This window comes from Parasteatoda tepidariorum, chromosome 6, assembly GCF_982258835.1.
Source record: "Parasteatoda tepidariorum strain Cologne lab strain chromosome 6, Ptep-v5.0, whole genome shotgun sequence".
Classification (NCBI taxonomy): domain Eukaryota; kingdom Metazoa; phylum Arthropoda; class Arachnida; order Araneae; family Theridiidae; genus Parasteatoda; species Parasteatoda tepidariorum.
In genome coordinates, this window is record NC_141760.1 from 75,418,852 (window position 1) to 75,563,030 (window position 144,179).

The 144,179-nt window shown below is 28.5% G+C and overlaps 2 protein-coding genes across 2 annotated transcripts; both read right to left on the reverse strand.

The window, feature by feature from the left end:
- Positions 1-10,975: 10,975 nt before the first annotated feature.
- On the reverse strand, positions 10,976-14,275 carry LOC147808152 (uncharacterized). The gene has a single exon (XM_087166899.1). The coding sequence runs from the start codon at positions 14,273-14,275 to the stop codon at positions 10,976-10,978; it is 3,300 nt and encodes a 1,099-aa protein (XP_087023025.1).
- Positions 14,276-19,515: 5,240 nt separating this feature from the next.
- Positions 19,516-98,662, reverse strand: LOC107442975 (glycerophosphocholine cholinephosphodiesterase ENPP6). The gene is made up of 8 exons (XM_021146256.4): positions 98,298-98,662; positions 48,160-48,347; positions 46,072-46,243; positions 43,894-44,003; positions 41,960-42,121; positions 22,257-22,394; positions 21,490-21,604; positions 19,516-20,450 (listed from the first exon to the last, which is right to left on the reverse strand). Exons 1-8 carry the CDS (start codon positions 98,566-98,568, stop codon positions 20,212-20,214), a joined length of 1,395 nt encoding a protein of 464 aa, XP_021001915.2. The 5' UTR covers positions 98,569-98,662; the 3' UTR covers positions 19,516-20,211.
- Between the last annotated feature and the right edge of the window lie 45,517 nt (positions 98,663-144,179).

The following is a 144,179-nucleotide window of genomic DNA, read 5'->3' on the forward strand; positions in this document are numbered from 1 at the left end:
TATAATTTTTTACATCCTTTTGAAGAATGTAATTTGACATGGAAAATTACAAAATTTAAGTGAAATTGGTTGAATAGTTCCTGAGAAATCAAATTTTGAAAATACGACTTTTTTGAAAATTTTATTTCTTATTCGACCCACTTGGCTCAAATATTTTGTATTTTGTGATGTAAAATTGAATTCGTTAAAATGATGTAAAAAATTTCACTTAACTATTCAAAACTTTTTCGACTGTTATTAAATATAATAATAAAAAATAAAAATAAATAATTATTAAAAATTATTTTTTTGTATGAAATTATTTTTTGAGAAACGAATTTTATAACTGTGTACAAAAATTTTCAATTTGGTGAGAAAGTTTTGGAGATACGGTAAGATGTAAAATTACCATTAAAGAGTTCAAACTTTAGACTGTGCTGGGGATCAAGCTATTGGGACCATATTTTTTAGATTGTGGCTGCCCCCTGTACCTTATGGGTCAGAAGTCCGAATTCGTTGGAAAGAAAATGTACGTTTACTCAGACAAAGTACGTTTTTGTGTCTAATTTCGTAGCTTGAAATATCGTTAATATCCTTAATTAGCATATTTGATGTCATCCCCTCAAACCATTAAGATTGAGACCTAGAACGTGAAGAACCGATTATTAAATCAAATATTAATCAGAGTGTGGCCGTCTATTTTTTTCGCACTATACAGTGTGCAAAAAGAAAAAAAATCGAATTTAAAATCATCGCATTTTTAAATTCCGATTTCTCAAGAACTATTAGACCGATTTCCTTCAAATTTTGTATTTCGCCATATAAAATTGCACTTTTTAAAATTATGTAAAACTCTGTATACCTTACAATTAAAAGTTTTTTTTACTATCATTAAATAAATTAATACAAAATAATAAGATATTTATAAAAAATAATAAATTATAATTAAAAAATAATAAATTATAATTAAAAATAATAAAGTATAATTAAAAAATAGCAAATTATAATTAAAAAAAATTAAAAAAAACATTAATTTTTACATGGATTTATCTATAGATAAATGAATTTTATAATTGTGTGCAAAAATGTTTCAAATTACTTAAAAGTTTTACGATGTACATAGAAATTCGAAAAACCTTACTATAGGACCATATTTCTAACATAGCGGCTACTCTATATATTTTGAAAGTCAGAAATCCAAATCCATCAGAAAAAAGCATGTTTATTCTGAGAAATTCCATGCAAAAAATAACTTTAAGTAAATATTTGTTAATTTGTATTATTTTATTTAATAATGGACAAAAAATTTGAGTTTTAAAGTATAACATTCTTTAAATAATTTTAAAAGATGTAATTTTACGCGACAAAATGCGAAATTTTAGATATCAGTCGAATAGCTCCTGAGAAAAAAAATTAATTTTAAAAATACAACTTTTTTAAAATTCGATTTAAAAAAAAAAACAATTGGAGTTGGAAATCCAAATCCGTCTGGTAAAAAGGCATGTTTATACAAAGTTCGATTTTGTGCCTGATTTCGTAACTTAATATATCGTCTGTACTAACTATTTAAAATGTTTGAAATCAACCCTCCAAACTACTAAAATTGAGTCCTAGGGCATGAAGATGCGATCCTTAGATTAAAAATTATTCAGAATGATTCGTTTTTTTTTTCGTACTACGTTAATTTTTATGTCGCACTTATAAATTAAATTTTTTGAAATTGTTTTTGTATTTTTATATTTAAATTAGAAATTTCACGATAAGAAAACTGTATGTTATGTATGTTTTTAGACATTGCTTCAGATGCTGCCTTTTTCATTTAAATTGAAAGCTGAAACAATTGTTATGTCCTTAAGTTTGAAAATTTCTAAGTTTCATTCAACGTATTAAAAAATAAGTTTACGTAAAACGAACTCTCTAATAATTTCTTAGCTGCGTATAAATTCGAACCATCCTTGAGTAAACAGTTAAGGAGTGACACGCTGCTGATGAAATAATTAACTAAGGAGATTACCTGAGAACTATAACTGTTATATATTCATGGAAAAACACTTATTTCGTTAAAATTTAATCAGACTTGCTTAAAACCATAACTAGAAGCTTTACTGTTACATTAAGGGAAGCTTATGAACGTGGCAGCATAGTAAAATTAATTAGATATTTTCTTGGCTATGCCTTCTCGTGAAGTGTGCTTCTAAAATATATAAATATTGAAAAATTCAAAATTTTTGAGACAAACTTATGACACAAATTTGAATGGAATTTAGGTTTTGACTGGTCATGTCTAGAAATTAGATTTAATATTTAATTATATTTTTGTTATAGCGAAGTAAAAAAATTAGGTAGTTTTTCTTCACAATTTTTTTTCCACTTAAATTATTATTCAGAAAAAAAAATTATTCTCTAATTTTTATGATTTAGTGCCATCATAAATTATTTTTTACCTATTAAAACTTTTTAAATTTTTAGTTTACCATCATTAATTTTCCAAAATTATTTGCAACATAATGTAAAAGTGTTTCTATTATTTGTTTATTCAAGGTTTTATTTACATATATGAATATAAAAGGAGCCCGGTCGCAGAATTTACTCCAGTTACCTCATCGTAGTCAGGCAGTAGATTATTATTCTCAAAATTCAGCTTAATCTAACATGTATGCAGCAAAATGTAGACATAACAGATCATTAAAAATTATTCATAAAAACTTTATGTTGCTTTAATTTAGGTTGAACTTTATAGAATAATACTAAAAAAATGGAATAAATAGAAAAATTAAACAAATAACAAAAAGAAAACTCCACTTTTTATTCGTTTCTGTTATTTCTCAATTCAGCGTTTTAAATTTTTACTCGAAGAAAGTTTGGAAATGGTTCAAAATGAAGTCTCAGCAATTTTTCACCACTGTTTATATGCTGTTAAAAAAAACAGTTTGATGAAAAATAATCTTCAGCTGCTGTAATAATCGGCAGCATTTTCTGCCGTGCTGGAGAATTTTTGCCACCGGTTTATTGCTCCATAGGTCAACTCCTGATAGTCAAAAAATGCTCTAATCAATAATTTTGTCCAGTATTTATGACTTTCATTGGGCAGTAAAAACTTATTTTCACAGTAGCTAAAGTAGGTATCTTAGTCCAATATTAGTATATTTAGTATACATTAAAAATTACCAATCGACATAATACCAATAGTACCGAGATTATTTAAACATCATTTGAGTCAATAATAATAATGCGATTTTTCATGTTTTTTATGTAAACAAGCATCTTTTCGCCATTAATTTATCTTTATCAATACAAAACCTATTTTTTTAAATTTTCAATTTGTAGCCATTACCAAAATTAATTTTAATTAATAATCATTGATCTCAATAAAAAAAAATGTCAAATTCTTACGGTTCTCATACACAAGTACCTTTTTTCCATTAATTTAGCTTTATAATATCGAATTTATTTATTTTTGTTTTAAATTTTAATTTGAACCTATTACCGAAATTACTTAAATTTAATTCTCGAAAATGATTAGTAACTACATACTAGCATTTTTATTATCATTTTTGACGAATGAACTAATGTCGATATTTACTTAAAAGACCATGAAAAATCACCAAACTCTTATTTATGTCAGTGATATTTAATTGAATGTAATATTAAATACTACTGGTATTGTCGTTAAAAAAGCTGTGGTAACGAGAACCTTTTATACTATAGGCACCTAATATGAGTATTGAGATAATATGGTTTTTACCGCCCTACGAAAAAGTGAAGTATCTTAACATCTCCATAGTATAAATTCATAGCACTTAATACACAACCTTCATTTTTATTTATAATTTGATGAATATTTCAGTGAGACTTAGGAGTGTAACTTATCAAGAGAAAAATTTCGGTAAAGTCATCACATATGTTGCGAAATTATTTACGTTAATTTTAATTGTCAGGAAGAAAAAGAAAAATAATTCATAAAAATGTGCGATAAAACTAGTTTTTGATTGGTTAGAACTGCAAGTTAGCAAATCACTCATATTATAAAATATTTAACAAATAAATTCTATGGAAAACCTTTTCCTTGGGATATGACGGTGGTCGGCAAAATTGTTAAAGTAGAGGGTATTTCCGTGTATGAGGGTATTTTCACCAAATTTTGTGCGGTCTGCTTCAGAATTGCGGATTTGTGTATGGTGCATATATACAAACACGTATACATAATATAAAACTGAAATTCTCTATTTCAAACCAAAACCAGTTCAGCTAAATACCAGTTTTCATAGTGAGTACTTCAAAATTTTCGGAATTTCAAGTTACTTTTCAACCCCTATTTAACCTTTTTAAGTGTGGAGTATCGAAAAATCCTTCCGTAGTGGATGCCTACGACTTAAAAGGAACCCATTTCCCAAAGCTTCCAGCACCAGTAGTTTAGGCTCTGAGGTGATAATTATTTATTAATCATGAATCTCTTAAAAAATATGGATTATATATAATTCATCTGAATACCTATATAGTTTTGTTATTATACCGTTTATAGTTTTTTTATCAGTATAGTTTTATATAGTTTTTTATTATTAATATATATGATTATTATTGATAATTTTAACATTTTCATTAATCAATAATTAAAAAATAAATTATAGTTTAGGATTCATCAAAAGTTTACTTCTTATGAGATTAACCAAGTATTTGATGAAAAAATACCTTTCAAAAATGGAAATCGTTTGTACTAAATATTGCAATTAAACGAATTTGCTCTTGCTTTAACTCGCACGGAAGATGAACAAAAATTTCAATTCCTCTTTGAATCGAGCAAATACTAATAGTTTATCCACCTTTCAATTCCCAAAAGAACGATAAAAACAGAACGTGACTATTTCGAAACCTTCCATCAATACGCATTTTGGTATAACCATCACATTTCTTCGTAACTGAAATCCATCCCAAACGTATTTGAGCTTTAATTAACACCTAAATATTTTGCTTCTCTACCGCAGTTCTTAGAGTAAATGAATTCAATAATCTCCACTTACCAAAGTTTGTTAATACATTTTCCCGTAAAGCATATTTCCAATTCCAGTGTCGATTTTTGGTTCTAGTTTTCTGTTTATTGGAAGGGTATGAGTTCTCTAAGAGATGGAATTATTGCAATTATACTGAGTCGTGATACGGCGTTAGATTCTTTAATTCGAATGGTTCTTTTGAGTTTTGTCACTGGTAAATAAGAATTACATTAATAATAGGTTCGTAAAATTATTTATTTCAATGATGCAGCTCAATGAGTTGTTGTTTTTTATTCATAAAAAGGCTTTGTATTTCTAAAATTAAATATTTAGCCTTTAATAAAATTACTTGACTACTTAAATAATTTTCAACTCAAATAACTGAAAAGTTTTACATGAATTAACAAGGAATAGATTTTAGATAGGGTATTAGTTACTGTCTCAGCTTAATTAGATCAATGTTGTTCTTAATCTCTTTTGTACTTAAAACCATGGTTTCAATTAACTTTGTTTTAACCTTAATAATAAGGGAATAAGTTTAAAAAATGCTTTTGCATATATTAAGCCATAATATTGAGTACTCAAGTTATTAATAACAATGATATGACACAAAAATATAGTTCAATTTGACTTCTTGTTAAGAAAGATTGCAGTAAATTTTTATGGTATTATGATCCAACTTGGTCCTAACATTGAGACCTTGATTACATTTTCGCAAGTAGGATTAAAATACTTGAGATGTGCAATGCTAGTCATGCACTGAGAAACAAAGTATGGTAAGAACTCCCAGCTGAAAATAAACTCCGGAAAATCTACAAAAAAATGCAGTTTGAAAATGTAATTGGTGATTTGGCCAATTCCGCTACAGAATTTTTGAAGCGGAAACACTGCAAAATTACTGCAGTTTGCAAATTGCAGTAATTTTGTTGTAGTACCAACCCCAAAACTTTTGCAGTTAATGTACCGAAATATCTGTATCTAGAGGCGCCATCTATGGCGTGTGTTATGAAATACTATAGTTTTGTTTTGAAAAAAAAAGAAGAAAAAAACAATTTTTTCATTAACTTGATCAGATGTATTAATTATGGTGTATGGCACTAGTGACATTTTTATGTTGAGTATATGGTGACACATTAAATCCTGGAATTCAAACTCCCATCATGTTTAGCGAGAGATTGACCGATTAGCCCTCTCGGCTATAGGCCTGTGTCCTAAGACACAGGCCTATTGATGCAAGGAAATAAATGCCTTCATGAGGTGGGTCTAATTGGTGCGGATAAAGTTTTTGTTTGATTAATCATATTAGGTGACAGAACAGTTAATAAATTTTCTCCGAGTTAACAGTTTGAATAGCGTCATTTTATGGTTTTCTAATTGTTTTGATTGTATACTGTAAAATAGTAATTAAATGAATTATTATTTAACCGTTTCTTACCAAAAATTCCTAACAATGTAGATTTGAGTTCCCCCCCCCCAAAGTTTTGTTATTTTTCTTTTAAGTTTAATTTTTAAAAGTAAGAAGCTGTAAACGAATTTTTAAAGTAAGCAGTTCTATAAGTCTTATGCTCATTTCGGTTCAATTGAAAATACTGTGAGTTATTGTTTTTCAAACAAAATCATTTTCTTGATTTAAAAAGCTTAATTTACTTTCATTTTCAAGCAATAAAAAAGGTATATTGTTTTAAATTATCTAAATTTAAAGCGAATTTCAGAAACAGACTGAAATTAATAAATTTTTGAAGGCGATGTTTGAAGCTAAGGAATCTGGAAATAAAAATCCATTTTCAAATTCACTTTTGCAAACTCTTTAGATATAAATTTGTTTAAAATTCAAGCTAAAAATTTATTTTGATTAGACAAAAAAAGTATAATTTTTGTTCTGCTATAATCCTAGTTAAGTATGAATTCAAATAAAAAAATTAAGTAATTAACATTAATTTTTTACCTTTACATTAATATTGTTTTTACTACAAACTTTGTGCAAAGGCAGTGTTATTAATTCAAAAATAAGTTAATAAATAATAAAAATTAATAAAAAATTACATTTATTAATGAAATTACAAATACAGAAATATTTAAATAACTAATTTCAGGCATATTTTAAAATAATTCAATTGTGTCACAATCTTACTTAACAGTTTTCGATGCTTTTGAACTATAAATAATTACAATTAAATCAAATATGTATTTTATGAATATAGACAGTGTAAGTTATCTCCGTTATCAATATTGAAGTTTAGAATTTTTATCTAAATATAAGAAATTAATATATAATAAAAAAACGTAAACATAATAAAATATTGATTTACCAACGAGGAAATCATTATTGAATACATCAAAGACTTTCAATTTTACAACAATACAAAGCAACTGTAGTTTTCATACTTCTGAAACAATGACTACATAAATACTTATAACCACAAAAATAACCACGGATTTAAAGTTTCAGTTTTTTTTTTAAATTTATGATTTTAAAGTGACCTTACTTAAACTACAGTAATTATGTGGACAATAGCTTTTTGAAATAAATTACTGATAAATTACTTCACATTAGCAGCAAAATAATTACAGTATTTTTACAGTTAAGATTGCACTACAGAAAATCTGCAGTTAACTGTAGAAAAACTACAAAACTACTTCAGTTCTGTAGAAAAACTGCCGTTTATTTTCGGCTGGGAGATCAGAATATTGTAAAATTTGCTGAGTGTCTGACTCTATGGGAACACCAAAAAGCTCGTTATTTTATACCGAAGTACTTTTGTAATGATTTTGGTAAAATTAACAATAAAGTATGATTTCATAATACGTGATAAAATTTAATTAATGTGGTAAAACTTGGTAATTTTATTATGATACTTAAGAGAATAGCATAGAAACCATTTATTCGGTTAAATTTGCTTTCTTGTTTGTATTTTTTTTCTAAACGTGTGGTAATAAGAATTATAATTATTAAAAACAGTATTTCCCGTAAGCCGTCACCTTTGACTGGAAAAAATGACCAAAATAATGATTAAAAAAACGACTATTTCGGATTTTAGTAGAATAATGGTTTTCCCATATCATATAATCTTATACCATACCTTTATTACAATACAGTGCAGTAATTTCACCGCAATTTTTTGCCTCTGAGTGGAATGAACAAAATAGTGACATTCTGTTGCTTGTTTGCAGAGCAAATAAGGTTTTTGACCTAATTTTTACGTTACCAGAAGGAAAACTATTCTAGTGAGAGTTCAATTCAATAATTAAATAACTGCTTGCAAGTTAAGCTGTTGTTTTTTCCACCATCAAAATATCCGAAACAAAGATGTAGGTTCGTTCCTCCAAAAAATGTTATGCGTCATTTTCTTACAGCAAAAAATGTATGTTAAAGGAACTTTTACTTGTTTCCTAAGACATTTTCAAACAGAACTTATCTTTCTTCTTTATGATAAGTATTATTACGAGTCAAAGCCGAGGAAAGATATTTTTGAATCATTCAGTTTAAATAATTTGATACACGTTTAAATAGTGGTAATATAGTAATCAATCAATCGGATTTCTATCTTTTCAAATACCAACGAAAAACGAAATTGCTTCACCGTGATTGATTCTGTTAGAATAAAAAATTTAATACTTTTTTGCTTTATATAAATGACTTTTTGTCAAAAAAAAAAGATAAAAACTGCATCGAGTGATAGAAAAGAAACTTATCAGCACCCGATAAAGCGGAAAACACATTTACACAAAGAGATGCATGCATCGATGAAAAAAGTGACTAGCAGTTAACAATTTATTCCACTACATTTATTCGCCAGTTGTTTGGATGATAAATGACTAATGGCAGTTTAAAATTGCCAGGCAGCGGTGGAAAAACCATTGGACGACAACTGATAAAGTATTTGTTCCTTAATGAGGCTTAAAATGCCTGTTGTTCATAATTCACTTAATGCATTTTGGAAAAAAAAGTACCATACATATGTCTTTTTTTTAAATGCATACATTTAGGTAAAGATTAAAAAGGCCATTCCGCGAATCAAGTTTATTCTTATGCTTTTAAAAATACAATTGACTATGCAATGGAAGATATAAATTACACTGACAAAAATGTATTAAAATTAAAACGAGTTATTAGGTGACTATTGTTTTTAATAAAGCCGAATAAAATTAGTTAATTTTCATATTATTTATGTCATGAAATAATCAGCTTGTAATTAATTTTCTTTTATTTTTAACCATCGTATTTGTGTTTAGTAGACAAAATTTAATTTTATTTTGTAAAACAGTTGAGTTAATAAATTCAGTTTTGTTTTCTTACACGATGCCAATATTATTTAAATTTATTGTAATGCAATGTAGCTTAAATTATATAAATTAAAAACAATCAAAGTTGACCTTAAAACAAAAGAAGGCACAACTAATTTTGGTTGAAATCGATGCATTTTAGCGAATTTTACAAGTAATTTTTTTTTTTTTTTTTTTTTTAATACTGTATCTTTTAAGAATTGATTTTTTTTTCTCATTTGAAAAAAATTATCTTTATTAATTTATTACTGAATCTTACATTTTTAGATAACAAACACTAAAAAAATATTTATTTTTATTTCTGTATTTTGGATAAAAGTTGCAGATCTCAAAATTATTTAATTGAAATATTAGTTTTTGAAACCAACTTTTTTGTTATGAATCCAAATTTAGGTTTGTTATTTCACATCAATCATTTTTTCAATAACTGAAGTAGTAAATAGTCTTTTAATTATGCATAGATTAGCATTGTTAGTAAAACATTTTACTTTTAAAAAAGCTCATTAGTACAAGTAATCATAAATTAAAAATACAACTATCGTTTTCCTGTAAAACACGTATGTTTGTGGTGAGGAAGAAGAAGAACTGAATAGTGCTAATTATTTGCTTAAAAAATTTTTCTGAAAAAAATTTTAAAAAATAGGATTCTCTTGCACTTTTAAGTTAACCATAATATTAATTACTCAAGGATGTATTCAAAAGTGTGCTGCATCATTTCTCAATAAATGCATATGGACCTGGAAATTTTTGAAAAGCAACACTGATTGCTTCATATAGTTAAAAGCTACATTGAAAAAAAAGTATAGTCATAAGTAACCAAATAAGATAAAGTTGACCTTGCTTCTAGCTCCATGGGAAAAACTAAAAAATACTATAATTTTTACCGAAGCACTTTGGTAAAATTAAAAACAAATTATGGTTTTGTCACTATGCTGTTTGGATGCAAAGGTGGTAAAATTTAATAATTTTATCATGATACCATAAAGCATGGCATAAAGCATATTTATTCGGTTATATTTACTTTTTAGTTTTGTATTTTTGATAAATGTGTGGGAGTAAGAATAATGATTCTAAAAACAAAAATCTCTGTAACGATTTGAACTAAAAAGATTACTAAATGAATGGTTTAAATTTCGTATATTTTGGTTTTGTTAACCAGAATTATTTTTTTTTGTTTTTTACCTGAAATGCCATTACCATATAGTCTGGTAATTTTGGCGGAATTTTTTTCTTTCCGTATAAATCTTTAAAAACTTAAAAATAAAGTTTTGGAAGTGCCATAATTATATTGATTACTAGCCGCTTAAGGCGGCCAGCTGTCCGCCACGCTAAAGGTTTTCACAAATAAAGTTTTTTAAAACATAGCAGGAAATTTGAAGATTAGTGGACAATTAAAGTGTTCCTGTCCTGCAACGTTGTCTTCATACCCAGTTCTGCTGCAGATGTGTTATAGCTCTTGAGGATGTTTGAAGATGTAACTTTGCTATGGTAACCTAAGGCCTATGGTAACCTAACCTATAATATAACTATCAGGTGGAGAATTTTTTTTTTTAAAAAAAAGGCCTCAGAAATTGTAAAAGCATACAAAAGTTGCTTTCGAAATCATCATTGGCCAATAGCTGAAAATTACAGCGCAGTTAATAAGATATTTAAGAAACAGCAATAAAATATTCCTATTTCTTCCTAATTTTCCCCTAATAAAATATTAATATTCCTATAACTTCCTATTCTTGTAAAACTTCTTTATAAACAATATTTTTAGTTTTTCCATTTGGTGCGAATAAGTATAAGTTCTTTTCTTCACCAACTCTTGAGCAGCCAACATAAAGCTGTCCATGTGAAAAGCAAGGCTTCTGCAAGTCAAGACCAACGACTTTTAAAGATCCCTGAGATTTATTTATACTCATCGCAAAACTAAGTCGAACAGGAAACTGAAGTCGTTTAAACTGAAATGGATTGTCTGAAGATATGATGGGGATGCGAGGAATAAGCACACTATTTCCTGTTGACTGTCCTGTTATAATCATCGCTTCAATAACATTAGGCATCAATTTTTTCACAATCAATCTTGTTCCATTACACAATGCAGGTGGATCCAAATTTCTTAAAAGCATAATTGGTGCTCCAATTTTCAATTCTAATTTATGTGCAGGCACTCCAGGTGGTTCCAATGAGTTCAAAAATTCTGTCGGATAGTTGACAACTTGATCTATTTCCATGACAGCGTCCATCGACTTGTAAATTTCCAGAGCACCAGGTAATTTTTTTAAAAGTTTGTTATTTATCACGTTAACAATATCATTTGTTGGAGAAAGGATAGCTCTTTCACATAGCCATTGAGGGTTGCAGTAATTTTCATGAATATTAGGAAAAACCATTTCTTTGAGTTCGTCGGTTGTAGCAACACGATTTCCAATATTTTTCACATCTATAAGCCCTTCTTTATCGCCACTAATATCACCATTTCCAAGTCTTAGAAGATTGTTGGCAAATTCCTGAGCAAAGACTTCTCCTGTTAAATGAACTCGCATATTTGTTTTCAGCCGCAGTCTTTGAACATTTGTCCAAATGTAAGATGACTTTATACATGCATGTATTTCATCTGCCTTTGTCCCACGTTGTATTACGGGAAGTGTTTGTCGAAAATCACCAGATAAAACTAAAGTTACACCTCCCATACACTTGTTGTTTTTTAAAAGGTCTTGCATAGTGATATCCAGGGCTTCTAAAGCAGCTTTATGTGACATAGTGCACTCATCCCAAACTATTAGTTTACATCTTCTAAGAACATCAGCTTTGTGTGAGCTTCTGGAAATATTGCAGGTAGGATGCTCGACGGTTGATAAATTTAAAGGTAATTTAAACACTGAATGAGCTGTTCGTCCACCAGACAAAAGAGTTGCAGCAATACCAGAGGATGCAACAGCAAGTGCAATCTTATTTCTTTGTCTCACTTTTGCTAAAATCAGATTTATGAGATAAGTTTTTCCTGTTCCACCAGGTGCATCCACAAAAAATATTCCACCGACGTCATTAAACACAGCAAATAAGATTTTCTCCAAAGCTTCCTTCTGGTCTTGAACCAGATTTGGCTCATTCGAATCAATGTATGATGTCATTTCATCTGTATTGTAATTTGTTGCCCTCAAAATTTCTCTGTTTAAGTCAATGGTACCTGTTTGTTGTGGCAAAGGAAGTCCATAAGTTTTTAAACCAGAACCACCCAATTCTTTGACCTTGTTTTCAAGAAGAATTAATGCCTGATTGAAGATGGCATCATCATAATTTAAATCCATGTCAGTACTTCTAATCCTGGCCTGGTGCAAAACATCTTCAGCCATATTTTCTCTTTGTAAATTCCACAATTCCAGAGGGTTTGCAATAGAACTTGTTTGCAACATAATTGCAAATAAATTACGCAGCATTTCAGGTGATCGAACAACAGCAGCTTCTTCTAGCGTGCTTTTCCAGTGCGAGTCATCTTCAAGAAGTCCTCTTACCTGGCAAGCCTGCTTAAATGTTTCGCATTTTATTTCTCCAAAAGTCTTTAAGTCATTGAAAGATGTAGGTCCGTGCACCTCATGAAGCAGCAATCGAAGATGAAAACATTCGGAATTGTTAGGATGAATAGTGTAGACGCGACCAAGTGCATCACTTGATTTAATTCCTGGGTCTTCAGATACTGTCTGACCAGATTTCCGCCGAACCCACTTTTTGCTGCTTGCAGACCATGTATAATACTTTGGCAACTGATTATACAACAAAGTGCGAGCAAAATCATCGTTTTGACATAAGCTAAAAAAAGAAGTAAGTGTTGTGGCTGGTGGAGCTTGAGCTCTTTCCCGTGCATTTTCTGATGTGAAGTAAACTCGCTGGCCATTCTCTAAGTGTACACTTAAATGAACAACTGTTGGATGCCTTTCATGTATAGGGAAACCCAAAATACGCCACACTGCCTCATTGCTACTGATGTATCGTCCTATTTCATAATGCTGTACTTCATCATGCACACTTTCGTCGTTGGCAATGTTAAATACAGCCATATCAGATCCTTTGTTTACGTATTTGCAAACATATTTTATAGATTTTATCGAATTACAAAATTCCACATTAATATGGGCATTAAAAGTTTTTGACAACAATGGACAAAAAGGAACTACCCATCTATTATCAATAACAATATCAGAACTCCGTACTTTTTTAACTGTCGTATAACCACCATCCTCTGGACTCTGTCGACGATACAGGGGATATCCATCTTCCCCTGTTTGTGTTTCTTTCAAAAAATTTCGAGGATACCTCTTCGTACATTTTCCATCTTTCATGCAAGGAGACTGTTGATTCAGGATCCCACAAGGGCCATGTATCATTTGCGTCTTAATAACATCATGCAAAACTGGATCAATTTTTGGATCTGGTATTTCTGCACTTATTACATTATCTATGCTATGAACATGGATTTTTTCATGCAGCCAAATTAAGATATGAGCATGTGGGAGACCACGTTTTTGCCACTCTATTGTGTACATAAAACATTGAACAGAGCCAAATACTTTTCCTTTGTTGATGAGAATCATAAGAGCTCTTAGTTTAAGATGAAAAACTCTTGCTAGCAAATCATGTCGATCGTGACTTCTCTGCCTAGGCATTAATTCATTGGTAACCTCCTGCCACTGAGGATTACAGGTGAATGTAATAAACAAATCAGGCTTCCCGTAATTTCTAACATATGTCATCGCATCTTGAGTTCGCTCATGCATGTAGCGTGGACCACCAGTAAATGTAGAAGGTAAAATTACCATTTTACCTATATCATGAACACTCCCGTCTCTGTTTAGGGCATCCTTGAGATGAACATACTCTTCAACACGTAGTTTCTTCTGGTTCAAGCGTACAAACCTCAGTCGCTCAGATTCAATTTTTGCGAACATGTCCACAATAAATTGATTAAAAAGTTCCTTGCATCTCAAAATAATATTGAAATTTGCAGCTCGAAACATAATTCGATAGGCATAAAAATCCATTGCTGAAATTTTCTTAGAAGTCGGGAAGCCAGTAGTTGGGTTTACTTACCTTAGTTCAAAATGGTAGCCGTCTTCACCTTGCCAGAACATCAAAGGATACTGCAATGCATCATATGCTCGGTGTGTTTCTGCAATTTTTTTAATTTCATTACTTTTTAATTCCAATACTATATCTCTGCTGCTGTATACATCACCTGCAAGAATAACTGCCACCTCCGATGTATTTGGAGCATTAAATCGTCTTTCATGCTGACCGACAGGTGTTTTATCTGCCTGAATTATAACTTTTAATTCAGGAGTCATTTTCTCCATGGCCAACTTAAAACTTCTCACGTAATTATTGTGTTCATGCAACATTTCTTGCAAACTTGAAACTAATGCTTGTTTTACTTTCAAAACATTCCTGCAACGTTGTTCGGATTGCTTTTCCTGATCACCTACAAAGTATAATTGAAGAAAATTTGGCTTATCATTTATTTGTGGTTGTAGGCTTCCTATTCTGTGGTACACTTGTCCCTGAACTTTGAAAGTAGGCATAAAGCCTTGTTCCCGAATTTCACTCCCAGATCCAAATGATGTCATCTGAAAGCATGAATTGTATCTTCTGATGTTACTCTGAAAATGTACTGTTTCAATTGAAGAATCTGTTAACAATGCCAGTAGAGGTTCAGGAGGTGTTTGAAGTTCACATAGCTTAATTTTTCCATTGCTACAACACATACTTGGTGTTTCACCTTTCCATTTTAATGCCTGGCAAGAAATGCATTCTGTTGCCATTCCGCCAATTTCTATCAATGGATCTGATGCATAACATAAAGATGGGTTGTACATAAATGCAGAGTTTTCCTTGTCTTGCCACAAATGCAATCGAGCTTGGGATGTTGAAGCACGATTTTCTTCTAGCCTTCTTCGACGTTCCTGGGATGTTTCTCGGGTCCTTGCATTTCTGGTTGAGACACGATTATTTTCTAATCTTCTTCCGCGTTCTTCAGATGTGCTCAGGTATTATAATTTTGATCTAGTTGCGCTTGTATAATTTTGATCTAGTTGCGCTTGTATAATTTTGATCTAGTTGCGCTTTCTACGTCATTTTGCTAACATCGTTTGGTTTGTTATTTAACATCGTTTGGTTTGTTATTTCTAAGTTAACTTTCAAAAAATTAGCTGGCAACAGCAACGAAAAAGCAGAGATTTTCTTACAAAATGACTGATAACTAAAAAACTAATCCAAATTTTTGAAAAAGAAAAAAAATACTTCTTCATTATGTCAAAACACAATTATGTGCCGAGTTTCGTGCCTTGGCGAGGCTTCTGGGGCGATATATTGTGATTACAGACAGACAGACACACACACAGCCGCGTTTATTATTATGTATAGATGTATAGATGTATAGATGTATAGATAGAAGACACAATATTTATTGAGATATCACAGCGAGCTTAAAAAAAACACAACAAAGAAGTTCTTATGCTTTAAATGACAAAATTGTATCTAGGTTGTTTACTTTTTTAAAGTCAAGAGTCACTAAGAGTTCCCTGAGAATTGTAATTTACTTAGAGAATGAGGAAAAAAACACAATCTTCCAAAAATATATTTTATTTCCTTCAAATACAAAACATAAAATTTTATTCTTACAAAGCTATGGCATTAAGATTAGTTTTCAATCAGTATTACAATGAATGCAAAAATAAAATATGATATTTCATAAATAAAGGATGATACAATTTGATTAACTTTTTTTAAATTTTGGACAAATAAAAGTAAGTAATAAGGTGTTTTGATTCTTTTACAATGAAGAAGAAGAAAAAAAGTAAAGCCAAAATCGATTCCTCTTCAGAATTATACGATTTCTTGATAGACTTTAAGAAATATACGTTCAAATAAATCCAACATTTTCAAAGTGCTAAAGTAAAACCTTTTAGTGGCCAATTAACTGCGCTCTTTCACTCAATTTATTACTTTTGTCTAAGCTGATGAAAAGTTTAAAAATAGTCTTTAAAAAGTTTTAATGTGTTGTAGACTACATTGTTCTAGGTTTAAGCAGTTCGTAATTCCTTTTAATCAATATAAATTACAATTCAAAAATTAATTTTAAAATAACTGAAAATGAAGCAAAATTGCATCAATTTATCAAAGTCAGAATAAACTATCACAAATATTGTTTGGTAACAAATTATAACTGCACAAGGGTGGCGCCAGACTAAACCCAAAAGGGGGACAAACCTTGCCCAACAGGGGGCTCAAACAAATGAATTTGAAACATTTTAATGAAAACGTACTTTTCTCCCTCATACATTTATGTAAACATTCTGCGTTCAGTTGGAATGAGTTCCAGAAAAGTCAAAATAAATAATTTTGATATCATAATGTGCAGACTTATTTAAATGTAAATCTAAATAGCATTTTCTGTTATCGATGCATTTTGTCCAATGTGGGGCTATCTACTACATATTGTAAGCTTTAAAATTATTTCCCTATTTTAGAGAAAAGTAATTGTCCCCAACACCACTGTTTTAGAAATTTTTTATCGTGGCCCACTTCTATACTCGATTGCAAGTTTAAAAAAAACCATTATCCCTATGGAGAAAGCTTGTTTATATCTAAGTGCTCCCCCAAATAGATGCCAAGTTCCCAACGGAAAGTATATCAATATCGTCAAGTCTTGAAACTACGTTGCACAGCCTCCTTTTTTGCTTACTTTCTTATTAATTATAAAAAAAGTTATTAACAACAATAATCAGCTAACAAGTAATAAAAAATAGTAAAAATTTTATCTAAAAATCGCAACAAATATACGTCTTTCTGATTACATTTAAAGAAACTGATGAAGCAATAATGAATATTATTTTTTACAGATAATTTTCTTCTACAGCTTAAAAAAAGTCAAAACTCTTTATATCGCATTTAATTTGTTAAGAGCACGTCAGCATTTTTAGTGGTCCAATCGATTCCGATGCTTTTGCAAAGTCACACAGACATTTCTTTTTCAAGAACGAATGTTCCTATTTGTCGAAATATGTCGACAAGTCTAAGATTTCAGTTAAGCTGCGAAATTATAACCTTTTTTTTAATAATTCTGTGATATATATCGTAAAAGATATCACGAATTAAATTTCTTCCAGACTGGTTTAAAATTTTCCCGACTTTTAAAAAACATTCTGACATAAAAAATATTATTATTTCAATTATTGACTTTTGAAGCATTTTGTGGAAAATTTATTTTCTGTTTTTGTACCGCGTAATAGTTCAATTATATTCCACGTATGTCCCATTTTGTTCAAACTCCGAAATGGTTTTGCTTATTAAAATTTAAAATTTATTCAAATTGCCCTATAGTATATTTTTTTCAGAAAAAAAGATTATTTTAATTATGGGGTTCGATGTTAATATCTATCTATTCTTTCTTAATGTGTTTTTAAAGTGAATTTTTGTTCTAATTTTTAATTTGAGAAAATTTATTGCTTTAAAATATAAAATTCGAACAACATAAAATTTTTTTTAATTTCTTGAACTTAAAAACTTTATATTCTATATCAATTTCCATATTGATACAAATCATATTAAAAAAGCCTTGTATTAAAAAAGTCCTTTTGACGTTTTCATTTAAGAAACAGAAAAATGCATTTCTTGCAATTTTTTTTTTGTCTCTAAAGCGATAAGTTTCTAATTTTTAACTAGTTATAAATAATTTGTGCACCTTAAATAATAGTATTTTGACAGTGACATGGAAATGTATCGTGATATTGGACTTTTCGTAATATTCCTCTTGTTATACAGTGTTTAAAAATTGCAGAAAGGCGAAATGAAATTTTGATTTAAAAAAAAATTATTACCGGCGATAATGAAAAGTATTAAAACTGTACTAAACTAATTGTGAATGTTTTAAAAATGTACAGTTAGAAAAACTTAATACCTCCAATATTTTGTTTTATTTTCCTTTATTTTTACTTTAGCTAAGAGATGATAACACATGTTTTAAGTTTTGAAACATATTCAGTAGTGTAAATATTAATCGTTAGTTTGCTAACGAAAGAGAAAAATTGATCTAAATTTTGCTATGTACATTTACAAATGAAAAGTAAGCTAATTTTATGTAATTAGGTAGGCATATGTTTTTTTATTTCATACAAAATTAATGTAAAAATAAAATGTTCTAATTACAAAAAAATCAATGCAAGTTGAATGGGAGATAATTGCTTTATTTTCCTATCGGAATTTATTCATAATTCACATAGATGATTCGTTGCTTTTAATGCTCAACCCCGTAGTTGTGCGATTTTGGACCAAACTCAGAGTTAAGCCTTAGGACAAATTTCACCTTCGTGAAGTACACTGGAATTGAAACAAGCTCACATTTGAGCCCGGCGATTTGTGTTCCATTATTTGTTCAATGGCAAGAATACTCTCATTCATGACATGATCCATCTAGTACCAGAGATCTAGTACGTCAGTGCAAATCGAGAGCTGTATACGAATGAGCACGGAGATTCAAACCCTAGTTTCCCCAATAGGTATTGAGTGCTAAATCACTTATGATATGAGACATACCTTTACACTAATATATTTTAAGTAGTAATTTTACTATGTCGTTTTATTATTTTCATTATGCCGTGAAAGTTTGCCTGTACTATAGTCATTATCAAAAAATATGGTCACGTGAGGACGATGGAGTTGGACTGCCTTCTTGTCTCCCTTTATCTCTAAGGGGTGTTGAATAACTTCCCATATGGATACGAAAGACTTAACACTCTGAATTTTCTGAGAAAATGATGCTTCATTAGAAAATAATGTAATCAGTTCTTTTTTTTAAAAGAAAAATAGATTTTTTTATGAAGATAAGTATATTTCTTATATAAGACAGTGGCTTTTTTCCGACGAATTTTACGCTTGTCTCTATAATGGCAAACGAAGCCCGATAAAGGGACAATTCCCCTCTGACCACTTACTGGCACCGCCCTTGTAGTCGAATTTGTAGAACAGAGATAAATAGAAAGGAGTGTTAAATTGAATTTGTTTACATTTCACTTGATATTATGAGTGCTTGATATCAAGTTATATTTAAACAAATTTACCCTAAAAATCTTTCAAACAAATAGTCAATATTCTTAAATCTTTTCTCAGTAATAAATTAGTAAAGGTGTAATTTTACATTATATCCTTATATGAGGATAATTTACAAAAAATATTCGAATCGTCATAGTAATAAATGAAAGGCTCGTTGCTATCAACAGTTATAATATTTCTTTTTCAAATGAGAAGGGTGCAAAAATTTTCATCTGTAAATCATATTGACAAAGAAAGAATTATATTCAAGTATGAGCCCATTAATATTTGTATCATCAAAGATTTGAAGACATGCATTATTGGCTGTTAGATTAATATGAAGCAAACAATCTGACCTCACAAAATTCATATAAACTCCTCGAAAGTTGATACTCAATGACTACTTTACCTGTAATCAGCATCATCTGATAATATAATCTGACATAATATTATTTGCAAAATGCATTTTCACACGTAAAACATTTCTTACTGTGACTTTACTGAAAGAGAACGTGATGTGTAAATGTGATTTGCATACTTTTTTTTTCTTTGCGTAACATTATAAAATAACATTATAAAAGTTATGATTTTCTTTTTATTTGAAATAGTTTTGATTAATTATTCATAAAAATAATTGTTTAAATGCAAGGGATAATACCAGTTTTAAGCATTAGTCCATAAGAAATCAATTATTGAATCGTTTCTATTACAGTTTCAAACATAAAAAATTATTATATAAGAGATTTTCTGTTGTCACATTGATTTCGCAATATTTAATACTTATTTACATCTTCTAAAACTTATAAAAATATTATATATGTTTCTTCTCTGTTTATACATCATTATGTGTGATTCCAGTAAGTCTTCTTAACAAAAAATTTTAATATTTATATCAGGTTATATAAGCTTGATATTTATAATATATCGTTGACCAAATAATAATGAATGAAATATATAGTCTTATTGGTAGGATTGAAATATGGTTGGCAGAAGAGTATGGCAAAGCTGCTATTCCTTTTGAAACTGTTTTAGTTCCGTTGTTCGGTAATGGCTCTATGTTCAAAAGTTCACAAAGGATGTTGTAAATATCCACCATTTGCAGAGGTTGTGATACGTAATTCTTCTTTAAGGCTGAAACGAAAGGTATAATATAAAGCGATTAAAATGATACTAGAATGAAAGTCTTATAGATTGTTTATACATTTTGAAAACAGCCTATCAGTATTAAGAGAAACACCGAATCCTGCGTTTTCACCTATGCATTACTTTTCGTTTCGTAACTATTTTCCATGATTTGAATTTTACTAAACGTTATATAAAAATTGGGTATTTTAAGCAGTTTGGTTAGTGTCATATGAGCAAGTCACTCTTCAGAATTCCCGAATTGAAGTAACATGAAACTCAGAAAGGAATTGCTATCAATTAGACGAATTAAAGATAGAAAATGGAACCGAATATGAAGAGTCATGCTTCATCCACAAAATTAATGGCCTCATAGGTCTTTGAAATTTTGACCATTTTTATTTTATCTTCTTCACTATATTTATCAACATCACATCACAAATGACACAAAATTAAAAATTCAACTCTTGCGTGCATTTTGGGATTCCGTTAATTATAAATTTAAAGCATTTTTTCTAAAAAAAAAAAATTTAAACCCTTAGAGGACGCTGTACCGTGGGGGAAACTTTTCATGGCAAAATCACTTGCACCTCAATAAGTAATTTAAACATAGAAAATGTGACGAAAATCTAGAGTAAGTCACAAAGCTTCAAATACCAAAATTTTTTTTCTTCAAAATATCAAATTGAAACAAGTTATGAGAGGATAATTTAGAATTATGTAGTAGTGAAGTGTTCGTATTTTGATATTTTTTAAATTTTTTTCAGCAATTGAAACTTTATTGTTTACTTAAGGTTTGTCTGAATTTACTTTTTCTGTACTTGAAATTTTGAATTAGTCACGGTGGTGAAACAGAATTAGCAATGAAAACTTTCTCCGGTGGTGTAGCTTCCTCCTAAGAGATAGAATGTATCTTGAAGCATAGATATTGGTGAAATTTGCCAAAAATTTGTTTTTTTCCTTAATTATATGATAAAAAAAATTTATAACACAATACAAATGAAATTATAGTAAGATTCTTTGATAGAAAAATAATAATTCTCTGTACCTGGTCCTCGTGCGAAGAATATCCCACGCATATCTGGAACTTCATAAGGATCATAACCATGAGATCCTCGTGATATAGATGAACCAGTAGGAATACTTTTGCCTGGAATATCCAGCTATAAAAAATAATTTGATTTAAAATAATTAAAATCCTGAACACCCTAAATCCTACGGTTTGTTCATAAACAATCTGCCTGTAATCTAATTGAAAGCAACATATTTTTCAAAGTCATTTTTTATAATAATTTCCAAGTAAATTTTGCTAATTGTTTTACAGTTATCAAGAAAATTAAAAACAAACAAACATTGCCCATTTGTAACCATTTTTTGTAGTATCTTCCTCAACATAGTATATATCTGTTGTGTTATTGTTTTTATAATTTTTTAAAAAAGTAAAACAATCAAATAAAACTAGATCTAAATTTAAAATCAGTCAAAAGCACAGCCATTCATTTAACACGATAAATTTAATTTCAATTACTGCAAATTATTTTCTGATATCATTAAAATTCTTTTTTTTTCTTTAAAAAAGTTAACTTTTTTACGAAAAACATACTAGCAATAACGAATATAACTGAATAAATATAATTATTTCTCCATTCCTGGAAAATTGAGTTATATTTTTAATTAGGCTTAGTAATAGTTTTATTGAATAAGTGCTAAATCAAATCTTTGAATTTGTCGTCATAATAAAAAATCTAAAAACTATAAGAAACATGATTTTTAAGCATTTGAGATTAGCAGTGAACGTATAAATTTTGAACTTACGCCTTTAATGTAATAATTCTTTGAAGCTACCAGCAAAATTGGCAAAGTCAATCTGCTATTTTTTATGTGATAATGCTCTGGTATTTCTTCTTTAAGATAAACATGTAAGCCAGTTATTCCTTTAAGAGCTTCATGAACCTGTAAAAATTACATTTATATCGAAAACTTGCGAACACAACAAATAAATGAGTTCATAAATTGATTCTAAAAATCAATGCCGTGTTACTAGAGAGAAACATTAAAATAATTTTACAATTATAACATTAAAAGAAAGTTTTGAGTGACGAAGATTTAAAATTTCTGGAAAATTGTTCTATAGTCAATAATATTTTAAAGGTAAACAATTAAAATCGACAATTCAGACTATAAAATTTCCAACTTCATGACTGCTGCAAAATATTAAAAATATTTTTTTTTTTAAATTTCAAATTTATTTTTCAAACTTTTTGATGATAATTTGATGAAAAAATGTTTTTGATATTTCAATTGCTGTTTATATTATTTTTCTTTTGAAAATCCTAATTTAAATAAATGCCATAACGTTTGTGATAAAGTATATTTTAAGATTGAAAGCAAAAATTTTAAAAACAGAAACATCAAATTTTATGCATTTCTTTCTACACAATGTTAATGAAATAGTTAACATGAAATTTAAAATTTACGATACTAGTTGTAAACTTTTTAATCATTACTGCAAATTATGCATGCTAAATAATTGCTGAATTGAGTAATAAAAAAATTATTTCATTTTATGCTAACATCGAATCTTGTGCTCCATAAATTACTTATGTGTGAAGGTTACCTATAAAGCTTGTATTCAATTTAAGTTTATTTTAGAGTAGTACATTTTTCTGGAAAATGTGCACTTTAAAAAAATTCTAGATCAAATTACGGTTAAAAATACCGTTACCCAAGGTGCAAGCAATTGTTACCGTAAAATTTTACAGAACAAAAAATTTGATATATTTTAATTTTATAGTAATATCTACTGCAAATTCACTGAATCACAGTAATTAATTAAATATCACCGTAAAAATTACGGTATAAAATTTTACAGCAAAAATGTATTTTATGGTAAAAAGAATTTTAAGGACAGGATGTCAGAACTTTTCACCGCAATTTGATCCGGAATTTTTTAGTGTACAAACAGAAAAAAATTTAAAACATTTGGTTAAGTTTTTAAAAAATATAATAAAAGCAATCAAATTAATTCTGGATAATTTTTTATGTTTATTATACTTATGTTAATTATTACTCTTAGAATCTTGTGCATATCGTGGGATACTTTTATTGTATATTTCTTTGCATTTTGGTTATAAAACAAAATTCGCTAGACTCAAATAATAAGACTTTTATTTGCCTCAAACCTGTACAAAAGGCTATTCGAATCAAATTAATTACATTTTTTTAAATCTTTCAATACAATTGAAAAATCCAAACAAGGTGTAAAGCAATATTTTTTACATAGACAATTGCTTTAAAAGGGTATACAAATAAAAATAATATCATGAAATACTATTTCTTAAATTATATTAAACAATGTCCAATATATTGGACAGGGGGTCATAGGGGACATATTGAAAGTTGAGCAATAGAAAAGAGAAAACGTGGAAGCATAAGGAAGCACTGATTTAGATAAGCATCTGAGATAAGGTTTTTGAAATAACATCTCTCCTTAAAGTTCAACCTTTCTTTATTCTTTAAATCGAGTTTCATGAAAAGAAGGAAAATATATCAAATGAAAGAGGATTAGGAAACAAAAACATTTCGTTGTCCAGTTTATACCTTTATTTTGATCTGATTTTTTTAAGAAGTAGACCATAAAGTAAAAATATTGGTTTTTACACATAAACAACCAACAAAAATGTATAAAATATTAAATTGTCAACTAATAGAATAATTTGTTTAAAAAGGAATTATATTTAAAAGCAATTTTAAAATAGTTTCAAAAATGTAAAAAATAATGTCCCATCTTTAAATTTTTAATGAAACATAATTTATAACTGATAAAAAGAGGTTGTTCTCATTATCATCACTTGTTGTTTACGCTTAACATATTTCATTTAAGAACTTCAATGAACAAAATCGAATCTTCCATCTAAGTGCCTTTTAAAAAATTCTTCTTAGTTTACAGTTTAATGCTTCGTAATTATACAAATTTACATCACATGCTCAAATTAAGTCATCAAATCAGGGGTATTTATAAAAATTCAAATTGATCTTTTGATTATAAGGAAAGTTAAAATAATTTAAATATCTTTGTTTTTAAAAGAATAAAAGATTTGCAATAACTTATTTTATAAAATAATGTAAGCAGCGTGCTGCATTACTTTTTATTTATGAGGAAGAAATATTCAAACAATATTTGCTGGAAGGTAAATTCTGCACTCATTAAAATTATTTATTTGGTAAATGTAAATAAATAAATAACATATTGAAAATGAGTGTATTTTTAAATTATATTTCTGAACTCCTTGCTGTTATTTTCTCGGAGAAAAGCGTTTTGGTAAAATTACCGTACGGTATGGTAATGACATTTCTGGTAAAGAAAAAATCTTAATTCTGGTAGTAAAAACCGAAATATACTGTATTTATACCATTCATTTGGTAAGTTTTCAATCCATATTGTATCTTTTTACCGAAAATTCTGATTTTAAAAATCATAGTTCTTATTACCATAGATTTAGTATGAAATACAAATTAATAGTAAAATTAATAGAATAAATAGTTGTCAAGCCATACACTACGGTATCATGATAAAATTACTACTTTTATCAAATTTCATCACACATTATTAAACCATATATTAGTTTTAATTTTACCAAAATCATTACGAAAGTGCCTTGATGAAAATTACCGAGCTTTTCAGTGCTTCTATAGAGCCAGAAGCACGGAAAATGTTCTTATAGTTTTGATCATACTTTTTTCTCAGAGTGCATAATAAGTAGCTAGTAATCAGTTTATATTTTAGTGTTATGATATTTTCTACTAATTGCAGTAGAACCCATTAATTACAATCCTGTGTTTAAAAATATTCTAGAATTAAAGAGAGAAATGGTGCATTTTTCTTCGTTCAATATCATCAATGTATCACAATAAAATATTTTTTGCAAATTTTCCACTTTTTCTTAGCAAAATAATTTAGAAACCATTGAATATTGAACTACGGCTGGTTGCAAAAACTGATAGTGACATGGAAAAGAGAGATGAGTTACCCGTTTCGGTGTGTCTGCAAGAAAAGTGCATTAAACAGATAAACGATGTTGTTGTGGTGTAACTACCACTGCAAATATTAAATACCAATTCACTGGTATATAAGACATGTTAACTTGATCCTATCACGAGGTATCTTTTGATAGATGAAAGTTGACATAATCTATAATTAAAAAAATCTCCTCATTGGCAACATTGGTTGCGATGACAACGAAAAGATGGAATGCAGGAGTGGCGGAAAAGAGCGATTTATAATTCCCCACAATTGGCGACCCGGACGTAATATGAACTCGCCAACATGACGGATGGTCCACATTAAGCAGTTGATTTGCTTAATTGTAAACATTGATAAGTACTATAATATTGATAATGATGTAATTTCCCTTTGACACAGAATTTTTATTAAGCCTATTTTTCAAATTTTTTTTCATTATTTTGAATTAATTTAGGTTGAAATAAATGAAAAATATTACATTTAGAATTTTAATAATTTGAGATTATGAAATACAACCTGAGACACCGGTGTCTCTTCTGAGTTAATATTAAAATATTCCAAACACCGTTCACTTCCAAACAGTAATTTTTCAGATTTGCACTTATGTGCAGTTTATTAGAAGAGAAGAGAAAAAGTTATTCATCATTGAAATTTATTTTAGTTTGCAAAATGAATTACTTATTAATTTTTTAACATAAATGATTTTTTTTTTCCAAACTACTTTCCTTTGCATGATTTTCGAGAACCAGACTGATGCCATTGATTGAAGAATTGAGTATCAGCGTGGTTTCTGGCCTGTCAGGTCAACTAATGATCAGATCTTTTCCATTAGAAATATTATATGGTAATATAATGAATATAACAGTCTGCACCATTTGTCTTCAGAATATATATATAGACATATGATAGTATCGACAGAGACAAACTATTTAAAGTAACGAAAAAGTTTCAAATACCATCTAAATTGTTAAATTCAATGAAAACGGCACTTAAAAGCACTTGTTTTAAGTGCAAATACAGGATGAGTATAATTTACAGTTAATAGAGGTTTAAGACAGAAAGACCAGCTTTCAATTATGCTTTTAATTTGTACCTGGAAAAAGTTATGCGAAATGTCATAATTAACCGACAGGGAACAATAATAAATAGAAGTTTACAATTTCTTTACGTGGATGATGTAGATTGCATTGGTGGAACAGTTCGGAATCTTGGTGAAAGATAAACACAGATGAAAGAAGAGGTAATTAAGTTGGAACTACAAGTTAAAGAAACTAAAGCAAAATGTCTCATAGCCACCAGAGGGAAGCATAATTTTAATAACAATTAAAGTTTTACACTTGATGAGGAACTGTTTAAACGAGTGTTGTAATGTACCTATTCGGTATCTATAAATTACTGAAAATAACGACATCTCAGTTGAGATAGCAAGCAGGTTAAATAATAGAAATAAAGCGTATTCTTCCATCCAAACACTATTAAAATCTAATTTTATAAAAGTTAAAAACAAAACACTATTATATAAGGTTTTTATAAAGCTTGTGCTTTTATATGGAAGTGAATCCTAGACTTTAGTGAAAAAAGATCGAGAAATTTTTTTAATAATTTGGATTTGTTTGGTATTGAGAAAAAATTTTGCTCTTGTCAATGATAATGGAATATGGTGAGTTTGGAACAACTTATAGATTTTGAAAACGTGCAAAGACATTTACACCGAAGAGCCATTACATTATGACCACCCTCCATCTATAACAATGGGCTCGCCCAGGCTTTCATGGTTTTTCGCCCAGGAGCAATGCTTTAATGGGGCACTTTAGGACCCATAATCCTCATAGAACCCTGACGTCAGTAAGCTACTTGAACATAGTTGCAGCCCAGGTTCACCCATTCATGGCAACAGTTTTTCCTGCGGGGGATGGTGTTTACCAACAGGATAATGCACCATGTCATAAGGGTCGAATCGTCATGGATTGGTTCGAGGAGCATTCCAGTGACTTTCAAGTCATGTCTTGGCCCCCAAATTCACCTGACCTTAATCCAATAGAGCATTTGTGGCCCTACTTGAAAAACCAAATTCGCGCTGCTACGCTAGCCTTTCGCAATGTGAGGGAATTACAGGACCAGTTGGTGAGCGCTTGGTACCAGATACCTCAGACTACCTATCAGCACCTTGTGGAATCAATGCCAAGGCGGGTGCTGGCAGTTTTGAGGGATAAAGGTGGTCTCACATGTTATTAGCAGAGTGGTCATAATGTAATTGCTCTTCGGTGTATATAGCCACTAACGGAAAAGATACCGTGACTGAATAGTATGAAGAGATCTGATATAGTCACTGTACTGGTTGGGTCGCATTCAGCGGACTAACACTAAAATAGTAGTGAGAAAGATCTTTGACTCAAAACCTGGTGGCTCTAGACCACTTGGAAAACTGAGGAAAAGATGGTTTTGAAGATGTTGAGAAAGAAATAAAAATGTTAAAAATTAAGAACTGGGGGTAGTAAAACCTATAACCATGAGGAATAAATGACTATTTGAACCATAATGGCAATAACTTGAACTATAGCTCGTTTCAAATTGCAGCAAACTTAATTTGGAGTTTAGCTGAACCATATGTTTCTATTCATATTGAAACATATGTTTCCAATGTATTCATTCAAGCTGAATAATAAGTTTACATGAACCAAATTTTCACTTCAAGTTGAACCATTTGTTTCCATCAAAGTTGAATCATATGTTTCCATTAAAGTTCAGTCATATGTTTTCATTCAAGTTAAATTATATGTTTTCAGTAAAGTTAAATCATATGTTTCCATTCAATTCGAACCATATGTTTCCATGAAAGTTGAATCATATGTCTCCATTCAAGTTGAACCGTATATTTCCCTTAAAATTGAATTATAAGTTCCCATTTAAGTTTGACTATATGTTTCCATTCAAGTTGAACCATATGTTTTCATTTTAGTTGAAAAATAAGTATAATTTTAAGTTGAACTATAATGTGGTGAATTCAAGTTTAAGAAGAGCGATAAGATTTTACAGAAGGTCACATTAAAGTTGAAACAAATTTTGAAGGTTGTTATAGTATACTACTCTTCAAAAATTTTATAAAAATTGAATGTTAGACAAAAAAACTCCAAAAAAGCGTGGGTTTAAGAATGAATTAACGTCAATTCTAAGAATTCAACTGTAAAAATTAACTTACACATTTAAAATTTGAATTCGTCAACTTCACTAAAATTTCACTAATCCAATTCTTACGTAATTTTTTAAAAAAAATATTAACAGAAAAGCAATGATTTTACTCATTTAAAATTAACTGGCTTGATGAAAACTATAAATGTTTTTGCTCTCAGCTGGTTTTCAATGATATTTTTTCAAAATAGTTTCAATTTTATGATAAATATTTAGTTATGTACCTTTCAACTAATTTGTCTTAAGACTAGAATCTTAATCGGATGTATCTTTCACATTATTTTAACGAAGTAAACATGTGGATATTGCTTAAGCTGAAAAGGTGCACTCATGTGAATTAAGCTTTGCTTGTTAAATTAATTCACTCAACCATATTAATTATTTACTTGTTAAGATAAGATAATCAGTATTTTACATAATTCTAGATATCTTTGTTTAATAAATTACGAATGATAGCTTCTCTTTTCAAAATTAAATATCTTTTTACTATCTCAATAAATATGCAACAATAAATATTTATTGAAATAGTTTTGACTTTTATTAGTTGATATGTTAAGGTAATTTGTTTTGTTTTGTGATAGTCATGATCCAATACATTTTCATTTAAAGAAAATAAAAATTATTTAGTACATTAATAAAAAAGATTAAAAGCAAAAAAAAATAATAGATATTTTTGTACTGAAATAAATAAAATAGAAAGGAATGTAGTGATCGTAAATTAAAATAATTATTATTTTTTCCTATACTTAAGGAACGAATTTATAATACACGTAATACAAAAAAGACATAGTATCAATTGAATTAAAACATTTACATCATTTAAATTAATAATTAAAAAAACTCCTCAGAATTTCGATAGTTTTTGAAATTTATTAAAATATACTTAGGTACTTAACTGATTGTTCTGTAGCTTCAGATATGTGAATATTATGTGGTTAACTTATATTTCAAGGATCATTCGTTTAAATGAGGAACATACGCACAATTTTGTAGTAAAGAAATATTTAAAACTATTATTGTGCATCAAAAAAAGGTACACTAAGATTAAAAAATGATTTAAGATCTCACAAGAAATCTGCTGAAAGTTGTATTATTTTTTAATAAAGCTACGTGCTTCAGTATTTAGCGCAATTGTAATATTTGCATAAATTTCAAAAGCACGTTAAACAATATTTGGGTAAGTTATACTCCGCATGGCACAAAACGTTAAATTACAATTCAGATAAGGATTTTTGTAATATTCGCCAAATACAAGTTCGATTAAAAAGCCTCAGAAATGATTAAAAATTATTTCATTGATATGTCCAAAACAATTTAAAATTGCGGAAACATCCAAGATATATTTTACTGTCGATCGAAATGAAATGTTTACCACACTGTTTTGCAGAATTATGTTTCAGAATATATGTGGTTCTGTGATGTTTTTAACTTATCCCAAACGTTATTGCTACCCTTTTTATTCTGTAAGGAAATGATTAAAATTTACTCGATTTGAAATGAAGGGGAGAGAAACTTAATTCTGATATTTAGACATATATGAGATTTTTGGTGTAGTGTTTTACGTTAATCGAATGCACCTGAGGATTAAAAGTTTCGACTTATAAGGATTTATAAATAAAAACTACAATACTATTTTACTACTATTACTATTTTAGATACTTACTATTTAGATACTTACTATTTAGATACTTACTATTTAGAAAAATACTATTTTTGATACTTACTTATTTATACACATGACATTGCTATCTAGACAAGTAAAGCATGTTTTCCTATCCATTTTTTAAGTTGAATTGGATAAACACTCAGTTAATAAGATCAATACTTTAAACGTTATAGGGTTCATTATACAAAAATAAGCTATTGCAAGATCTTAATAATTAGCTTTATATTCTAGAGTTTAATCCCTTGCAATAAAGCATAGAAAACATGTAAAAAACTTTAAAATCTTTCTTTTCCATATAATAATCTCAAATGCATAAATAAGTACAAGTGCAAAGCAGTAATTTTAATCCAAAAAAGCGTTGCATACTTCTAAACTATTCATTCTACTGATTCAATTCGGATTTTACTTGATTCATTGAAAAATATAAGTTAAAAACAATATTTTATTCTTTGAGAAGGCATCGCCAGATGCGTAAATATGTACAAAGATAAATTTCTACTTTCTACATATAAAATTCTTTTAACTTCTGAACTGTTAGTCCTTTTAATTAGGATTATTCACATCCAATTCAGTGTGAAAAAAGCATTGAAATCAATGACACGCATATCGAAATAGCCGTGAGTAAAACTTTTCTCAAGCCCCGCTACTTCTTAGAAATTCTTAAAATTACTTAAAAAGTAATTGTCAAAAGAAAAAAAAAGAAAGAAAAATGAAGTTTTAAAATACTTGGGAAATTATAAGAAACTTAACAGATAAGATTTCTTTTAGATGTTATAATATTTTCTTTACTTTTAATATTAAATATTATGATTTAATAAATTATTATTATGGTGTATATTTCTAGAAGTGATATACGAAATAAAAGGAAACAATGTAGAATCATTGATAATTTGAATAAAATTTTGTTTCATTTATAGTATCGATTCCAAATGTAAGTTGTTTTCTTGATATGCGTTTGCATAATAAAAATAATCGTTAACAAAGATATAATTAAATCGAATGAGGCTAAGTAAAATATTTGTGGTGGATTAACTTGATTAAGTAAAACTTATTAATTATTGAAATTTCATTAAGCGCTTTTATCGTAGAATTTATGTTATTTGTTTATCTAGAATTTTCATGTTAAATTAGAAAATCAAATCATGATATGTAACAAAACAGATTTTCACCAATAGTTTCAATTCAGTTTCATTAGAAGATAGCATTTCAACACGATCTCCATTATTTTACAACTCAATGAGGGTTTCGTATTCAAGTTTAACAGAAAAATACTGTAATATGGAAAACTGAATATTTTTAAAAGTTGCTAGCCAATTATTTCCTTAAAATTTGTCAGCTTAATAAATTTAATCTTAAAGAAATATTGTAACTTGGAGTGCTAATCAATAACTGAATAGTTAAGACATTAATTTAATAGTATATCACTTTATTTTAAGTGAAGTGCACGCGAAAAAGGGAAATTTTTACACACCCATATTACATGATGCGCATGAAGGATGAAAATTCAGAAATTGAGCAAAATGTTAATAAAAGAATGAAATTAAAAAAAAATAGAGCGTAAGAAATTTAGAGCTTTATTATGCGGCTTCTAGAACATCAGAATGGTATATAAGAGAAATCAGAGAAAAAAACTCTCACTTTTCATGATTTAGCAATATTTAAGTTATATTTAATTTATTTTGAAAATAATTTCGTAAAAAAAAAATGTGGTAAAATTACCGTTCTTTCTGGTACGAAAACAAATTCCTAATTCCTATTAATAAAGCCAAAATATGCGATATTTAAACCATTCATTTTATAATTTTTCAGTTCTTATGGTAACGGTTGATTGGAAATTATAGTTCTTATTACTACGCATTGGGTAAAAAACACTAAACTTAAAAACATATTTAACCAAATAAATGATTTTTATGCCATGCTCTAAGATTTCATGACAAAATAATCAAATTTACTCACATTTACTAAATTTAATCACATACTATAAAACCACATTTTAATGATAATTTTACCAAAATCATTATCAAAGCACTTCGGAAAAAGTTACCGAGCTTTTTTTGCTGTCATAAAGACGGAAGGATGGTAAATTTTACCATATTCTGGCAGTTTCAAGCATTCATTTTCTCAGCATATGTTAACTAAAAAAATACTATTTTTTTAAAATTAAGTATTATGAGTGTAAAAAAAGCCTCCCAACATCAGAAAATCATATCTGACTTGATTTAACTAGGAGGAATACAAGCTTTATTCGGTGAGAAGTTGAAACAAAAACATTTTCCTGCTCGCATTACCTTCAAATAAATAAACTACTAAGTCAAAAAAAAATATTTAATATCATATTTATTTATAAAAAACATTAATAAATACATTTTCTAATGGATTACGCCCAATTACTTGAAATAACTGAAATATTGTTTATTAATAATGTTGCAAGCGTTTTTAAAATGTTTGAACACTGCTTGATAACCGAAGGTTAAAGATTTGAGGTAATATAATGATAAGCAATATTAAGTGAAAATTCCTAAGAAATTGAGGGAGTAAGACATTACTTGATTAAAAACTTCATTCTCTTCAAAAATATATAAATAGGAAATAACAGTCGACATGTTTCAAGCACTCAAAAACCAACACCCATTTTTAAAACGTGAATGAAATCTTAAAAATGAGCATCTGATTTTGTTATCTTAAAACTTGTCGACTGCTACTCCCCATTTGTATATATCTGAAGCGAATGAAGTTTTTAATCAACACTGTTAGAAATTTTTCGGAAAAAATGGTTAAATAACAATTATTGAATGGTTATTTTACCATATTTAATCAAAACAGTCAAATAACCATAAATAAATAGGTAATCAAACCGTTAAGTTTGAGAAAAACTGTTTATCAACTGCTTTCACCTAATACAGTTAAGCAACCAGAATTCTATCGCACCCACTAGAGCCACCTAATGAAGCTACTCAGTTCTTTGCAATTGCGGACTTGTCATAGCCGAGCGGACTTACCTGTCAATCGCATGAACGGTGGAACTGGGGTTCGAGTCCTAGTGTCTATACCACAATATTCCCTCTATTCCCTTCAACACATGAAGAATTTCCAGTGTCCGCACTCTCCAATGGCCATTACGAAAAGTCGAGCTCCTATGTCTAGTAAAATAATTTTTTATTTTTTTGCTTTTTTTGAAAAATTCTAGCTGTAAATGGTTAAAAAACCGTATAGTTATGTTGTTATTGTTGTTAATTTACGTCGCACTAGAGCTGCACAATGGGCTATTGGCGACGGTCTGGGAAACATCCCGGAGGATGATCCGAAGACATGCCATCGCAATTTTGATCCTCTACGGAGGGGATGGCACCCCCGCTTCGGTAGCCCGACGACCTGCGTGCGAAGTCGAGCACTTTACGGTGGCACAGTTTAACGAGGACCAATACCGCACACCCTCGGTCCCTACGAAGACTGATCCAAATGGTCACCCACCCGCACACTGAATGTAGCCAGTGATGCTTGACTTCGGTGATCTGCTGGGAACCGTGTCATAACGATCAGTCCACTGCGGGACCGTATAGTTATGTATTCATGGTTTTATAACCATACTTTTTTTGAATGGTTTCAAAATCATAAGTGAAAAAAAAATTTTTTTTCACCGTAAATTTTACGGTTAGTCGGATGGTCAGACAGCTGCCAGTTATTTTACCATAATTTGAGAAAGAAAATTTTAAAAGTGAAGTAATAAGCAACATTGCTTTTAAAAAGGGCAATTTTTTCAAATATCAAGCTGTGCCTTTCTTCATATTATTTCCACACATGTACTTAAAAGTTTTAGGAATTATCATGAAGTAACAGCATGCTTCACTAATCAGAAAATTGCGGTTTATCATTACCTTTCTTCAAGTTGTTCAATGTTATTTTAATGGATAAATAATTGCCATACAGAATCACTGACTTTTATTTAATAATGCATGCATGCAATTTTCGTATTAAATTGCCTAAATATCATAAACTAGTTTTAAGCATTGTATAAAAAAGTAAATTAAAAAATATTTTATAGCATTTTAACAAAAAAAAGCTAATAATAGAATCCTCTATTAAACATAAAAGAACATTCTAATCGTTTTTAGGACAATCTGTAGCTATTTTGTGAATTTAGTTAAATTGATGTCATTGAAAACCTAGCTTTTGGCAATTTCAAAAGAAATAAAAATATATTATATTCATTTCTTAGCTTTTTATCTTAAATTTATTTAGAAGAGCAAGAAAGAAATTGCATATCACTGCTCAATGTTTACTATGAAGTTACATTTTTTCCCAAAGAGAACATGTAAATTCTACTTTAATGTTCTACTGACAAAAAAAAAATATTAAAAAAAACTCCATCGGCATTTCTTCAAAGAAACATTTTAAAAAATAAATGCAATTTCCCTTGAAGAGATGGATTTTTTTAATAAAATATCTAAGCATCTGCTATCATAAATAATCGTGATAAAGCAATAGTGTTTTTTTTTACTCGCAGATGCTGAATCTTTTTCTTTTAATGCAACTTCTTTTGCATAAAACTATTGCATCGTCTCATAATAATCAAGAACTTTAAAAAAAGTGAAAGTAGAACTTTTAAAGTCTTTTAGAGAAATGTAGTGAATCATTTTTTTTGTTAAAATAAATTGAAATGCATAGCTACGCAAAAAGTCAATTAGAAACAATTAAGATCTGAGCCCCTAAGGAACCGTGAATTCTTTTTGTGCGTGCAGATTTTTTGTTTTGAGTTTCTTCTTTAATTTACATTTATTTTTTAAGAATCTTCACGGCATGAAAAAATAAATTGAAGTAGAATAATAATTTTTCATTTGCCTTTTAATTATTCGAAGCAATAAATGTCTTATACTTAAAAAATTACTTCAGATGCATGGAATAAATTCGTAAAGCTGAACTAAAAACGAACGAATTTATAGATGAAAATATTAAAATTTAATCACGAATAAAAATAAAAGAATTCAAATTTACGTACAATTTAATGTAAAATAAATCAACTATAATACAATTCAACTGTAAACTACATTAAATCTAAGTAGAATTCAGATACAAAATTAAAAAGAATTTAAATACAACTGAAATATAAAATACTAGATTTGTCATGTGACATTTTTAGCGGCAATCATTGGTCGATTTTCTAGCGTTGCCATTCGTGGAGTTGTAATGAGGCTTTTTTTTGTCGCCGTGTAAGAGAAATATATATATAGATATCAAAATTCGTTAAAAATCGAGATGATGAGAATTATAAAAATACATTGCGCTTTATGTCTGGCTTATGTAATTAAAGAAAGTGCTAAGCCGAATTGGTTCAATAGATATAGATACATAAATAAATAATTTTAACATTCTTCCAAATGTAGATGTCAGCAATAATTTTTAAATTACTACATTTTTTACTAATTTTATTAATCTTATGATTACCGGCTATAATCTTCTGTTTTGCAATTATTAATTGTTAGATTAGTCGATCTATTCTCAACGTTTTTTTTGCATTGTGTTTGTAAGTTTGTTTCTTTTTATTTCTTATCTTTTTTTTCTTTTTTTTTCTAATTCACAATTACGATATAATTTTTTTGTGGTATATATATATATACTTATTTTTACTTATTGTTATTGTGTGTTCGATTTTATTTGTTGTAATTCTTGTAAAAAAAATGTTTGAGTGCTCCTCACACTATTGTATTAATATATTTATCTTTGGCTATATTGATGCAATATCAGAAAGCACTCTTTTTTGTGGATATAATCGGGTGGGCTGATGAAAATATTATATCTTTTATTTTCTAGATTTTTTAAAAAATATTTATCCTTTTTTCTTTTTCTTTTTTCCTCCAGTTGCTTTTTTTTTATCATTATTATTCTTTACCCCCCCCCCTTTTTTTTTTCATATGTCTGTCTTTTTCCTCTGTTTTATCTTCATTTTGAATATATATATATATATATATATATATATATATATATATATATATATATATATATATATATATATATATATATATATATATATATATATATATATATATATATATATATATATATATATATATATATATATATATATATATATAATATTATACATAGATATTTTGGCAATCAATGAAGATTCCTGTTATGACATATTTGTATAGGCTCATATATACTTAATTTTTTTAATAAAAAATGTTAGCTTAGTGTATACGCTATGTATATCTTAAATCGATTTATAAAAATGGTAATTAAGTAGCTTTGAAAATTCTCAAGCAAATTCTTAACTTCAAATTTAAATACGATGTCAAGTACTGTCTAGTGCCATGGGAAATTAGATGGTACTTATAATACTTTGTATATCATTTTCTAAATGAAACTCTATTAAGTTAGACATCTTTTTTTTCATAGTAAAGGGAAAAAAAATAACCTTTTGAACGTAATGGCTGTTTCAAAAAATTGATATTACGATAACGCCTTAAAGTGTTCTTGATATTATTGGCAGCCTTTTAAATTATTTTCTGTTTATGAATAAAACATAATATGCTAATTGATCTACTTTACTTCTTCTACTTATATCTCATGATTTATTTAATAATTTAGTTAAAAATGTTATGCAATTTTTATATTCTAAATAAATATAAGCTTTCGAATCTGATTTTTAATATGGGATGAAATAACGAAAATAATTTGACAGGATATAATTTATGTTCAAAACTTATGGAAAATATTTAAAGTTTTATTTTTCTACTTTTAATTTAAATTTATATTATTTTTAACTTAACAGTATTTCAAAATAACAGTAGTTAGTTCATAATGAGCTTTGACTATGATTTACTAGAGTTACGCAGATAGGCATTTGCTGACAGTCTGAGATTCATCATTAATAATACAATGTTCTCACACTAGAATTCCACAATTTCATTTTATAGAATAGAGAAGGGTAGTAATCAACCGTCACCGCAGCCCACTTCTCATACGCCCAGCTTTGGATGGACTTGCTTGGCTTTAAAAAATGCCGGAGATTGTGTGTTATTTACTTCACAGACCACCCGAACTGTGAAGTTGTTGTTGCTGTTGTTTCGAATGCAACTTGCCACACGGGCAAGCCTGCTTGGTGAAACCGAGCAAATTTAAGGCAGAGTGTGCGTTTTTTGTTTTTTCAGTGTCGCCATCATATGGCCAAGAATTCGTCTTCAGCCGCACACACGTCAAAACCCGTTTTATAGGGCGGACCCATTCATTCATCCACAGATCGTAATTTTGACTTGAATCAGAGAAGGATCGATCTCCAATCCAGCACCCCCAGAGGTATTGATTTGATATAGGAACATGGAGGACTTTGCGACTCGACAGATTTAACATGCATCAGTCACCATTTACTACACGGGGAGTCTTCGGCGCCGGGATTCGAACCCACGAACTCTCGTACATGGGCCCAGCGCCCTACCGACCAGGCTATTTCAGCAATCCCGGAGAAGTTGTTAAAGTCGTAAAGCTGTGAGACAGTGAAGTTGTTAATCTGTCAACATAATCCCTCGTATCTTTTAGTAAATTATCTGGCATACCTTTTGCATCAGGTATTTAAAAAAGTTTTAATGTAATACAAAGTAATTTTAAAGTAACTAATATAATAATTTGCGAAGTAAATAATAAACTGTCTCTCATAGCTCTAAGGAAATTCATCGTTATTTAAATTAATGGTAAATTACTCTTAGCAATAATATTCCAATAAATTCTGATAGTTGTGGTCTGGCATTGATTAATACTCATATTGTTATTAGCCTTAGAGTTAATCAAAAAGTGGCTGAAATTTATATTGCGTGCAGAAAACAATATGGTTAAAATTACTAGAATATGGTAATATTTACTGCATTTCTGGGACTACGGTAACACTAAAAAGCTCGGTTATTCTTACCGAAACGTTTTAGTAATTATTTTAGTAAAATTAATAATGAAATATAATTTTATATGTGATAAAATTTTGTAAATCGTGTAAGATGTAATTTTAGCATGATATTTTAGAGCATTGCATAAAAACCATTTATTCGGTTTAATACACTTTACAATTTTGTATTTTTTACTAAATGTGTGGTGATAGTAACTATGATTTTGAAATCCAGAACTTCCTGCAAATCGTTATCATAGGAAAAGAAAAACTGACAAATGAGTAGTTTAAATGCTGTATATTTTGTTTTTTTAAACCAGAATATATGGTTTTATTTTAGCATAAATGTCATTTTCCTTACAAACTGTAATTTTACTAGTTTTCAGTGCGAAATCCTTTGTTTCAAACACAAAATAAAGTTAATAAAAACTTGGTAATCAAAAAATTAAAATATCATTTAATATATCATTTTTAGACAGTATTTAAGAGTTTAATACCTTATATCAAGTCATTTCCTTATAAACAACAGTTTTTTTTTCACAATTAAATTTACCATATTATCATTAAAACATGCATAAATTTAACAGATAGTGTCTTATTAAAAAAGTAAAAAACTCCGACAAAAATTTTATTTGAATAAATCAAAACTTTAACAGAAATTTAAAGCATGCTTGTGAAGAAAATCAATCAAGTGGGGGTGTCTGCTAAACATCAAAACGAAAAAGAGGTTCTAAAAGGCTATATTTACACATTAAGTAGGTCTTTAAACAAAATATTTTCGCAAATGAGCTTGAAAGTCGAATTGTTCTCTAAGAGAAGGGATTCGTCATGTAAAACCTTTCAGATTTGTAGATGAAATAAATCGGGTTTGGTTCAGGCAAGGAGTTTATTTCACAATAATCTTGTGAGATTTTAACGAAATAAGGTTAAAGGATATTGGTCTGATTTTTTATTAGAAATTTATTTGCATTAAACTCTTTTTTATTTCGATTTAATAAAGTCTTTATGCTTAAGATCGAATAATTAATTATGCTTCTCATTAAATTTTATAGTATTTTAACTTCTCATAATTTTTCTTTTAAATTAAAATTTTGTAAACTAAAAACTTCCGAATCAAATTAACGATTCTTTGGGTACATCATCCGTAAAATCCGTTTTTACTGTAAAATATTATACCGTAACTTTTATAGTAATATTTAATTAGAGAGTGATTCAGTGATTTTACGGTGATGGTTAAAGTAAAAATACGGTGCATTAGATTTTTCTGTTCCGTGACATGTTTCACTGAAAATAAATTTTACTTTAAAAAGTGCCGGTTCTTTGAGTGCCAGTATTTTTTCCGTAATTTTATTTGGAATTTTTTACATTGTATTTAGTTTTCAAAGGATAGAAACGTAAAAATAAATTTTACTTTAAAAAGTACCGGTTCTTTGAGTGCCAGTATTTTTTAAAAATAAAAAAAGTGTAAACAAAAAGTGTAAAAAAAGTGTAAAAACAGTGTAAAAAAATACTGGCACTCAAAGAACCGGTACTTTTTCCGTAATTTGATTTGGAATTTTTTACATTGTATTTAGTTTTCAAAGGATAGAAACGTTTTATAAATTTCATAATTTCTTTCAGTATCTGTATCAATATTCTTTTTAAAATTTTTTCAATTATAATTTTCAATTTCAATTAATTTATTTTAAAATTCACATTATGCTGATAAAATTTTAAACTTATCTGTAATTTTTCAAAAGCTAGAGTTTCAGTTAATGTAAAAATAAAATAACATTTACTCACACCTTAAAATTTTAACAGCATACCAAAAATGGCCATATTTGAAGATGGTATAATAAATATGATTTTTAGTTCTTAATTCTTGCTATTTGTCACTGATATAATAAGAGATATATTTTTATATATTTTATAGTTATATCTTTATAAATTAGTTTTAGTTACATTATCAAAGTAATCCCTAATATCTTCGATTAAATTGCGTTAATGGTTATTAAAACAAATTCCCCAAAATATTTAACAGACAAAAGGTTGCAAGCACTTTTTTAAAATATAAATATTTTGCGTAGTGTTAATTACGATAAAAAAATGAATTACACAGTTTCACTGGTTTTATTTTATTACAACTAACTAAGTTTTAAAGGTTTTTCAAACTGCTAAATGAAAAAGTGTTCTAAGTGTTTTTTTCCATACAAACTACTAAGTTACTACTTTGTAGTTTGCTTTTACTTTATAGCAGTTATTTTTTTTACATAAAACCTTCTAATTTACGACGTTACTAATTAAACTATTAAGCTATTACTGTAGAAACTACTAAGTTACATTTTACTAAAAAAAATTTTTTCATAACAAAAAACATTAAAAGTCGTTTTTTTTTAATCGTTATCTTAAAATGATACATATAAGACAAGAAAACCTGCAAGAAATTCACATATTTACATGATTTTGATTTCGATTTTGTTTTTATGTAATTTGATTTATTGTAAATTATACATTGTAATCAATATTTGAAGTGGGCAAGCTTTATTGAAGAATGCAAGACAGCGACTAAGATTAGCTTGAGTGACCTAACATCATATATCCATAATGGACCTAAATCTACAAATTTCAAAATAATTTTCAGCTTTTTTCCAATTATTTTATTTTCAAATACTTAGCAACGAGACTCAAAGTTTAGGGCTACTTTATACGAAAGTTAGATCAATTAACATAAATCTGTGGATTGATTTTGTTTCTGCTATACTGAAGGCATCCTTTCTACTTTACTTTATACCTGGACGCTTTATTCAAAGTCTTTACATTGAATCTCAATTAATAACCTTGAAACGTAAGTAAAGTTGTGGCTGTTTTGAAAATTTAAGCTAAAATATTTCCATAGTCTAAAATTATACCTTGATATCTAGGTCTAATCAAGTATTTGATGCTATGTATTCATTGAAATACATACCTTTGTGGTTCATTGTTTTCAAAAATGGAGTTTGATGGTATTTTGTAGAATTTTGAATAATCTTTGGCCTTCGTGCTAAAGGTAATCGTAATTATTTATATCACAATAGTTAGGGTAGAGATGTGGAACTCAGTATGATTGTTAAGTCCTTGGTTAGCCTCAGTTCATATGGTAACGGTTTATCGCATGTTCTGGTTATTAAGATTATTTTCTTAATACTCTATAACTAGAAACAAAAAACCAAATTGAACTAAATAAATGATTTTTATGCCATGCTCTAAGGTATAATGATAGAATTACCAATTTTTTCCCCATTTACCAAATTTTATCACTTATTCTGATACCATATTTTATTGTTAAAGTTACTAAAATCATTAAAAAAGCGCTTCTGTAAAAATTACCACTTTTTTTGGTGTTTCCATAGAGCCAGAAACACGGTAGACTTTACCATATCTTGGTAGTTTTGGCCATATATTTTTTTTCTCAGTGCATATATGAATTGATGGGAGAGTTTCAGACTACCTATTGTTTTACCAACCACTTTTAAGGAAAATATCACGTACATAGTAATTTTACTGAAAGAGCATATCTTGAAACTTTCGATGAAACCGAAAATTTTGATTATAAAAAAACCGCAATTACACCATGCTAAAGTTCAAATTAATGCTATTTGCAGAAAATCAACAACATACTATGATTCAATGTATTCAATGTACCGTATCTGTTCAATGCTAAACCGATTTTTCTGTGAATAAACCTATATAAAAGCTGAAACATTATTTGGAAAAAAGCACGCAATATATTATTTATCAATATGTTTTACCTTTTCAGTCTTTCCTTCATATGGTAAGAGCATGCTTGTTGCTCCATAGTAAACCATATATTTTATATCCGATATATCAATCATTTCTTGAAGATTGATGACGTTCAGTCCTCTTGAATCCGTTGATGTCATTCCATGATCAGACAAAACTACAAGGTTTACCTATTTTTCAAATGAAAAAAATTTTCTTTTCAAATAACGGAGAAAAGAAAGAATAATTTTTTCTTATCTAAGTAATGGTTTATACAAGGTTCATATTAAAATCATTCTTAGGAAAAGGAAGATACTTTTCATGAATTTGGTACCAAGAACGTGCAGCTTCACATTTTGGAATTGGGAAGTATTTTGAAGGATACTGTTATTTTGTGTTAATTAATAATATATGTATTTTTATAACTACGCAAAAAGTAAATATGCAGGAGAAGACTTAAATAAAAAAGTAAAATTGAAGAAATGCTCATAATCAATCAACTGTTTCAAATCTTACAGCTTTAGTTGTCAGTAAATTCGATGAATTCAATGAATTTCATTGAATTTAGTGCCTATGGATATTATTTTATGGTTTTTATTAATTTATGGATTTCATGGACTTAAGTTATTAGATACAGATTTAATATGCTGAGCTAGTATCTGCACAGAATTAATTTAGAAAATATTTTGGTATTAATGTCCGAGATTCTACTATCATAATATATTATAATTTACCTATTATAACTAGCGTCATATGTTACTATACTAGTGTCATATGGTGTTGTCGCTGTTAATCCATATGTTTCTAATCCCAATCAAACTTATCAACAAAAAGTCTAAACATGTGAAGATGCAAACTAATATTAGCAAGGAAAACGAAAACAATTCTTTTGAAATCCAAAGAAGGCAGATTAATGGAACACCTAAGCCTGTTTAATTGCTGAAGAAAGAGATATACGTTGAAAGATGAATATGAGAAAAGCTTTCAAATTTCAACTTTCGGCCAAACAGGTTGTGATATACCTTTTTGATACTTCCTTCTGCTTACACTATTTTTTTCCGTCAAAAATCTTCCTGAAACTTGTTGCGTTTAAACAAAGGTTAATTTTTTTTCTCGCTCAAATATTCTTACATGTGTGCATCTTTTCTCCACTTTTCACAATGATTCCAAAAATATAAATTAAAAGCGATCATAATTAAACACCCTGCGTATCATTTTGGTCTGTTTAAAAATCTCTTATTTCTCAATAATACTGTCTAAAGTGATGATTTAGGTATTTAATAAAAGGAACATCATATCTTAATAGTGTGAAGGAGAAAAGGCAATGGTGATAGTTGCCGATTTAATGATAATTTAATGGAAATAGGGAACTAGGAATTTATTGTTGTATTATAAAAAACAAAACTTAATTAGTATTTTAAAAAGTAATTCGTAATGAGTTTTGTTTTCAAACTTTTTAGCTACAGCATACGGTATAGAAAAAAAGTTTTATAAACGTCAAATAGAACGAACCGATCAACTTCTATCAAATCTCTGAACAGTTCTTTTGGTTTTTATTTACATATTTTTATAATTTAGCGTAAAGTTTTCTCATTCATTATTTAAATAAGTAATATGTCAGTACCAAAAAAAAATTAAAGTCATATTTCACTTAACAAACAAAAATATCAAATTGAGAACTAGAAAACAATTTCAATTTACCATTATTTTTAAAATAATTTTCAAAAAAAAGATAAATTGCTCTCGTTTTTTTCCCTCCAACTTAAAACAGTACAATAGAATAAAATGACTCACAGAAAATACTTTTTGAGACGAAAATTATACTCAACAATGGATTATAAGTTGAGTGAAACATGTAAGCACATTTTAACATATTTCTTACATAAAATATGTGTACCAACAGCTTTAATTCAATTTCATAAATTTCATAACAATTCATTAGTAATAAGTTTGTACTGAGTACCGTGTTGTCTAAACCTCTTTTTGACATTTCTCGCTGAAGTAAGTCCAGTAGATTGTCGATGTCTTTTACAGATTGCTTACGTTCAAAGGAATTAGGACCATATTTGTGACCTGAAACAACAAAAGCATTTATATTAAGCAATTAAAAAAATGAAATATAAATAATTGAAACAAACTTTTATCAATAATTTTGCCATTTTATAAGAAGATGGTACTTAATATTAACTTATGAGTTATTTTTTTCGAAATATAAAAACATAATATTGAAATTTTATGCAGGAAATATGTTTCTGTTGTAACTGACATGCAGTTTCTGAACGCAACACAACATAAATGTCACACAATGTATGGCGACAGGCATTGTACTTTCTACATTGTAGTACATTCAAATTTAATTGAATGTAGGCGTACCGTACGTTGTGTAATTTCTAAGCGTAATTTGATGCCTATGTAATACAATGTTATTTCGTAAGACACTATAATAAAGATGTAACGCTGTGTAAAAGACTAAGTTTATCTAATAAACCAAGATAGTATCTCTGCTTTTATTTTTAATGTTCTTTCTATAAAGAAAATAAATGCATTGTCAGTCGTCAAACCTTATTATAAAAACTTTAAATAATTTTCTGGTGGAAACTGGCTTTAATTGCTTGAGTCTGATCTGATTAATTACATCTGTATGATAGTGTTGTTTTCAGTTCCAATTTAAAATGGTATGAAAATTCGTTGCATTCTAATCGATAATGGTTTGAGTCTAAGAGGGTGTTTAAATCTGCGGAAATACTACATCATTTGCATATTTTTATGATTTTTTTTATATATAGTACATGTTGATTTTCATTGTAACATTTATTCATCGACATTCAACATGCAAAACTCATAGACATGGTAAACATTGTGACCAGTTTGTTGCAAACTTTGTACGTAAGATCCTTTGCTTGATTTTGTAATCAACCGTTATTCATTGACACAAAAATGCATGATGCATACGTGTTATAATAAATTATGATGTGATTTATACGCATGTAACCCTAGCATGACTTTAATCGTTACAGTTATTCATGGATATTAATACAAACACATATATATTGCAATCAGTTATAGTAAACTTGATGCATATGCCATACCTTGGTCTCGATTGTTAGGGTAAATCATAGATATTTTCAGAACAAAACTTGTATAGATTGTAATGAATTATATTATACATTATACATATGCCACAAAAGCTTGGTATTTTTAGCAACAGTTACCCTTCGACATTCGAAATGTATAATGTAAATGTTTTATAATCATTTATAGTACAATTTATACATATGTTAATTAATCTTGGGTTTGATTGTCACAATTGAATGCATAACGAATATATTTTAATCAATTATAAAACATTTTATACGTATGCTACCCTAGAATTATTTTAATTGTTACAATAATCCATAGATATTCAAAATACATAACGCATGATAATTTTGTGATCAATTATAATAGACTTTAGTATGCTTTTTACTTTAGTATGTATTACTTTAGTGTCATAGCTTGGAGTTAGAGTTAATTTTAGATATTTGAAATTTAAAACGCGTGTAGATTGTTAAAAATTATAGTATACATTAAACGTATGTCACCCTAGCTTGATTTTTTTAGTAACAGTTATTTATTGATATTTAAATAATAATAATATATAACAATAATAATATATAACAATAACATATAACGTATATGCATTGTAATAAATTATGGTACACTTTATATCTATGCTCACCAAGCTTGGTTTTGATAGTTACAATTGTTCATATATATTTAAAAAAACGAATACATATTGAAATCAATTGAAGAATACTTTATAAGTATGCTACCCAAACTTTTATTTGAACAATCACTTACTTTACACAACATTCGAACCTATCATATATTTTTCATTAGTAATATTAATTACATTATAGTTACTGTTTATCGCAAAATAGAGCAAACAACTTTCTTCATAAGATTTCAGGATAATGTTTTAAGTAAAAGGAGCTCTACTAATTTTTTTTACAATTACTCGCAAGTAATGCATACAATAAAAATCACAAAAAAAATAAATAAATAAAATAATTGTTAAAATTTGAAATCTGGCTAGTTACAATTAATATATAAAAATATTCAAATTAATTAAAATTTAATCTATTGAGCGTAACTTACTTACCACTAAAATCAACTGGTTCATAATACATCTGAACTAATTGTATCTCATTGTTTTCTAATAATTGCAGTGCAGTGAGTAGAGCATCTTTGGTATCTTCATTAACTGTTGGCCAAGAAGATCCAACATACTTATATTTTCGACAATATGTAGGTTTTTTCCCTTTTATTTCAACCTGTAATTTTTTTAAATTATACAGTACATACATGTAGAAAGCATACCATGCAAGCATATATATATATAAATTAAACATAGTATTATATGGAATTCACTTTACACTGTAAAAAGTTTTCTTTCGTGAAAATTCATATGCACAACCAAAAAGTTAATTTTCCTCTAGTGATTCAATAAAATATTCAGATTTCATACTACTTTGTTGATAAACCTACAACTTAAATTGTTTCAATTTAATCAAGACTACCCTATAATTTTATTTGCTTTCATTGAATTGATTTAGTTACATATTTGCTTAAAATATACATATACAATAACTTGGTTATCAAATAAATGTATTTCAGATGTTACAGTAATTCGTTTAAATTTCTGAAAATTCTCAAAGCAAACATTTTATGATGAAACTAAAACATTTCAAGTACTAAGTTGTTGGAATTTTTTTTTGTCTTTAGATCGAAGTTATTTTACCAAAAATTAACATCATCGTTGATAAATAACAGCTTCATTCACCAATAAACATCACGACAAACTTTTAAAATTATTATTACTCTTCAAAAAATAAACAACAATTTTACAATATTTTTAATCAACTATCGGCTTCAGCTACTTTAAATATTTAATGGTAAAAAACCTGGTATTGCTGCTTGTTGCTTATCGTCTTGGTTTAGGCACCTAAACCAAGAGTCACGTCGAAAACGTGATGGCTGATCACAATTGGCATATGTCTTCCTTATTTGAGCCGCTCAGAAGCCAATGCGGTTAAGTCCATTTTTTGATATTTTCTGATTTTTGGAAATTTTGATGAAATAAATAATAATCTTCTTAGTTATTAAAGGATTTACTCGTTGGTTACTTTTTTCTAGGTTAGACAGCCCTTTTTTAATAGCTTCTGAATATATTGTATAATAATTTCAGAAGCCATTGTGAATAAGTCCACCTTTTATCAATATTTTTTTACATAAATTTCTTATCTTTTTCAGCTGCCAAAAGGTATAAGACCTAAAATTTTTAAGATGCTGTCATTATTTCAATAAATACTTACGTTTTTATTTACATATCCTGTACGTATCTTGTTTTTTTGCAGAGTTTACACCTCGAAAAAAGACTTTATACACTTTTCTAATTAAATTAATAAACCAAGAATTTTAAAAACTAATGTATCAAAAAACATTACTTTTCTCAATTTTTGTGTTTTGGACTTAACCGCATTGGCTTCTGAGCGACTCATTTAGTGGAAGGTTAAACTTCTTATGTGTCCAGTCATAAGTCTAAATAATGGAGTTTTAGCAAATCTGGGAGAGAGTCACTATAGGGCAAACCAAAGCACAAAGCGGGGTTTGATTAATGAACTGGAGGAATCTCCCAAGCTGTACTTATTTTGGACAAAACCATAGAGTGAATCTCAAAAGCTAGTAAGGCCATTATAAATTCACAACTCTCCCTAGAAAGCAGATCGGCTATTTCATTCCGTTTCCATAGACCCCCTCATGAGCACAAAGCATATAAAACCGATCTGGAAATGATATCATACCCCAACTTATTCAGGATGCATGGCCAATTCCTCAAGTATTGATCTGAGCTTTTTCTATCAGTCAATTTCCAAATATCACGCATGCCGGAATCTAAAGCAATGCATAAAGGCTCACTTTTAGCAATTAATTTCGAGCGAAACACTGAGCTGTAATTGGCATCTTGAGTTCTTTTCTTCATTTGTCTCCGTATATGTAGATGATCAGGTCTCGGGAAAGAATTATTAATGTCCTCGAGAGCTAATTAAATTAGCAACTCTGTGTGCTCATTGTGCTTGATAAACTAATTTTCAAGTATGCGTTGTATTTTTATATGAAAACAGCATCATTTTGTTACTACTTTCTTAAATTGCCTGATATTTATTTATTACTAATATAATTGAATTACCTGGCAACCATCCCACCAATAAAGAGCACTTCGAAGGCCATTCTTCTCTGCTGTAATCCAGAGAGGTTCTGCACTCTCCCACCAATGAGGAACTGAAGCAGTGTCATTGGGACCCATAAGAAAAAAATCCCCATACAGGGAGTCATACATCATGTTTTGAACAAACCCATGGTTTTCTGCATACAAACCTATAAAATAATTCTCAATTTTAAAAAACGCTTTCATGCATGTATTAAAAGATATGATTGAAGACACATTTATAAATTTTAGTTTTGAATTTTTTTTCTCCATTTTTTCTGATTATACAAACAATTCTTTTAGAAAACCATATCTATATTAAGTTTAAAATGTTAGAATGATTGTCTGGAATACCTATAAAATATTGAAACTTAATTTGAAATAGCTTTTTTTTCCTATATGGACCGAGTAAAAATTATTGATGGTTTTCCATTGATATACCAACTTAATCTTGATGGTAATCATCAATAATTCCATCATTAACCATTATATTTTGAGGGTAACCAACATAAATAACCATCACCCCAATGTAGGAATTTGGACTGATTTATGATGGTTCAACCTAAGAATAGCAACTTGTTTTGATGGTTCATTCCTGTTGAACCATCAGAAATTTCCATCATAGTTTCTTAAAAATCAAATGTTGGAACGATCATGAATCACCATCATCCTAATGTAGGAATTCGTACTGACTTATGATGGTGCAACATAAAAAAGAATTGTTTTGACTGTAAATTCCTGAGAACCAACAAGAATATCCATTAAACCATCATAAAAAAGTATATTTAGAACCATCGTAGACCATCACAGATCATCATGGATTATTCATAGGAATCAAACTTCTCTTGATGGTTAACCATCATAATATTAAAGTAGCATTTTCCATCACAGAATGATGGAATCTTGTTGGTATGACAAAAAACATGAACACATAATGGAAAATGTTGGATGAGGGTGACCATCGAATGATGTTGGACCATCATGAATCGCAATGAAACCAACAGAAACCATCAAAACGTTTTGATGGGGTCATCAAGTCTTTTAACTTGGGGAGTGCATAGCGTGACTACTCCACATTATGCAGAAAAAATTTAAATCTAAGTTCAAGGAATAAAACACTCCTAAATTTTTGCCCATTCCGAATATTGAGCTAATGGATATTTCTTGAATAATGGATGAGACATTGACAAATAGAAGTTTTTGACGTAATCATTAGACATTATTGAATTTAAATTCAGAAATACACTGTAGAAAATTCCGTAACAAATTTGGTTGAAAAGTACTGGCACTTTGAATGTAGCATATGCAAAATCCAGTTTAAAGTCGTAAAATTCAATCAACAGTAATTTTACAGCAGTATTTACTTAATTGCAGTGATTCAGTAATTTTGCAATAAATATAATTGTAAAAATTACAGTACACCAGATTTTTTGTTCCCTAAAATTTTACGATAGAAAAAAATCGGGCACACTTATTTATGGCACCTTTTATGTAATTTGATCCGGAATTTTTTCAGTGCATTGTTGCATTCAGTACAGAATTGCATAGTTTCGAATTCAATTCAAAAACTTCTTATATAAAAATATCAAACAAATCTAAGTAAAAACAAGTGAAGTTTTCAATACAAATTTTCAAAACAACTATTACTAAACCTGAAATATTATGAAAAAAGAAAAGAAAAAAGTTTAGGAATTTTTTAACTTAATTTTTAGTATACTGTGGTATTGGTTTTGCAAACCATTTTATTGATTACCATGACCAATGTTTTACATTGCGTGGTTTTCTTTGAATTAAATACAGTCAGTTTAAAAAAATTTACATATCCACTGAGATACACTGCAGGGATTTTTTTCTAAGACTCACAAGAAAATGGCACCAAGAGTGTCATAAAATCTTGATATCAAACGAAACTCGTTTTATGTAGATTTTGAGGTTCTGAATCCGAAAATGTTACCTATATGGAGGTCTTTGGAATGATTGCCAGATTATTCGCCCCTTAAAAATCATTTTATGCTGCGTAAAAAAAAACGTCTGTTCTGGTGGCGTAATAGAAAAAACACATCTATACTTCGTTTCAGAGATAATCTGCTATAAATTGACAGTTGACATAGTTTTGACTACTAATCTTCAATTTTTGATCCATTATTTTTGTAAGGAGTTTTAGCAAATTTCTAAAATACTGTTAAATTCCTATATTTTTGGACCATTGTCTTTCATAAGACATTTACTTTTTTTTAAATCAGTGAATATTTTTATAGTGATTATTAAAATAAATTATTGGATAATATATTCAAAATGCTTTTTTTTTCTTTCCTATCCTATTGCTATTCTCTCGAATTGTTTTCAATTAATTTACAAACGACTTTGATAGTCTTGAACTCAGAATTGGGACAGATGTTAAACGCCTGAAACACCGCTGTCAATAAATTTTGGAAAGGTAAACACATACAAAATTCTGCAAAAATAAGAATTTTAAATACGGTGGTACTCTATGGATCTGGTACTTAGTAAAAATAAAATGAAAGAAATTCGAGTATTTATTACAAATATAAATTGGATCAAGTGTAATTTAAGAAGGATCTTACTCATAAAGTGATTCTATAAAATTTGTAAATTCTTTAGAAAATTTGCAATATTCTTAGAAAAGCAAAACAGAAACTAACAGAACTGAAAATCAAAAAAACGCAAAGGGAAATGAATCGGTTATCTTCTACGTAAACCTAAAAAACATAAAGTAAAACACGTTTTTGATAGGAACCCTCAGGGCAATAGAAAAAGAGGAAGATCTGAAAATACTTGGAGTGGGAAGATTATAAATGAATTGAAAACAATTAGAAAGACATTGAGAAATGCAAAATATCTGGGCACAACTAGAGTGAGATGGAAAGCTGATACACTGTTGGAAATTTCTCAGAAAAAGTGATTTGATAACTATTTATTAAATGGTTATTTTACCATATTTAATCGAAACAGTCAAATAACCATAAATAAAATGGTAATCAAACTGTTAATTTCGAGAAAAACTGTTTATTAACTGCTTTCACCTCATACGGTTAAACAACCAGAATTTTATCGCACCCACTAGAACCACCTTATGAAGCTACTTAGTTCTTTGCAACGGCGTACATATCATAGCCGAACGAGCTTATCTGTCCATCGCATGACCGGCAGAACTGGAGTTCGAGTCCTAGTGTTGACACCACACTATTTCATCCTATTCCCTTCAACATATGAAGAATTCCCAGTGTGCGGCACTCTCCAATGCCCATTACCTTACGAAAAGCCGAGCACCTATGTCTAGTTAGATAACGTTTGTGAAAAATGCTTGTTATAAATGGTTAAAAAAACTATATAGTTTTGTATTCATGGTTTCATAGCCAAACATTTTGTAAATGGTTTCAAAATCATAAAGGAAAAAAAAATGTTCTTTACCGTAAACTTTACGGTTAATCGGATAGACAGACAGCTGCCAGTTATTTTCCCATAATTTCAGTATGAGAATTTTAACAGTGTAGAAGTCTATACTCCAATTCGGAGTAAAGAGGAATATTTTTACTTGTATTTCCTTTTCAGAGTGGATTTCATAAATTCTTTGCTAGAGCATTCGGTTGATTCCGATCATACATTGATTTCTGAAAGGAATATCATATCTTTATGTATATAAATATTTAATTCGAAAACTGGTTAGGCAAAAAACGATGAGCTTTTTCTATTCGACGCATTATTATTTTCGTCGACAGAAAAATAAATACATTTCTAGGGTAGTATTAGATTCCTTATTCTTTCAAAAATAATTTCAGTTTTCAGTTTTTACTAGCAAAATTTAAAAGAAAATTTTTATCAATTAAATACTCTTACTAAGCAGTTTCAATTCCCCGAATGAAATTAATGAGCTAATAAAAATCTGACAAATATAAAAAATGTTTTTAGCCTACACGGGGGTTTGAACCTATTACCTCTGCAACGAAAGATTAGCACTTTTTTCTATTGCACCTCCAAAGCATCTCGTTAACATCAATCATTTACGTTCTGTTTTTCAAAATGAACTTTCATTGGTATAACTTGGGAATTATTTAAGTTGTCTTAAAATAAACAGTATATTCGGGACTTAAGCAACTCACAATCTAAGAAAATTATTTTCAATGTAAAATTTTTTCTTTGCACTTTTTTTCAGACGTGGCGCTATTTTTTGTCAGATGTGATATTTTTAATTTTTCAAAAAGTGATCATGTAGTAATCACCAAAACAGCTTTTCGAATCTAATAATTAAAATAATTACTTTGTTTAAAAAATACGTTCAGGTTAGTTCAAGAAAAAATTGCACTTCTAGCAATTGTATAAATAAAAAATAAATAAAAAAGTAACTTTTTAGAGATCTGAAATGGTTAATCCCGTTAGAAAAAATGCTTTGTATAAAAATTATAATTGTAATCTTTCTATTTAAATTATATTATAATTATATTATAAATAAATTTTTAATTAATTTATAATTATATTATACACAAATCTAAACATTATAAACAAATTATAATTAAGCTATAATTGTAATTACAATTATATTATAAACAAATCAATTTAAACATTATAAGCAAGTTTTTGATCTGAGTATAAAGTATATATAGATAGTACATAAATAGAAGAGCAACCGATCTTGATATCTTAAAAGGTCTATTTTCACGTGCCCTATTTCAAGGTGAAGAAACCAGGATTTTATTGCAAACACAGAAAATATATTGCTGCCTTTATATCGTGAATGTATAATAATATACTTTTTTACTGCTTGTTGAAAGTAGTGTTCTATCCAATAAAATATTCTTTTGTTAAAGGTCATTTATATTGTCTAAAAAGCACTTTACACGGATGATTCAAATAAACTTGTTTTAGAGTATTCTAAAAATGCATTTCTGCAAAAAGAATTTTCTCGAAAAATAAATGTAAGAGTTTACTTTATGTCCAGGTTGTTTTCAATTGCGGTAACGCTTTAATATATTTTGAAACATGCAATTTAATGAATTTGTTGCACAATGAGATTAAGAAATTAAATAAAAAATTTTGTATTCAGGTGATACCCTAAGAAACGTTAGCACATCATAATTATTTTCTACATGCTATTCCTATCTCAATAAAAAATAAAATGTTATTTTAAAAAATTATGAATTGATTTCCATGCTAATTTCTTATTTTATATAACACACTAATATCAAAAAATAAAATTCAAGTTTTTTTTTCTCAAATATTTAACTTTGAACCTAAGTTTTACTGCTCAGTAAAGAAAGTTACGCGATTGTAATAATTTAGCAGTACAATACAAGGTGTAAGCAGCTTATAAAAAAAGTGAAATCAACTATCAGTTTTATGCAGTCTCTTTGTAACATTTATTTACGGAACAACATTGCACCAATTATAATTTTAAGAAGTTATGTACAAAATAGGTAAAGGGAATTCTAATAAATGCAATAGTGTTTGCAAAAATTCTTAAATGAACTATTCACTATCACGCGGTACAACACTTAAAGATTCCGTGCACAAAATCTACATAATCTTTCTTTAGGATTGAAATAGAAAGTAGTTTTCAAATTGTTCCTTTAGTTCGTGATCTGTCTACATAACATTATGACGTTAAGATCACATGACGTTAATTATGGCATTACTTTTGCACCCCTATCCATTCAAACTTCTTTATTCCACTTAATTAGATACCTATTTTTATTGTATTTGTTCTTCTGTTAGACAAAAAACAAATTACTGTTTGTATTAAGCACTCGAGTTTGTATATGCGTCAAAACCAAATTTATTTATTTATTGTTTTATAACCATATTGCTACAGAGGGATTCAAACCCGCTATTTTCATTCTACATAGCGTTATTGTAGAAAGGCAAGACTGCTTGAAATGGAGGTCCCCATGGAACAAATCTAGTAATAGTTGTACTTTATTTCCGTCAGACTACAGCTGCACAATGGGCTATTGGTGATAGTCGGGGAAACATTCTTGCGGATGGTCCGAAGATATGCCATCACATAGTATTTGATCCTTGCAGAGGGTACGGCTGCCAATCTTTGATATCCTATTGACCCGTGTGCAAAGTCGAGCACTTTCCGGACGGACAGTTAAACGAGAACCAATGCCTCGCGACCTCGGTCCCTTCTTAGGCTGATCAAAATGATCACCCAATCACACACTGACTCCAGCCAATGATGCTTGATTTCGGTGATCTACTGAGATCAGTCCACTGAGGGATGTGAAACGAATGATTAAAAAATTAACATTGCTATTCCAAGTATTTATTTATAGTTGCACATACATATGCAGGTCATTTGCTCATTATAAAATGCAATTTATTATATTCCCTTGTGAAGTTGAAGAACAGAATCCACAAGTTAGAGAAAGACATTACAAAGTTGCATCGATTATAGCGGTAAAGTAGCGGGTTCGAATCGCTCCGAATTCCTAGTTATGTGTTTTTGATATCTTTTCTATCTTGTGCTATCTGTATTATTGACTAGGGAAAAACTTATAAACCAAATTTTGTAATGAGCATTCGAACCCGCTACCTCTACACTCCATTTTTGGATCTAGGGACAGATGCGCAACAGTAAACTACTGATTTAGTTTCGTCTAGTTCAGGAATTTTTATTTTTACAAATACACATTTTTATAGTTTTAAAGTTGATATATATTAGCTTATAGCTTACATACAATATAAAAACACCTAACCGACGAAGAAAAGTTCTAACTAAATGAAATTGGGGTAATCAAACTAGAAATTTTTTCGCCGTCTCAAATTATGTTGTTGTTGTAGTTCATTTACGTCGCACTGGAGCTGCACATTGGGCTATTGGCGAACCGTCTCAAATTATACTTATACTGTTAAAATTACTGACTTTTCGGTCAAAATGACAAAATTTTTCCACATTTACGAGGGTTGCTATTTATATTTCTGGCCTTGGCAACAGTAAGTGCTTCTAGGCGACCGCAGACGATTTTAATCGAAAGTTTGATATTTTTAAACATAAATTCAGCAGACGATTTACCATTATAGCTTCATTTGTGTTGTTGACAGTAAATTGAAAAGTTCTTCGCTTTCAAAAAATGGAATTGAATCGTGAACATTTTCGTGCCATTATTTTTCATAACTTTCGACTTGGATTGTCAAGACAAGAGTGCTTCGATGAACTTAATTCTTTATTCAGCGATAAAGCGCCATTCTACAGCATTGTAAAAAAATGGTATAATGAATTTCATCATGGTCGATGTTCGATGCAGGACGAATCCCGTGCAAGTCGTCCAAAATCCGTTGTTGTGCCAGAAAAGATCGATGCTGTGCGTGAACTGATAAAGCAAGATCGTCATGTGACATACCGTGAGATAGAAGCGTCTTTGGTCATTAGTATGACTAGCATCAATAAAATATTGCATGAACATTTGAGCATAAAAAAAATTTGTTCGCGTTGGATCCCGCATAATCTGACAAACGCTCAAAAAAAGGCTCGTGTCGATTGGTGCAAGGAAATGTTGGAAAAATACGTTCAAGGTACATCAAAGGCTGTGTATAACATCTACACAGGTGACGAATCATGGATCTATGCATATGAGCCGGAAACAAAACAGCTATCACTTGTATGGGTCTTCCTAGATGAGGCAAAACCAACAAAAGTTGTTCGAGGAAGAAGCACATCGAAACAAATGATTGCCTGTTTCTTCGGCATTCTGAACACATGTGGCAACAGTGGCGTTAGAGCAACGCAGGACGGTCAATTCTGAATGGTACACGACGATTTGTTTGCCAGAAGTCATCGGAGAAATTCGAAAAAAGCAAAAGAACAGGCGAATCATTCTTCATCATGACAATGCGAGCTCACACACATCGACTCAAACAAAGGCATTTCTGACGGAGCGAAAGATCGAACTGATGGGTCATCCGCCGTACAGCCCTGATTTGGCACCCAATGACTTCTTCTTATTCCCACACATCAAAAATAAATTACGTATACAATGATTTTCGAACCCTGAAGAAGCGGTTGATGCATTCAACACGCATGTTTTGGACTTACCTCAATCGGACTGGAAAAAGTGCTTTGAAAATTGGTTCAAACGCATGCAAAAGTGCATTGATCATCATGGAGAATATTTTGAAAAACAATAAAACCAATTTCGATCCTGCATATTTGTTTTTTCATTATTAGGCCAGAAATATAAATAGCAACCCTCGTATTACCAAACAGCATGGTAATGAAATTATATTTTATTGTTACTTTTACCAAAAGTCATTACCAAAGCACTTCGGTAAAAGCACACGGAAAACAAGGCAAATTTTACCATATTCTGGTAGTTTTTACCCTACTTTTTTCTCAGTGTATGATTTTAGAATTTATTATAGATATTTAAATCAAGATTTTGTCATTAAAAATAATACTTGCAGCTAAAGTAATACTTATATAGCATTAAAGATAGTTAAATGGAAGTGATTAATTACAAGATTTTGAGAAGTTTTTATTTATGTTTACTTTTTTCTAGTAAATCAATAAAATTCGGTCGTTTTCTCTTGTAGAATTTTTAAACCGTAAGATACAATTAAAACTAATTTCTTTTCTGAAGCCAATGAAATTTTTTGAAATGAAGTATAGTATTTTTATTTCTACAAAAAATGGCGAGTCATTAATGCAGAAATATTATTTATAAGAGCGAAAACTTCTGATTAGTTTGAAAAGTATCGATCAATAATTAAATTAATGCATTATTAAATTATTACTATAAATAATTTTTCTAATTTAACATCAAAAATATATTTAATGACAAATCAATAACATATAGAGTATCGAGTCTTATAGCACATGTTTTTGACGAGGCGTAAAATAGAATTATTTTTATAGTTTTTATTTAATATGCATTTTATAATATACCGTTGCCAAAAAACCCAAACATTACTTGCTAGTAGGCTTTTGTTTAATAATGAAATATCTATATATATATTTCTCTTACACGGCACCAAAAAAAAGCCTCATAACGTTGCCCCGAATGGCAACGTTAGAAAATTGACCAATGATTGCTGCTAAAAATGTCACATGGCAAATGTCACATGAAGTGGCTCAACATATAGCGCTTTTGAAAACGGAAACAATAACCAGAGTGAGCATTATCAGTTTGTTCAATTCAGATTCATGCCCTTAAGACATGATATTTAATTTAAACTCAATTAGGAATTAATTAGGCTGGCCTTCTCCATGACTATAAATAAGTCACAAGGTCAGACTTTTGAGAAAATCAGTTTAGTATTGACTACACAAGTTTTTAGTCATGGACAACTTTATGTTGGCCTGTCAAGAGTTAAGTCATTTGACAGCCTTTCAGTAATTGCTCCAAGATGCCAAATCTATAATTGTGTTTTCAAAGAAATTCTAAATGCTTAGAGTTAATTTCTTAGAGCTTTGCAGAAAAAAAAAAAATTTTGGAAAAAATTTAATTGAAACTTCTATTGGCGGAAGGCAAGGGGAACTGCCAAAATCAAAACTCCCCGATTAGAAATGCAGCATGGTGACCTCCACGTGGTATTTCTCAGGTAAAGCTAACAGTCATGCATTTTAATTTATTGTATGTAAAACATCCTTATTTTGTTCTAAAATGTTATGTACTTTATCACAAATGTTAATTAATATAGAAATTGATTTCAATAATGCTGATCACCAAAAAATATTTCATTTGGCGATAAAACAAATTTTTGTGTTCTTGAAAATGAAAGACTTTTTGAGGGTTATTATCTCACAAGGAAAAGTTAGGGTTTAAAGTTTATATTCTTAAGTAATTAATTTTTTTTCTAAAACTTTTAGAATTTCTAGCATTAACTAATTTATTATACACATTTAGTTGAATTTAAGTGAGTAACTGCAGTATTTGATAATTTATTTTGCCAATATGTTTCTCATTTAGCTAATGTTTTGATTTTTTCACCATGTACAATCTAAATAGCTAATATACTTTTTTAAAAGATAATAAGAACATTGATAGAATTCTTCTACATAAGTACAATACTGTGTCTTTGATGATAAAATACTATGTCTTTGATGATAATATACTATGTCTTTGTGCTAGAACATTGTGTTCATTGGCGAGCGAGCGCAGTGAGCCATGGTTCACGGCGTGAACCACATAGGATTGCGGAGCAATTCTCGGGGGTTGGCGAGCGTTAGCGATCAGGGGGCGGAGCCTCCTAGTATAATAGAATATTATAAACATTTTATTATTTTGAACACAAAATTATTGTGGTGTAAATTTTCAAAAAGAAAAAAAAAAGACATATTTAGGTAAAACCATTTGCATTTTCTTAATCACCAATATAAAGAAAACTAAATATTTTCTTTTATGTTTACTTGGATATTCGTTTAGTATAGAAAACATTAGAAGAGGGAATTTTTATTTTTAATAAAAATATTTTAAATTGCATAGTTTTTTAAACACATAGTTTAGGAGAACATATGTACTATAGAGCCGTGGTTCCCAAATGGTGTTAAACGGAACTATAGTGTTCCGTTCAAGGCTCACATGGGTTCCCAGAGTTTAAATTTTTTAAACCAGCAATGATTTTTCAAAACTGTCTTTGTATTTATGCCCAAACAATAAACCATCATTTATTTCATATATGGGTTATTGTTAGAAAATTATTTTAGTAAAATACCAATAAAAAAATATGCAATTTTTTTTTTCAAAAAATATTTTTTTAAAATAATACTATATTGAATAAACTGCGAGAAAGATTCTTATTTATAAAAAAATGTACTATTATTTGTCACCGTACCTTTCAATTAATTCTAAATAAAATGACCAAATCCTAGGATACGGAATTATATCTTTTTAATTACCATTTTTAGCTTTTATAGTTCTTTCAGCGCTTTCAGTTCCTGTCCGTTAACAATAATTCAGCATACTTTATTCGTTTTCAGCCGATTTAACTTTTCGAAAAAATAGAACCCATAATTTTGAGTCTATTATTGATGAAATGATGATCGAATAAATATTATTAAATAATAATTTTTATAATTTAAATTTTATAATTTAATTTTCACAATAATTATTAGATTTTTTTCTGGTTAACGTATTCAGATTTCGCTACTATTTTTATTTATGAATTAAGGTTACTTCAAAAGATGTATTTACGGCCGTAAGCCGTGCATCCTTACATCCGTAGTCGTAAAAAATTTGAAACCGCTGCTAGAGAAAATTGAAAAAAATATACAATTTTCTTGTGCATTATAAATTTACTCTCTGCCCTTACGTATGTATTTATAAAGATTTTTCGGATCTCACAATTTTTTCTGATTTATTGTTTAAATACCAAAACCAAACTAGAAAGGTAAGCGCTGAAAAACCAGTTTCATTGTTTCAATTATTTCAGTCCTCTTTTTTTTTAGAGAAATAAAACGTAAAATTTCTAATGTTATGTTTTAGAATCATCAATTTTAAAGTTACGGACGGAAAAGAGAAACAATACTGATGTTTTCATGAAACTTAAAAAACCAGTCCATCATACTTATGTTTGAAAGACTCCAGAGTAAAATCCGCAACATAAATTGAAAAATCAATTTGGAAAAGTAACATAGATTCATCCGTAAACACAGTGATCAAGAAATTTGACTGACAGCAATAACGGTTTCTATCAGTTGAAGCAACCAATCTGCTTCAGTCAGCAACAAACCATAAAAAAAGGAACTGAAAGTTTTAAGAGTTATGACTCGCGTCACACAATATTGATTTTGGATTCCGGTTCAACCATTGTTGAGTAATGACAATATCAACTAAGATCACTTTCCGAAAATGAAAGATTTATGATTTCAAAACAAGAGAATTGAGCTGTCAACAAAGTTGAAGAAGAATTGATTTATTGTTGAACATACGTAGGGTACTAAAGAGTATGTGACATAATATGAAAGATATTGACTGAAAGTATTAGGTTACTGAGTTTGTTACGTCTGCTAAAGATATTTTGTTCTAAACTTCAAAAAATTAAAAAACGAGTTTTAATTCAATCTTCAGAAGTTTAAATTTAAAAAAAAAAGTATTTTTCATTATGCATATTTTAACATCTTCGAAATTATAAGAAAGGATAAATGATTTATAAAAAATTTATTCCGGCATTTTCACCCTCCTTCCCATTAAATATGCAGTATATTAAAAATGGCGCTCAAATTGTTTTTATTTTTGTTACTCCCACCCGATAATTTATAACAAATTTTTTCTTTAACTTAAAGTCATCTATTTTTTGTATGGTTAGCGTTACACACGTTTTTAAAATGTTACCTATTTCTCTGTAGTTTTAAATTTTTAAGTAATACAAAGTGGGGTGAATGCTTATTATTTAAAGAAAATCTGTTTTTGTTTCAATTTCTTGACATTATTAATTGTTATTACTGATTTATTGTTATTGTATTTCTAAGAGTTCGAAGTCACAAGATAAAGATAGACATTTAGTAGATAAAAAATTTGCTCATTATAATCAAAAAGTATTCAGGCGATTGGATATTTATTTAAAAACACATGTCGAAATATATGATTTTGAGATATAAATACTTTCTGTGAGTGCCAATCTTTAAAATGTGGTCATACAATTTTCATTTATCCTGCAACTGTTTTCATAAATGGCACTAAATTGTTATGTTGTATGAAGAGAAACTTGACTATTTTTTTATGAGAGGAGAGACATTTAAAAAGTATTATTTTTTTAAACTTTGCATCCGAAATATATGATTTTTAGGACATAAATACGAGCACCAGATTTTAAATGGCTCCGTACAGCTCTCTTTAACCCTGTAACTTGCCGTTTTATAAAAGGAAACCTGTTTCATTTTCTAACGAGATGAGGGATATTTTAAAAATTAATTTTTACTACTTTTTTTCTAAAAGGGTATGATTTTAGGACATAAATACTTCACTGTTTGAGACTTCATCGTAAAAATGGTTAAATGGCGCCGTACAGCTTTCTTTTACGTTGTAACTTGCCGTGTTTTATAAAAGGAAACCTGTTTCATCTTCTAACGATAAGAGAGATATTTCAAAAATTAATTTTTACTACTTTTTTTCTAAAAGGGTATGATTTTAGGACATAAATACATCACTGTTAGAGACTTCATGGTAAAAATGGTTAAATGGGGTCGTACAGCTTTCTTTAACGTTGTAACTTGCCGCGTTTCATAAAAGGAAACCTGTTTAATTTTCTAACGAGATGAGGGATATTTTAAAAATTTATTTTTACTACTTTTTTTCTAAAAGGGTATGATTTTAGGACATAAATACTTCACTGTTTGAGACTTCATCGTAAAAATGGTTAAATGGCGCCGTACAGCTTTCTTTTACGTTGTAACTTGCCGCGTTTCATAAAAGGAAACCTGTTTAATTTTCTAACGAGATGAGGGATATTTTAAAAATTAATTTTTACTACTTTTTTTCTAAAAGGGTATGATTTTAGGACATAAATACTTCACTGTTTGAGACTTCATCGTAAAAATGGTTAAATGGGGCCGTACAGTTTTCTTTAACGTTGTAACTTGCCGCGTTTCATAAAAGGAAACCTGTTTAATTTTCTAACGAGATGAGGGATATTTTAAAAACTAATTTTTACTACTTTTTTTCTAAAAGGGTATGATTTTAGGACATAAATACTTCACTGTTTGAGACTTTCGTAAAAATGGTTAAATGGCGCCGTACAGCTTTCTTTTACGTTGTAACTTGCCGTGTTTTATAAAAGGAAACCTGTTTCATCTTCTAACGATATGAGGGATATTTTAAAAATTAATTTTTACTACTTTTTTTCTAAAAGGGTATGATTTTAGGACATAAATACATCACTGTTAGAGACTTCATGGTAAAAATGGTTAAATGGGGCCGTACAGCTTTCTTTAACGTTGTAACTTGCCGCGTTTCATAAAAGGAAACCTGTTTAATTTTCTAACGAGATGAGGGATATTTTAAAAATTTATTTTTACTACTTTTTTTCTAAAAGTGTATGAGTTTAGGACATAAATACTTCACTGTTAAAGATTTCATGGTAAAAATGGTTAAGTTGCAATTTATTTAATTATTATTTTACCATAAACAGAAACAGACAAATATCCATAAAAAAGATGATATCCAAATTGTTAAATGAGAGAAAAAAACTAATATTTATTGTTTTTACCTAATACGGTTTAGCAACCAGAATTCTATCCCTGCTAACTAGGTCCACTTTATGAAGCCATTTTGTTCCATTCAGCTTGGTACATACTGTATCTGAGAAGGCTAATTGGTTAATCTTATGACTGGCTGAATAGGTATTCAAAACTAAGCGTTCATACAACAATATTTCTTCTATTCTTTCAATGCATGAAAAGTTTTCAGCGTTCCTCTCTCTTCAATTGGTGACATTAGACTATAAGAATACGAAACTGTCATTAACGCATAAATGACGCAGCAGCCGCAGAGCTCCAGTTTCCGCTTAAGTTTTATTTTTATAGTTTAGAAACTAAGCAAGTTGTAAGTGGTTACAAAACTGTGTAATTTTGTATTCGTGGTTTTTCAACTGTACCAGTTGTAAGCGGTTTCAAAACCGTAAAGGTAAAGAAATATTCCTAACCTAAAACTTTAGGGTTAATCGGATAAACAAACTGCTACCGGTTATTTTAGCATAATTTTAGATTGAAAATTCTAACAGTGTTTTTACGAGTGTCTATCTTTAAAAAAGGGACACAAACTTTGAATTTGAATCATAATTGCTTTCAATCAATGACAGTAAATGTTTCGTTTAGTTTTTAAAAAAAGTGCTAAACTTTTTACGTGTAGAAATGGTGTCACATGCTTATTAAATTTATACTATTACAGCAGTATTTCATTTCACATAAGGCAAGTATATTATTAAAGGAATCGAGATGAAAAGTCATTTTTTCGATTGTTTTACAGTTATTTTCAAAATTTTTACAAAAATCAATAATATTTGCATTTGGAGAAGAAAATTAAAAGCATTTTAACCCCGAAAATCATATTTTTAATAAAATACTAACTGTCATAAAATCATCTCAAGAAAGTAAGTGTCTAATATGACTTTCACATATTCTTCAAAAATTAAAGAAAGTTCACAATGTACTCAATAGTTAAACAGTATTGCACATAACACTGAATCAACTAAGTATTATAATTCCATAACAATATAAGAATATGTCTATATAAGAAAACAGAGATAAGTATTAAGATCTCAATCTCTTACAAGCTATAATGGCGGCACAGGTTGTTATAGCTCATTCGCATATTTTTGATGCGTCACCATCAGTCTCACCAGTCTAAAATCAATAAGGAATGTTGACTCTTTGGCACAAGGCTCCGAGTCGTGCACGATCAGGAGTAATCACACTTAAATCGATGGACATAAGAGGTCTGCAAGCGGGAGGAAGGTTCAAGTTTTAATCTGCAGGGTTCATCAGCAAATGATCCAGCTAAGACTGAACGAACAAACGGACTCTTTTCTGCAGAGTTGAGGTGCATTTATTATGCACAAGAATAATAAAATAATGAAGTCTGCGTTTCTAAGACATTTCTATACGACCTTTTTTTGTACATAACCTGACATTTTTGACATAAATTATAACTTTAATACATATTTTCTAAAAAGGGTATTCAAGACTATCAAATGATGCTCCGGGTTACCAATACGATTGTTAATATTTAAGCTCAATAATGTTTTAACTATTCAAATTATTACAAAATTTAGTTTAATTTTTCAATACGTTTACAAATAAATTTGAAGAGTTTTTCAATAGTTAATAACTAAAAAAAATAGTTTATCTGACTCCGAGCATTTTTTTTCACCAATATGGAAAATGAATATTTATAAAAATAAAAATTATGTTTAAGTGTTAAATTTGCTCTGAGTGTTTTTCTGCGTTCGATAGCTGAAGATTACTGAACATTAATTTGCGCACTCAAATTTCCACTCGACTATACTTAGCCATATTACATTATAGTAGAATCCTTTTTTTATTTGCATAAAAAATAAAACAAAAATTGCCTTTTATATTGTTTTATTAAACTCGAACCTATAACTTTATAAAGTAAAGTGAATAGTATAAATCACATTAAAAAAAAAGTAAGAAAAAGTTATTCGTAATTTAACTACACCATCACGATCAACCACTTAGAAATAATTTGTAATGTGAAAAATAAATTATCATGCTTACATTTAAACATGGTTTGTGAAAGAAGTCATTAAATAAATAATTTAGAAAATGCTTTTGCAAAATGTGATAGCCCCGGACTAAAAAATACGATATCGAAATTCAATAGAAAATACTTAGTAATAGAAACAACTTAGCTACATATGGTATGTTATATGATGGTTCGTACATTTTATATTGTTTTATCGATAAAAAAAATTCATATCATCATTAGGTATTGACATTCCAAAAAAGCCATTTTGAGTGGTAAGTGCATCATTACCTAAACTAATATTATTATATACCAGTGTTATAACTGTTCCTGTTTCTTAGAAATAAAATTTTTTATTATTTTTTAAGCATTGCTAGTTAGAGAAATTTGGCATGTTTCAAAATCATTTTTTCTATCAATTTAAGCTGATAAATTATTGATGTAAATTATTAAATTGTTGTGTGACTTGTAACTTGTGTGATGTAAATTATTAAATTGTTTAATTAGTAGTAAAAAATGAATTAAGTCGTTTAATTATTTTACAGATTAATTAGAGTTTAACCCTTAAACGTTTAAAGTACATAGGCATATTTGAGCTAAATTTCCTTCACTTAGAAAAAAAGTATGGACAAATTTACCAGAATATGGTAAAATTAACCATGTTTCTGACTCTATGGAAATTTTATTTATAAATACTCTTAACATTCCCTTACATTAAATAAATAATCCCCAAAAACTGAACCGGCAAGATATTACTTGATTAGAAACTTCATTCACCAATGTTGCTAACACCACCTTCCCATAGTGCTAGGAAATGCTTTTTACCCTGGTTTGCCTCACTTGACTACTGTGGTTTTTCTTGCTCTGTATTTCATCTTTTTTCTCGCTCGGCTACTTCAATTTTTCTATTTTTTTATCACCTTTATTTTTTCATTTTCTGTTGGGAACTTAATGTTTTTTATATTTCAAATAATCTTCGTTTCTTCTCATTTACGTCTGGTATCTCCTGTAAATGGGCGCCTATTTTTGAGCGCTCAAAACATGTCGACTGTTATTTCATATTTGTATATATTTGAAGCGAATGAAGTCTTAAATCCAGTAATTAACTTATGCTATTTAAAATTCTAATAAAAGAGTGATACGTAGCTGAAATTGATATGAAGTTGTCTGGGTCGCAGGTGTGTTTATGATTTCTCAAAAGGCTGACTGTTTGATGTCTTACTTTCAAATGAATCCAATAACTTATTTCTATTAAATTTGATACTATACACAGTGCGCAAAAAAGTGAACACCTTGAATGAGTCACGTATAACGTTATATAAATGCGTTTAAAAAAAAAAGTAATAACTAAAAGGGCAGAGCAAAGGTGGGAAGAATTCGAAAGTGTGAATAATTGATTGATAAAAGGTGAAAAATACCTATAATTATCCTCATCTCTTAATATGAGTTGTTTCATTAACTAAGTGATCACTCATTTGATCAGTTTTATCGTACTTTTTCATTGGCTTTCTAAAAGCAATTAAGTAGAATTATTTTGATGAAAAACTAACATATAAAATATGACTAGAAAACCTAACTAAAAAATATCATAAAAACATCTTTTGGAATTCTTATTAGTATAAATGATATTCATCTGTAATTAAGAATATGTAAAAAAATAAATAAATAAAAGCTCAATGATCAGAGTCAAATGATGATTAAAATAGATACTTAAAAGCAAGTACATTTTTGTTTAATTAAGCGTGCGCCACAAAATCTTTCAAAATAATTTATGTTAATAGCTCATATGAAGAAAGAAAAAAATTGATAAAACGGATTGTCGTAATGTAAATTCTGATTATAGTAATTGGTTTTGAATTGATGGAAATTAAGATGGAAATAATAAGATGGAAATAATATTAAATTACTTTTCATCTAATCGAAAAATCTGATAAAAAAAAGTTTTTAACTTTTCATTCAAAACCGATGTTATAAAAATCAAGTAAAAGCCAAATGTTTTTTACGTGATTTAATGATTTCAATAATATATATATTCTTTTCTATTTAGAAGAAGAAAAAAAATTCAATTTTCTGTTTAAGAATACCTCTTGTCGTGAGAAGGGTATTTGGTAAGCGCAGTTTACAATGTAAGAAATTTCTCGCGAAAATGGTTAAATAACAATTTATTTAATTGTTATTTTACCATATTCGGTCAGTACAGTTTACCATAACAGTCAGATAACCATGAATAAAATTGGTGCTCAAACTGTTAATTGCAACAGCAACAAAAAAAAACAGCTTCTTAACTGCTTTTGGTTAAGCAACCAGTTCATTGCATCCAAGAAACCAATACCCATTACCTAACCAAAAGCCTAGCTCTAATGTCCAGTTCAATTTCTTTTCCTCGATTTTGAAACCATGTTAGTTGTAAATGGTTAAACAAACCGTATAGTTTAATATTCATGGCTTTCTAACCGTATTAATTGTAAACGGTTTCAAAACCTTTAAGGTAAGAAATGTTCTTTAACGTGAACTTAATGGTTAATTGAATGGTTAGACTGCTGCCAGTTATTTTATCGTAATTTTGGAATAAAAATTCTGACTGTGTATTTACAGTGTGTCCAAAATTCGGCTTACTGTTTATAAAAATTTATAACAGGAAAACGGTTAAGGTTAAAAACAATTTCTTCTGCAAATTCATGTATCAGGGTAAAACCTTTCCTTCCAGAGTTTCTGCTTTTATTTCAAATATTTTTCTACAGTTAACACAGAAAGTAGTAAGTCATAGTATATCAAAGAAAAAAAAATCACATCACAGTTTTCAAAATTTTCAATAAATGAAATTCTTACTACTTTTTTCTTTGCTGTTTATCATGAACAACGTTTATTCGTCTCAACCAAATTATTATACATCGAAAAATAACGGAAAAATTGTAATAAACAATCACTTACATCGCCATATGTCGGAAAAGTTTTCAGCAAAAATAAGAACTGTGACAGAAAAAATTATACTTAATTTCTAGTGGTTTGTAACATTTGTTGACTAAGTGTTGCCATACTGGATGCACTCTCACCGAAAGGGGTGAAATTTGGAGGCAGTTGTAAAGGGATCATGATTGTTTATGACTTTGAGGTACAAGCGTAACTAAATGTCGTTAGAATTCAAGTCTGGCGATCTGAGAGACAAAGTTGTAACTTGTATAGGTTTCGTATAAAGATCTACGCTCCCTAGAGGCATTTACCGGAACTAACTTTTTCTGAAATATGAAATTCGAATCATTTTATTATTGTCATTATCTAACTTTTTTCCTAATTAACTCTATAGTGCAGCATTTGATGCAGACTGACTATTAACGCAAATTTTACTAGTTGTCACCTTGTACTTTTTAGTTGAATTTAAAATTAATGAAAGAAAGGTTGCACAATCAACTCAATATTTCACGTGTGCCACCATTGTTGAAAAAAAGAATGTTTAAAATTAATTCTTGCCGAAAAAAGAATACATGTTAGTTGATAATTGTCTCTCAAAAGTGATCACTTAAAATTATACTTTAGTGTATAAAAATGAAGATGGAATTTCAATCACTAAGAGAAAATAAAAGAGCAAGTAATTAAAAGAAGTAGCAAAAGTTAATATAAATATTTAAGCAATTGGAATTTTACTTGAAAAAGTATAACAGAAAATATTTTTCACAGAAGTAAGAAACTTGATAAAATTTAGTTTATTTACTTCAATGAAAAATGGAAAAAATTATGAGTTATGTTTTTGTATTGAATATTTAATTAAAGTTCAGTCATGGCAATTTGCATATGCATATCAACTTCTACAACTTAAATTAATAAATTTATAAAAAATTCTTGTTTTATAACCATTTTTTATTAAAAGTATTTGTATCTCTTTCTCAATATAGTTTAGGCGGGATAATTATTGAACTTTTATTCCGACTACAGTGATGACGTAAATATATCCTTAGTATTAGACGGACCGAGCGTTAGATTCCCCTTACCGCTTGTCTAACCATGGGAGATTTTCGTTATTTTGCTCTCCCTTTAACGGAAATGAGGATTAATTCCATCAAAAAGTCCTCCACGAAAAACATTTTTCTTACAATACTTGCTCCAGGAGTTCCCTTGTCTTCTGGATCGGGTTTGAAATTACAAGGCTGCGGAGTTGGACACTAGTAGTCGCAAACTGAAAACTAGGTCAGCAGTCAACGATGGTTTTAAAAAAAATTAAGCTATAATGTATGTAAAAGTTTTTCTTTGAGTGAAAAATGTTTTCTTAGAAAAGCATTGACTAGTCAAATTTTATGAATAACTTTAAATTCATATTAATGCATATGTAAATAAAGATATTCTGCTGAGAAAAATAAAAGAAGTTCGATTTCCTTTTACAGAGTGGAAAACATTTCTATTCAAAGAACTTCCTGCCGCTGAAGTTTTATCGATTTGAACAACTTTTCCAAACCAGGATAGCTCCTCGAGTCTTCACGATCTAAGTTAAAGTTTAACACTTTATATTGAACATTGATCACGCTGCCTCGCACTTTGTTTTTCTTCCTTCAGACACAGTTAAAGTTTAATACAAAACTTACTCTTCTTTATCGGCTGAAATTTGTTCTCATCTGTAAAACGATTGTTTAATCTGTATTTACTATACAAAATCAAATCTTCATCCCTTTGCCTTTATTTTTTTATTATTTTCTTTTAGCTTTCGAAAAGTTTGCTTCAATTTGAATCTTTATTTGAAACCTTAGGAAATGAAATGCATTGATGCGTTTTTTTCTCAGTATTTTGAATAACTTTTTGATATTTATTTATTAAGAATATTGCAACAAAGAATCAAATTTAGATTAATTTCTTTATTTAAATGTATCCAGGTATCATCAGTTAAATTTCAAAAATCAATATAAAATAATTCAGTTTTAAAAAGCAATATAAGTTGAATTTGTACTCAGAAAAACTAGAGCTCAAGTTGATTATTTTATTGATTATTCTAAAAATCTTGCATGATTGCCAATGAAATATATATTGCATGGCATATTCTTTTTATGTTGTGTAGCTCTCTGGTTGTTTTCCTATTCTATTTTTCTATTGCAATTATTCTTTCATCTTCTTTTTTCGCAAACGTATTTTAACAGAACGAAATAAACCGAAATATTTCAAAAAGAAACTTCATCCTTAGAATAAATTTCTAAAATAATAAGGTCTTTACCTCCATTGTATGTATATTCTTATCTGTCAGTTTCATATAAAATTAATTTCTTAAATGTAGTTTCAGTTTTATTTCTTAATTTTTGTTGTTTTTAATAAAATACATTAATTTTATACGAAATTCTTTCTAAATAAGGCAATCCTTAAGTATGGTTAATCCATAGTTTAAAAACATGAAAAATTTAAAAAAAGAAATTTTAATCTCTTAAGAATAAATTTTCAACAAATTTTAATTTAAATAAACTGGGGAAACATATCAAAAAACTTTTGCACACAATTATGATGTTTATTTAATTATAATTCAATTCGAAACATTATTTTTTGTAACTATTTATTATCCTTGATTATTTATGTTTATTATCAGTAAAAAAAAATTAGAATTGATTAAATTTTCCATACTGGCGCAACCCTGCATTTTGCAGAATTTTATCCGAAACTATGCTGTCCTTGTCTAAGGGTTTCCAATTTATTACTTTATAGTTTTAAAGTCATTTTTTAAGCAGTCGCACCACCTAAGTCTTAGTTTGACTTTTCTATTAAAAGTTGTAGGCCTTAACTTAAGGTGCGTACATTTCATACCTCTAATGTCCTCATAATAAGTCCTTAAACCAACTGATTAAATAAATACACCAATTTAATCCGCGTAGTTATAAATGATAGATTTCAATAAAATAATTTAAAAAATTTAAAAAAATTTTTTTTTCGATTGTTCAACAAGAAAAAGTATTGCATAAAATATTGAGTGTCACTTGAACTTAACTAAAAATGGAGTTAATATAGTCTCAGTTAATTTCCTAGATATTATATTCATTTTATAAAGTTTATCTTAAGATGTGATGCAAGAATTTCTAATAAATATTTTATAGGAAGCATATGAAAAATAGATGGTTAATTTGGATTTATTATTGTTATTCAAAATCCACCGGCTTTACATCTGCTTTCTGTAAAAAATTTATAAGAAATACTTGCAACACCTCTTCAGATATAATTTATAAAAGGAACATAAGATGTGGAAAATTTATTGAGACTATATCAACACCATTCTTATAAGTTGCACGCAGTATTTAGTTTGCTTCTTTCTCTTACAGAACCAATGTTGTCTATTTTTTAATTATTTCACTTTACACTCTTTGAACTTAGAATTCCTTCAGTCAAATTTTATAATTATTTTAAAATAATGTATGATAATTCAGATTAAGTACGTTTTTGTTTCTGAATTTGTAATTTGAAGAATTGTCTGTACTAAGAGTTTTGAACCTTAAGATGGAGTTGCAAGGCATGAAAATCTAATCATTACATCAAAAACTAATAAGGTGTTTTTTCTGCAACGTGCATTCGTTTGATGAGTATAGAATCATTATCTTACTCTATTTCCTACCTTATTAGAGGCAAAAAGTCTTTGCATTTAATTCTTAAAGTATTTCTCTTTCCAACTTTAGCCAAATGTACTTTTTTGTATTACTGCACACAATGAGGCATAGAAATAAGTACTTAAATGCTTACTTTGAAGTTTTAAAATTAAGGCATAGAAATAAATACTTAAATGCTCACTTTGTAGTTTTAAAATTGAGGCATAGAAATAAGTACTTAAATGCTTACTTTAAAATTTATTTGCTCTTTATGGAGTCTTAGGCTTAAAAATAATAAGAGAAAAACTCAATGTGAAATAAAACGATTCTAAAACCACACAACAGGAAAGCTTCTTTTTCTGCAAGGCTGTTAGATTTCTGAAACTACATCATCAAAACCATTTTGATAGCACATGGAAATTGGAAATTTTTTTTCCGGAAATTTCTAAGTTCTGAAATGTTTTTTCAATGAAAATTCGAAGTTCAATGTGAATTATATTCCATGTTCTGTGGAGTTAATAGCAGTATTTAATTGTGAATCATATATTCAAATATTTTTTAGTTAATATAATTAAATGTACATTAATTAAAAAATGTGCAGATAAGAAAGTTAAAAAGTTAATCTAAAATTATTAATTTTAAGAAATTCTAGAATTATATTAGACATTAAAGTTCCGCATGCACTCTAATCTGCACATAACCAACTAATCTAGACTTAGTATGGACATTTCAGTCTAAAACTAATTTGTAAAGATGTCTCTATGCCTGAAATATATTTAAATCAAATGTGTCTTAATAAAATAAAACAACTATAATATTCATAAAACAAATATAATATTAAAACACAGTTTTCCATTGTTGTCGGTGCATTTTTATTGGTTGGAAAAATCACATGGTAGGATCCAGTTTTCCGAGATTGATTTTCTTATTGTTTTGATTTTCATCAGCATAAAATTAATAAAAATCACAAAAGTTTTGTTTTCCTAATTTAAAAGCATTTACTTATATTGCTGTTATTACTATTATGAAATTTACAGTTTTTCTTTTTTAAATAAGAGTTTTAAAACTAAGAGGATTGTTTTTTTTATTATTATAATGTAATTCTACGCTACATTTTAGGGTTAAAGTGTAGAATCGGGCGCCCCTTTGATATTTGGAGATTTGAGAACATGCCTATGTGATATGAAACATGAACATGAAAGTAAACTAAGAACCAATCCTATAACGGTTAGCAGAAATTATGGTAACTCGATGCTAACGTCATTAAAAGCAGAGACAGCAAGAAAAGAATGTCATGGTAACCAGAAACTGAGCTTCAAGGTAAATTTTACAATTAAAATTCGTCTTCAAGCCAAGGGGCGCCCAATTCTTCACCTTAATCCATTTTAAGACAGTCATTTCAGGTGTCTAATCTGATTAGACGGATTAATCAGATTAACTACAATTATTATTTTTGTGTAAATTACAGTTAAACACATTCGTTAAATTTTTTAAAACCCTTTTTATCGTAACGTAATTCTACGCTATATTTTATGACAAAGTTATTTAAATGGGTGTTTAATCTTATTAACCATTTACAATTATTATTATTTGTGCAAATTATAGTTAACAAGATTCGTTAAACGATTTAGAACTTAACGATTAGCTTCAAGTCCGATGTAATGCATGCAAGAATTGTATTTAATTTATCCACCCGTTTAGTAAGAGAAAATATGAAATACGTTTACGAGCTCCCCAAATTCGTTATAACAATATATTTTTATTTTATTTTAAATGTTATTTGGAAAAGGGATTATTCAGAAAATTACTTATGTTCACTTCACTAATTGATGTTGGAATCATATTTGAAATATTTGGAAGTGGGGGGAGGCAACAGAATTCTCTTTAGTACACTGAATTTTAAGTGAATAATATCAACTTTCGTAGAAAAAAACTAGTTTATGCCTAGAAACAACAATTACTGCGAGGCAATCATTGAGGTTAGTGAACGGTAGCGAACTGGGAGCTTAGTCCCCTCGTGAAAATATAAAAATAGTTTCACTCATATTTTCTTGCAATAAAATTATTAAGTGTCACAATTTATAATGTCTAATTGCTTCTTACATTGGTGTGACATTGCCGTTTAGGTAAATACTTCAACGTTTAATCTTATTGTTTTAGCCTACTAAGTCATTTAAATTAAGTAGACAGTAAAAACGGAATTTAAAAACTAGTTCTGAACAACTCGCTCTGTGGAATCTATTGTATAGAAATCTGTCTAAATTTTTTTCGTCAAATGTACTTCGTTTCTGTTTAAGAGCTATAGTGTGAATAAAGGCAGGAATGTTGCATTCATTTCTTCTGGAACATTTCCAAAATCTTTTATTGCGCAAATAAGAAACTTGGGAGGAATTTCAGAGAAAAGAGCAAACAATTTCAAGAACTTATATATATATATATATATATATATATATATATATATATATATATATATATATATATATATATATATATATATATATATATATATATATATATATATATATATATATATATATATATATATATATATATATATATATATATATATATATATATATATATATTTGACTTCCAGATATTTAATTTTATGTTCAGAAGGATTTTAAGTTGAATGTTAATGAAATGTGTGTTTGACAGTTGGGTTTATTTAAATTATGTGTTAGTTTGAATAGATATATTCATTGAAGGGTCAAGAAAAAGAAGTTCCAGAGAGTTTTAGAGTTTTATTTTATTTTTATTATCCGCCGTTTAGCACACGCATATTCCTCTTCACTTCAATTTGAAGCAGATGGTTTCTGTCATAGCTGTGTCTATCTCCCTCTATTTGTGGCCATATTTTGCCTCTTTTCATGTCCTTCTTATAGTTCTCAATTGCTAATCGCCCTGAAATATTTTTAAGCTTTCCTCCTTTTCTATTTCCCTGAGGATTCTAATCAAAAACTTGTTTTACTTCATATTTTTGAGGTTAACATAGAACGTAATCAATTCATTTCACTTTGTGTTTTAAATTTTCAGTTTAATTAGCTTCTGTTTTGCTTTTTTAAGGATTTTATGAAACCACTTTACACGTAAGATCTATCTTTAATTGTTAATAAATGCTTGACGATTTTTCATTTTATATTTAATGCAAATTCATAGAGTAGAACAGGTTTAATATTAGTATTGAAAATTCTAATTTTTTGTGAATTTTGAATGTTTTTGTCCTTCTAGAATTTATTGACGGTGGCGTTTCAGGTTTTTGACAACTCACCCAATTGTGAGTTTACGGCTATCAAAGTTCCTAGTCAAGTAATTTCGAATTCTGCTCAGAAAACAAGTGAACTCTCGGATCGAACATTGAGAGGAACTAGATGTCGTGGAGAACTTTTTGTTAGAACTAACCCGCTTTTGTGTTACATAAGGAGGAAAACCGCGAAAACAACCCAAGGTTGGCCTTGGGTTGTTTTCCCATGGTTGACGGTAAGGGAACCCAAGGTTGACGGTAAGGGAACTCCAACCTATGATCCATCTACTGCTAAAGATAATTGAAGTCTAAACTGTGGTTTTTGTGAGGCAAGTGCAGAATTTAGATCAATCAACCATCGCTGGGATTCGAACCGAAGTTACCTCATTGGGAGGAAAGAGCTCTATGCCCTGAGTCACCACGGCCATTATTGAAGAGTTAAAGAGATAAAAGAAATACGTTTGCTATTTTTTTTAAAATTTGAATTTTATTTCTTAACATTTTGTGTTTAGTTAAATAGTTGAATATATTGCCCGGCCAAGACAAAAAAGCTCCAGAAAATTTTTAAAGTGCAGTTTTTAACATTTAAACTAACGCATACAACATTACGCATCCAAACGCATACATTTAAGACTAAAACGGATACATGAAAGAAAGTGTTAATTACTTATTAGTATAATAATGTATTGTTAATGATTGATATTTAAGAGCAATCATCGCGGTAAAAATTTAAGTGAAAGACACAATTTTGAAAGCAAGATTACAATAAATAAATAAATAAATAAATAAAAAAGTTTGCAGTAATGTTTATTGATTCCGACCTACTTCCTTATAAGAGTGAAAAGTTTCATATCTTGTGGAGATAGGTAGGACACGCATGTTGGCAATTTAACTAAACAATTTACAGAAGACCGATACTTTTTATGACTTCAAAATTTGGACTAAAATATTACCTTTCTTATAACAAAACTTATTTTCGCTTCGAGTTTGTCACACTTTTAATTTTTTATTTATTTTATATTGATTCATTTTTCTTTAGCAGTTGGGATAACGTTTCTTCTGGGGTTGCTACGAATTTCACTTAATTTAGGTTAGAAACAAATTGCCCCCACAAGAAGTATCTCCTACACTTAAAAGTGTGTAAGGAATACCGAGAAATAACTCTCTATCTTAAGAAAATTCTGAAGGGAATACCGTGCAAGAAACATACTAACTTATAGCCCTTAAACTTTAAAAATAAATAGAAATAGGAGTACGATACATTTCCTATCATTGTTAACCTTAAAAATAAAGGCAACCTGCTTGAAATTTAGAAGCAGCTTGAAATTTAAGGACTAGCACTGCAGTCTGTTTTGTTCTGTAAACTTACTTCCCAAAATCATCTATAGCAACAAACATAAACAATAAATTCACAATAAGTACATTCCCAGAATAATCAGTTCAACTATTGAATATTAACATTTGTACACTGAATATATAGTGAAAACTTGATACAGCCCAAATAATGTATCAACTTGACGCATGTTTCCGTTTAAGTTTAACTGTAGCATCACATGACCCAGATTTGGCATGATAAAATGATCAAGATAACACATCATTAAGATGACCGCCAGTTTGAATTATGGCTTAATGGGTTTCATAATTTCTAACAATTTATTTTAATTCAAGTTGATTAAGTCAGTTATTAAGCCTGAAAGAACGAAATATGCTATTCAAATGTTTATTAAAAGTAACTTGGGCAAAGAATAAAACCAACAATTTTTAATGCAAAATATCACAAGGTCATTTTGGTAAATATTATTCTTCTTTGGTCCCAGAAGAATAGAATTCAAAAAAGTAACTAATTCATATATTCAAGAAAATAAGATAAGTTTCTTCCCGAAAAGTCTAATGTGTTAAAGTATTATTGAAACGCTGTGTTAAATATATAACTATAAAGTTATTGCAGTTAAAACAAATCTAAATATTTACGAATGATTCATTTTTTAAAGAAAAATTTTCCACCTGAAATTTATATATATTAATTAAATCCATAAATTTATTAAGTAATAGACTTCATTGAGCGTTTTAATGCTGTATATCTACTTCTACAGAAAATAAAAAGAAGGAAAAATCACTGTTAAAAAGGTATAAGAATCAATTTAGAAGGTGCAAGCAAAATAAAAGCGTCAATGTTGTGTCTGGATGTAAACTAACAAAATTTCAATTTGGAAATCGGTAAATGCATTAGTTCCTCAAAAAGTTACATATTTCTTTTTTCATGTTTGCTAACATTAGAAATTTTCATCTGGATTTTTTTTTTTAAATTTTTCCTTCTATTTTCAGAATAGTTTGTTTTCTTGCTTTTGGTAAGTAACTAAAATACCGAATTTTTTGGAGGAAATTTTAGCTGTTAAGAAATATTGTTTTTAAAATAGGCTTCTTAAATCAAATTTAATTGTTTGTATTTTTAAAAAAGAAACATTGTTTATTGCAACCACTGCTGAACCTAAGAGTGAAAATACGAACTTCTGACCCGAATATCTTAAAATGGTATAAAACTTTTTTAAATTTCTTGTGAACTTCATAAATAAAGAACAGCGCAGTTTTCAGATACTACACAATTTCCTTAATAATTATTGTGAATAACTGAATTATAGTTTAAAATTGGCAACTTAAAATTAAATGAAATTACTCGTTTTCCTAACGAGGAAACTTATTCATTTGTAACTACTACTAGACCTAAGAGGAGAAAATGCGAATTTTAGATCGATTTTCTCAACAAGTTATTAAAATTTTTCTCATTTCTTCTTTAATTAAATTTTAATAAGTTCTTTTTATATTAAATTTTTTGTAATTATGTAGAGGTGTTGAAAAAAAACTTTAAATTATGCAGTATTAATAACGTAAATGAAGATCGCGTTTTCAATAAACTTTAACAAATTCGATAATTTGCTTTGAAAACAATTCATTATTTACTGGAATATATTAATTTTTTCCCACGGAAAAGAAATTTTCTTACCTTCGAACTTGATTATAATTACAGAAATAATAAAAATGAAAGTATGAAGGCCTTGCTTGAATGATAGGACAACTTATATTTTACTTCGTTACCATTTGTTCATTGCCCTATTGAGACTTACTGTAATTTTTTTCTGTCTTGTCTGATTTCTAGAATTATCTGTTTGGTTACGCAGAAAAAGGAAGAAAAACTGCACACGTTCACTGTTAGAAATTTCTCGGTAGAAATGGTTAAGCAGCAATTTATTTAATTGTTATTTTCTGTAACGAGGCCGGGATATTCTGGGGCTCATGTCTGGGGCTGTGTTGGGCTCATGTCTAAGCGATCATAATTTCGATCCCCGCCTGCCATAGACTCCCCGTGTAGTATATAGTGACTGGTGCACTTTAAATATCTAGAGTCACAAATTACTCCATTTTCCCATAACAAATCATATCTCTGGGAGTATGAAATGGAGATCAATCGTTCTCTGGCTAAGGTCAAAATTATGATCTGTGGAAGAATAAATGGATGTAAGAATGGTTCCGCCCTATAAATGGGATAGGACAAGTGTGTGGCTGAAGTAGTTTTCGTGGACATAGATGGCTCCACTGAAAAACAATAAACGCACCCTCTGCCTTAAATTCGCTTTGCTTCACCAAGCAGGTTTACTGGTACTTGCAAATGGTAATGGCAACACCAAATCCAAAGACAACAGTCAAATAATCATAAATAACATGGTATTAAAACTGTTAATTGTGAGAAAAATTGTTTATTAACTGTTTTCACTTAATACGGTTAAAAAACCGGAATTTTATCGCACCAACTAGGCCCACCTAATGAAGCCACTTAGTTTCTTGCAGTGAGATGCATATTATAATCGAGAGGGCAAATCTGTCAACTTCATGACCCACAGATCACGGGTTTGAGCCCCAGCATTGACACCACTGTATTAACTCAATTCCCTTCCACACAAGAAGAGTTTCCAGTGTCCTGCAATGGACCATTAGAATACGATACTCTCATCCACGCGCAATATAAAGCTGCTAAACTACCTCCAATGTCCAGTTAAATATCTTTTTTACTGTCTTGAAACCATGTTAGGAGTAAATGGTTAAAAAACAGTATGGTTTTGTATTTATCGCTTTTTAACCAAACTACAATAATTGTAAACTTTATTATTAATTAGATGGACAGACTACTGCCGTTATTTTAATCATAATTTTAGAATGAAAATTCTAACAGTGTACCAGATTTAAAATACGATAACACCGACTCATATAAACATAAAAGTGAATCTAACTCTATTATTTGTTCTTTCTTGATAAGGGGAATTGGTCCTCTATTCAAATGAGATCTTTCTATGACAATTGTGGAAATTATAAAAATGTATATTTATTTAATTACTTTTTCTGAGAGAATTTAATGAAGTTCTCAGTTTATTAATCCGATAAGAAGAATTCCTTAATTTAAAAAGAAGGGTAATGTGGCTCATTTATGTGAAAAATTGAGAATAGGAATATTTATGCGAAAAATCTAGCTCATTTATCTGAAGAATCTGTCGAGACCAACGAGTATTTTGCTGAATTTATACACAAAAGCGTGAAAATGCTGTGATGAAATAATATATATATATATATATATATATATATATATATATATATATATATATATATATATATATATATATATATATATATATATATATATATATATATATATATATATATATATATATATATATATATATATATATATAATATTGCAGCTAAAAAAATTCTTTTACAATTAAATTTGTTGTATAAATTCTGAAATTATATTATTAGCTAACCTGCTAAAGATCCTTTTTTTAAAATAAGAAAAAGAAATTAAATTTTTCAATGGATCGAGCTATAGCTTAATACGCTATGACTTAGACAAATATACCTGATTATAGTTGTAAATATGAGCTCTGTCCAACCAAGAAGAATATAGAAAGATATGATGTGCTGCTTTTAGCTTAAAAAAGCAAAATTTATTTAAACCTGGTTTCATAATTCATACTAGAATTCCTATTGAAAAAGATACATTCCTTGAAAAAAGTCTTCACTGTGCCATAGGCTATTAGATATTATATTAATAAAAAAAATACATATGATACAGATTTGACATTTTTGTAATTAATTTTTAAATTTGAAGCATTGAAAATTTCTGAGTAAGAATTTTACATATTTTAATTAATTCTAATTTTAATTAAAACTATGCATTTTTATAATTCTGTATTTTAGTAACATTTAAAACAATTATAAATTTTTTATTCGAATTCATGCCAAACCTAAATTATTTCACAACCAAAACTGGACAAAATATTTTCTCTAATCGGAATAAATTACTTTTATTATTAGTCTAGTTTCAAGCAATTTCCTTTTGAGACAGCCGTTATAAAAATCTAAACTTGATACGAACTAAACTCTTCTATATCTCACGGCTGCAACGATCTCGGGTTCGATCACAGCTGGTGAAAAATAAAGTATTGCTTTCTCCTTTAACGTTGGTGACTTCGGTCAACAAACACGCAAATATTTTACTCTACAACAGATTTCAGCAATAGACTACTTCACCTTTTTCCATAATTTAACTTGATTCACTGAACAAATCATCTAAGTTTCAAGTAACATTAAGATCTCAACTGAAAATGATATTTAAAGGATATTTTTAAGTCTAGTTAACACACATTTCACGAGAAAAATTTTATGAGCAGACTTGCATTATGAGGATAGTTTAACTGGTATATACATTTACTTCAACCGTAAGTGATATTAAAACATTTTTTGCTGTTAAAAAATGGTTATCTAGTCGTAAAAAATTTTTAAAATTTTTTCAGTTTCATAAAATATTTTTATTTATTTTATTTTTTTACGGTGTATACAACAATGCATAAAGTTTAAATGGAATTGTGGTTTAAGTGGACGCCCGAACAAGATTACTACAAATTTGCACGATAGAGCCGCGGTGGCTCTGGGGATGGAGCGTTCGCCTTCCGATGAGATGAGCCGGGTTCGAATCCCAGTGATGGCTGGCTGATACGAATTCGGCATCCAGCTTGCACCAACCACAGTACTGACGTGAAATATCCTCAGTGGCAGTCGGATCATGAGTTAGACTCCCCTTGCAGTCAATCTTGCCGTGGGAGATTTTCGTGGTTTTCCTCACCATCTAACGCAAATGCGGGTCAGTTCCATCAAAAAATTCTCCACGAAAGCAAATTTCTCCATATACTTGATCCAAGAGTTCCCTTGCTTTCTGCAATGGATTCAAAATTACAAGGCTACAGAATTGAACATCAGTAGTCGTAAACCCAAATTTGGGTCAACTGTTCAGCGACGGTTATATAAAAAAAAAAACTCAGGAAATAAAGTTTGTGGCTCAGGAGATCAATGAGGTGACGTAGTTTCAAATCACAGTCGTGATTGGTTGATACGAATTTTACTCCCGGCTGGCACTTACTACAGTGCTGACTTAAAATATCCTCAGTAGTTGACGGATCGTGGGTAAGAATCCCGATACCATCGGGCTACCAGGGGAAGGTTTCTGTGGTTTTTTTCTCCATATAATGCAAATATGGGCTATTCCCATCGAAAAATCCTCCACGAAGGCTTAGTCCCAATGTTCGATCCGGAAGTTCCTTGTCTTCTGGGTAGGTTTGAAAATGACAAGGCTACGTAGTTGAACATAGGTGGTGGTTAACTCAGAATTGAAATTGGATAGGCTGTTCAACGCCGGTTATGAAAAAAAAATTGCAGAATGTTAAGCGTCAAGGTATCAATATCCTGGTTCAATGTTGATCCTAATTCTCATAATTTATCTATTATAATGAATTCGAATAAATAAAAGTAGCATGGTTTAAGTTAAATTTAATACAACATTCAACGAAGACAACGAAACTGGTTACTATGTTTATTTAAAAAAATTAAGAAAGGTATTTATCAGAATCTTTTTTTAATTACAAAACAAAACAAGCTATTAATCAACACAGAAATAATTAAGATAATAAAATCTAAAGCAGAAAATTTCTAAAAGTAATATTTATAAAAAAATGGCTCATTATGAGTAGGTTCAGCACCCTATTTAAAATGTCAGCAACCTACTGAATGATTTATATTTTTCATGTTCTTGGAGGCTCGCCAAATTCTGTTTTTGCCGCTCCCGTAGACGGAAGAGGATCTTCAAAATCAATAAATGGGAATGAATATAACTTTTAAAAAAAAATTGTTCGTAAAATAAGTAAAAACTAAAGCGGCCAAATGTCAAAAACAAACTTTATGGACGAATGAGTACGATACGTACATAAAAAAAAATAATAGGAAAGGCAAAAGCTTGTTTGCTCATTAACCTTATTTTTGTTGTCTCTTGCTATTAAGAATTTCTAATTCTATTTCTCTTAGATACAGAAAAGTAAAGTTAAATATTTAGTAAAATTTGCTCTGATACTTTATTTGAATATTTTTTCTTTTATTCATTTCTCTCTCTCGTTCGTGTTTCCAATAAATTATAAACGAGGAAAATGTTTGAATTAGATACGGTAGGAAATAAAAATCTAAATACATCACCACATATAGTTGCTCGATAAGGAACTAAAAATACAAAAAGCAGTGATTTTCTAAATCTTAAGACAAAAATTAAATTATATAACAGCGATTTTATTTTACTTTGCACTCTGTTTTACTGCGCAAAATTTAAAATCATGAAGGTTCGTGGAAAAATGTACGGAGAGTATAATGGAATAAACGAAATTAGCATTCGGAAATCAGTTCAAAAATCTTTAACTGTTAAACTTATGGTAAAAAATACCATTCGGGGTGATCTACAACTTGCAGAAATGATATTACAGAGTTGAAATTTAACGTGCTGAAAGGGTCATTTTTATTTATTAGTTTAACGTTATTTTTTTCAATTCTAATTTCCACGAAATGTGTGCTTTTACTCACTTTTTTTGCTTGAAATACTGACTATTTATGTATTGTTGTAGTTAAATATATTTAACGCTTACGATTTTATAGTAGCAGAAGTTGCATTATTATTTTATTTAAGTCGCACTGCAGCTACACAATGGGCTGTTGGCGACGGTCTAGGAAATATTCTTGTGGATAATGTAAAGGCATGCCATCAGAATTTTGATCCTCTGTAAAGGGGATGGCTTCCCGGTTTGGTACCCGGTGATCTACACGCGATGTCGAGCACTTTGTGGTAGAAAAGTTTAACGAGGACCAATGCGGCACACCCTTGGTCTCTTCATATGATGACCAATGTGGTCACCCACCCGCTCACTGACCACTGCCATTGATGCTTGACTTCGTTGGTTTAACTGGGAACCGTAGCTGAACGTTTAGTTACAAATGAATAAATGTTGTAAGTTACAAAAAAAAGAAAAAAAGAGAGAAAAGAAAAGTAAAAAAAGGAAGAACAGACGAAAGGAGAGAAATTAGAAATTAATTTTTATTAGAAATAAAGATATAAACTTTTACATTTATAGGGAAATTTTTAAAAAAACCTAAAAAGTTTTATTCAAGGGAGAGAAAAAAACTTTTTTTAATTAGAGCTGTTAATATGATATGTTTTCGTTATAAATCCAAAACGAGCAAAACTACTTTTTATGAACACTTTATTTTTACAAAGCTTGATAAGGAGTTCCTTAAAAATAACGAAACACAGCAGTCAGTATGAGAAGAAATATTATTTAGTCTTTTTTTTTTCTTTATCTCACATAATAGCTACAAATCTTTAGCCACTCGCCAGAAACTGGTTATGTGATTACAGCTATTAATCTGAGATCAGGGTCAGTTGTTATGAAAGTTATTATGTGGTGTTTTTCTTCTTCTCTGGGACTCCAGAAAAATCAATTTTTCTGTGACCATATATTGTTTTAGTAGAAATAAATGAGTATCGAGAATATTGCTTTTTATTCTGTACAATAAAGATTGAGACACGAATCCAGCAATGAAAAATATTACTTAATAGACCTACTTGCATTTGCCGCTAATATTTCAAATTTTTAATATTATTAACAACGTAGTACAAAATTTCTGTATTCTAGAGACAATAATTTAATTTAATGTTTTTAGCGAAACAAAAAAAAAATTACAAATTTAATTTCTTGGGTGTGAGGATAGTAGAAATCGACAATGTCGACTTTAATCTATGAAAAGGTATCCCATCATAGAATCGAGTTAATATGTGTTATATACTAGTGAATTGGAATTGTAATTCTGTGGTGGTAGACACACTACAGTACTTCCTCACCAGAATTATAGCTGCGATAGAATTCAATGAATGGATACCACTTGTTGATTCATTGCAGTTTTGTGAGAAGCCGAGAGAGCTGTATTAAGATCATCACATTTTTTAGTGTTGATCGTGAGAGCTGTATTAAGTTCAAGTTCGTGGTTTCTCCTGCGTTACCTTTAGCAGTCGAGTGAATACGTTGTACGTTATGTGTGATCGAGACTGAGTAGAAACAGCGCGAGGAGGTGGATAAAGTCACAGTCACAAGTAGCAAGTCAACTGTTCAATGTGGATCATCCATCGAAGTAGGCGTGTTCAGATTGAAGTACTGTCAAGACAGGCGTGTTCATATCGAAGTAGGAGTTTCTGTCAAGGTAGGCATGTTCACATCACGTCCTGGTCACCAATGTGGGGATAGTAGAAATCGGCAGTGTTAACCTTCATCTATGATGAAGTATCCCATCATAGAATAGAGTTATACATGTCATACATACAAGTGAATTAGAATTTTAATTTTGTAGTAGTAGACAAACTACATTGGGGAAACATTTTTCATCATATTTTTTATTTTATTTTAGTTACAAAAATGTGTTTTTATGTAATCAAATTATGCGATTGGTTTTGAAAATAATGGCTTTCAGCGTATTTGAATATTTGCAAATGCGCGAATTCCCACGAAAGATTTTTACCGATTCCTTATCTAATAAATTGGGAAAAAGGGTCGAAAAATGATTTTCTGGATGTGTAAACGCCTAAGGTCCAATCAATGAAACAACAGATAAAATCAATGAACAAATAATTTGAAATTTGTTTTGAAGTTTAGAGATATTCAAACTCAGTTTCAATAAAATCAACTATTTGAAGTTGATATTGATTTAAGTATTTGAGGTGGGTGGAGACCTTTGTTTCCAGATTATTATGAAATTTTGTTCAGTTATGTTAAGAAATGTTGTAGAGGATAACATTAACAAACATAATTCTAGAAGTTAACATTTTTAATAAGCTTTTACGATTTGAAACAGTTTTTATCCGTATTTTTCATATGATCATCTACAAAGATAGCTGTCTAGATATTTTTTAACTGTTTGTCCTACACTGCAAAAAATTTTGGATAAAATTACGTTATAAAGTACAGGCACATTAGGAGCATCATCCGTAAAATCCATTTTACAGGAAATTTATCTTGACCGTAAAATAATATACCGTAATTTGTATAGTTATATTTATTTAATTGATTTTTTCCATTGTTTTTACTGTTACAACAAGAAATAACTCTAAAATTTCTGCTATTTTGTAAAAAAAAATTTTAAAAAATATGATTGGTTTTTATTCCTTGTTTGTAAAACATAACTTGAATAACAGTATTATGTTATTATTATGACAGTAATAACAGTATTCTGTTATTATGTTATTATCTTTGACGAGAGTCTTAAGTCCGTCGTAGTTGAATTTAATGATTTTTCTAACATTTTCCCGCAAAACAATTTTCCTGAAATTGCGTTACACTCTGTTTCACTGTGTACAATTTTTTTGTGTGTATCAATGCTGCATTCAAAATCAAGTTTAGAGGTAAAAAATTTTGTTAACAATTTCCCTTGATTTGATCAGAAATTAATATTAGAAAGCTGCTATATTGACAACATTTTGTAATTTTATTAAAAATAAATATTACTTAATATTTATGAATAAATTGCAACTTAAAATCTGGGAAAGTCTGTATAACACACTTCGATATCAAACATATATGTTTCCCCCCCAAAAAAAGAATACACTTATATACTAAAAAGACAAAATACAAACATGTACTTATCTCTTAAACGTTTATTTTTGAAACAATCCAATTTAAGTTGCAGTAATAAATCTTAATTCTCTTAAATTTCGTTCCCAACAAAATCGGATTTCAAGACAAGTTTAAACAGTAGAAACAGTTTCTTTGTTTCTAATAACAAACCAGGCAGACTCTACTTAAGAGTTGAAGTATATGACAAAAAGTTTGAATTGACTATTTTCTGAAGATCGTTTGTCTTTCTTACTTAACTTAGTTTCAAAGAAGTTATTTCAAAAATTTCAGAAATTTAAGTGGAGAGTGCTTACTTGTGCTTTACAAAACGCTTTTTATGTTAGACTGATTGTAATATTTCGAAAGGTAGAATGTTTAAGAGGAAAATTTTAATACTTTTATCACTTATGCTTGTTGTTTTAAGATCCTAATCACGTGATATGAAACAAAGTATTTACAGAATTGCAGTTCAAGATGATGTTTTATAACAATACTTATTTAAAGTTTAAAACTATTACAAATTTCAGCAGAGATTAAAAATTGTGATAAGTATTCGCTTTTGCAACCAGCGTTGAACAGCCGATCCGATTCTGAGCTTATGACTATCATGTTCAACTCCATTACCTTATAATTTTGAACCCTGCCCATAAGACAAGGAAAATCTAGTATCAAGCAGTGAGACAAATAAATCTTCGTGGAAGACTTATTTTCATGGAACTGGCTCAAACTTGCGTTACTTGGAGAGGGAAGTTGCAAAAACCTCCCATGGTTAGCCTGACAGCAAGAGATTCTAGCTCATGACTCATCTACCACTTTGGATATTTTGCGTCAATACTGTGGTCAGTGAAAGCCGGGAGCAGAATTCGTATCAACCAGCCATTTTAGGGAATCGTCACCTAATTTATAGGCTGAAGCTCTAACACCTGAGCCACCAAGTCTTTTCGATAAGTCTTTAGTTTAATTGAGATAAGGAGGTGAATTTAAGAAAAAAAGCCACCGAAGCAAAAACCAGAAATCGCGATGGATAGAACAGTGTACTCGGAAGGTTAAAATTGAGGCTGACGAAACCATGAATATCAGAATCTTGACTGATAAAACTACATAAGTTTGAATAAGTTGAAAGGCACGAGCCAAAATCTTGAAGGGCAAAATCTCGGATGTCAAAATCTTGACGACAATAGCATGACTGCTGAAAAACAAAATCATGAATGTTGAAATCAAGATTTGCACTTGGATTAGAATTAGCAATAAATTTGACAGCGAATTGGTGGAATAATACTGTGCAATGGTCTTAATGGGAAAAAAACATCAATATTCCACAAGAGGTCAACTATAAATGATCTTTTACCTTAAATATTATCAGGGCAAGGATTACTGGATAACTGTCTTGTAGCCTACAAGGACAACAGAACAGTGAATACCGAGCAATTGTATGCCATGAGAATCTCTTGTAGACTAATTAGAAAATCAGATTTCGCAAATATCGTCGACGATTTAGAAAGCGAGCAGTTAATTGGAAAAATCCGCAATTTTGTTCTTCTCTGGTACTTTAAAGCACATTAAAATTATGTCACATGCCTTTGGGCTAATTAGAGCTTTTTCAATAAACCGTTTAATTCACCTGAATCTGCTTAGGCTTACTGCCATGCATGCTCATTGAAAACGGTTTGAAATAAATTATACAAATCGATCACAGAATGATACATTCTAAAGTTAACCTAACGGCAAACGAGCTGATTATTATCAGCTTAAAAATCGTGAAGTAAATTAAAACTACTAGAGCCCTTTTCAATCAGCCTGGTGACGCAAAATGACATCGAATTTTTGCAAAAAGCAAAATTTTTCAATTAGATTACAACGCATCAACAATTAATCTACGATAAAAGAGAGTTTCTTAAACTGTGGGTCACGAGGTCATTTCAACCTATGGCAGGTAACATCCAAAATTTTGGAAATTTTGACATTTCTTTAACTTATAACAATTATACAATTACCAAATATTTTTACTCAATACCTGAAAACAAAATCTATGTGTGCGAGACAAAAGTTTTGTCTTTAACCGCCGTTAAATCATAGTGTGGATAAAATCTAAAATTTGATATTATGATTAAAAATTTACCCCCTTTCCATTGACAATTAGTTCTCACTCATGATCTGTTAAAAATAAGTGGGCTTTCTCAGTAGTGAACTTACAAGTTGGTATGCTGTATGAACAATCAACGCTTGAAATTTCATTATTTTTATCATTAAATTATATTAAGTTTATTTTTAATTTAAAATTTTCACATTGTTCTCTTTCTTAAAATTTGAATTTAAATTTAATGATCTAAGACATATATATATATATATATATATATATATATACACTGGTTATCATAAATTAAGGAAAATTCACAAAAATCGCGATAACTCAAGAAATTACACATGGAATTTTATGAAACTTACCCACAATATACAACACATAGTAAGGTATTAAACAACATAAAAAGAAATTATCAGACATTAATAGTAGTATAGAAATTAGCACATGTATAAAATAAACAAATTGGAAGTATCGGTTTGCAATAGAAAAGGTACCTTTAATATGGAATATGATTGCCTCTAGAAGCAATACAGCACAAACAGCGATGTGTGATGCTTTCAATTATGCGGTCTATCAGTTCAATAGGAAGTGAGAGCCATTGCTCTTGTAAAGCAGTTGCAAGCGTGGCAAGGGTCTGAGGGGGCGGATTGATGGCAGATACACGCCTCCCTAGAGCATCCCAAACGTGCTCGATAGGATTCAAGTCCGGGGATCGAGCTGGCCACTCCATGCGAGTAATTGTTTCCTGTTGAAGATAATCATCAACAATGCGAGCTCTGTGTGGTCTTGCATTATCGTCCTGTAACAGGAAGCAATCACCAATTGCCCCGGCATATGGGCGCACATAAGCATCAAGGATGTTGTCTCGATAAACCTGAGCATTCACGGTTCCCCTTGGAAAGACATGGAGGTATGTGCGCCCTCCTAAGGATATGCCTCCCCAAACACAGACACTGCCTCTTCCGTATGCATCTCTTTCACGGATGTTTGATGGATGATAACGGGTCCCAGGTTCTCTCCATATCAAATAACGTCTACTGTCACTTTCTAGACTAAACCTGGACTCATCCGTAAAGAGAACAGGCCTCCATTGATCTGACGTCCAGTGGACATGTTGTCGGGCCCACTGCAAACGGTCTCTCCTATGGCGTGATGTGAGCGGCACGCAAATGGCTGGTCGTCTCGCATACAGACCACCTTCGTGGAGCCTTCTGCGCACAGTTGACGTTGACACCAACCTTCCGGTGGCTGCAGCAAGAGAGGATCTAAGATGTGTCGGAGTAGCGGTTCTATTCCTGCGTGCACTTAATGTCAAATATCGGTCATCGGCACTGGTCGTAACAGTTGGCCGTCCTTGACTGAACCTCCTAGATGCCGAATCTGTGGTTTGAAATTGCCTCCAAAGTCTATGAACCACAGATGGACTCACATTTAGCCATCTGGCCACTTCTGATTGACTCTGCCCTGCCTCTAGTCTCCCGATGGCTCTCCATCGTAGTTCTTCAGGCAAATGATGCCTAGAGGTCATTATTACGAATTGGCTATCTCAGATTTTCAATGTCGCAATCACAGTAAAATTTGTGTGCTTTCTCTCAAACTTGGACTTTTATGCTCCAGGCAGATGACGTAAGCCGAGTGCAGCGCCACTAATTTGCATATTGCAATTTTACTCAGCTACTCTTAGTGGACAACATATGCAAATTTTGCACGGTTTGGCTTACTTTTGAAAGAGTTATCGCTATTTTTGTGATTTTTCCTTAATTTATGATAACCAGTGTATATATATATATATATTCAATTTCAACTTCAATAACTTCTTCCGGTGTTTATAACTGAAATGCTAAGGAAAAATATTTCTGTTTAAAACATCATTTAAAAGAGATTAAAGTTTGAAATTGGAATTTAATTAATTCTATTGACTCGTGAGCCGCTAATGGCTACATACGATCAAATTTTCCATACAATTAATAATTAATTATGGACGTTTAACTATTATGGCGTTAATCAGACAATCAAGAGTAGAATGTCATGATTTGTAATTATGATAAATCGTGCTTACTTGGAATCATTATTATAAAATGATAATCTGTGTATCAATTAAATATAGTTACGCATAATAATTTCAAACAATATTAAAATTATTGTCCTTTGCAATTTAAACTAATTAACCCTAGACTGCAGTTCGATGCATTAAATATTTACAGTGTATAATTATTTTTTTAATTTTTTATTCATGTCTTAGCTTTAATTTTTTATTCATGTCTCAATTCATTATTTAGCATCAATTATTTAACATTTAATGTTGGTTGTACTCGATTTTGACCTAATCAAATAAAATGAAATGAAAAAAATTTAAATTCTTCATGGAATTTAATACATGCCAAAACATTTTTAAATATTTAGTTTAAAAAAAATTTCTGCATCAATGTGTTATTTAAAAAAGTAAACAAAAAAAAACATTTCCAACTGCGTTGGAGATCATTTTGTAATACTCGCAATATAAATAATTCATTTCATGCAAATAGTAAAATTGCAAAATGTTTTTAACCTATTACTCTTAGAATTTTTATTTTAAAATTACGCGACAACTTTCTATCCATAAGGGGTTAAAATAGTTGGTATATATAAATTCAGGTTTTCTTAGCTTTATTAGGTGAAGACAGTCAGTAATTGATTTTTCGTGCAGTTAACAGTTTGAATACCATTTCTTACGGTTATTTGACTGCTTTGGCTGAATATGGTAAAACAATAATTAAATAAATTGTTATTCAACCATTTTTTTCTGAAACATTTCCAGCAGTGTATAGTAGGCTACACCAGCAACAATGCATTTTTTGAACTGCAATGTGCTATAAAATATGAATAAAATTTCTTACGTCAAATTTTCTTTAAAAAAATTTCTAAAGTGAGAAAAAAGATTTTAATATCAACCTGACGTGTCAGAAACTTACCACAAACAACTTGTGAAACAAAAAACTTATTTCTTCGCTTCCGAACAAATTGTGAAATATATGAAAATTCTTGTCATGGTTTTATGACAATGTTTCCTTGAAGCTTTCTCTAAGGTTTTGAATTGTAGATATTTTTATAAATAAACAACGAAATTGTTACCATAACTATAACTTTGATATAGTTAAAATACTATTTAAAGTAAAATTTATTATTGCGTTTTTTAAATACATTTTTCTATCTATGCGAACAAAAGAAAAATAAATGCTTTATGCGAAATGGGAATTAGGTATCAGGTTATCAGGCTGTATGTTGGGACATATTATAAAACTAATTTTAATTTTTGCGGTTTTTATAAAATATTGTTTAAGTAATTTTATTTATAGAAAAAACAGTTTCAAGTGTACCAACTTGCATAAATTTAAAGATCTGATATGTGTTTTTCGCAGCTTGTTTAGCTTTATAAGATTTAAATTCCTGGTTTACAGATTATACAATGTTGGAAATTTCTCGGTAACAATGGTTAAACAAAAATTTATTTAATGGTTATTTTACCATATTTAGCGAAAACAGGCAATTAAATATAAAAAAGGATTATATTCAAACTGTTAAGTATAAGAAAAAACATTTATTTATTGTTTCTACTTAATACTGTTTAATGATCCGAATTCTATCTGCGCCAACTAGGCCCACCTTATGAAGTCATTTCGTTCCGTGCAGTTGTCTACATATTGTAGCGGAGAGGGCTGATTGATCAGTCTCATGGCCGGTTGGACAGGGGTTCGAATTCAAGCGTTGATGCAACAATATTTTTTTCCCATTCCTTCAATACATGAACATTTTCTTGCGTCTTGCACTTTTCAATCAGTGACCATAGACTATTAGAATACAAAACTAACTTTAATGTATAAATAGCACAGCACCAACAGAGCTTCGATCTCCGTTTATATTTTAATATTTTGGTTGAAAAACAATGTAGTTGTAAATGGTTACAAAACCGTATAGTTTTGTATTCACGGTTTCTTAACTGTATCAGTTGTAATAGGTTTCATAACCGTATGGGTAAAGAAATGTTCCTAACCATAAACTTTATGGTTAATCGGATGGACAGACTGCTGCCTATAATTTTGCCGTAATTTCAGAATGAAAATTTTAACAATGTAGCTATTACGTGTTGTTACGTAATGATAGATACATTTATTTTGTAATGTATATGAAGTAAACCGCAATGTGTCCCAAAAGGATAAGTGAAGAACTATATTTGTGATGAAAATCGACGCTACGTTAATTTTCTAATTATACATCACTTATTATTATAGTTATGCATGATTAAAAGTATCAAAGGAAAATATTAATTTAGTTTCACTTTCGGATAGTTTCGAAGTAATATAGAATAATGCGCACACAGAATCTTTTAAGTTAAAAGTTTTTGTATCATCATTAATTTTGACTGTATCGGGTATTTAAGTATTACTGAATTTTATATTCCAAAAACTAAATTTAATTCTAATCGAAGTATAAATAATTCTAACATTCGTAAATCCTTAATTGATCTTTACTCAAATAAAGTCAATAGCACTTTTTTAATTCTTCAATTGCACTCAATTCGAAAACTGTTTTTTCTTCATATACCACTCTTGGATCGAAGTTCTGGCTGTTGTGCTCTTGTAAAAATTTATTGCTCTTTCTTAAACACGCATTTCAAATAATAACATTGTCTTGTTTAATTATTTTAACATGATGATAATCAAAGGAAACACTGCATTTATAACTAAATCAATTCTAGATTTAGAGAAACTTCTACCTGTCACCGGACCATGTCTTCCAGGATTAGAGAAATTACTTCATGTTATTGTGTAAATTATGACAGTGAAACTTCATGATTTATCCAAATTGAACCTTTTTTAATCAGAAATGTATGGAGAGTTTTAAATTCTTTCATAGAATGTTCCTTTAATTAACATTTATGTCATTTCCTACATACTCAATCATTTTTGAACCCAATTTGTGTGAATGCACTTGAAGATCTTGAAATTAGTTTTTCCTTAAAATATAATAGTCTAAACTCTTAGTTCATGTAGTGAAATTATACAGTCCAATGATTACTATCATTTGTCATACCTAATGAATACTAACCCAATAGCCCTTAGCAGTTACTAGCCGATATTAGCCCAATGATTACTATAAATTATTATGTTCTATTCTTAACTTATCATATACTTTCGTTTCTAAATAAGTTAATTTGAGTGAACCTAATTCTTAGATCTCAAAACATTAGAAGTAGCCTATTTTCAAAAGCGTACTAATAGTTAAAAGCTCGACCTTGTAAACTTTTTTTTCGCATTTTTAAATAATTCGTCAAATTTTACAGTTTAATTTCACAAATTACGCATTTTGCATATTTAATTTTAATATATGTTTATCATGAGAAAATATAATGAAAAAAAAATTGAATTATTAATGTTATTAATACATGATGAAATTCAAAAACGTTTCATATTATGAATTTCCTAAATTCAAACATTTTGTTAAATGAAGAAATTTTATGTTTTGAAATATAAAAATTGGACGAAATAAGCGTTTTTATAAGTAAATGTTCAAGTTAATTAAATTTTAAAGCCTTATTTTTAAAACTTTTCAAGACTGAACAAGCTATGAATGATGTGCTAAACAACGCTCTCTTCTTTTTTTATATTAATACACCGGTAGTTTTACTTTCTTTTTTTCTTCTTCTAAAGAGTGCTTAAAAAAAAAAAAACTCTACTTGTTTAAGTGTTTCTCACTTAAACAATAATGCTCTTGAATTTTCAACTTGACAAGAAAAGTAGCCCAAGTGTCACTCGCTAAATTTGTGCACAAAGAAGCTTCGAGGTTGAGAATTAAGGTGTGGAAACTTTTTGTTGTAATTCTCTTTGATTATGCAAACATACATTTTTATGGAAAAATTCAAATACATCATTAAATTTGCTTTAAAAAGATAAAGATACAGTAAGTGAAATAAATTTCAGGATTTTATTATACTATCAACAAAAATAAATTGGTATCTCTTAATTTGCAAATTAGTATTTTACAATTACTACACTACAAAATTATTACAATATTGATTTACAATTAGTAATTAGTGCAAATTTACAATTATTACAATATTTTACTACGAAATTAGTATAATATTAATTAACAATTAATACCTACTATTTCGAGTGCGAAATATAAATTATTGTAGAAGTTTATATCAATAGTGAACTACGATTTGTAGCTAGATTGTAATTTGTAGTAATCTAGTTACAGACTGAGTAATATTGGAAAATGTAATGTTTGTCTACAGTTTTTTTAAAAATTCAATCTTTTAAATAAAATTAATTGGTTTTTAATTTTATTCTTAAAAGTGTAGTTTATTCATCTCATTTTTTATTTTATTTTTGGTTGCGTCTATTTTCGCTATAATATCCTTATAATCAGAGTGAGTCAGTGATTTTTACAGTAAATATTACGGCAAAAACTACTGTATATCGGAGTTTTGTTCTGCAAAAGTTTACAGTAAAATCACTAACACCCTGATTGCCGGTACTTTCACCGCAATTATATCCGGAAATTTTTACAATTTATATATATATTATCATCGGGTATAGAGCTAAAGTTAAAATTTAAAACTACTGTATATCGGAGTTTTGAATTATATCTTATTAGTTTTATGCTTGTTATTTGTTTATGTCGCAGAATGGTTTAAATTATGAATAATGATAAAAGGGTTATAAATTTTGCTCTCCTCGTTCACGAAGCATGACAATCTGCAGTGCAATTGAAAAAACAACATAAATTCTTCATGATAGATTTGAAAGCTTGACAGTTTCTTCTTTCTGTTGTTAATGCTATGAATGTTAGAACAGAATCTCAAAAAACTGATAAAACAAATTTTGAAATTTTTGTCCTTTATGTTGGTTATTCTATTGCACTTCAGCATTTTCATCAAGTATAGACTCCAGTTGATATTCAAGCATTTAAACTATTTCTTTCTCTCTGATTATGCGTCTGTAATTTTGCTGCTAATGCAAATTTATCAATATTTTGAATGACGATAAAAGGCTTATAAATTTTCAGCCTTATTTACGAAGCAGCTCCAGTTTAAATCTGAACACTTTCACTATTTGAAAAAGGATTGAAATTTTGATAGACGATAAATTCATTTTGATGATATAACGTGATGATAACGATCACGACATTACGATGACACACATGATGATCAGGAAACAATTGAAAATGCACTGTCATCAGGTGCAGAAAACCCAACGAGTACTCTAAGCAATCAATTGTAAAATTAAGATCTTTTAGAAACGAACTTCACTTACTTCAATATTAAAATGTAGTTACATAATATAAAATAAGGTAGCTATCTTACCCAATGATAATTGGTTTCACCTTTAAAGGATTAAAGATTTTTCATTGGCAATTTCTTGAATATCAAAATTGATAAAACTCGTTTCGAAATCAAAAATATACTTTACTGGAATAAAATATATTCATTGAATTTTGCTCAATCTTGCACATAAAGGAACAAAACTGAGATACTCTATTGGATTTTAATTTAAAAATAAAAAGCAAAATTTTTTAAAAGTTTGGTATACTTTAAAATAATTCAATTATTTTTATTTGGAAGGAAAAATGTTACGCTATTATTTTGGGGTGGGAGAACTCCAAATGAAGAGGGATTTAAACTTAATCTGTAATCGTATACTGTGAAAAATTCCAGACCAAATTACGGTAAAAAGTACTGGCACCCTGAGTGCAGCATCCGAAAAATCCCCTTTACATTTAAATCAATTTGATCTAAATAAATATTAATAAAAAGATTAAAAATAGGGCGAGAATGAAAAAAAAACGTTGATCGAGCTGATCTGGGTAGCACTAAATGTAAGCTTTTAATTAATTGGTATAGGGTTTTATATATATTTCAACCGTAAGTATATGTTTCTTTAGTTATTATACGAAGCAACTTGCATAACTCATGATTAGTAAAAAAAAGCAAATGCTAATAAAATGCATTCTGATAAGAAAAAACAATAAAAAGGATAATTTTTATAGAGTGTTTTCAAATTATAAACACAATATGAGCTTTGTGTCTTAAAGACATAGCATAATGTCGCAGAAAAATTTGTTAGCTCAAGCAGATTATGTAACAAGAGAAAAGATATTTGCGACAGATTACCTTAGAAACAATCATCCGGGTATTCAGTAATCTTCGCTTGCGAAATTCATAGAAAAATGTAGCAATTAGGAAGTTAAACAAATTATGAACTACGGAAATCCATATTATCAACTAGAAATATTGAGTGCATAGTTTTCGTTATAAGAAGGTTAAGTGTTGTTTCCAAAAATAGTACTAAAGAAATGCTGTTTTTGGAACAAACAGTTAAAAACTTACAATTTAAAACCAATCGAATCTATCTAAAACTATTTATATAATAACCAAACTGTATTACGACTTTTAATACTGGAAACTGAACTATGTTATTCAGCATTAAGTATTCAACATTAATTTTAATACAGAGAATCAAACCAGTAAATAATGGTAAATATTTTTCAGACTATTTTACAGATAAGCCCAGAAATTTAAAATTCTGACAAGAATCACCAGACTTAGATACAACATTCAAAATTTAAAAGAAAATCATTTGTAGCTTGTAACGTAGTACACTTTTAAAAACTTAGTAACATGCTGAAACACAAAATCTTATAAATTTTCTGCTTCCTAAATACGCCACCAAGTAGAACCATAACTGCTGACTCTTGAACTATATTACGTTATACTAAACGGAAATATGGTTCAGTTTAACACTTTGGTAAGTTGAAATAAATTTATTATGTATTAAGATTCAATGTACAGTCATTACTGTTCAGGGTTAAGCAGTTTTTTATTGATTGAAATTTTTAAATTCATGATCCTTTAGCATTAAGCAAAATTTAAAAACAATTCATAATGTTTTATTTCGTGTTAAAGTTAAGCGAAAATCTTTTAAAATTGAAAGTGTCCCGTCATTCTAAAAACTCAGAAAATCACAGCTTTACAAAACCCATAATGAATAATTTGAATATTATTTACATATATATATAAATGTAATTTCGAAGTTCCCGAATTGCATTACATTTTAAAAGTACCACCGGCTCCTTGAATATACTATTTAGCAAATAAAATTTATGGATTGCTTAAAAAGTCACTGAATATTAAAAGAAATTAAAGCGATGTATTGAAAGTTTTGGATGTTTAGAGTAATCTAGAATATGAAGTCTCTAACTTTAAAATATTCTAAATTTAGAATGTTCTAAATCTTATAAAATTTAAAATAGAAATTTACCCAAAAATCAAAAGCTTTATCCAATTTTGTACTTTTTCGAGGGAAGTAATAAGATAATTCTAAATAAGTGTAATATAATTTAAATATCTCTCTATATCGAAAAATGATAAGAGCTGCCGAAGCTGCCGCTGTTTTGTCTTTTTAACTTAACGTTAATTAGTATTTTCAACATAACGTTAATTAGTAATAATTAGTTCGAGAATACAGCCCACTGGAATAAATGCAACTTCACATAGTTGAAATTTGTTATGCTGAATAACCCATATTTGTTTATGAATTTAATAACGAGTTTTTTTTCGAAATTTCAATTTTTTCGATCAATATTGCAATTTTAAATGTTTTTTTGTGTGAATCATTACTATTATTTGCTTTGCTGCATAAATTCTATGAAACTTTGAAACTTGAAGCTAGTAAGGTATACAGAAAAAAAGTACAGGGAATGCGACGGAGTAAAAAATTCAAAAATTAATTCGGGAATTATTAACCGTTAAACTTGATAGAAAAAAATACAATGTTTGATTGATTTGTAGCCCTTAAAAATGCAACTACGGAGATAAAATTTGTGATGATGAAAAAGCGTTTCTTATTTTTAAATTTAGCGTGAATTTCGCTTCGAAATTCTAAATTTGTTCGAAAGTTATTGCAAATTTAATTGACTTTTTATGGTTTTTTTCCAGCTTTTCTTTCTTTGAGTATAGAGTATTTGTTTATTGTAGGAGAAAATTTATACTTTAGTCACGAGATAGTTCTTTCTTTATTTTATTAGCTCGTGATCGAGTAAATAATATCACTCAAAAGTAGCAACAAAAAGAAAAGAGAGAGATATTACATTTTGCCAAATATAAGAATCGTTCTCTATTTGATTTATTAAAAATTTCATCAAGGAGTAAAATAACATCTCTTTTAGTTATTCGTATTAATTCAGTATCCTTTAGGCTGAACTTCTTTCCGCAAGTTCAGATGATTTTTTTCCGAATCTATATAATCCTTCATTTCGTTACAAACACATTAAAGGTATGTTTTTACATAAGGCTATAATAATTTAATATTATGAAAACGAAATATTTTTTAGTGGAAAGAATTGACATTTAAGTGGAAAAACAATGATGAATGCGAAGCAATTACTGCGTTTAGCGAGCAAAGCCTAGTTAGGAAAAAAATTATATTTTATATCGTCTTTGTATTTTCTTTAAATAATAATAACTCAAAAGGATATTAATACCAAATTCGAATTAATATTTTCCTGATTCAATGATAAGTAAATTTTCATATCAAAATATTGCTAATATATATTACAATAGATTAAACCTAGGAAAACGTTTAATCTAATATGTTTTAATCCTTGGTCAGAATAGTCATTAATTAAATTAAATTAAATTTATTTACGAATCACATAAATCTATTAAATTTCTTATTAAAGGTTAACTGACCTGTAACAATGGTATAACAATGATGAATGCAAAGCAATTACTGCGTTTAACGAGCAAAGGCTAGTTAAGAAAAAAAATTTATATCGTCTTTTTATTTTCTTCAAATAATAATAACTCAAAGGGATATTAATACCAAATTTGAATCAAAATTTTTCTGATTCAATGTTGAATAAATTTTTGAATTAAAATATTGCTAATATATATTATAATAGATTAAACCTAGAAAAGCGTTAAATCTGATATATTTTAATCTTTGGTCAGAATGGTCATTAATTTAATTTAATTAAATTTATTTACAAATTACATCAATCGATTAAATTTTTTATTAAAGGTAAACTTACCTGTAACAATGGTATACCAGTTTGGATAAGAATTCGAAGGAAAAATAGGAGTGACGTACGGTGCGCGTACTCCGTTTTCAGCTAATTTCCTAAATCCCGGAAGTCCGACAACGTCCTGGTCAGGATAATCCCACCGACAACCGTCCACGAGTATCAAAAGCAATTTATTCGATCCGCCACCGGAAGTGTTATCAGTGTCGCTATAATAACCGAAAGCAAGTAATCCTTCAATAAGTCCCGAGAAGAGGAAAAAGAGGACCGCGAAAATCATCGCATGTGTTCCCGATTCCGGGAGTGGTCGATGAGTTGTGTGTGCGTCAGTTGATATCCGCTTCTGAACTTCATCTGACTGTCTTCAGCTGAAGGCATGCTGAACTCATCGGCTGTTCGGGGAGGGAGGAAGATTGGATAATGTTTTGTTCTAGGTATTTGGAATGAGAGAATGAGTAAGACATTAAAATGGATAATCGTTTTCTCTTGAAGAGAATTGTGCTTCTGTGCTTTCGAGTGGGTGAATGAACGGAATTAAGGAGCTTATGCTTTCAAATAATATTTATACATACTTATAAATCAGTAACACGTATTTATAATATAGATTCAATTTATTTCCAGTTTAAAATTTTATAACCGTTTAAAGCAAAAATATATAAAACGGTTTAATGTAACAGGATAAATAGTTCGTTCCAGAAATAGTTAGGCTAAACAGAGTGTAAAAAATGAAAGAAAACAAGAAAAACTTTTGATCTAATCATTGGATTTTGTGTTATTGCGTACAATTTTTATAATTGATTTGGTAGATTTTAATTATTACTACAGATGATACTTTAAGTTAAAAACCCCGACAATAAAACGCACTTTATCTGAATAAATACCGCATTTTTCTTCAATGGCTTCGAATTTTTAGTTCTAAAATAATAGCAGAAGCAATCTAAAAAAATGTTTATGTATTTTAATACATCTTTCAAACTATTCAAACTAATCTTAAAGTTTTAAATATAATGAAAAATTTCGTTGATTCTAAGATTCGCGCAAAAAATAAAACATTAAACTATTTATTTATTTCTATTTTTATATTTAATTTAAATAACCGGAAAAATTTTGAATATGAAGCATATGTATTTTTACATTACTTTAAACGATGCAACTTTAAATTTCAAAATTCAAACTGTTAGTTTACAAAAAACATAATTAACTCAAAGAGAAAAAATTCTTTTAAACGACTTCGTTTTAAGTATGTCAGAACCAAGATGTTCCTAGTATGCTAGATAATATCAGTATATTTGTCAATGCTAAATTAATAAAATAATAAAAAACTAGGAGGCTTCGCCCCCTGCTCGCTGGCGCTCGCCAACCCCCGGAACTGCTTTCGCAGTTCATTTCGGATTGCGAAGCAATCCGATGCTCGCTTTGCTCGCTCATTGGATACGTTCTTAACGTCTAGCTTTTGTATACTGTTTTGAACACTGAAGCTCCGAAAACTTTTCACTGTAGAAAATTCTAGACCTGCGCATTTCAATATTAATTTGAAATCGCAAGCAGTTCACATATTTTTCGTAATCACACTATTCTAAATTTCAGTTGTTGAGAAAAGTAACTGTTGTAAGTTTTGTTTTAAAGTCTTTCCCACCAGAGGGCTAAAACCATGTGTTGTAAAACAATATGAAATAGTACTGAACGCCGGATGTAAAGCGTCGGCTTCGATGAAGATAATTTTGTGAGAATTTTTTTTTATAATTCGTTGAGAATTCACCCGATTAGGCATATGATGCTCACTACGTGCTCTTGCGTGCCGAAGCCCATCAATTAAAAAGTATTAGCGTTTTATATAATAGAGATTCGCGATCGCAACGCTCGAGTACGCCGTCTAGCGGGAGCCTGTAAATATCGGACATTAATTTATCACGTTTTTATTTAGTTCCATCAAAGTCATTGACTGAATCAGACGCCATTTTTTAGCAGCAAATAAGAAACAAAATTTCCCTAAGGAAAAGGCCGAAGAACTTGAAAAAAATCTCCAGAATATTAGTAAATCTTTCAGGAACAGAACACGCCAAACATTTGAAGAAAAATTCCTCAATAATTTTTAATTTCTATTATCAACAAACTTGCAACTGATGACTTCCGATTTCGGATACTGTTACAGATGTGTGTATTAAGGTAAAATGCATTTCTTCTGTCTTCAATTCATTACGAATTAAAGTGAAGTCAACATTGCTTTTGTCATTCCAGTGAATAAATATGAATTCAGAACATACAGAATTGTAATAGTTATAGCATATTCTTCTTCGTTATAGAATAGTATATAATTCTGTATCCATATAATTCGGAAAACAACAATAAAAAATTATTCAAGTTACTTGAAATAGTGCCATTTGTGCTGATTCTTAATTAATTTAAATCGTTTTCTTGGTAAGTTTTTTTTTAATTTTGAAAGAATAAGTTCAACTAGAATTCAGCTATTCTGTTTTTAGCTGCATATTCAAATTCATATCAATTACAAAATTTTGCTGTGTAGTATGTTATCTAAAAGTAATGAAGGTATAAACTATGTATCTATTATTTGCGAATAAAGTTTTCAAACAAGGAACTTATCATTTTGGAATTCTCCGGGAATCATAAATCAGGTAAGTGCAATGATTTTTACAATAAAAAATTTGCTTGTAAATATTTTTTTTTCATTTGATGATGGTTCTCTACAGAATGGTTTTTTACGTCTGATTAAGAACTATAAGAATAATAAAAAGAGAAACAATATGAAAGTTTTTATTTCAATGTTAAGAATTCTTAAAATCGTTTTTTTTTATCCTAAGAATTCTTTATTTTCCGTTTTTTAGTTTCCAATTTTTTGATAAAATTTTCTCTCAAAATACTTTTGAAAAATTAAATGGTATAACATTATGTGTTTATGTATACTTCTTGTATATTCCAATGTTTGAAATAATATGATTCAGAAAAGTATGGAATAAAAATTAGGTACTTACGTATTAACGCCACCGCCGCTACAGATTTGGCGGTTTTTAAGTGCCACCAATCTACACTTAAAATTTTTGCGACAATTCATAAAATAAAACACTTTATTTAAAATCAAAATAGTTAATCGGATTTCGGTGGAAAATGAGCCGATATAGAGTTTAGCATAGATTCAAAACAATCATATCGCCATATGAACTCTGATGAATAAGATTCCAAATGAAATAACATTTCCAAAACGTACGTTTACCAAGATAAAGTTTTATGTTGTGGCAATTGGTACATTTTCGTTTTTTCGGTAAAATATTTCCCTCCTGAAAAAATAAAATTGCATCTTGTTTTGTTTTTGGCAAATCCCAAAGACGAATATTCGTAGCACTAAAAACGGCGACAAAAAAGAATTGTTTTTTTTTTTTTTTTTTTTTCGTCAGCATTCTTTATTTTACGTTTCTTAGTTTCTAAATAATGATTTTTATTGAAACTTGAAATTTTTTGATAAAAATTGTTGTCAAAAAACGTTGTTTACAAAATTAAATTTCATAAAATTATGAGGCTTATGTATACTTTTTGTTCATTTTAATTTTTGAACTAATATGATTCTTAAAACCATAGAATGTAAAGTTTAAATGGGCCTTTCATGTTATATCATTAAATTTAGTAATACTATTTCTCGGGCATTAGGTTTTAACTCTTATAAGAATATACATATTTTTTTCTGTTAATGTACAAATATTTTTCCGATGTGTTTTGGATGTTCCTTCTCTAATAAAAAGAGATACCATTTTGTTTTCGGTTGTACAAGAAAGAAGATCAAGCATTTTTCTTTTTTAAATTTAATAAGCCACATTAAAGAAGGAACGTTGCAATGCTACACGCTACATTAACGACGTCTCCAGAGTAACTGAATGACTGTTCATATAGAAATCGCAGGTATGCGTCTCATACAACAACGCCCCCTATAGTTCGTTGCAATCGCGAATTAGCCATATGATGCTCACTACGTGCTCTTGCGCGCCGAAACCTATCAATTAAAAATTAAAACTGTTGCCAACGCGGGAAAAGAAATATCATCGGTTTTATTGATGCATACTTACGTATTAGCGTTTTATATAATATAGATTAATTAATACTATATTGTTTATTTTGCATTTCATTCTGCGAAGTAAACTGTATAATTAAATTGTAGTTTTGATGAAAATGATTATTTTGTTAGCTATCGTACTTAAATTGTTAGATAAAAACTTGACTACACTGTAAAAATTTCGAATCACATTTCTGAAAAAAGTGGGATTACTCAGGTTAGTAGTAATTTTTACTAAAAATTTCATTTTATCGGGGCATGTTAGGGAACAATAAATCTGATTTACAATAGTTTTTATAGTAATTATTACAGTAAAAAGTAAAAATTACTGAAAATTAAGGCATAATATTTTACGGTAAAAATTGATTTCAATGTAAAATATATTTTACGGCTGATGTACACAAATTGCTGGTATCCGGAATTTTTGATCCGGAATTTTTTACAGTGTAGTTTATTAAAAAAAAAACTGTTTAAGACGACTTCGTTCAAAGTTAGTATTTTATCATTTCAACTATATAGTTTAACTTATACCGCATCTGTATACCAACGATGCACAATTGCATGCTTGTTGCGTTAGCTATAGTATTTAAATTGTTAGATAATGGGAAACTTGTCTAGGAATATTGCATTCGTATTTTTAAATATTTTATTTTTTTCTTTAAAAAAGTAAGAGATTGAAATCTAATTTTGAGTTCAATAAGGTCATATATTTTGAAATTGTATGTCTTTTAAAAGAGTCAAGAAACTTTTTTTTAAATTAAAGTTTTATTTTTTTTTTAAGTTTTAAAATCGTATACAGTTTCTGAAAAAGTAGTGAAACATTGCTTAATAGGACTGTAGTTTTTAATTGTATAAATAATTTTAGAATGTTATGAAACTAAAACGAATTTAAATTTTTTTTTAAATTTTATTGTAATTATCTTTATTTCTATTTTAATAATATTTGGCGAACTATAAACGAATTACCATATTGCATCTTGTGGAGGTATTTATCACAAAATTCTTATTTATTTATTTGCTTACCCAACTTCAGAATTGTAATACATTATTACACTATAATTAACATAATTACATGGATAATGACAATAGTAATTGAAAGGCATTTTAGATCTCATGTGTTTGGTGTGGTTGTCCCTAACCCAATTCACAGTTAATCCATTGCTATAATGGGAAAAAAAGGAGTTAAAAATAAAAATTAATTTTACACTTCCCGCGCTTAAATTTTTAAATACTTAATAACCATTTAAAATCCCCGATTTTTTGTTACTAAAATAGTAATCAAATAATAAACAAAAAACATAAACAGCTGTAATAAAAAAAGTGTGAAAAGTACGAAATCGACTTATGAACAGGTCTGAATCCGGAATGGACCTAATTTTTCATGAACCTCATTTTTCTATATTTTGCAAGACTGTAATTTTTAACTGTACAAAAATTTTAAAAAAGTCATGAAATTATTTATTTTTATTTTAATATGGGCTCTTTCTAAGTGTTATAAATCTTTTGAGAGAAGTAAGGCAAATATACTAAAAGTTGATCACAAATTTCTAGTCATTTTAATCAAATATAACTCCTGAAACTCTATTAACTCATAGTAACTTGACTGTCTCACAGATATATTTATTCATAAAACTCGCTCATGTTTAAGAGGCAACTTGAAATGTAAATTCGTTATCTGCCGCTCTTTGAAAGACACGAATATCGTATTTCCTATTTCGTGAATCCATCGCCAAAGGGAACAGATGTAACGAGTTTCACTAATAGAATGATGAAAAGACGTCACAGTAATGAAAACTTAAACACGCACACTTAAAAAAATATATTGAATAAAAAAAAGAGACACGACATTAATCATCTGAGAATGTTGGCCTCATTCAAAGGTCAGAACTCTTTTGTCGCTCAAAAACTTACATCTGTTACGTATTCTTTTTCTTCGTTTTTGTACTTTGCAATTTAAATGTAATAAAAAACTTGTTTTAATATTCTAGTGACTCAAAAATTTAAATTTTTCTGAAATAGTTCAGCTTAGCAAAAACTCTCTTGGCAAGATAACGGGATAAATTTAACCAAAAACCCATCTTGGATTTTTTTGGTTCAATTTATTATTTGAATTTTCACACTCTGTTCTTCTCTTATCCACATTTTTTTCTGTAAAATACATCCACAATTTTATAGTTGTGCAAGTAAAACATCGTAACCTTTCACTTTTTTTAATGACTAGAAAAGTTTTAATATTTTATTACAAAATTTAAAACCTTATTTAATTATCGGTTTTAGTTCGGTAAAATCATGGAAGTTTTCAATGTTAACTGAAGGACATTATTAGTCTTATTTCCTGATTTGTCTAAAACCTCCGCCTTGCTCCGACCACGGTGCTGATGTGAAATATCCTCAGTGGTAAACGGATAATGAGTTAGAGTCCTTTTGCCGTCGGTCTAACCGTGGTAGGTTCTCATGGTCTTCCTCTCCATGTAACGCAAATGCGGGTTAGTTCCAACACAAAATCCTCCACTAAGGCAAATTTCTCTAAATACTTGATCCAGGAGCTCCCTGGTCTTCTGGAATGGGTTGAAAATTGCAAGGATACGGAGTTGAACATTAGTAGTCGTAAACCCAAAAATTGGGTCGGCTTTTCAACTACGGTTATAAAATGAAATGAAAAAAATACTCCAGTAAGTTATTTTAACGCAATAGATCAAACCATTTTAATAAATGTACATCAAATTTCTGTTGTAATGTTTAAAAAAACTCTAAGTAGTAAGTAATTCGTGCGAAATATTTTTTATTTCACGATGACAACTTACTTAACTAATGAAATGATGAAAATAACTAAAGAACCTTAAATAGTCAAACATTATTTTGGTTCTTTAAAAAGAATCATAAAATTATGTTCTTCATTTTAGCTGGATAAATCGTCTAATTTTTATTTTACATGGAGAAATAAGTTCTGGTAAAATTACTGCGCTGTATGGTAATAGGATATTTGGTAAGAAAAAATATAATTATGGTTAATAAAACTAAAACATGCGGTATTTAAACTATTCCTATAATTTTAAATATATATAAATATTTTATAAATATTATATTTTATAAATATTATATTTTATAAATATAATATTTTATAAATATTATATTTTATAAATATTATATTTTATAATATTTATAAAATATTTATATATATTTATATAATTTTATAAATATATTGTTTAAATATTCCTCTGGTAATTTTTCCATTCACATGGTAATGGTAAACCGGAAATTCAAGTTTTCAAAATTATGGTTCCTTTTACACATACAAAACCAGTAGAACATACAAAACCGAAAGCAATTGTAACCAAATAAATAATTTTTATGCCCTGCTCTAAGGTATCATGATAAAATTATCAAATCTTACCTCGTTTACAAGATTTAATCACTTATTATAAAACCATATTTTATTATTAATTTTACCAAAGTCATCACTATAGCATTTCGGCAAAAATTACCGAGCGTTTTGGTGTTCCATCGTCATATCATATCATAAATTTTCATATCATATCTGAAATATCATAAATTTTAAAATTTTCTGGAAGTTATGACTATACTTTTTTCTCGGTGTACGTTTCTCTTTAGCACTAAACTTTAATATTTAAAACTGCAGATAAAAGGACTTCCATAATAATTCCTAAATCCATCTTCTATCACAAATTCTTAAAATTTAGAATTATGCTTTGAATTTATCTGCACAAATCCTCTAATTTTCTTATTACACTTTTCTTTTCCAATAAAATTTTATATTTAAAACTATAGATAAAAGTAGTTCAAAACAAAATATTTTTTTATTACAAGATGACAACTTACTTTACAAATGAAATAATGTTTTGGATAACAAAAGAACCACAAAAAGTTAAGAAAAAAGAGCAAAATAAATTGTTTCCTTCCATTCTGGTTACTTTTGTACAGAAATAAAAAAAAAGAAACATAAAAATGTTTCCACCCTTTTCTGTTTGCATTTTTTTCTTTTTAGTTTTTTAGGCCAGCCTAAATTATTTTTGTTTTAGCTTGATCTGGAGAATTCCTCTTTAGAAGAAGCGAAGTGTGAGCAGGAAATGTTTCACCCTTCCTCGGATAACATTTTCCCTTTTTTAAGACCCATGACTTCAGTTCGCATTCTCTTTTTTTTCCCTTTTTCAGTTTTACTAGTATAACGTTTTTCCCCAGAGATAAAATCTGCCAGCATTTCATTATTTTTTTATATGAACAAACATCATTAATGTTGCATTGCATCAATTTATATTCATTCTTTACACAAGAAAATAAAATATACTTTTATGCTAACAATAATATTAGTCTATGTATATGTTAGTCTGTGTTAGTCTGTATTTAACTAATTGTCTTAAAGTATCTGTTACGAGAAAGAATGTTTATGCAAAAAGAACTTTAATATTTCGACTCAAAGGTACTTAAAGTAACATATTTTTTATAACCATTGTATTTTATATAGAAACATATATATGTTCTTTTTCTTGACAAAAGTTGTAATAGTTAAACATATATTTTTTTTTGTCGTATGCCTGTTTAGGGAGAGGGGGTACGATTGTTCCTGTTTTTTTCAGTGGCTCCATCTATGGCCAGGAATTTGACTTCTGCCACGCCATCCACACAACCACAACCCGCTTATAGGGTGGGTCACATTCACACACAAAGGTAGTAGTAGTACTTAATTAACGTCGCACTAGAGCTGCACAATGGGCTATTGGCGACGGTCTAGGAAACATCCCTGAGGATGATCCGAAGACAACCCATCACAATTTTGTTCCTCTGCAGAGGGAATGGCACCCCTGCTTCGGTAGCCCAACAGCCTGCACGCAAAGTCGAGCACTTCACGGTAGAACAGTTTAACGAGGACCAATACCGCACACCCTCTGTCCCTACGCAGACTGATCCAAGTGGTCACCCACCCGTATTCATAAAACACACACACAATATATATATATATATATATATATATATATATATATATATATATATATATATATATATATATATTGTGTGTGTGTGTGTGAGAGAGAGAGGGAGAGAGAGACAGAGAGAGAGACAGAGAGAGAGAGAGGCAGAGAGAGAGAGAGAGAGTTGTATTATATAAAAAAAAAACTTTTTTTGGAATATTATTGCTTAAATACATTGTCTCCACATCGCCAGTATGATCTTAAAGCGTGCTCACATTTATGGTGAAAATAATCTTTAAATAAATCTTATCAGCAAATACCATTATGCGTCTTAAAAAGCGTTGTATAACGCATGTTGCTCTTCGGGTTTGCTGATAAAGTTTTGAATCTTATGAAAAAAACGCATGAAATAATGTAAAGATTGGCATGCTATGTGTTTATTATTTAGGTACATGCGGAAACTAATTCATAAGTATTCTTATCGGGATAAGTGAAGTCTTAATTGAATAGTTTGATCTCAAATAAATAGATGGCAGCACAAACAATTTTAGTTCATTGCAGTATGAAACTATTTAAAACGTTTTTAAAATGTTTATGAGACATTTTCAAAGAATAATTTATTTATTTTAGAATGTATTACAGAAAAATGTATGTATCTACATTTTCGGGATTGCATATGCATATATTTATCTCGTGCATTCATAACTTTTTTTGCTCATTGTATATACTTAAAAAATCTTAAATATTTTTTTTTTCTTTTACGGAACATTTTAAACATTTTTTAAAAGTATTTACTGTTCTTTTTCCAGACATTTAAGAAGCATAAGTGAATGAACTAAAAATAATCATATATGTGCATTGATTACGATCAATGAATAATGTTAATGAAAAACGGCTATTTTCTTTTCAAACCCAAATGCAATTTCTCTCACCGGATAATATAAGTGCGAGACTCAAGATTGTGAATTTTTTACTTTCGACGTTGCCTTTCTTTTACGAATATTTACATTTTCTTTGCCAACATGAATAATATAAGAGTTCGGAAACTTTCAATATTCAGGTTAAGAATAAAAGTGAACATACCAAGGGAAAAAATAGTGAGAGTCGAGAGTAAAACTCAAAATTCTTCGTCTGTGTGGATATCCGAGTTCCTTCCACGTGAGTAAATATAGAATTTTGAAATTGGAATAAATAAGAAAAATAGGTTTCGATATGAGCTAAAATTCATTCCAATAATCAATTTTTCATAAATAGTCTAAGGTGTCTGATTTGGAGTTAATTATAATTTAAAAGTTTCCTCGTAAATTTATGCTTAATAAAAATAGCTGTAATTACGTTTTCAATGCTTAGAAACTGAAAAATTGTACACTGAACAAATTTTTGCGGTTGAGCCTTTAATTATAGGTTTTAATTTTTCTTCCATATTCTTCGTAATACTATTTATATTTTTTTACGTTTAGTTTAATATTTATTTTATTTAACTTTAATCGAGTTTCACTTTTATGTTTTAATAACAATTTTTTTCAAATTTGTTAGTATTTTTTAGCGATAAAAAGTTTAATTAACTGTTTTTCTTCATGCTTTACATTTGGCTTAACGAATTGCTTTTTTTCATGTTACACTGATAAAAAGTATGGTAAAAGCTATTAGAATATGTTTATATTTACCGTGTTTCTAACTCAAAGGGAACAGCAAAAGTTTTACCGAAGTGCGTAAGTAATGATTTTGGTAAAATTAAAAGTCAAATATTGCTTTATAATATGCGATATAATTTGGTAAATTTCATAAAAATGCCGTACTTTTATAATGATGACTTTGAACATGGCAAAAAATCCTTTATTTGGTTAAAAAATTTTTTGAGATTTGCAATTATTTCTAAATGTGTGAGTGGTAATAAGTATTAAAATTTTGCAAAACAGAAGTTTCAGTAAACGGTTATCTGATGAAAGGAAAAATTGCCATATGAGTGATTTAGATATCGTATATTTTAATTTTATTAACCAAAATTATGTTGTTGTTCTTTTTTAAATTTAAATTTTTTCTATTGGAAATGTCATTACTATATAGTACGGTAATTTCCAACAAAATGAGTTATTTTCTCCGAGTGTTGTCTGATTTGCAATTTTCTGTCATAAAATATTTAATGGATTTTTTAAATGCTCCAATTTCGAAATTTCTTTAGAATACACTCAAATATTTGCTATTGAAATTAAATATAATTTCTGTTTCAGTTTAATTTTCAGTTCACTTTCTTGAAATATCTATAAAATTTGATGAAAAGGTAAAAAATTTCTAAAATTTATTCCAGAAAAGTGTTTTTTTAAAACTTTACAAATAAATAAATAAAGATATAACATAGAGCATAACAATGAACTCTCACCACATAATATCGTCACGGAATATTCTTTCTGAGTAATTAAATTAAGTGTGCGTAAGCATTGGCTTTAAGAAAGTTTGATACAATGATAATCATTTCATTTTGTTTGAAAATATTGGATGCAAAATGGAAATATGCAAAAATTTTTGTTTCGATCATAATAATCATAACAAAGATAAATCGAAGATGAGGTATTATTTATAATAAGTCATAAAATAACGTTATGCAAAAATCAGCAATATTTATGTATATTATTGCGGTATTTTCTTTTATGTAGAAAAATAATTGCATGTAAAATTTTTAAATTAATTATTAAATATAAATTAATTCGGTTTCTTTTAAAACTACAAGTAAGAAAACACTGTGTCTAACTTTTGCATTTTTTCAACTGAGTGTATTTCATAAAATTATGCGATAGAAATACATTTTATGAAATAAGTCATACAACTAACATCATACACCTATTTCTTATTTTTATCATTTAACACATGTGGCATAATTAATGTAACAATAAACAATAACTTTCCACAATGCTTACAATACACTGATTTTTTTTAAAAATAACACATTTTTTTAGCTACTTCACTTAAATCCTTTTCAATTTTTCAATAAAAAGTAGCTTGCATATTTTGAGATCTCAAATCGTAAAAACGTTCACAAAATACAAAAACATTGCATTTTTTCGACGAAGCTAACAGCAAAAACTCATTTAAACAGTAAGTATTGTATCATTACATCATAAACCCAAAAGTCTCGTTTTTTCCCCTTTTTTTAAGTACGTAATTCTCTTTGGAAAAAACTGCCCGTTCGAGAAATAAGAGAAGTCGGCCATAATGGACTTCTCCAGAGACAATGCAAGGAAAAAGATGCATCAATCTTCTAACTCAAACTAAAGGTTAAATTTCTTTTTTGATCTTTCGAAAGCATATTAAGGAAAATGAAGCGGAACTTTATGATGATATGAGAACTCTTATCGGGTTATTGCGGTTATTCGTTGTTCCATGTCGGTCATTTTTGTCCGAGTTTCCAAGAATAGAGGCTATATCGAGTTTTTCTCTCTGTGTTTTTGCCCCAAATCGATACATGTAGGGTGAAGATATTTACCTTTTACGGTTTTTCTCCGTAATGACTTACAATCATATAATAATGATAGGTCAAAAACTTATTTGAGAAAAATGGGAAAATGTTCATTTTACGCATTAAGCACTTAAAAAAGAAGAATTTGAAAAGAAATTGTCAGTTCCCCGAATAATTTTAATAAGATAACTGTCTCTTGAACAGTCGAAATTATTTTGATACATAAATTAATTGCTAGTGAAAATTTTCTCAGATTTTAAACAAATTTAAACCGCTCGAATATTGAGACAGAACAAATTGTTTTCCTCCCTATTCCTTAAAAAATAAGCGCAAGTTCAACAGAAAAAAAACATATTTCTTTTTAGAAAAAAAACTATAGAAAGATAAATACAAATTTTTTTTCTGTTTTAAATCGTTACCCACGAGATGTAAAAAAAAAAGTTTTTTTTAAAAAAAAAAGTAAAATTAATATTGAAATTTCTATAATAAAAATACATTTTTGTACAGACTTTTACCGAATATTTGACTATTTAAAGCTGTTTTTCACTAAACAGTTTTTCTTTGCTTGTCTCTCTAATCATAGCTTAAAAATATCAAGTCAAATTCCTGCTATGCAGTTTAGCTTGCCGCATAATAATTGCTATGTTTTCAAATTTTACGATTATTTTCTATACTTGTTCTTACTTTTCAGAATTATTTTCTGGTTTTGAGCAGCGTATAAAATAAAAAGTGATTAAAATTAATCAAATCAATTTGCTAATTGATACTCTGCCTAATTATGTGCTTTTAGGTATAATTTTTAAGTAAGTTAAATTACCAGACTTTTTCATGAATATAAACAACTATTGTTCTAAGCGTTTAAACATTTAAATTATTTCAATAAGTAAGACTTTTAAGGAAAGTCAGTTAAAGATTTATCTTCATAACCAAGCACTAGAACTGCCAGGCCTCAGGAGACGGGGATCCCCAGAACTCTGCTGTCAGTTCGTGCTAGCATATATATATTATTTTGTTAAAATAACAGTACTCATCTTCCTAAAAAACAGGCGTCCGTTTTAGAATAACAGTATTTTTCTATGAAATAAATGGTTTTATATATAAGAATCAGCTGACAATTTTTTCTGTAAATGTAATTTTTTTTTACAGTGCAATGATTAAAAAGCATTTTTAGAAATTTGAAGTATGTTGAATTATAACATCTTTCAAATCAGCTACAACCTTAACATATTGCTGAATTGAACTATATTACAGTTGCCCTTAAGCTTGAGTGCACCATATCTGAACGTAGCCATGGTTTAACGGGAAATTTTAAGGTTGCAAAAAAATTTTGCCGTATATTTGCTTAGTTACAAATAATATGATGATTCAATGTTGAGCTTAATTTTTCTGAGATTATATAACAAAGAAATTTAATGTCAAATTTTATTTAGGACGAAACAAAGAATAGTTTCCGCACTTGAAATGAAATCAAAATTTATGCTCATTTTCATAAGAAGAACAAACGCTATAATTAATTACTACACGGAGAAAGAAATTTTGGTAAAATTGCCGTACTGTACGGTAATGACAATTCCGTTAAAAAAAATACCTAATAAAACCAAATTATATGGTATTTAAAACATTTATTTGGTAATTTTTCTGTTCAGAAGGTAGGAGTTTACCAAAAACTTCAGTTTACAAAACTTCATTTCGTATTTAAACACATTTAGAAAAAAATTGCAAAATTGAGGAGTAAATTTAATCAAATATTACGGGGTTTATGACGTGATCTAAGGTATCATAAAATTAAAATTTCATAATGTATCATAATGATAAAATTAAAAAATTTTATCTTCTATTACAAAGCCATATTTTAATATTAATTGTACTAAAATTATTACCAAAGCACCTCGGTAAAAATTACCGAGATTTTTAGTACTCCCATAGAGCCAGAAATATGGAAAATTTTACCATATTTTAGTACTTTTGGCCATACCATTTTTTCCTCGGTGCATATGTGAATTGATGTGAGAGCTTCATACTAAATATTATTTGGCCTCCACTTTTAAAATAATTTGAAAACAATATCACGTGTCTAATAATTTTACAGAATTTTGGGGGTTTCCATAAAGTCATAAATATGGGGAATTTTACCATATTTTGGTTGCTTTGACCATTTTTTTCTCAGTGTAAATGTAAAGTAAAGTAATTCAAATCATATCCGGTACAAAATATCATCTCCAATTTTCATAATTCTTATTTTTATCTCCCAAAACGTACCGCATTATCTTTATCATCTCAAAAATGTTTCTGTAATATTGTCAAAAAACATTTTTATTATAATGTTTCAACATATTTCAAATGGTGTTTTTGCATAAAAATAATTGTAAAATGAAATTTATAGTAAGCATTTAAAACTTTATTATTATGACTCAGGCAGTCTGAACTGTTAGAAATATTGATGCGCAATGAACCATAACATAGTTCAAATGTTTTATTAGTATGGTGTTAAGCTGTTGAACAGTCGGGCTCCTTAAATTGGTTCATAAGATAAAATTGCACAGTAATATGACTCAATTTAAAATCTTCAATATTTTATGGTTGAAAACTATTTTTACAAGACAATATGATTCGTAGTACCGATATTGTGGTGCAAAATTAAATCTATTTCTCTGACAGTAAATTGTATTTCGGATAAAATTGCTGCAAAAAGCACTTTACAGTAAAATCCATTTCTATCGGAAAATTTTACGGGAAAAAAACTGATATACCGTAATTTTTACAGTAATATTCACCGTTAAATCCTTGAATTACTTTAACTAAATAAATATTACTGTAAAAATTACAGTTCAATATTTTACGGTGAAAATAGATAAAATGGACTTTATGGATGATGCACCCGGTACTTTATACCGGAATTTTTTACAGTGCATTGTTGCGCAAAAGCATGAAGCGCAAGCTAGGTATTTTTTATTTTAAGGATGCTTCTGTTATGAATTTATTTTCTTTAAAACATGGAACGTTTAATGCTTGAATGTTTTATAAACGTAAGATTGTTTTTGCTTAAATCAAAGTACCAAAAAGTGAACAAAAAATAATATACATTTAATTTTTACGAGAAAATTTGGTGCTTCGAATAAGTTTGGAGTTTAAGGAATTTTATAGGTGTTTAAAATTCCAAAAATCAGTAGTATGCTAATTAAGTTTCCTTTTAGAAAAATGCTAACTGATACTATATATTACGAGAACAAAATCAAATAAATAATAAGACGAATTTTTTAAAGGAGATTCCATACAATAAAAAAGGTTTCACCCAAACCGGAAGTTTAGTTTGACTTGAAAAACAATTTCTTTTAGCAAAAGAAAAAAGAAATAGTTTAATATCGATGTTGTGGGCTAGAGTTTGAAATTATTTTGTTGCGGAAATTTAATCACAAAAAATTAATAAAATGAAGTTCAAAGCATTATAGTTATGTTTAAACTTAAAAGCAAGCAATTTAATTATTTTGAAGTATTCGGTAGAAAAATATTTTGAAACTGATTTGAGAAGAATTTTGAAATTGAAAAGAATTTTGCAACTGTACACAAAGTTAAAGTTCGCAGTTAATTCCACAATTTGTAAAACTGTTAAAATGACAATTAATTTTATTGAATCTGAAGCATTTAGTCATTAAAACGATGCTATTTCAATTTCTCAATAAATAATTTAAAATTTTGAATTACGAAATAAAAAAATGAAAGAAGTGAAAAATAAATTTCAAATTCATAACATGATTCATGGCATGATACCACCTAATATTACTAATTAATCTCATAAACTTCTTTAACCTTATTTCAATTCTGTAAATATTATAGAAATTGATTCATTAAAAAACATGAGCAGTAAATTTCAAATTAAGTAGTTAATTGACGATTAAGTTATTAATCATAATAGTGTAATGAAAAGAATTAAATTAGATCAATTTCACAAATAGTTTAAAAAGGGAGTAAAATTCTAATTGTAAAATTCTACATACAAATAAAAAACTTATTCTTTCCTTAAAAGTAGAATTTCTTGAATAATTATTTAGTGAAAACAGTTTAAAGTGTATGGAGTAAATATGAATATTTTTAATGTTTATATGTCCTTTTTCAATAGCAAAGTTGTAAGCAAAATATTTTTTAATTAATTCATCTCCTATTCACATATTTAAAAAATTCTTTTTCTTTAACTCAGAATTCAAATAATCAAGGATTTTACAATATTTGTAAGGATGTTAGTTCATTTACTTACTCTCTGAAGCAATATCTACATAATTTCTGTTCCACTTACTTTGGCGAACTATTGTAAATTCAGTCTCTCAGAAACATTTTAACTGAAACAGTTGAAAAGAAAGTCTAAAAACTTATTGGTTAACGAAAGTAAAAAATAACGGAATGTAAATTCAAAAATTAAATTCTGCAAAGAAATGAAACGGAAAACCATTTTTAAACGTAAGAATTTTCTATGTTATAAAAAGGATGAAATGAAAGGATGATGAAAATGAAGTAAATGAATTTCTGAACGTTTCTGTCTGTGTAAAAGCATAGCATTTTAGAAGAAATCACAATCTTCATCTTCTTAAAAGCATAGCATTTACGAAGAAGAAGACCTTTGTTGATAATGATGATTTTAAAAGAATATTTCTTAGAAAAACAGATACACGAATCTTTTTTTCCATATTTGCCTAAAAAGGCAAAAAATAGCTCATGATACACGTTTTTTTTGTAATCCATATATATATGATAACCTCTTCCAAATACTTTGATAAATATTTTTTCAACTAAATGTTTTTTTTATTATTTATTTGTTTTTTTTTAATTTATTCATTTGTTCTTCTTAATTAATTTGCTTGTTTTTTAGTTTATTTACTTGTTTATTTTAATTTATTTAATTTTTTTATTGAAAGGAGTTTTTTATGTCTTCTACCGTGTAAAAATTAAATATTTGGGAAAAGTTAATCATCTTTGTTAACAATCATGACTTAAAATATAAATTTTGGTGAAAAAAAACTAAATCATTTCAATACCTGATTTACACTGTCAAAAATTCCGGATCGAATTATGGTAAAAAAACAGTACTCAAGGGATCCGATACTATTTACGATAAAATCCATTTTTATCGGAATATTATACCGTAATTTTTACCGAAAAAAAGATTTGTTATATCATAATTTTTACAGCAATAATTACTGTAAAATCACTGAATCACACTAACTAAATGAATATTACGGTATAATATTTTACGGTAAAAATGAATTTTACAGATGATGCAGCCTAAGTGCCGGTACTTTATTTCGGAATTTTCTCCAAAATTTTTGCAGCATACTTAGGTTTTTCAGTTTTTCCCCATTTTCTTATTTAAATACAAAAAAATATAATAAAATATTTATGATATATGTTTTCGCTAACCCAGAGTTTAATTAAGCGACTCCATTTATGGTCGGTATATACAGTTTAAGAAACCAAGTTTAACTCCTTGAAATATACCACTTTACCGTCTTGATTTCCTCTGCAATTATTCACCCATTTAGGATTCCAAATTTACTTACAATAAGTAGAATAGATTAGGCTTTATCCAAAGTTATCTTCTCAAGAGTAACTTCGTCTCCAATAACTTATTTACTGTTAAAGTCTTCCATCATACTTAAAGCTTCCTCTGCTAATGAGGTTGTAAAAGACCATACTTGCGAACTACATTGTTTTGGTAACAGCGTAACTCTTGTAACTTAATGGAATATTGTAATACTTAGACTCTTGCTTGCGTAACAAATGATGCTGGATTTCATATTCCTTAAGTAATTTTCATTTAAGCTTTTAAGAAGCGTTGCAAACAAATGATATTATGATCAATTTAGGGTTTTCTCAAGTGATGTTTATCTCATAGTGATATTTTTTTAAAATGTACTAAAAAAAGATGCTTTTGTATAATATAGTAAAAAAATATTTTTTTAAAATATAGTGAAGTGTATTAGAGTTATAGTGAAAAAGTATTAGAGTTTACGAAATAATACAGAAAGTTAAATAGTTTTCCATTATTTTTTAGTTATACGTATGCTTTTAGCTCATAATTTTATATAAACTCAATTAAACGATAAAAAATTGAGGAGAATTTTCGAAAAAATGTAACAAATTTTAATTAATTACATATTTTTGATCTATATTTATGATTCTATTATGAATTTTTTTTCAATAAGATAAGAAGGCCAAATCTTTTGTTCAGTGTTTTAATAATAGTGTTTATTAATAGTATTTAATATATTTAAACCTTCTTAAAAAGTCTAGGTCATTTTACGGAAGAAAGGATTTGATTTTTTGATAAAGAATTATTTTTTACCAGTTTTATTTTGAACAATATGATACCTAATGTAAGATGATACTTAAAGAACTTCATAAGTTATAACAAAAATAACGAGATCCACTTACTAAAGACAAAAAAAAATATTACAACCATTTCTTGAACTGCAATCATCTGCAGATCAAAATATTTTGTTTTATATAAAGTTTTGTTTTTAAATCAGTTTTTAAAATCAGTATTTTTGATCAAAATTTTTTCACCTGGTGCGTAATTTTACGAAATTTCAATATATACATATATATATATATATATATATATATATATATATATATATATATATATATATATATATATATATATATATATATATATATATATATATATATATATATATATATATATATATATATATGGTAATTACATTTAAAATAAAAAAGCAGTTCTTCTGGTAATGAAAACCAAACTACAAACTATACGGAATCAGTTATTTGTTAATTTTTCTGCTTATATGGAAATTTTTTAACCGAAATTATAATTTTTAAAATTAAGTTTTCACTACTACACATTTCATTTAGTAAAAAATACACGAATGAAAAATAAATTTAAAAACATCAAATTTAACCACATTTACCAAATTTTCTCGTATATTATAAAATCATATTTTTCTGGTTTTAAATTTGGTGATTAAATTTTTAAACTCGGTAATTTTTACCGAGTTTTTGGTGTTTCCATCGAGTCAAACACGGTAAATTTTACCTTATTCTGTTAGTTTTGACTATACTTTTTTCCCAGTGTAATATAAAAGAAATGTATTAAGTCTTAGGAAAAGTTTAAAAATCAGTTAACTCAACTTGCTATCAACAAAAAAAAATTCTCAATATAAATTAAATGCTTGATAAGTTACGGAAAGTAAAAATAAATAGTACAATTACGCTTTTTCGAAGAAATCAAAACCGCTTTGACGTTTTGAAAAATGGCCATTTTCATAAAAAATTAATTATTAATCATTTTTATAAAAAAATTATTATTATGAATAAACATAATATAATTTTTATCTTCACCTATTTTAAATACAATGATGGTTTTATACATTTCATATCTTAAAAACAAATAATACGCAGACTTTTACTAAAAAAACCCTATTTTAAAGCAGAATTTATTCTTAAGGAAAGCCTTACTGTGATAATTTTAACGCACACAATATATTTAAGATTTACGTATTTTAACAATCTGCACATTCGATCATAGATTTCCTAAAAAAGACATAGCATAAGTTAAATAGAAGTAATATCATAAGCAAAATCTAAATAAAATATTAGCTAATAATTAGTATTAACACTTAAAAAAAAACATAGAAATGACAAATATAGATCGTTCATTGCATTAATGCATTATTTGAAGTAGACACAAATTTATATTGAATTAAAAAAAATCTTGTTTTCGAAATAGCTTTTCCAATATTTGAGTGTTGTAAATTTTTAAACTTTTATTCTACTTACTTGAAATTGTTAAAGTCTGCACATTGCTTAAAACTTTTTCATTTCGTGCAGAGGTTTATTTATCGTGTTTATAGAATTTTGATTAACCAAATGAAATAGATCAAATAGCCATGAGCCGAATAACAATGAGTTTTAAAATCAAACAAACAATCTTCATGTTCTAAGCGGAACTTGCACAATATTTCACCAATTTTGATTAAGTTATTTTTTAAAAGTCTAATGGAAAATGACATTAATAATATAAACGTTGTTAAAGCTACAAGTGAACCAGATAAGTCATCATTATGTAGAAAAAATAATATTTTAAGAAACTAAGCAACTGAGTAGAGTAATGTTAAAATTTTAAGTAAATTGTATAAAAATTTTAGTTTGCTGAATGAGTTGTTATTTTAATAAAATTACACACATCAAAAAATCTTTTTTCACTGAGAAGAAAGCATGGTCAAAACTACCAGAATATGGTAAAATTCATCGTGTTTCTGGTTCTATGAGAACACCAAAAGGTTTAGTAATTTTTATCAAAGTACTTTGGTAAAATTAACAATAAAATATGGTTTTATAATATGTGATAAAATTTGGAATAATTTAGTAATTTTTTTGTGATATTTTAGAGTACGGCATGAAAACAATATGCTCGTTTAAAATTACTTTTCAGCTTTGTATTTTACTAAATGTAAAATAATAAGATCTATGAATCCAAAACTACAGGTGAACCATTACCATATGAGCTGAAAAATTACAAAATGGATTGTTTAAATGCCATATATTTTTGTTTTACTAACTATTATTTGTTTTTACCAGAAATTTCAATACCATAATAGCTCGGTAATTTTATCAGAATTTTTTTCTGTATAAATCTTTATAACGCTTAATATAAGTTACGTTTCTGTTGTTTGAACATGTTTATAACCAAATCATGTTTTTTATCGAAAACGGAAAGAAAATGTCTTTCCAATTATTTTTGGTATCTTTTTTTTTTTGCTTTTACGAACTGAAATTCTTCAGTGAGTTTAGAGCAAGAACCTATCTCTTCCACCACACTTCACTTCGGTAGAAAAAAAAGTTAATATTGAACTTGCATTTGTAGCAGCATTCCTAGAAACAATAAGATTATAACTTTTCTATTCAACGTCAAATAACATACAAATGTATTAAAAATATTTACTTACTGTTGAGAAATTTGCAAGTAACAGAATTAAATTATTTTAATCATTTCATGTGTTGGTACATATCAAAATTAAAAATATAATATTTATTGGTTTTGCATAATCAAGCACATGCAGAATGGAATGAAAATAAAATTATTTATTTTATTTATGCTATCAATAATTTAATATAAACATTAAATATTATTTAAAATAGCAAATATTTTTAAACAGTCGCATTTCTTTCCATTTATAATTTTAATTTGTACATGTTTGCAGTAAGTAAAATATAATATTTTCCTATAAAAAAAAAGCTATTTCTATTATAAATTAAATTATTCAATAAATATTTCAAAAAAATGTTTATTCTAGTTTAATGAGATAATGCTTTAATTTATATTTATGAATACAAAATTCTCAGAAGCATACATAATTTTTCTCATATGTTGAGTTTCATCGAATAGATATCAAAACGAGAAATATTCAGCATGTATCCAAATGATAATAATAAGTTTCAAAAATTGAATTACGTTTAAATAAAACATGAAATTAAAATATAGTACAAGACATTGAATTTATCAAAATAATTAAACTTACTTTAATGTTTGTGTTTACTATAAAATAGTATCAATATTTATACAACATACATTTTCATATTTCCATCAAAGAGTTTTTTTTAAATTATTATTCTAAATTTAATACATTTGAAAAAAGAACTGATTTCTAATAAATTGCAAACTTACAATGCCAATAATTATTTTTAAAATATTCTTTATTTTCAACCAACTTCACTGTTTGCGAATGCTATTTGCTTAATAAATCTCCTAAAAAAATTAAATAAAAGCTAGAATTCCTTTCTTATTATGAATCTATTTGACTGATGTTATTAATGTTTACCTGGGTCATTTTTTTAAGAAAATAAAGTGAAGCCACTGAAAATTAAAATGAAACCATGTATCATCTCCTCTTTTCAATATGCAGATTATTCCATTTTCTTTGAAATTAATTCATGATTTCTCAAAATGCTTCTGTTAAAAATGATTCGGTCTCAATGAAAAAAAATATGTGGGAAACGTTGCATAATATAAAGTAAAAAAAAGTTTCGAAGAGAGCTCCTTTTTTTCATAAAAAAAATATTTTGACAAATGATCTTGAAATAATTACAGAAAATGTAAACTTTTTTTTGTTTTCTCATCATGTTCCAGAAATGATATGCCTTAAAAATTTGTATTATTCATTTTTGATGTTTCCTGCTCAAAAGATATTTGATTGTTAAAAATGCATTCTTGAAGCCTGAAATTTTTGTATTATTAAATATTTATACCACTTCTTCTCATTTAATCAGTGGTGTTGTTTTTTTTAAATACAAGCATATATTTAATTTAAAAAAAATATTTCTAAATACATAAATATAAACATCGGGGCATAGTCAAAATATGTAATATATACATACATTTTTAATTCCATGTATTCATCATATTGTCTTGTAATTAATTCGTAATTAATTGGATAAATAATTCATTTGCAAATTAATAAATTAGTTAGCAAATTAATTAATTAATTAATTTGCAATTACATACTCTAATTAATTTGGAAAATGTTTTGAAAAAAAAATTAAATAAATTTCATAAAAATTTTTTTTTAAAAATTAACCTAACAGGCTTTTCTGAAAAACTACAAATATATAAAATTTTCGAAATCAATTTTGACAAAAAATATGCATTATATAGTACGTGAAAGTACCACAAAATTAATTGGAGTATGAGACAATTACAATAACTAATAGTCTGCATTGAAGTAATAAAATAACGATTTTTTTATAGATTGAATTTTTTTTTTTTATCTCTCATAGGACCTTCCATGGGCCGAAACAAATGTTGCCACCTTAAATTATTCCTCATAAGGCATACATCCCACTAGTTTATTTCAAAATTGGCGAGTCACACTTCCCTAGTTTCCCTTGTTAGTCCTTCTTCTTATTAAGTGAGATTTCAATCATGATCTTAAACCATAGAAGCAGCGATTGGCTGCGATTATTCTTTTTCTGATATCAGGATTGATGTCATTTTGATAGTTTATTTCTGAGCCTAGATAAGTAAAATATTATTAAATTTAATATTAAATGAAAAATTTTGAAATGTAAAATAGACAATTTTAACATCATTTTAAAGAATGCAGTTTTAAATGAGAAAATATAAAATTTGATCGAAATTGGTCGAATAGTTCCTGAGAAATCAAATTTTCAAAGAGTCGTATTTTTAAAATTCAAATTTATGTATTTTTCTGTTATTTCTGCCTTATTTATGACAATCCGTTAATTTTTTTTTTTTTGCTCACTGTACACATATTACTTTTTTTTTTAAAAAAAAAATGGAAGTTGAATGGAAATTAATTATGTTTAAATTTTTACACTTTCTCTTAAAACAATGTAACAGACAGTAAATGAGCACTTGCTTTGCACTCAAATTGAGAGTAAGTCGCTCAATATTTACTTATATAGTCTTACTAAGTTGAAAAAATTCATTTTTTAGAAATGAATCAAGATTTTAAACTTGAATATTTATTCAGAAAAACACATTTTTTAGAAACGGAATTTGACATTTGCAGGCGCATCTCAGGAATGCCATACTTAAAATCGTTGACAGGTAAGGGGGGGGGGGTAAAGAAAAAAAAATTAACTTCCAACGTTCGAAGAGCATTTCTCTTTCTTCACAGCAGGAGTGTGAAGACAGAATATGATTTATGCATGAGGAGCAGCGGATGAAGCTTTTTATTTTACAATTTCACCTAATGGAAATATCTATTTTTAGGTCTTATTCTTAGTTTAATGCTTCAGGAACTCCAGACCATCCTCCAGAAAATTATATAAAATATAGCATAGATCATTCAAAGTTGGAAATTATCTTAAAAATTTTAAAATTCATATTGCACGTTCAACTCCCTACTTCCGAAGTTTCCAAATTGCAGTAGAATATTTTAACATTTTTGTGTGGATATGGGTTTTAGATTTAGATTGTCTCATGCTCGTTAGACTTTAAACTGAGTTAGAGTTTTGAATTTATAACTAGTTTTTTTTATATTGATATTTCTCACTTTATATATATTCAACATTTCAATAAAATAATACCTTATGCAACACTAAAAGCATTGAAATAATTTCAAGTATAGCATTTCAGAAATTTACAAATATTCATCTCAAAACTACATAAAATGTGGAAGATATATTTAAATGTTTACTGGTATTGCATAAGGCAACTTAGTTATCGAGACTGGGTGATCACTTTAACTGAGAAATGTAACTTACACTGTTAAAATTTTCATTTTGAAATTATGGTGAAATAACTGACAGCTGTCTGTCCATCCGATTAACCGTAAAAATTACGGTAAAGACCATTTTTTTCCTTTATGGTTTTGAAAACATTTACAAAAAGTACAGTTATAAAGACATGAATAGAAAACTATACAGTTTTTTAATAATTTATAACTAGCATCTTTCATAAAAATAAAAAATAATTAATAATTTAACTTGACATAGAAGCTAGGCATTCCGTGAGGTAATAGGCATTGGAGAGAGCCGGACACTGGAATTTCTTCATGTGTTGAAGGGAATGGAGGAAATATTGTGGTGCCAACACTAGGACTCGAACTCCAGTTCTGCCGGTCATGAGACTGGCAGATAAGCCCGTTCGGCTATGATATGTATTCAGTTGCAAAGAATTAAGTAGCTTCATTAGGTGGTTCTAGTTGGTGAAATAAGATTCTGGTTGTTTAACCGTATTAGGTGAAAGCTGTTAATAAACAGTTTTTCTCAAAATTAACAGTTTGATTACCATTTTATTTATGGTTATGTGACTTTTTTGATTAAATATGGTAAAATAACCATTCACTAAATTGTTATTTAACCATTTTTTCCGAGAAATTTCTAACAGTGCACTACTCTGCATACCAGTTAGTTTTTAAGATTATGTACGAACCGTCGTCGCAACAGAAACCTTCTTAATGGTGAACTGGACGCGATTTCCCAATCCAGTGACTTTTAACAACCCACACGTTTGGTATTTTCTTCAACAAAAAAAAACCTCTGATTCTTGACTTTTTCTTAAGTTTAGGTAAAATCTATTAAAAGACATTAAAGCTTGCTTTTACAATCGGAACCAATTACAGCTAAAAGGAAAATTTCCAAAATAGAGAGCGAGTCGTTAAAGGCCGCTGGATTGCAAATTAGCGAACAGGATAGTTAAATGTTATCCTTCAATAGATCCGTCGTCAAATAAAATACCTTTTCAGCCAACTATATGTGGTTTTTATAAACGTCGTGAGAGATCTGTTGTGTTATGAGTTAATAGCAGTTATTCATTGCGGTTAGGTTAAGTATTTTTAATTTTAGCCAAAGTTTCTTATATTTTTTTATGTATATTTGAGATGTGTATTTGTTGCATGGTCCAGAAAATTATTTTTGACGATGTAGTATAAGTAGTTTAAAATTAAAATTTTGCTTCGAATTTGATAATTTTTAACAGTGTTTTTATTTTTTAACCTTTTTTCGAGAGAGAACTTTGGATTCTTTTGGTCCAAGTCATAAGAGTAGAGAGAAATAGATATAACGTCCGAAGGTTGAGCCGTATTACCACATAACCCATCATATTACGTTTTTCAAGGCCAACATCAAACGCTTTCCCACTTTCATAATTGAAAGAGTTATTTACAATTGAAAAGGAATCACAAGGAAACTGTAAGAAAATAGTTGCTTTTTACGTCTAATGTACCTAAATTTAATGAACAATGTGAGCTCAAAAAATAGTTTTTCTTCTTTACTTCATTATTTTGATAATGATTCTGCTAATAAACATTTACCACATTTAATCAAACAATCATTCAAATATCTATAAATCGCAGACAAAATTACTGCTGTAAAAATTATACTGTTGAATTATCGCCATTGTTTACTGTTGAAGTTTGTCATTCTTTAAATAAAACCATTCTTTCTGAAACAGAAATTCAAATTCTTATACTATGATTCTGATTAAATATAGTAAATGGAATGGTACTAAGAGCATTATTGCGCGTATTCCATATTTGTTCAAAAGCCTTTTTATGTTTTTTTCCCTTTTTCAAACCAAAACTCACAATCTATATGCGTCTAACATAAATATTACTTTCAATGCATTCCTTTCACAAGCTTTTATTGTCAACTTCTTTTTTCTTATTTCGTGAAATTTGCTATGAAATCTAAAACAAAAATTCAACTTAATAGCCTGTATCCACAAATGTTTTTTAATTGTTAGATGAAAGCTTAAAAGTACATTTCACGAGTTTCTTATTTTATTAAAAACATCTCATGTGATATCGAAATTGACTTGATGGCTTTCATCCAAAATATTCATTAAACGATACTCTCATATTTTATTACTTGCATTAATAATAAACTTAAATAAATACGGAATAAAAATACTTATCAATTAAATTTTTTTCTAACTAAATAACATATCTAGTTTCTGCGATAAGAAATTAAAAAAAGTGAATGCTTCCTCCACATGGATATTTAAATATGTAAAAAGAGATTTCCATTAGACCATATACAGTGACAGTTAACAGGTTTAAGTAAGTTCACAAAAATTGTACATAATATTTATTGTTTTATTTCATCGTATAATTATTGAGTTTAGGTGAATATGCATTTTATTATTTCTTTTGTTGCTCATATCAATAAATAAAATACACTTGATGCGAAAGAACTTTATTCAGCTAAAATTTTTCATGTATTTTTCATTATGATTAATTTATTATTTTTCAAGTATGAATGAAGGTGCCACTAGCAATGCACCTTCAACGCACTCTTCAATGCCACCCGCTCACTCAGACGTTAAGTCAACTCCTGCTCTTCTCTTCTCTATGGTCCAAATGTACTTCACATCTCTTCTCATTGGTTAAAACGCCTTCACGAGTACATAAAATTCATTCTATGTCTAGATATCAGATCCATTTTAAGTCTAGATCTAGATTTGTCTGATCATTGTTCAGCTATCTGATCAAACACCCAGTCTTTAATAAGGGGAATCGACCATGTCCAGACCATGATAGACAAATTCTAACCCCCTCCCCCTGATTAAATGGGAGATTTTGTTCATAAATGTTATTGTTAAATTAATTAACTAACCACCATCTGCTATTATTTATTTACAAAAAAACAGAGTTCTATGTAATAGCTTTAAAACTCAATTTCAATATTATTTATTTCTATAATGGCATAAATTAAATCGGTATAAGTAATATTACATTTTAGTACGAATAACATAAATGAATATGTTGATCATTTTTGAACTTTAAGTTTTAAATAATCGATATTAATTTAACCATTCAAATCACTCGCTTATCGTCTGATTCCATTACGGAAATGAACAAAGAAATCGAATTTTTCCTTATTCTTCAAATGAAAAGCGAATGCTATTGAAAAGACAGGATAATGATCAATGCATGCAATTAAAGATTTTAATAAAATACGCAAAATTTTGAAAGAAAAATGAAGGTAAGAGGAAAAAGTATAAATTCTTTATTAGAAGTATTTGATAAAAGTTACTGATATCAAAGTTTCAGAGCGAATCTTTATCATTTTAATTGCAATAAATTCCCTTTAACTTTCAAATAGTTTTTTTTTTCAAACTAATTATTAATTATTAAAACAATACACAATTAAAATATTACTAACATTTAAGTTGAAAATGAATGATTATAAACAATTATATTTTAATTAAAAAAATGTATTTCATATATGAATATAAATATTTTTTCTTTGAACTTCATTTAATCTAAGTAAAAAATTTATAACTAAAATATAACAGATTTATCGTAATTCAATCATTTTACTTATTAATTTTATAAATGACCTAATGTTGATTAATTCAAATTACTTTGATAAAATATTACCTTTATCCTCCGCAATGTATCGTCAAATATACTTTTTTTATTTATTACAATCTTTCAGTCATTCAAGTTCCTTTAAATATTTTTATTTATTATAATTACCTTTACGACGTACTTATACGTAAATTCTAAGCTATTTAAGTAAACAGCAAGTACTTGTTTTTTTCTTTTAAAAAAACGTTTAAAATGCATTAGAAGAATGTTTTAAATATTTTAAAAATATCCTTATGGAAAAATGATTTTTCCGGGGTGTTTACTGCGTTGATTAAGAGTTTTAAGCTTTTTCTCGAAGAAAAGTCTTTTTCTTTGAATCTTCATTTCTCAAAGCTGTTTAACTTTATTTTAATTTTTAAGGATTTTTTTCTTAATAACATAAAAATTTTACACTGCAAATTTGTGCTCGCTATTGAGTTTCTCAACTCCAAATGAAATTTTTATTTTTATTATATGTAAATCCTTTTATCAATACCTTTATTGCTTATTAAGATATTTTGTAAATGAATTAAGCTCAAAAACGTGAAAAAAGCACAAATAATGCCACATCTTAAGTTGCACAACACTGCTATAATTTTCATTTTAAAATTATGGTAAAATAACCAGTAGCAGTGTATCCATCCTAACAACCGTCAAGTTTACGGTAAAGAACATTTTTATCTTTACGAATTTTTAAACATTTACAACTAGCATGGTTTCAAAACCGTAAAAAAGAAGTTTAATTGGACATTGGAGATAGTTTAGCTGCTTTACGATGCTGCTATCTATGCGTAAATGAGAGTATCGTGCTATAATAGCACACGCTCAGAAATTGAGGAATGCAGGTTTCTGGAAACTTTTCAAGTGTTAAAGAGAATGGAAGAAATATTGTGGTGTCAACTCTGAGACTCGAACCCTCGTTCTGTTAGTCATAAGACAGATTTGCCCTCTCTGCTATAATAGGTATCCAACTGCAAGGAAATAAGTTGCTTCATTAGGTGTGTCTAGTTAGTGCGATAAAATTTTGGTCGTTTAGCCCTATTAGGTAAAAGCAGTTAATAAACGGTTTTTTCACAGTTAACAGCTTGAATACCATCTAATTAACGGTTATTTGACTGTTTTGTAAAGTTTGAAAGTAAAAAAAAAAATCAAAAATTGAGTGTCTCTGTCTTATTTTAACTCTATCAAATATTTTTTTCAATTCTGTATTCTGCTAGAAACAGTGAAAAGTAAAAAGAATCCTTGTTGATAAATGGTCGACAAGCATTTAAGTGGTAACCATAAAATCATATAGCCATATTTAATCTTCGATTAAGTTTAAAGGATTAATGGTGTATATCAAGCTAATAATTATGCATTTCATTCAGCATGGAAATTAATTTAAAAGCACTAAAAATAGAGGGATATTGAAAGATTTAAATTAAACTTTAATTTATTTTAAAACCTAAGAATAAATTTACTTTGTCTTTATTGAAACTTAATATCCTTAAAGAAAAATTACTGAAACAAAAATGAAGCAAATAACCAAAAAATTAAAGAGATTTAAAAAACTAAATTAAAAGTAAAAAATTATAACTCATCCTCTAACTATTAGTTAAGCTTTTTACCGTAGCTTTTCTCTGCATACACCAGAGCTAATAATATTGCTACTTTCACACTTTATAAAAACAAACGCAATGCTTTTTTCATAAAATTAGAGTAAACACTCTCTGAGCGTTTAATAAGGAATCTAAAATAGAAAGTCTCGATTAAAGAGCATTTTAATTCACCCTACAGAGCACATAAAAAAAATAATTTCCTCAATCATCTCTTTATTTCATTTAAACTTAAGATTCTTAAAAAATTTGCAACCCTTAAACTCATATTTTAAAATACTCATTTCATTTTTGATATTTTATTTTGTAGAACAAACTACAGATATTATTGGGTAAAAATTATTTAATGCATTATTTAAATCACTTTATGACTAAACTATTTTCCCAACAAGTAGGATTGAATAAATAGTAATATGAAAATATAAATTTCGTTTTTAAAAACATCGTGTGTTCTCTCTGTAAACAAAATATTGTTGCAAAAGCATAACAGTTTTTATTGACTTACTCAACAAAAGTCGAGAAAAAATACAAATCAAGCCAGGCTTAATTTGTTAATGTTTGCTCTTAATAACAAATTTCATAAGATAGTGAAAAGCTAATAAAAATTCAAATTTATATGCAAATTTTCTATGTTTATCATACTCTTAGGACAATCAAAGGGCAAACAAGAGCTTATATTATCGAAACGGGGAGTAATAATCTAATTTAAACAAGAATTACAACATTAGTTTTCCCGTAAAATTTAACATTTTATTATGTTAAGTCAAAACTTCATAAAAATAAACATTTTAAAAATCAAGTTTCAAGATGAATAAATTAGTTTTATTCATATCGCGAGTCTTCAATTCAAAAACTAAAAATTTATACGCTTTAAGAGTTGAAACTTGTTTTTGATTTTTTTAATTACCAATATATCTGTTCATATATTTTTAAAATAATTTTTGTTTCATTTTAATTTAAGTTTCAACTCATAAATAGATGACATTTCAGTTATGATTTTGTAATAACTCTTTCGTGTTATTAGGAACCGGTTCATGTTATTACGAACGGTTCTAACCGATAAAGTTCTGTACATAATAAAAAGTGTTACCTGTTTATCTCCCTTAAAATATATTTTTTAGTATCTTTGTAAGCATAAGAAGTCTTAATTACACTGTAAAAAGTAACTGTAAATTCTACTAAAGAAAAACATGTTTTTCACGGAAAAAACTGTTCAAAGAAACATACAGATTTTTTTTGGATGTATCCGTTATGACGGGAAAAAAATCCCGCTCTTTTTATAGATTTGCTCTGTGTATTTGATGGTTCAAATCGGGTTTTCCAGGTTTTTTATCCGAATCATAAACAGAATGAAACTGTCAATTCACATTCTAGGTTTTGCCATGCACTTTTGTTTACTGTACTACCTTTCTTTAATTCATTTCATGGTTATTTTCCATATTTTCTCTTATATTTCATCAATTATTTTATGGTTTTAAACATCAATTGTATTGTCAAATTGATACTCTACCTGATTATTATATTTCTTTCGACATAATTTTTCAGTAGCTTAAGTTGCAAGGCACTTTTATGTGGGTGGACCAGTATAGCTTTAAACGTTTTCACACTTAAATATTATTGCAATAAGTATCTTTAAGATAAAAACAGTTTAGGATTTTTCTTCATACTGAGGGACTAGCTGTGAGGTAGCTCAGAGTACAGAGCGTTCGCCTCTCAATGAGGAGGTCCAGGTTCGAATCACATCAGTTTCGACTAATCGTATGAATGCGCCTATCATCTCGCACCAACCGCAATGCTGACCTTGTTATTGTATAAAATTTTTCATTAAAATAATAGTACTTTTTTTCTGAAAAAACAGTCATCTGTTTTTAAATAGCAGTATTTTCTGTGAAATAATCTGTTTCATACTGACACAACAGCAGAAAAGTTTTCTATCCGTACAATTGGCAGATTTTTTTTTACATCCTCTTAAAACTACACACATTTTGCGGTGCAAAAAATATTTCAACAATAATAATAATAAAAAAAAACAGAAAGTTATCAAAATCTAAGGAACTCATAAATATCCTACACTGTTAGAAATTTCTCGGAAAAAATGGTTAAATAACAAATTATAGATTATTTTACCATATTTAATCAAAAACAGTTAAATAACCATAAATAAAATGGTAATCAAACTGTTAAGTTTGAGAAAAACTGTTTATTAACTGCCTTCACCTAATGCGGTTAAACAACCAGAATCTTATCCAGAATCCGACAGAACTGGAGTTCGAGTCCTGGTGTTGACACCACAATATTTCCTCCATTCCCTTCAACACATGAAGAATTTTAAGTGTCCGGCACTCTCCAATGTCCATTACCTTACGAAAAGACGAGTTCCTATGCCTTATTAAATAATAATTATTTTTTTACATTTCTAAAAAATGCTAGTTGTAAGTGGTTATAAAACCGTATAGTTTTGTATTCATGGTTTTATAACCATACTTTTTGTAAATGGTTTCAAAACCATAATGGAAAAAAATGTTCTTTTCCGTAAACTTTACTGTTAATCGGATGGACAGACAGCCGCCAGTTATTTTACCATAAGTTTAGAATTAAAATTTTAACAGCGTAGTCATAAATATCGATTATCGAAGTCATAGATATAAATTTCTTCTAATTTAGAAACCTATCCTAATAATTTTAAACCTAACATAAGACACAACGGCAAAATATAGCATTTTTTTCTGTATTAAAACTGAACCCATAAAATTTTATTAGATATTTAAAAATAAGTTGAAGAGGAAGAGTTTATAATTAAGCAAATGTTCTTTCTTTAATAACTTTTAAATTTTTTTAAGCATTTCTTTTAGAAATTAAATATAAAATGCTTTACAAAAAAAAAAGATCATAAAGACAAACAAAGAAGTTTTTATGTGTTTATTCTTAGTGTTTAAAGATTTAGCATACTTCAAAGCCCCTCAATACTTTAACTAAGCAAACAGGAGACGCAAGTTCAAAACTATCAATGTTTGTTCATTTCGTTGACATAAAGTTTTATTCTTGGTTTTAAGCGTTTCATAAATCAAACTGCAATTTTAAAATCCTTTCATGACTAACAGTATTGTGTTAAAGGATGCACAGAGTTATAGAAATAAAACAAAAAGTTTATATTTTACGAACTCATTTTTATGAGATATTCCAGTACTAAAGTATTTTTTTACAGAAATTTATATTCAAAAAAAATAAATAAAAGTATATTTAATGGATATTTATGGCATGAGTTTTATTTAAATTATTAAACAATAAGAAATATTATATTTTAAAAAAAATACTTGTATATAAAGGTTAAATTAATTCCCAGAAATTCTTTTATTTACGACAAAAATACGAAGTTATAATTTTTTTAAACAAGCACTATTAGATTTTTCTCACTTAAGATTCTCAAACATTTTCTTATAGAGAATAAATATTTCATTGAATCCTGTATTATCCATTCTGATCTAATATTTTTAGCCCTTTTTCTGACAGTAGTATGTTTCCATACTCATATGTGTTGTTCTTTGCTGGTAGAATTCTGATCCAGATGATTTTTAATCTCCTCATTTGAAGTAAAGGATTACCATCTAAAAAAAGTGCAGACACTGGAACATTTTTATTTTATAATCGTCGTTGAACAGCCGACCCAATTTTTGTGTTTACTATTACTAAATGTTAAACTTAATTTATGATTTCAAAATTTTGAACCCAATCCAGAAGACAAGGGAACTCTTGCATCAAGTATTGGGTGAAATTTGCTTTCATGGAGGACTCTTTGAAGGAACTGACCCACATTTGCATTACATGGAGAAGAAAACCTTGAAAGCTTCCCACGGTTTGCCTGGCGGCAAGGGGACTTTAACTCATGAACTGTCTACCACTAAGAATATTTTACGTCAGCAGTGTGGTCAGTGCGAGCTGGGTGCGGAATTCGTATCGACCAGCCATTGCTTGGTTTCGAACCCTATTTACCTCATTAGGAGGCAAACGCTCTATTCCTTGACTCACCTCACTGGAACATTGTTGTAGACAACCCATTTCTCGTCCCCAGGATGCGAATCAAAATTGAATAATTTTAATGACGTTTGGGAAGCAAATCACAGCCGTCAACATGACAGGACAATTTTTTTATAAGAACATGAGGAATCCATATGTCGAGATTTGATATTAAACCTTAGGCATTTCAAATTATTATAACTGGTTGAATTTGTTAAACTTAGTCTTTCAGCGCCCTCAACAGTTGTTATTTGCCAGTTTATATAAATTAATGCCTGTGTCTCATCAGCTTCAAAAAATGTGGCGAATCTTCGTGCATCTAAATTGCCAGATTGAAATTTTGCAATTTCGGCAATGGCGTACTGTCAATACATCTTCTCCATACATATTGAATAATTTTTTTCTTGCTTGAACAACATTCTTACACATTTGATAATAAATAAAATAAAATATGTAGAAAATGCTGCTTTTTAGTTTCGGTATTTTAAAGGACACAAACGAAAAATTATTGCATAGAATCAGTTGAACTTTTCTATAAGCAGCCTTGTGTGGGTGTGTGTGTAATGATTATACGGTTTAAATATGAATTTGGCTGTGAAAAAATATAATTCCGTCCTTTGTCGGTGAAAACCAAAATTATTTCTTTCCGAAAAACCAAATTAGAAATCATATATCATGTATTAGATTACTTTCTGGATCAAAAACCAATACAAAACTATAAGAAAATAAAACACTCGAAATTTGTTCAACTTCACAAAATTCGTCTTATGTGCAGTAAGTTAACCAAGGGGAAGATTTATTTAGTATCCAAACGTTTATTTGCTAAATAGTATTTCATATTTCCAACAGAGTACAAATATAGAGTACAGGGTTTCCCGAAATACACGATACTAACTTGAACAATACATAGCAGTAGTTTCAAAATTTTTAATGTACACTATAAAATAATTAAGGGGTTTATTATTCTATTAAGAAAATTACAAAGCATAGAATTTCCTATAAAAACATATGTTTAAAGCATTTTTAGAAACGATTTCATATTTTACGTAAATTATTATATTTTCAAGAATATATCATAGAAATAATTTTACCTTATTTAAAAATTATGTTTCAAACACTAATGATGCATTTTATGTTCAATAGAGTATATTAATTTTTTTAAACTTATAAGCTTCCATCTTATAAGTTGTTTTTTATAATTATATTTAAAGTAGTTCAAGTAAAATAAATAAATTAAACCCGGTATGCTTACAGTAAAAGTCTTTGGCATGCATAAGAATATGTCTGGATATAGTATTACAAAAATTCTTTTCAAACTCATGAAACTGTTCCATTATTATTATAGACATTTAAAATTTGCAGATTTGTACCACTGAAAGTTTTGTAAGACAAATCCATTGAAAAGAAAATGGAAAAATTTGTAACATTAATGAATAAAAATTAGGAAATTAACATTAGAAAGACAGGTGGGGTCAATTTTACCCTCTCTCGTGTTTATTATTCTTGTGTTTGTCTTATAGAAATGTATAGAACCTTATACCTACAATGACGGAAGGGGCCGAAGAGGCCCCTTAGGTATATTAGTAAGTATTCTATAAACCTGGGATTTTGAGGTATAAGGTACCCTTTGGTATATATAAGGTATACTCCAGTTTCATTAAAAATACAACAACGTTTCAACTTATCTATAATTATTTTTATAGAGAAAAGGAAACTCAATTACATGAAAAACTAATGTATACCTATGATTTAAAAATTAGTGTTCCGTTTAAGTAAATATTTTCGTTAGCCAATTCGAAAATAATACCATAGGATTTTAATGATATCAAGTCCATCATATATTTTTATTAAGTAAATTATTATTATATTTCAAGATTTTAAATGTATAAATAATCTAGACACAAACAATTTGGGAAGGGCCAAACTGATCCCTTTATTCTTTCTAGGTATACAGCAATCTTCAGTTTTTCTCGGGCTAATGAGTAGTTATAAAGATATTTCTTGAAATAGTGCAATTTTTCACGAACAAAAGAGAAAGTGAAAATAATAATGAAATGTATGCATATCTTGAACGTGATTTCAATTAATGTTTTGAAATCGTATTTTAGCACTTATTATCTTATGACGTACATATTTATTGTAACGTATTACAATTTTTGATTTCAATTCCACTTTTTTAAAAATATTTTATTAATCATAATATGCTTGCATAGTATATATCGTCATAGTTGTCGAGTTGTGCAATAAAATGCTTTTGTATATGATTTATCAAAATCACACGAATACTTAAATTTATAATAAGATCATCATTGTTAGTACAACAGCCCTGGATGGGCCTTGTCTTTCTTCCGAGCATTTTTGTGTGCAATTCTCTTTATCGAAAGATCTTGCAGGTTCAATGCCCTATTTTATTTTAAATCCTAGTTAATGAGTCTAGTCACCAAATCCCTTAGACATCCTCTAGCTCTTTGACCAATATGTTTATTATAATAAGGTAATAATCTAGTTTATTCGATCTAGTTGGACACTGCCAATTAAGATATAGTTTGATGTATTTTCTATGGTATGTATTGATATTTAACCAACATGCAATGCCTAAAACCGTGTTCATGACAATTTTGAATATTTCACTAATTTTTATTAAGTTTATTAATTAAAAAATAGTTAAAGAATTATAAATGAAATTAAAAACGAAATTCCAACCAACGCATTCATAGAAACTTTCTGGCTAATTGAAGGTGACCGGTTTCTTTCACTGAGCCAGTGGCACTTTATGTTTATATTTCCAATAATAAATTAACATCTCCAATAATTAACGTTTGCGTCTAGATATAGTCGCAAGATAATAATTATCTTAACATGTACAAAACCATCAATTTGCCAATTTCAGTGCTTTAACAGATCATTTAGGATAGTTTACTAATAACAGCCTTCAAATACATATGCGAGTGCGTTAAGTAATAATCATAAGAAAATTTCACTAAAATTCATAAAATGATTCCTCGTAAATATAATATGTTTCTCAAATACAAGTGCAACATTCTATTTCATTGCCTAGCATTATTTGTAGCTCAATGGTAAACTACGTTCACATTTAATCCTATTTCGGATATTTTACTAAGAAGTATTTAATGAGTTCACTTAGTATTAGTCACTTAAATTATTTCACATGAATAAATAGGTAAATTATGATCACATGCAATAAATAGATAATAGAGTAGTGTAAGAATTTCATACAATATTAAAGAAATTATTTTTTCCCATTCAAAAAATTTTTGCCCAATTTCACGAAAATTCTAACCAAAAGCAGTGAGATAAATCTCACACTCTTTGTTCATCTTTAGATAAAACCATAAATCCTAATAAAACTAGAATGTTAACTTTCAAAACATAAAACATCTTTCAAACAAACACTCAAAGTTTCTTAATCTTTACTAAATCATATAACTTTTCTCTAAAAGATCTTTGTAACAATTGTCTTGTATCTCAGAATAGAATTTTATAGACTGGTTTTAAACTTTCTTGATCCAGTTTTAAGAAGCAAGCATAAAAATTGACTTTTATTCAACATGCTGTTGAATAAAAAAAAACAATTACGAATTATTTGTATAATTAGAATTTTTTTGAAGATTAATAAAATATGAAACAGTTGTATTTTATTTTCATATAGAAAATACTACACTAACTGTTGAAATGTTTTAAACTTTAGGTAAAAGAGATATTTTTAAAACTGATGCTTTTATCATAACATATTTTAAAAAATATTAAAATTAAAATTACTTTTTTTAAAATGCAAGATTATTTTTTGATTAAATATTTTTAATTTATTTAATTAAATTCAAAAATGAATGTTTCGAGAAATATATTAATAATATAATAACTTATTGTTGAAAAGTTTAAACTGCACGTCAACGAAAGGTTTTAAAAACTGATGTTTGTTTCATAACATACTGTTTATAAAGTATTTACTTTCTTTAGAATGCTCAATTTTTTATAAATAAATATTTTCAATTTATTTGATAAACCTAAAAACAAGTTAAAATGAAACGAAAAGTTTCGACAAATATAAAATAAATATAATCTTTTAGTTTATACTTTTTATTTATAAAAACTGATGCATAAAATATAATACTATTTACATTTGTTTGAAACAAAGTAATCTTTCAAGTAAAATCCATACTAAAACGTTATTACTTTATAACAGTTTTTACACCTGAAATCTTTTTGTTCATATCGATTAAATTATTCAAAACTGGCAACAGCTTGTAACGGTGTAAAAAGCAAAAGTGAACTATGTTTTAAAATATTTCTATTTTCTTTAATGAAATGTTCTTTTTGCTCCTTTAAAACTATTACCGCGTATAATAAAGGGATTCTTTACAATTCTTTCTAATGATTAGTGTGCATCAGTAAAAAAAAAGTTAAAGAAAGAAAGCGAAAATTAAATTAAACTTTAATCTAAATATACTCGTAATTATCACATTCCAGCTCATAAAAATACTGTTTACTTTTTAAGACCATTTTTAATATTTTTTTGGCAGTTTTAATATTAATTTTAGCACTTTCGGTAAAATTGCATTTATCTGTTATATTTAAGCATTCAAGTACACTATTAGAATATTCGCCGACCGGCCTGTGTAGGGGGCAGGGAACTGTCTTTGCATCAGAAAGGTCATGGGTTCGAATCCCGGGAAAGGCATGGATGCTTCTTTCTCTCTGTGTGTGTTCTATGTCCTTCCTCCTTTGTGCGTGAATGTGACTCCCCCTATAAGCGGGTTGTGGTTGTGTGATTGGCGTGGCAGAAGTCGAATTCCTGGCCAATGAAACCATCTCAACTGGCATGGTTAAAAAGATCACGAACTCATAAGTATATGGTTTTGTAACTATTTATATCTAGCATGATTACAAAAAAACAAAAATGAAATTTCACTAGACATTCGAGTTATGTTGTTTGGCTTTTCGTTTTGTAGTGAGGTTATGGTTGAATTGGGTTTTGTCAAGCGAACCTGGGAAATATTTTACATAGTGGTGTTTAATGTCATGAAAGATGGGAAATACCGTAATATTTGTGTTGCTCATCTGCTCTGTAGTGCCGCTATCTATGTATGAATAAGAATTCCTCATTCCAGTGGTACATTGTCGTCAATTGAGGAATGCAGGACGCTGGAAATTCCTCATTTGTTGAAGGAGAAATGGAAGAAATATTTTGACGTCAACAATGACATTCGAATCTCCGTTTAATTGGTCATAAGATTGACAGATTAGCCTTATCGACTAAAGTATGAGCCAAGTGGCTTCCTAAGGTGTCATTCAGAAACTTGTTATTATAAAATATTAAGCCCACCGCTGTAGTTTTAGGCATCCGCTGTTGCTTTAAACATCAGATGATGGAAGACAAAATACAAATTCATAATTCTTATTAAAAAAGAAAAACTTTGCTTTCAGCTTTAGAAGAATGTGCTCTTGGTTCTCATTTGCTGTTGGCCTAATTGGCGCAGATAAAATTATAGTTGGTTAATCGTATCAAAGCAGTCAATAAATAATTTTGCAGAGAATTAACAGTTTGAATACCATCTTTTTTAATACAGACATTGACTTTTTCGGTTGAATATGGTAAAATGACAATTAAATAAATTGTTGTTTGCAAGAAATTTTTAACAGTGCATGATGGATTAAAAAATATTATTTGAATTTCCGTAAATTTCTAATTTTGAAATATACAGAATTTTCCATTGCAAAATGAACTATAAGCTTTTATTTTTACAGATTACATAAAAAATATGTTTCTAATAATGGCATAAACTCTTTTATATTATAATTCCCTACATATTATTTAGTGAATTAATTAAGAGAAATTCCAATATTTAAACTTTTTGACAGCGTCCTATCCATCAGTAAAATATTTCCAGTATGGATAAACGCTTCGTTTTTTTTTGTGAAATCAACCTATTTTAACACTTTTAATATACTAGTTCAACATGTTTTTTATTTAATTTAATGTTTTATGATACGGAAACTAATTATTCACAATAAGAAATAAAATAAAATTTTAAAATAAGAAAGGAACCACTGTCTTATTGAGTAACTTGCAGATGTCGGTATTGTTGGTGATAGGCTGCGCATTTTTATGGTTATTTCTACTAACAGTTCTCGCTGAAAAGAATAGAAAAAATATATAAATACGATTCACTACAAAATGAAGAAAATTGTGATCGCCTTGCGACGATCACAGGTTACCCATTGGCAAAATGGTTGTTGTCTAATTTTTTTTGGAAAAGAAACTTTATTGTGTTTTCATCTTGGACATCTTTAACTGTTAATCCTGAACTGCTCGGTACACAATTTCGAAGACATATTTAAATGCAGCTCAGACACATTTTAAAATCTGTAATTCTTTTGATGATTGAACAGACATTGAGCAGCCAATCGAGATCAATATTAACACTTTCGGATTGGTACAATGGTGTTTGATGGAGATTGTAAGCTGCATCATACACCCGTTTCGGATTCACAAGTTCATACATGAAATAGGATTTGAAAGCTAGGCTTTTTTTCAATTTTTCATGAATAGTGAATGAATAATTTATATTGCGTGGAAGACAGTCTACGGTCTTGTGCAAGTTATTGGGTACGTTGACAATGGATCCTTTTATCCCTAACTGGTGATCAACACCCAGTTTTTGTATTTGCATGAAAGGGGTTCGTAGTGTCACCAATCGCTCTTCGGTAGGGTTTAATTTTCTCAACTACTTTGGGACTTTTGTGAGGGACGGGCTTCTTGCTAGCGTTTGCTAACGGAATCCTTTCTTTTTTCCGTTTGTGTGTTACGCCTAAGGTATTCCCGTTTACGTTCTTTGGGTTTTTCAGCCACGGTAAGTTTAGGCCTTGGCATCGTTTTTTTTCTTTCTGCAACTCCAACTTTTGAGACCGTGTCAATCAGTTTGAACCCTCTTTATTTGTGATATTCACCTGAATTAGCATTGAAAACGATCCAGTTTGAACTGTAGGTTAGAATTTCTGATTTTTAATTACAACAATAAAAATAAAAATATCTTTCAAATGATGAAATTCTCTTTTATTCACAACTTAAGAAGTATTTATGGGATCTCTCTGGTCCCATACCTCAAAAATAAACTCACCAACTTAATGCATAACAAAATTAAAAGTGAAAAAAAAAGAATTCTAAAAAAAATTATCAAACAACGCATGCGCACAGTTTACTATTACTCTTGATTATTGTAGTTGAAAAGTGTGAACACGCCATCAAATCCAAACCAAGACCCATTTTGTCAATGGGTAATAAACTTGTTCTATTTTCATACAACATTGTTGAAGAAACACCTGCTTTTAACGACACATTAATTAAAAATTTCGAATTAATATTCATACAAAATTTAAAATATGTTAATTAGCAAATATTTTTCAAATATATTTCCCTGTATGCAGTATTAATGTTGTTTTTTTTTTCAAAAAAAATGAAATCTGATTTATTATCCATATTAAAATCTCTGAGCGGTGCACAGTTCAGATAGTGAAACATGAAACCTTTATCTCTTTCCTTAAAATATATAAATAGGTTTTAAAACTTCGACTTAACAATATAAGCATACATAAATAATAATAAAACTTCTCTTTTATGAGAAGAGATATAAAAATAAATAATTTTATCTATCGAAATATAAAATTAAAAGACTAATCCAAAATAAAATTTATATTGTACTTCAAAATAAATTTTCTGCAGCTTATTTATATAAGAGTTTGGTTGCTTGTGAATAGTTAGTAAATGCTTAAAAAATTCTAAATGAAACGCAGTAAGATATTTTCCTTGCAGTTAAAAAACAAGTAACAAGTTTAAAATAATTGTAACAATGTCTGTTAAATATTCTTTAATCTTCATATCATTTGTTTACATGAAGTAAATTTTACATGAGGGTAGAAATTAAAAGAACACAAAGCTAATTAAGATTACTTTTTATTTAAATGATAATGTAACTGTAAATGTGGATAAAAACATAAGGATTGTCCGTAATTCCTTTTTTAAATATATATATTTAAAATTTTTATCAAAAACAAGGAAAAAAAACCTCTAATATTCAACTTTTTTTTTCTTTGTTTTTGATAAAAATCCTAAAACTGTATGATGGAACGGAAGACGGAAGATTTTTGCCTGTCGTAGATTTTAGGTGCTTAAAATCTATAATAAAAATAAATTGTAAGTGTTACTTACATATTCTTTTGTAAAACATATATAAGGTTCTTAACTTGTAAAACAATACATTTTCTTAAATTATTAAAATTGACGTATTGCAGCTTATTTATCGTTTAAAAAATACAACTATCACACTCAAACAGTTTGGAAGAATTAACTCTAAAATTCATAAAGAGTTGAGATCAAATTATTTAGTTTGCATAAAAAGTAGCAATTTTTCAATTCATGTAAAATTTTCAAGAATTTTAATTTTGCTTCAAAAAGAAAAAAAAACTAAGTTACGTTGTGAAATAAACTTGTAGAAAATCAGGTAAATTTTTAAGCATAGCTAAAAAAGATTGCTTTCTTTTTTAAAAAAATTACCACGTTGTAAATACCCATTTTTCTGTTCTTTCTCCACATATTCCGACTGTTTTTCACTTAAATCATCTGTCAGAGTTCAAATTCTAATTTTTGCTACACAATTTTACTTAAAGTACGATATCTTTTCTCAAATCATTTTACGATTATTTTCTACACTTGCTCTTACTTTTCAGCAATTATTTTATGGCTTTAACATCATTAAACAGCTACTCGGCTGTGTTGACGAACTAACTGAATACCCGTTTTTTCGTACGGAGTGGTAAAAAAGAAATAATTAATGAATCGGTATTGCTGAATCATGCACAAAAGTGGAAGAAAACTACAGTGTCTAAAACATTGTAATTTTTTTTTAATTTGTCATTATTTATTGCCCTTTATGGTGTCTTTAACTTATCATATTAAACAAAATATGTTTTTAAAAGCTCATCCAATCGAAAAAATTTTAGCTATACTTAGTATGAATAGGCATAATGCTATTATTCGAGGTTAACCATAATCGGTACTTGAACATTACTATTATCAAAAATTTCTTCTCTTACTTATTCCTTTCGTTGAGTCGGAAGAAACCTATTTCCATTCTCCGTGTATATGAACCAATATTGATATATTTAGTTCTTATTAAAAATCACCATTGATACCATAAAAGTTGTACTCATTACCAAAATTAATTAAGTATCATTAGCATTAATAGCAGAGTACCAATTTTTTTACGGTCCTCATAAAGGAATATGACCTTTACCTCCATTAATTCTGCTTTTTAACACACTATAAAAGTTGTACTCATTACCAAAACTAATTAAGCATCATTAGCATAATAGCAGTGTGGCAATTTTTTTACGGTCCTCTTAAATGAATATGACCTTTTCTTCCATTAATTCTGCTTTTAAACACACTATAAAAGTTGTACTCATTACCAAAATTAATTAAGCATCATTAGCATAATAGCAGTGTGGCAATTTTTTTACGGTCCTCATAAATGAATATGAGCTTTTCTTCCATTAATTCTGCTTTTTAACACAAAATTCATATTCTTAATTTCAGTTTCTACAAAAAAAATAAAATTGACTAATTTTAATTCTCTTAAATAATTAAATACGACGCTAATATTTTTACAATCATTTTTGGTGAACGAATTAATATTGGAACTTATTTCGATGCTCATCAAAAATCGTCAAACTACTATTGACGCCAGTGAAGTTAATTTAAATGTAGTATAAAATACTACCAGTATTGCCATTATAAGTGCTGTGCTGTAGGAATGAGAACAGTTTATACCAATATAGGTGCCGAATGTAGCTACTGTGATTATAGGATTTTTAGCACCCTCCAAAACGGATAGGTACCTCAATATCACCATACTACACATTAAAGGCACAAAACACACAAACTTATCAACTTTGTATATTCCGATGCTGCTCCATACTGTTAGATTTACCATAATATGAATGATGATTATAAAAAATTCAAATAAACAAACGAAATATTAAACATGCATAACATGCACATATACGACAAAATTCTAGTTGTTCAGCTGTATTAGGTGAAAGCAGCTAATAAATGGGTTTTTCACGCAGTAAACAGTTTGAATACCATTATATTTATGGTTGTTGGACTGTTTTGTTAGAAGATGGTAAAATAACAATTTAATAAATTGCTATTTAACCATTTTTTCCAAGAAATTTCTAACAGTGTAAGGTGTTTTAGGCATAGACACTAATTTACAAAATGTAAGTAATTTCATGCATCCTGTACGGAAGTAAAACAGTAGAATCACCCATGAGATTTTATTAATTTTGCAAATCAATTTGCATTAATGTAAAGTTTTTTTTTCATAATTAAATGGCATCCCTTTATACATATTTTTTTTTAAATTTACACTCATTACGAAACATTATCCAGTTTAAACAATTCAGTCTAAAATATCCTACATTTTTTTGGGCAATAACTTTAGGCAGAAAGTTTTTTTTTGTCATAAGTGTTAGTTACGGCTATTTTATTCAAAATATTGAAGTAAAATACATGCTTAAGAATTCAAAACATTCTAATCTTTTAGTATCTGAATTGAGAAAGAAATATGTTTCGAAATTCCACAGAAAATACTTTAGACATAAGAGTGTTCTACGAAATAAAATCCTTTATCGGGAATTTTATCCCAAAGATTTATCTACATTCAATAAAATGTCAAAAGAATCCCTTGTAGAAGTTACTGAGAAAAATGCGATCGTTTTCAAAGAGATTACCCTTAATCCAGCATAAAAATGGAACTGTAGAATTTCCCAACACCTATTTAACTTTTTTATTGTTATTATTAGAAAATATTATTGATAACAACATTTAATATCTATAAAAACACATAATACGTAATATTTTTAAAGATTTTCAGAAGCACTTTAAATCTGAAAATATGTTTCAACATTGAATTTAGTTGATTTTATTGTTGCGAAAAAATACAGGATATTAATAAATGATATTTAGAATGCGATTCAACAAATTTTTAAAATAAAGAATTGCCTACTTAAAAAAACAACGCTCATTATTAATCTTTTAAATTTATTCCCTTAAATTTTTTTCTAATAAAATTAGACAAAAAAGACAATTTTTAATGAAAAATAATTTTTAACTGATAGTCGGTTATACATTGTTCCTACACATAGAAAAAATGCCGATAAAATTGTAATGACATTTTTAATTATCTACTTAGTAAAACCAAAATATAAGGTATATAAGCCATTTATTTTGTAATTTTTTCGTTCACATGGTAACGGCTAACTGCAAATTCTGCTTTACAAAATTACTGTTAATACAGCACATTTAGAGAAAATACAAAACTGAAAAGTAAACTTTATCGAATAAATGGTTTTTATGATATGCTCTATAGTGTCATGATAAAATTGCCACATTTTACCACATTTGTCATACTTTACAGCATATTATAGAAACTATTTTATTGTTAATTTTACCAAAATCATTACCAAAGGGCTTCGATAAAATACAGAGCTTTTTGGTATTTCCATAAAGCTTGAAACTCGGTAAATTTTACGATATTTTAGTAATTTTGATCCTAATTATTCTCATTGTAGGAATATTTATTTATTTCTGAATCTCGTTATTTTCTTTTGTTTTATTTTTTTATTTGGGATACCAAGTAAAATCTATTTGTGGTTAAAAAATTTGTGAGATATTCAAAATATTCCTTGCTTAAAAACCTGATGAGTCAAGTTATAAGATTCAACTGTCCAGTTTCATTCGACTTGTAAGATTCCTAAACTGTCTTTACTTTGATAATGCTAACGAAAGATACCTAAACAATTCATGAATTAAAGTTCATTGCGGTCTCCCTGAGCCTGGTCATTTTCAGCCGTTTCTTTCATTATACAAACAAATGCATATTCATTTAAAGAAAAAAGTCCGGTCTAAAATTGAGTATGCCCCTAT

Coding starts and splice junctions, on each gene's coding strand:
- LOC107442975 (XM_021146256.4), bottom strand. CDS start 98,568: ATGATTTTCGCGGTCCTCTTTTTCCTCTTCTCGGGACTTATTGAAGGA. Junction 21,605..22,256: donor AGAATTATTACATTAAAGGC/GTAAGTTCAAAA, acceptor TATTTTTTATAG/CTGGATATTCCAGGCAAAAG. Junction 20,451..21,489: donor ATTCTTCGCACGAGGACCAG/GTACAGAGAATT, acceptor CTTTCGTTTCAG/CCTTAAAGAAGAATTACGTA.
- LOC147808152 (XM_087166899.1), bottom strand. CDS start 14,275: ATGGATTTTTATGCCTATCGAATTATGTTTCGAGCTGCAAATTTCAAT.